A 144,179-nucleotide genomic window follows, 5' to 3' on the forward strand; every position below is an offset into this window, starting at 1 on the left:
GATAAACTAGGACCAAGCTGAAGAATGGGCCTGGAATGGGGATAGCTACTACTTGGATAACGCCCATCCAGCTGAGAGCGAATTTCTTGTTCGCTGGAATGCAAAGATGGCGGCTGAAGCTGCTGCAAAGGAGAAGGAGGCCGAGGCATGGAAGAAAAAAGAAGTTAAGGAGAAGAAAGTCGAGGCCCATAAGAAGAGATAATCTGAGAAGGCTCCTTCTCAGGCTACTTCTTCCTCTGTTGGCACTGGTGGCCCCTTGGGTTCCAGCTCAGCGCAGCCAAACCTTCCTAAAGCATAAGAACTCGGACAACCGTCCTCAGAGTCTTGCGGATCAACATGTGCTTAACCTTCCAATTGCCACAATCTGACTTCAGCCTTTTTTTGCCTTTGATGTTTTTTGCTTCAGCTTGCTCTAGTGTACAAACTCTTAACTTTGGTTTTGTTTAGTTGTACTTGATTTGGCAGCTGTAATTTTCCGCTTATGGGCGGCTGCCGATGTTTTATTATGTTCTGAAACCTTTGAACTTATTGCTTGGAGTACGAGCGTACTTTCTCGTGTTATGAATTTGTTGCTTTTCTTCCCATTACTTTGCCTTAAACTTGAAAATTTGCCTTTCTTAATTTTTGAAAATTTGCAAAAATTTGCTAAGTAAAAAGCTTCGGTTTGGAAGGCTTCAGCTGAAGATGGTTTGCACTTGTATACTTATTGCCCCCCAGAAATCTGAAGACTTAGTCTTCATGTTTTTGAGATAAATTTTTGCCCTTTTTGAATCAGACGAAACTATTAAATGCTAACAAAATTTCTATTGTTCGCATTATTACCCTTGTTTTTCTGTCCATCTGAAAGAATGGATATCCGAGACACGGGGCCAACTTAAGGCAATGTCTCGGATAATAGCCCTCTGAGATACAAGGCACAGTTAAGGCAATATCCCAGATTCGTCCATGGACTCGTTGCCTTAGAGAACGTGTCTCTCCGAAGATTCTACTTCGGCTATAAGATTAACGCTCTTATAAAAGACGAGCTTGAAAGCGATTCAAAACCTGATGCCTTTTGAGGCGAAGGTTCGGAAAATGCTGAAGAAAGCTCTTAAAGAGTAGATAATATAGGGAAAAAATAAAAGAATAAAATTTTGCGAATGTTTATAGAAATAGTGGCTCGGAGGCCTTTTCATTAATAATATAAGATGCACTTACAAAGATTGTTCTGCCCCGAAGGGTTTACACATGGTATTTCTTAAGTACATCAGCGCTCCAATGATTTTTCAGCTCTATTCCATCCAACTGCCGAAGTCGGTATGTTTCAGGCTGAAGTTCATCATAAATTTCATAAGGTCCCTCCCAAGTGGCTGAGATTTTCCCATGGATTTGGCTCTTCTGCATAGTTGCAGCATTCCGAAGGACAAGCTCACAAATTTTGAGAGGCCTTGCGTGGACTCTTCGATTGTAGAACTTGTTGATTCTTTGCTTATATGGAGCCATTCTATCTCGAGTTGAATCTCTTACCTCATCTAGGAAATCGAGGGACTCCTGCATGAGTTGTTCATTTTCAGCTGAGAAGTGGTGCACTCAAAGACTTTCAGCGCTGATTTCCAATAGAAGGACTGCTTTGGCTCCATACACCAGCTCAAACGGTGAATGGCCCGTAACCTCTTTTTCAGTTGTCCGAAGTGACCAGAGAGTTCCAGGAAGTTCCTTTAGCCATGTGGACTTTTGATCCTCAATCCCCTTTTTGAGAGCATTAAGAATCTGCTTGTTAGCAGCTTTGGCTTGCCCGTTACTTTGCGGATGCACACTGTTGAGTATGCCAACTTGATGCCGAACTGATCAATATACCACCTCATCGGCAAATTATCAAATTGCCTTCTATGATCAAAGACAAACACCTTCGGGATGCCGAAGCGAGTGATAATATTCTGCCATATGAACTTTCTAACAGTTTATTCTGTAATGTTCGAGGTTGCTTCGGCCTTGATCCATTTGCTGAAATAGTCTATGCCGACTATCAGCCATTTTTTTATATGGGGCATCCGGAAAAGGACCAGGATATCCAGCCCCCATTGGGCAAACGGAAGCGGATTCAAGATCGACTGAAGATCCTGGGTTGGCTGATGGATAACTAGTGCGAATTTTTGGCATTTTTGGCATTTTCTGACCAGTTCCTCAGCATCTGAGATCATGGTAGGCCAATAATACCCTGCTCTTAATGCTTTATGGGCCAAACTTCTTCTCCCGATGTGGTTCCCACATATGCTGAGATAAATTTCCCGAAGGATATAATCAGCATTTGTTAGTCCCACGCATTTTAGCAACGGGGCTGAGAAAGATTTTTTCAAAAGCTCTCCTCTGAAGACAATAAACCTTGAGTTGGTCTGCTTCAGCTTGTAGGCTAAAATTTTGTCTTCGAGAATTTCTCCCTGGAGTTTGTAAGCTAGGATGGGATCCATCCAGCAAGGTTCATGGTCGACGCTGCACACTTCTGGTGCTTCGTCAACACTTCTTTCTTGGCGCACTTCCACATATACAGATCGGTTCAGCTCAGTTAGAGTTGAACTAGCAAGTTTGGAGAGTGCGTCGGCTTGAGCATTCTAACCCCTTGGGATCAGTTGTACTTCGAAGGTTCTTAGCTTTGCAATAACCGTTTTGATCGTGGTGAGGTATGCTATCATTGAGGGCTCTTTGGCCTCATAGTCGCCCCTGATCTGATATTCAACCAGCCGAGAGTCTATCTTGATACAGACATGTTCGACTTCCGGAGAGATGCACAATTTTAGGCCATCGACTGCGGCCTCATATTCGGTTTCGTTGTTTGAAGCTTTGAACGAAAATTTGAGTGCATACTCAAAGGATTTGCCTTTGGGAGAAGTTATTACTACCCCAGCCCCGAACCATTTACGGTGGAGGATCCATCCGTATAAACGGTCCAGACTTTCTTTTCTTCGTCTAGCGTCTCCTGGTACGAGCATTCGGCCAGGAAGTCTGCTAGAGCCTGAGCCTTGATGGCTGCTCTCGGCTAGTAGCTGATGCTGAATTCTATGAGCTCAAAAGCCCATTTGGCCAGCCTACCAGATTTTTCAACTTTGCCGAGGACTTTTTCCAGCGCCTGATCAGTTAAGACCACTATTTAACGGCAATCAAAATAGGGCCTCAGCTTCCGAGCGGCTACCACTACTGCATCATTAACTTTTCAAGTAGGGGGTAGTGAGTCTCGGCATCCGTCAGAGTGTGACTGTAAAAGTAGATCGGCTGCTAAACTTTCTTTTCCTCCCTTAGCAGCACTACACTTATAGTGGCTAGACTGATTGCCACGTACAAGAATAGAGTTTCTCCTTCGGCTGGTCGAGCTAGAGTCAGGAGTTGAGCCAGGTGCTCTCGGAGCTGCTTGAAGGCCTCTTTTTTCTCATATCCCCAGATGAGCTCTTTTTTTGGGGAGTTTTAGGGCTTTGAAGAAGGGTAACCCCTTGTCCGAGGCTCTAGAGATGAACCTTGACAGGGCTTCCAATCTTCCGGTGAGCCGCTGAACCTCCCTCTTTGTTTTCGGCTCGGGGAGATCGAGCGCTGCTTGAACCTTAGCGGGATTGGCATCAATCCCTCTTTTGCTGACCATAAAGCTGAGGAATTTCCCAAACTTCACGCCGAAGACACACTTCTTCGAATTCAGCTTCATTTCGGGCTTCCTTAAGGTGGAGAATGTTTCGGCCAGGTCCGCAACATGGTCTTTATCTTCTTTGATTTTGACGATAGAATCGTCAACGTAGACTTCCATGTTTCGTCCTTTTTGATCGACAAAAACTTGATCCACCAGCCTTTGATATGTTGCCCCCGCATTTTTCAATCTGAAGGGCATCATTTTGTAATTATACACCCCGGCGTTCGTGATGAAGGCCTCCTTTGCTCGGTCGTCGGGGTGCATGAATATTTTATGATACCCCGAGAATGCGTCCATGAAACTAAGAAGAGGATGCCCACTTATCGAGTCGACCAGCTGTCGATCCTCAACAAGGGGTAGAAGTCCTTCGGAAAAGTCCTATTTAGGTCCGTGAAGTCAACGCACATTCTCCAGGTGTCATTTGCCTTCTGAACCATCACCACATTAGCCATCCATTCTGGATACTGGCAGGGTTTGATAAAGCCTGCATCCAGCAACTTTTTGACTTCGGCTGCGATGTCTCAGTTCTTGCTTACGAAGTAATTCCGCTTCTTTTGCTTAACTAGCCGACACGTTGGGTCGACGTTAAGCTTATGGGAGATGAGGTTCGGATCAATCCCCGGCATATCAGTTGCTGAGAAAGCGAACACATCTCTGTTGTCCCAAAGGAGTTGGATAAGCTCCACACGGACGTCCGGATCAAGATCCTGACCGATTGTGACGCACTTTTCAGGGTCTCCTTCGGTCAACTCGACCAATTTAGTCTGATGGTCTAGCTCCATAGATTTGGGGCCGGACTCTTCACAGTCTAGCCTGCTGTCAATGTCAGCCGGCCTCCCAGACTTTCTCTTCGGCTGGTCCTCTAAGTCTTTCGGCCCAGATGAAGGTCCAGCCTTCTACTCTGGCGATTTTTCCTTCGTCAAAGCACCTTGAGCTGAAGCGCTTAGGCCTTTCGGCTTCTTCGCGCTGGGCTTTTTTTTCTCTCTTTCCTCCTCATCCTCATCGTCGTTCTCTTCCGAACGACTAGTGGATGGCTTGAGATAATTGCACCTTCGGGCTTCCTTTAGGCTGCCCTCGATTCTTTTGGGGTAGCCAGCGTATGAAACGTAGATCATCATCTGATGATACATGGAGACTACCACCTGAATCTCGGTGAATCAAGGGTCTCCCCATGATCATGTTGTACACCGAAGGAGTGTCAATGACCAAAAATTCAGCCATGACGTTCCTGGCTACTTCATCGCATTCGATGGTGAAAGGAAGGAGAACCTTTCTATCAGGATAAGTTGAAGCCCCGTTGAATCCGGATACCGGGTAGGGTACCGGCATGAGGTGCTTCGGCTTTAGCTTGATCTGATTGTAGGCCTGTTGGACTTAATGATTTTGATGATGACACAACCTCACTTACTTACAAACTAATAAGTGCTTGATTGTTTAAGTGTGTACTCAGTTACAAAGACTAGGAGAATGAAGTGTCTTGTAAATATACCATGAGGAACAAGAAGGCCAGAAGCAGAGCTAACCATATAGAAGAGTTCCCTCATAGGAACTAGCGCTTCAGAAATGAAGACTGGAGAAGAGAAGGTTCCCTCAGGGAACAGAAGCTTCAGAGAAGAAGCCTCATCAGAGAAGAGAAGTTCCTCCCAAGGAACAGAAGCCTCGGAGTAGAAGCTTCATCAGAGAACATGAAGACTAAATATATTTTTATATTTTAGGATTTATGTTAGTATAAGATATTAAATGGCACTCGAAAAATCTGTGTGGAATTGGTCTAAAAAGATAAAATTGTGCATGCTAGTTTTTAGGAAAACGGTTGCTTTCTAAAACGTTTATCTTTTGAAAGGGATTTTATTTTATTCTGAATTTCGAAAATATCTTGTGCAAAAAGATTTTATTTCATTTTCTTATTTTCGAAAATATCTTCTGAAAAAATAAAATCACCATGTTTTCCAAAACTTACGGCTTACTCTCCCATGTTCTATGTCAGTCATGGTTTTGCACATTGAGGAGTTCATGGTTCCTTAATTCTAGGAACATGATCTTCTTAGTGGGTATGAGTAGTGGCGTAATGGTGTTGTTGCACAAAGAGAATTTTCCAAAGCATTTGTTGATCTATAAATAGCCATTGATTTCTGTTGGAAAAACTCACCCTTGCTCACATAAGTTTTCAAGCTTCAAATCGAGTCAAGTGTCAATTCCACACATGTTCATTAGAGTGTTCTTAATGTTCTTATACTAGAGTTTGTTTTTCCTTCGAGTTGTAATTGGGAATGGGGAAGTTCGAGTGAACGTTTGTGTATGAGAGAGAGAAGAGAGAAAGAGAAGAGAAAGAGAAGAGAAAGAGAACAGAGAATAGAGAAGTGAGAAGAGAGAAAGAGAAGAGAAGAGTAACAAGTTGAATGACTTGTTCCTCAGGGTCTCAAGGTCGTAGAGGAACTTGAGTTTGAGTCTTTAGCTTGTAATAGGATCATTTGCCCTATTATAGTGAAGATTCTTTTCCAAAAATCCCAAGTGGTCGTGGTTTTTCTCCTTGTTAGGGCCAAGGAGTTTTCCACGTAAAATCTCTCTTGCATTCTTTAGTTCCTTTAGTTAATCTCTCAGTTCCTTTAGCTAACTTAATTTTAATTCCGCAAAAAGTTTGGCTAAATTCTCATATTACAATTCAACCCCCCCTTCTTGTAGTATTCATTAAAACAACAATTGGCACTACTAGAAAAACCTTATTTCCGACGGATTCCTTCTGACGGACCTTAATTTCCGTCAGAAAGTTTGAAATTTACGACGGAAATGTGTGCCTCGTATTATTTCGTCGGAAAATAGATCTTCCGACGGAAAATCCCTCGCAAATTTTCCGACGGAATTAAATTTCCTCGCAAAAATTAAATTGCGACGGAAATTTCCGTCGAAAATTATTTTCCGACGGAAATTTCCGTCGCAATTTAAATTTTCCGAGGAAATTAAATTCCGTCGGAAAATATTTAACACAAACCACCAAGCTCGTGCCTTAGCAGCAGAACAGAAGAGAAGGGAGAGAAAGAAAGGGGAAGAGAAAAGAGAGAAAGAGGAAGACCGCCGCGCCACCGCCGGAATTTCTCCCGTTCGTCCGTCGTCGGTGCGCACCTCAGGTAAGTGCCTTACTTGGTTTTTTTTTTTTTTTAATTTTCGAAGAACCCTAAGGTTCCTAACCCTAACTATGTCCAGCCACCGCCACCGCCCTGAGGTGCCGGAATTTCTCCCCTTCATCCACCGTCGGTGCGCCCTGAGGTAAGTGCCGCACTTTGTTTTTTTTTTTTTTTTTTTTAATTTTCGAAGAACCTAACCCTAACTATGTCCAGCCACCGCCACCGACCCCTGTGGTTTCTCTGCCACCGCCACCGCCCCTTTCCCTTCTACCACCACCGCTTGCCTGCCAACGGTAAGTGAATTGTGGTTTTTATTAATTTTTTTTTTTTTTTTAAACACTAACCCTTACCTGTTTTGGGTTGACAGGCGCCACCTTTGGGTCGAAGACCACAACCACCACCACAACCTCCGGCCACTGTGCGTAGGTGGTAAGTTTTGTGGTTGTTTTCTGTTTTTTTTTTTTTTTTGTTTTTTTTTTTTTATTTTGTAAAACACTTTAATTAATTGAATCTCACATTACACACTCTAAATTATATGTCAATTAAATTTATTTGTTATAAGTGTGGATTTTTTTGGTGTAATTGTCAATAAAAAGGGTAGATCTAGAGTTTAATGACATTATAAAACTTAAAATTGTTAGTTTAGTTGATGAATGACATGTTAGTGAAATATATAAATTTAATTGTATATAGAAATATGTTAGTTTAGTTTATTTGGTTAAAAATAGGCATTAGTTTTGTTTATTTTGAATAAAAATATTAACTTAGTTAAATCAAGTTTAATTATACATGTTAATTTATAATGTTAACATTTTTGTTAGTTTAGTTTAGTTTATTTTAATTATGTATGTTAGGTTATTTGGTTAAAAATAGGCATTAGTTTTGTTTATATTAATAGTATGGTGTTATGATATGTTTCTCTTGTTTAGTTTAATCTTGATATTTTTGTTTAATATTATGTATGTTAGTTAAGTATATATATTTTTAAATAAATCTTATAATTAATTAATTTCTCCCTTGATCTTTAAAATAAACAATGTTAGTTTGGTTTAGTTTAGTTTAACATAATGTAGTTTAGTTAATATTATGTTAATATAATGTGTTGTAGTTTAATTTATTTTAATATAAAGTATCTTAATTTAGTTTAGTTTTTTTAGAAATATGTTAGTTTAATTTAATATATAAAACGGTAGTTTGGTTTGGTTTAGTTTAATATGATATATTAGTTTACTTTGGTTTGGTTTGATTTGTTTCTATTGTTTAGTTTAATCTTGATATATTTGTTTAATAATATGTATGTTAGTTAAGTATATATATTTTTTTAAAAAATCATTTGCATAATCATATGCCTAGATACCCGTTCAAGGCATACACATTAGGAGTATGTCTTGAATAGTCCCCGGTTGGGACTGTCCTTGTACGTTTATTCTCACTTAGGTGGTGAATGTATTCCTTTGTTTTAATTCTAAGGAAGATCCTTGCTTGTCATTTCTCTACAATGTTCTCTAGGTACATATATAGGTGTTTCTAATCGCCTTTATTGTGTACTCGGGGAACTGTAGGGAGATGCTGCCGGATTTTCCATAGAATTGAAAACCTGGCATACATTCGCTAGTGAGATTGAACGTACAAGGATGGGTTAGGTTGGAGTGATAAGGACCTTTGGACATCATTTACAATATTATTTGCATATTCATAACATTTTTATGGATAATGAATATTCAATACGCATTGTGACTAATGTAATTATACATATTCGTGAGTTGTGTAGAAGTTGTAATCATGAAGCGAACAGAACGTAGCTGGATGTATGAAAGGAAGGTTGGACATTCTATTAATCCGGATTTTGTGAAAGGGGTAGATGAATTCCTTAAATACGTGGAAGATCATCCCGAGAGCAGCAACCCGAATGAAGTTAGGTGTCCATGTTTTAAATGTAAGAACAAGCGGCTATGGGATGCGGAAACGGTTAAAATTCATTTGTACCGCAAGGGTTTTGTGCCTAATTACTATGAGTGGATGTGTCATGGGGAAGGGTTTCCGGGAGTTCCTGAAGGGCCGTCAAATGAATACCGTGAAATGGTTTTCGATGCTTTTGGTCATAATGAAGATCAAGGGCATTCTGAAGAGGCAGAGGAGGAGCCTAATGCACAAGCTAAGCATTTCTTAGATTTGTTAAAAGCTTCCGAACAACCATTATACCAAGGGAGTTTGTTGTCTGTCTTAGAGATGGCTGCCCGAATTACTAGTCTTAAGTGCGAGTATAATTTGCCCCATAGATGTGTTGATGGGTTTGCTTCTTTGGTCAATGAGGCTATTCCTAACAACAACCATATGGCCGATACATTCTATGAGGTGAAGAAGATTGTAAAGGGGCTAGAGTTGCCTCATGAAAAGATTCATGCATGCCTAAAAGGATGTATGCTATTTTGGAAGGATGATGTTCAGCTATCTTCATGTCGGGTGTGTGGTAGCGACCGATACAAGAAGACTTCCAAAGGTAGCTTAGTGCCTTTGAATGTTTTAATTTACTTTCCGATCACACCGAGATTGCAAAGGCTCTATGCAACAAAGAACATTTCGGAGGAAATGACATGGCATTCGAAAAATCCTCGAGTTCAAGGCACAATGGCGCACCCTAGTGATAGTGAAGCTTGGAAACACCTTGACAATTGCTTCCCCGAATTTTCCAATGAGCCTTGTAATGTTCGACTTGGCTTGTGTACAGATGGTTTTGCTCCTCATGGTAAGTTTGGGGGACAATATTCTTGTTGGCCTGTCATATTGACCCCTTATAACTTGCCTCCCTCAATGTGTATGAAAAGACAATTCATGTTTCTTTCATTGCTTGTTCCTAGTCCTAAGAACCCTAAAGGCAATTTGGATGTGTATATGCAACCGCTGGTAGAAGAGTTGAAGCATTTATGGGAAGTTGGCGCAAATACTTATGACATTTCAAGGAAACAAAATTTTAATCTTCGAGCAGCCATCATGTGGACCATTAGTGACTTCCCAGCTTACGGTATGTTGTCTGGTTGGACCACAGCGGGTAAGAAGGCTTGTCCTTATTATATGGATAAAAGCAAAGCATTTTGGCTTGAACATGGTGGCAAAGTTTCTTGGTTTGATTGCCATCGCCAATTCCTTCCAACAGAACACCCTTTTCGAAAAAGCAAAACTGCATTTTGTAAAAACAAAGTCGAAAAAGGTTCACCGCCACACATCATGTCAGGTGAGGAATTGTGGGAATGTGTGAGACACCTTCCAAAGGCAACTGATGGACCGGAGGCATTGAAACACCTAAAAAAAGCAAAAAAAGGGGTGGTTCAAGCAAAGCTCATTGTGGGAACTTCCTTATTGGAAGCATTTGCTCATCCGTCACAACTTGGATGTCATGCACATTGAAAAGAACTTCTTTGATCAGCTAATCCACACCATAATGGATGTGAAAAAGCATACATGTGACACGCCATCGGCTCGAAATGACATTGCCAAATATTGTAAACGGCCACAACTTCATATGGATGAAGATGATAGAGGAAAAGAGTTTATGCCAAAAGCTCCATTCGCTCTTGACAAGGCTCAAAGAAAAGTGTTGTGTGAATGGGTTAAACAGTTGCGTTTTCCAGATGGATATGCCGCCAATTTGAGCAAATGCGTAGATTTACAAGCATGTAAGCTTCATGGAATGAAAAGCCACGACTATCACGTGTTCATGGAGAGGTTGTTGCCCACTGCTTTGAGGGAATTGCTCCCTACCCATATTTAGAATGCGGTTACAGAGATCAGTCAATTCTTCCATGATTTGTGTTGTTACACAATCACAGTTAGTGACATGGAGCGATTAGAGAAAAACATAGCTGAAATTCTTTGCAAGCTTGAGAAGGTTTTCCCTCCTGCATTCTTCAACTCTATGGAGCATTTACCTATTCATTTGCCATATGAGGGCAAGTTATGTGGTCCTGTTCAATATAGATGGATGTATCCCTTCGAAAGGTAAATCAAAGTCCCATTAATTTCTTTCATACAAACCCTTCATAGTCATGACCTATTTACGCAATTAATTATACTATTTTAAATGCAGGTTCCTTAATCACTTGAAACGTAAAATTGGGAACAAGGCACGAGTTGAAGGTTCAATATGCAATGCTTATCTCACCGAAGAGATAGCAAACTTTTGCTCAAATTACTTCCAGCCGTTAGTTGACACAAAAACTCGGGATCTTGGTCGAAATGTGAATGTAGACGTGGAATCCACATTGGAGAACGCTGACTTACCGGAGTTGTTCTCAGAGGATAGCGGTCGTGTCTCATCTGAGGGTAAAACCCGGTACTTAGATGAAAAGGAACTCGAGTGTTCTCATTTGTTCATTTTACGAAACTGCGGCATTCTTGGTGAATACGAAAGGTATACGTGGTCAGGATTGAAATTTTTTCATAGTTTTGAAGAATTAAATCGGTTGAATTACTAATTTTATCTCGTGTCATTGACCTAATAGGAAGTTTGAGGACTACGTTCTTAGTACCCGGCCTTTTTTGCGTAGAGAGGAAGTCATGGAGAAATGTGACGTCGAATTCTCTGATTGGTTTCACCATAAGGTGATAGAATTGTTCTATCTGTTCTTTAAATATGACTTTTAGATACTGCAATTCTGTGTAATTAATTCTTCTATTCTGACGTAAATAGGTGGTTGAAGAGAAACCAAATTCGGATGTCCTCCAAGCTTTGTGCATGCGTCCTTTCAAGCGTGTTCGAACTTGGAAGCGGATTTTTGTTGGTGGATTTAATTTCCATACACATTCCTATGGTAAACATAAGTCTACGATGAATTACGGTGTTTGTGTGTCTAGTGAGGACGGTGGAGAGTGCTTTGGCATTCTAGACGATATAATTGAACTTGTCTACACTGGTCCAATTAAAGAGTATAAGACTATACTCTTTAAGTGTAGTTGGATGGATTGTGGTAGGGATATGAACATACATGAACAGTATAAGCTTGTTGAAGTGAATCATACTAAGAAATACCCCAAGTATGATCCCTTCGTATTATCTTATCAAGTGACCTAAGTGTACTACACATCCTACCCTAGCCTAAAACGGGATCGAGTTCAATGGTGGTCTGTGTTTAAAACACAAGCAAGGTCAGTGGTTGATGCTCCAGTAGACCTTGAGTTTTTGCAGGCACCGTCCCCAGAAGTATATGCAACGCTTTGTCCACCGAATGACATTCCTGACTACGACCCAGTTGAGGATGACGACGAAGATGATGATGACGACTTAATAATCTCAAGTGAATCAGATGATGAATCCAGTGTCGACTCTAGTGACAGTGACGAGGATACTGACATCGATGTGTTTTTAGATGATAGTAGTGATAATACCAGTAGTGATAGTAGCGATGAAAGCCACGAGTAGGAAAATGTGGTTGTTATTGTAAAATAAATAGGATGCATTTGCTTGTACTTTGAATGTAATTGTCGGTTTAATTTGATTGTTATTGTAAAACCAATTATGGAGTTGGTCGTTCTATTTTATTACTTTTACATCTCATTGTACTACTAATTTTTGTAATGTTAATAATATCATAGCATGTTACTAACGTTTTTTTCAGGTTGTAATGGTGGGAGGGAAAAAAGGAGAAACGTCGAAGAGTAGAAAAGGAAAGGAGAAAAGACAGGTTTTGATATATGATGATGATGAGGAAATAGAGGATGCAGAGGAGGCGGAAGATTTGGGTGACGACGAGGATCCTCAAACACAGATGCAGATTGAGCATCATGAGCAACAGCTTCAGGCGCAACAGCTTCAGGGGCAACATGCCTCGCAGTCTTCTTAGAGGGTGGTACTAGACCCTGCCACGTGCTGGTATATATTTAGTTGTTATTTCAATCCCTTTATATCCATATTTTATATCATGACCTATGGAATACTCTAACATGAACTACTTATTTTCTTTTTGATCATGATGTACGTTAAAATAGGTTTGATGATAAAGCCGTGGTAAAGGCCATCTCCGGTACCCTAACAGGCTACTATCGAAAGCCTTGGAGGAATTACGGAGAAGTTGATGCTAAAACAAAGGAGCATTGGTGGAACTTGTTTTGTGTATGTCATTTTATACTTACAACTATGTATTACTAATTGCGAAGTTTGAGATTTGGTTGTTAACTTTAAATGTTTGTCAATTGCAGAAGCAATGCACATGGGCACCCGAGTTGGAGGACCATGTGAAGACAACCTTCGAATCCAAGTTCGCATATCGGTTGAAGGACATGTTTCACACAATCACACACAAGATGAAAGGTCAGAAGCCGGGCTGGCTTATTGATGATGTCCACCGGAAGATGATGAACATTGTTGCCAATGATGATACGTACCAGAAACGGTCCGAACAAAATAAGAAGAATAGAAGAGGCGGATCATTGGACAATGTGGTTGAACCAACCCACTACCAGGGTTCAATTTCAGCTGTACAACATGCAAAAAGGATGGTTAGTTTCTTTATAAGGCATGTAAATAGGTAACAATTGTGGTTCACATTGGAATGACAAGTTTTATTTGTTTTTGTGCATGTACATTCAAAGGCGGCGAAAAAAAAAGGGCAGTTACCTACTGCACATGAGCTTTTCATGAAGACGCACTTCAAGGAGGTCCCTGGGAAAGGAATGGTGCCTGCCAATGTCAAATCCAAAAACATAGCGGTAACAATTTTAATATAATTTTGTATGGTTTACTTATTATGTTGGATTAAACTTAGAAATATGCTTCTTTATTGTGATTTAAACCCATAATATGGTAAAAGTATGTAAATATGAGATGGTTTGACAAAGAATGAGTTAAAAAGTAAAGAAATATAGAAAATAGGCATGTAAGAAGCCATAAAGGCTTGAAATGGCTTTATTTTGAGGATAAAGACCCTTAAACTTAGAAATATGGTTCTTTTATATGATTTAAACCCATAATATGTTATAAGTATGTAAATATGAGGTGGTTTGACAAAGAATGAGTTAAAAAGTAAAGAAATATAGAAAATAGGCATGTAAGAAGCCATAAAGGCTTGAAATGGCTTCATTTTGAGGATAAAGACCCTTAAACTTAGAAATATGGTTCTTTTATGTGATTTAAACCCATAATATGTTATAAGTATGTAAATATGAGGTGGTTTGACAAAGAATGAGTTAAAAAGTAAAGAAATATAGAAAATAGGCATGTAAGAAGTCATAAAGGCTTGAAATGGCTTCATTTTGAGGATAAAGATCCTTAAACTTAGGAATATGGTTCTTTTATGTGATTTAAACCCATAATATGTTATAAGTATGTAAATATGAGATGGTTTGACAAAGAATGAGTTAAAAAGTAAAGAAATATAGAAAATAGGCATGTAAGAAGCCATAAAGGCTTGAAATGGCTTCATTTTGAGGATAAAGACCCTTAAACTTAGAAATATGGTTCTTTTATGTGATTTAAACCCATAATATGTTATAAGTATGTAAATATGAGGTGTTTTGACAAAGAATGAGTTAAAAAGTAAAGAAATATAGAAAATAGGCATGTAATAAGCCATAAAGGCTTGAAATGGCTTCATTTTGAGGATAAAGACCCTTAAACTTAGAAATATGGTTCTTTTATGTGATTTAAACCCATAATATGTTATAAGTATGTAAATATGAGGTGGTTTGACAAATAATGAGTTAAAAAGTAAAGAAATATAGAAAATAGGCATGTAAGAAGCCATACAGGCTTGAAATGGCTTTATTTTGAGGATAAAGGCCCTTAAACTTAGAAATATGGTTCTTTTATGTGATTTAAACCCATAATATGTTATAAGTATGTAAATATGAGGTGTTTTGACAAAGAATGAGTTAAAAAGTAAAGAAATATAGAAAATAGGCATGTAAGAAGTCATAAAGGCTTGAAATGGCTTCATTTTGAAGATAAAGACCCTTAAACTTAGAAATATGGTTCTTTTATGTGATTTAAACCCATAATATGTTATAATTATGTAAATATGAGGTGGTTTGACAAAGAATGAGTTAAAAAGTAAAGAAATATAGAAAATAGGCATGTAAGAAGCCATAAAGGCTTGAAATGGCTTCATTTTGAGGATAAGGACCCTTAAACTTAGAAATATGGTTCTTTTATGTGATTTAAACCCATAATATGTTATAAGTATGTAAATATGAGATGGTTTGACAAAGAATGAGTTAAAAAGTAAAGAAATATAGAAAATAGGCATGTAATAAGCCATAAAGGCTTGAAATGGCTTTATTTTGAGTATATAAACCCTTAAACTTAGAAATATGGTTCTTTTATGTGATTTAAACCCATAATATGTTATAAGTATGTAAATATGAGGTGGTTTGACAAAGAATGAGTTAAAAAGTAAAGAAATATAGAAAATAGGCATGTAAGAAGCCATAAAGGCTTGAAATGGCTTTATTTTGAGGATAAAGACCCTTAAACTTAGAAATATGGTTCTTTTATTGTTTATTGATTCCATTTTCACTTATATGTTGCTTTACTTGTAACTGATGTTGTTTCTAAATTATTAAAACCATGTATAATTGTATAATGTATTTCTTGTAGGAGTCCTACCAGAAGAAGGTTGAAGAAGCCACCACCCAAGGGATTAAAAAGAGTCCCAATGAGTTGTATTGGGAGACTGTGGGTGGTCGCAACAAGAAGGGTCGAGTGGGGGCTCTTGGCGAAAGCGCATCGTTGTACTATGGCGAACGGATGGGTCGGGTGTCTAGGTCTTCACAACAGTACACACCATCCGTTGTTTCTCAGATGCAGAATCAGATGGAGCACATGGTCGAGGCACTTCGTAGTGAGATCCGCAGTGAACTCCGGAGTGAAATACGGAGTGAACTTCGGAGTGAAATGGAAGTTGAGATGCAAGCTCAAATTCGAGCTGAAGTGGCCCAAATGGAGAGGAGAGCCGAGGAGAGGTGGAATGACTTCATAAGTCGATTCGGCAACAACACCGACGGATGTTCCACCATGCAGCCTCGGCGTCGAGACCCTAGGGATGATTCGGGTAGTGGAGGAGCAAGCCAGGGTACCCCTGCAGTTTTTTAGCTTAGCTTAGGTTTGTGTAGTATGGACAAGAACTTAATTTGATCGATTTTATGTAGCGTTTGATTATGTTCCCGCTTTTGTAGAACTTACTATATATTATGTAGCTTTTGGATATATATAGCTTTTGAGAAAATAATATTTATTAATATTTTCGCAATTTGATAATAGTTTTAATTATCACAGGTATTTAGTGCAGGAACAAACGCAATTATAATAATATTTGTTAATATTTTTGTTAGAAAGGAAAAGCAGTTTGCGACGGAATTATATTGGTCGGAAGTACTTCACCAGCGACGGAAAACTGGAGTTAAATCCGTCGGAACTCACCTCCCTTTCCGACGGATTATTCGGTCGTAAACCAGCGACGGAAATATTCGGTCGGAAAATAAGCTTTGCGACGGAATTAATTTCGTCGCAAAATACACTACCAGCGACGGAAAAATTCGGTCGGAAAATAAGCTTTGCGACGGAATATTTTCGGTCGGAAATACTGCTTCCGACGGAAATATCCGTCGTTGTACACAGCACACCGACGGAAATTTCCGTCGCAAATTAGCGACGGACTAAACTAAAAGTCAATATTTTTTGCGACGGAATAAAATCGGTCGTAAAATCCGTCGGAAAACACCTTTCCGACGGAAAATTCCTCGAAAATTCAAGAATTTCCTACCAAAGGTTTTACGACGGAAACCAACGACGGAATTCCGTCGCAAACATGATTTGCGACGGATTTAGAGCCATCAGCGAGGGAAAAATTCGGTCGGAAATAAGGTGTTTTCTAGTAGTGTGGTATCAGAGCCTAACTTCTAGGAAAATCAGGAAACCCTGAAGAAGAAAGGTCTTGGAGAAAATGAATACTCATGAGAAGCTAGAGGAAGGATACTCAATACAGAGGCCTCCTATGTTCAACGGCAAGTTCTATACCTACTGGAAGAACCGCATGGAGATCTTTATCAAGGCAGAGAACTACCAAGTCTGGAGGGTCATCGAGGTTGGTGATTTCGAAGTCACCAAAACAAATGCTCAGAACAAGGTAATCCCTAAGCCTATGTATGAATATGAAAAAGAAGACTTTGATAAAATGGAAATAAATGCTATGGCTGTGAAATTGCTCCACTGTGGACTTGGACCTCACGAACACAATCGTGTTATGGGGTGCAAGAACGCTAAGGAAATCTAGGATTTGCTGCAGATTACTCATGAAGGAACTAATGAGGTTAAACGCTCAAAAATCGATCTACTTATGTCTAAGTATGAAAGATTTGAAATGCAGCCTAAGGAAACCATTCAAGAGATGCTAACCCGTTTTACTAACATCATAAATGAGTTGGTTTCCCTTGGTAGACAGATTCCTACAGATGAGCAGGTTAGGAAGGTTCTTAGAAGTCTTCCACAAGATGAGAGGTGGAGAGCTAAGGTGACAGCCCTTCAGGAAACGAAGGACTTTACCAAGTTCAATATTGAACAGCTAGCAGGTTCTCTCATGACTCATGAGCTACACCTTGGAGTCAACAATGAACCCATGAGGAACAAGGGTTTGGCTCTTAAGGCTGATGAGGAGGAAGACTCAGAAGTAGACGAGGATGAGGCTGCCCTAATTGTGCGAAGATTTAAAAAGATGTTCAAGAAAGGCCGAACCACAAGAAACTTCGAGAAAAAGACCTCAAATCCAAAGCCTAACTACAACTGCCACAAGTGTGGATCTCCAGATCACTTGATCAAAGACTGTCCCCTTTGGGAAAATGATAAAGGGAAAGGAAAGGCTAAGGAACAGGGAAGAGAAAAATTCAGCAAAGCAAACTATCAAAAGTCAGACATGAGGAAGGCCATGATAGCAGCCTGGGGAGACTCAGAAAGTGAAGAAGAAGATGATGACCAACCAAAAGAGGAGACAGCCAATCTCTGTTTAATGGCCAAATCAGATGATGAAAAGGCTTACCTTGAGGAACTCCAGAAAGAGGTATTTCTTGATCCTAAACAGCTTAAAACTCTCTCTAAAGATGTCTTGATAGATATATGTCTAGAAGAAGAAGAATTCTTTAGAGATACATGTGTAAATTGAATAAATGTGAAAAAGCTCTTAAGGTTTGCAAAGAACATGGTGCTTGGTTGGAAACAGCCTATGCCAAGTCTCAAAGAAAACTAAGAGAACTTGATTTTAAATACAAACACATAACTGAGATAGCTGATAGAATTAAGAATGAAAGTATTCTTCTGAATGTTGAATTAACTCAGTATAAGCTCATGAATTCTGATATCAGTTCTAGCAGTTCCTCAAGCGATCAATTGCTTAAATTCAATGTTGATTTTGAAAATTTGAAAAACGAGCTTTCTACTTTAAAAACCCAAAAGGATCAACTTGAATCGGAACTAAATGCTAGAAAGGATAGAAGTATTGACCCAAAAGTCATACCTAAGTGGATAGCTGAAGCTCAAGGAAAAAGAACTGAAGGTTTTGGTTATATGACCAAGAAAGGTAAGCAAAAGAAATATGTTGAGCTTCCTAGCATGAAGGTATGCACTTTTTGTGGTAAGACTGGACATCTCTATGGACAGTGTAGGATAAGAGAAGAAGCTGATAAAAGAAATGTAAAACAAGTGTGGGTCAAGAAAACTGATATTGCATCCACGTCTAAGGAACCCAAGGAAACCTGGGTTTCTGATCCTAATGCTTAGTTTTCTTGCAGGTCCTAGTGAGGGGGAACAACTCGTGGTATCTCGACAACGGTTGTTCAAAGCATATGACAGGTGATAAATCAAAATTTCTCTCACTAGAAGACTATCTTGGAGGAACAGTAACCTTTGGGGATAATAAGAAGGGCGAGATCATTGGAAAAGGCAAAATTGGTAGATCAAAATCTCATTCCATTGATAATGTGTTCCTGGTCGAGGGCTTAATGCACAATTTGCTCAGTATATCACAATTCTGTGATAAAGGAAATTCTGTAAGTTTTACTTCTGAATCTTGCAACATCATCAACAACAAGTCAGGAAAGGTTGTTCTAGAAGGAACTAGAAGAGGGAACACTTATACAGTTGACCTCAACTTAATCCCAAGGAACAACCTACATGTCTGAGTGTTGTTGAAGATGATCCCCTGCTATGGCATAAACGTTTTGGACATGCTAGCTTTTCATTACTGGACAAGCTAAGGTCAAGGAACTTGGTTGTGGGACTTCCTATTATCAAGTTCCTACAGAACAAAGTTTGTGATGCATGTGTGAAAGGCAAGCATGTTCGCTCATCTTTTAAATTGAAGAAAATGGTGAGCACTACAAAGCCTTTGGAATTAATCCATATGGATTTGTGTGGTCCCATGAGAATTCAAAGCAGGAGTGGCAAGAAATATGTTTTGGTTATTGTTGATGATTATTCTAGATTCACTTGGGTTATTTTTCTTGCTAGTAAAGATGAAACTTTTAACGAGTTTGTTGCTTTTGCCAAGAAAATACAGAAAATCAGTGGTCACTCCATAGTCCATCTCAGATTAGATCACAGAACTGAATTTGAGAACTCAAGATTCGATGAGTTTTGCAGGGAAAATGGCATGAATCATAACTTCTCAGCTCCAAGGACTCCCCAACAGAATGGAGTTGTAGAAAGGAAGAATCGAACCCTTGAGGAAATGGCTAGAACGATGCTGATTGCAAGTGGATTGCCAAGGAACTTCTGGGCTGAAGCCGTGAATACAGCATGTTACATCCTTAACAGGGTAACAATCAGAAGTATCATCAACAAGACTCCCTATGAACTATTCAGGGGAAGAAATCCAAACATATCTCATCTTAGAGCCTTTGGTTGTAAGTGCTTTGTACATGACAATGGTAAGAAAAACCTAGGGAAATTTTATGAAAGAAGTGAAGAGGCCATATTTCTAGGATATGCCTCTGATAGCAAAGCTTATAGAGTTTACAATAAAAGCTCAATGTGTGTTGAGGAAAGCATTCATATAATCTTTGATGAAGTTAACCAGTTTGTGAGTGTACAGGAACAAGAAGATGATAATGATTTTGAAATTGGATTGATAAGAGACAGGGATGAAGAAGAGACCCAAAAGCAAACCAAAGAAAAGCAGCCTGCTCCAGAAGAGGATCATCAATAAAATGGAGAGGTTCCTCAACCAGATGAACAGGTGAATGAGGAACAAGCAGAAGGAACAGAAACAGAAGCTCCTCAAATTGGAGTTCCAGCAAGGGAATTCCAACCCAGGCCTTTCAGGTATCGAGGTTCCCATCCAACTGATCTAATTATCAGTGATATAGGAAAAGGAACTCAAACAAGATCACAGATGAGGAACTACTGCGCATTCCATGCATTTCTGTCCATTTTAGAACCAAGAAATCATCAAGAAGCCTTGGGAGATGCTGATTGGATAGTGGCCATGCAAGAGGAACTCAATGAGTTCGAAAGGAACAAGGTTTGGCACCTTGAGCCAAAGCCTAAGGGAAAGAAGGTAATTGGGCTCAAATGGGTGTTCAGGAACAAGCTTGATGAACATGGCACCATAGTAAGGAACAAGGCTAGACTGGTTGTGAAGGGCTACAACCAACAGGAAGGTATTGATTTCGATGAAACCTTTGCTCTTGTAGCTAGATTAGAAGCTATTAGAATCCTAGTGGCTTTTGCTTCTTTTATGGGTTTCAAACTCTATCAAATGGATGTGAAATGTGCTTTTCTAAATGGTTTCTTAAATGAGGAGGTGTTTGTTGAACAACCTCCAGGTTTTGAAAATCCTAAATTTCCAAATCATGTTTTTAAGCTTGATAAAGCTCTCTACGGGATTAAACAAGCTCCAAGAGCCTGGTATGAAAAGAGCCTGGTATGAAAGGCTTTCAAAGTTCCTACTGAAAAATGATTTCAAAAGAGGAAAAGTAGACAAAACTCTTTTTCTTAAATCTCGAGGAACTGATTTGTTAGTTGTGCAGACCTATGTAGATGATATTATATTTGGTGCTACTAACAATGGTTTGTGCAAGTACTTTGCTGAGCTAATGGGTGGTGAATTTGAGATGAGCATGATGGGTGAATTAAATTTCTTCCTTGGACTTCAAATAAAGCAAACAGCTGAAGGAATAATGATTCACCAACAGAAGTATGTCAAGGAACTTCTGAAGAAGTACAACATGGAGAATGCCAAGACAAATCATACACCTATGGGAACAGCAACAAGACTTGATGAGGATCCACAAGGAACAAGTGTGGATCAAACCACTTACAGAGGTATGATTGGTTCATTGCTGTATCTAACAGCCAGTAGGCCTGACATTTCTTTTAGTGTTGGATTGTGTGCTAGATTTCAGTCTAATCCTAAAGAATCACATCTAACGGCTGTTAAGAGAATTTTGAGATACCTCAAAGGAACAGATGACCTGTGTCTGTTCTATCCTAGAAGTGATGACTTTATGCTTAAAGGATTCACAGATGCTGACTATGCAGGTGACCTAGTTAATAGGAAAAGCACCTCAGGTATGGTTCAGTTCCTTGGCTCTTGTCTAGTTTCTTGGGGTTCCAAGAAACAAAATACTGTTGCACTGTCTACTGCAGAGGCTGAGTATGTAGCAGCAGCTGCTTGCTGCTCTCAAGTCCTCTGGATTAAACAACAGTTGCGTGACTTTGGTATTAAATTTAATTGCATTACTATCTACTGTGATAACACTAGTGCAATTTACATATCTAAAGATCCAGTCCATCATTCAAGAGTTAAGCATATTCATATAAGGCATCATTTCCTTAAGGATAATGTTGAAAAGGGTTTGATTAAATTAGGTTTCTGCCAAACTGACAATCAAATTGCAGATATATTAACAAAACCCTTGAATAGAGAAAGGCATGAGAATATGAGAATGGAACTTGGGATGATTAAGTTATACTGAGAAAAATGCATCAAGTTCCCTCAAGTATGAAGCTCAAACTGACATGCTTAATCTGTTGTATACTGTGCACAAGTGTTATATGTTTAATTACATAGTTAAGACAGGTTGTAAGCAGGAGTAATATTTACTAAGGGCATGTAAATTTGAAAGACATAGAATATGAAAAGTCCAAAATTGGTTGTATGAGCCTTGTTGATTTGTTCCGTGTATCAAGTTGTATTTGCAAGTGTTCTTTACTGATAATATTCAAAAGATAAAATTGTTGTGTTTATCCATCTTTCAAAATTCCAAATTCTTTTTATCTAAACACAAATAAATCAGATGAATGCATCAAATTTCATCATTATCTTTTGTTCAAAAAGTAGCCCACTTACACTAATATCTTGAAACACGGTTTACGTTTCCCTAAGCAATAAATATGAGTGTCAAATCAACTAAATTCACCTCACCTCCCAAGCGACACCTCACTTCACCAATTTACCTCCACCATAAAAGATGTCAGTCTCACACAAATTTACACCACACAAAAATTACCTTCTCTCTCATCGCTCCGATCAAAACTACTCTCCAATGTCTACCTCTCCAAAAACCCAAATTGAAGCCGACCTTAACACAAACCCAATTCCAGAAATTACCATGGAAATCCCACCAGAAATTAACCCCATTGATTACCAAGAGCCTCCAAAAGTGGATTCAACTACCGAATCCCAGTCTTCTCGAAAAAGGAAGTCCGGTGACATGCAAGAAGAAGAAGAAAGCGCTCCGGAACTAGGGGTCAATTACCGTGACAAGCCAGCAGCCATGAAACGACAAGAGAAGATCAGTGATCACTTTGTGACAGGTTTGGCTATTAATCTTCCTTGGTGTAAGTCTGTTAAATTGTATGAACTGCTTGATTTGATTGAAGCTCAAAATTGGGTGAATTTGTTGAGTGAATGCTTTAATCGGAGTATGTATGTTGATGCTATGAGGGATTTTTGCAAAAGTTTCAAATACTCTAAAGGTGTTATTCGCTGCTGTGTGTATGAAAAAGAAATTGAGTTTGATGCGATGTATTTGGCTGAGTTGTTTGATGTTCCTAATACTGGATATGACTTGTATTTTAAGAGTAATGTGATAAGGAACCCTCTTCCTGATGCAAATATTGATGAGATAGTGGAGTTTCTAGGTGGAGACCCGGAGGAAACCTACATAAATCACAATGACCTAACCCCTCTTGACAAAATTCTGCTAAAATTTGTTTTCAATGATATTATCCCTCGCACCCAAAAGAGAGACAGTGCCAACAAGCTTGACTCTGTTCTCATCTATTGCCTAGCCAAAAAGATCCAAATAAACTTTCCCTTCATCATGATTCAACACCTTTCCCACTGTGTTCCAAAAGTATGGAAGGTGGGATATGGTAACCTTCTCACCTATGTCTTTGAAAGCTTTGGATTTCCTTTGTTGATAAAGAACCCCTGCCCCTCAAAAACACCGAGTACATGCAGCCCATTTTCCTTGAAAACCATAAAATGAAGGTTGTAGATGGATGTTTTGAGGTTGTACTGGAAGAAAAAGATAAGAGGCCAAAGGAAGTAGGTGCTGTAGCTGAGGGGGAAGAAGAGAGAGCTACTGGGATCATAGAGGGAGTGGTACAGGACATTCAGGAGGAGGAAGAGGAAAAGGTGGTTGAGGAAGTGACTGAGACAGGGGGAAGGAAGAAAAAGAAGAGCTTGAGGTTGATGAAGAAAAAGGAGACCTCTGCCCCCATTTGCATTGATATCTCAGGGGTGCAAGAGGATTTGCAAAAAGTCACAAGCTCTCCTATTTCAGGCAAGTATGCATCTGCATGTACAGGCTTTGCAGCTTTCAGTTCCCCATCAAAGGTTCCCACCGAGGATGTCAAGGAGATGAAGGATATTCTCCTGAAGGTGCTGAAGGAACAAGAGGATTCAAAGCAGAACATGGAGGAACTGAAGAAGAGTGTGCTCACTCTAGATGCTGCCGTGAAGGAACTGGTCAAAAGCTCAGAACAGGGGAGACAGTCCACTGTCAAGGACATAGTGTCTCAAATCAGCAAGAAGCTGGAGGATCTTGCTGTTGATGATGACCAGAGCACTGCTTCCTAAACTATCCTACCTTGCAGCCTCTTTATGTTGATGAAAGTTATGTTTATTTGCTTTTGGAAACAATTTTTTTTGGGTCTGTAATATTTTGGGCACTTTTTAATTTCTTTTGGCAAACTTGCAAATTTGGTACATTTGGCCAATGTTTTTAATCGGTTTTGGATGATGACTGTCTATGTTTCTTTTACCTATATGCTTTGTGAATGTTTTCTCTCTATGCATGCTTCTTGTCTTAACACTAAACCACTAGTTGGTGATGTGTTATGGTATACTATACGTGTGTGTGTTAGTTTTTGATAATGCCAAAAGGGGGAAAAGGATGCAAACTATCAAGGAAACTTAATCATTCTATGGTCTCTGTTCGAAATCTTCACAAGCTGCCTAATCTCTAAAAGCAGGTATAATGTATATACAAGTTTTTTCAAGTTTTTCAGTTTTTCCTTAAGTTATTCATTTATGCATTGTTTATTTCCTTAAACATTAGTTTCCATTCTGCATTGTATTTTGTTTTTGCATTTCCTTTCTTTAGGAATAAAATGGATTATCTCTGTTTCGTTGTAAGTAAGTTTGGTTTGTTTGTCATCATCAAAAAGGGGGAATATTGTTGGAATTAATGATTTTGATGATGACACAACCTCACTTACTTACAAACTAATAAGTGCTTGATTGTTTAAGTGTGTACTCAGTTACAAAGGCTAGGAGAATGAAGTGTCTTGTAAATATACCATGAGGAACAAGAAGGCCAGAAGCAGAGCTAACCATATAGAAGAGTTCCCTCACAAGAACTGGCGCTTCAGAAATGAAGACTGGAGAAGAGAAGGTTCCCTCAGGGAACAGAAGCTTCAGAGAAGAAGCCTCATCAGTGAAGAGAAGTTCCTCCCAAGGAACAGAAGCCTCGGAGTAGAAGCTTCATCAGAGAACATGAAGACTAAATATATTTTTATATTTTAGGATTTATGTAAGTATAAGATATTAAATGGCACTCGAAAAATCTGTGTGGAATTGGTCTAAAAAGATAAAATTGTGCATGCTAGTTTTTAGGAAAACGGTTGCTTTCTAAAACGTTTATCTTTTAAAAGGGATTTTATTTTATTCTGAATTTCGAAAATATCTTGTGCAAAAAGATTTTATTTTATTTTCTTATTTTCGAAAATATCTTCTGAAAAAATAAAATCACCATGTTTTCCAAAACTTACGGCTTACTCTCCCATGTTCTATGTCAATCATGGTTTTGCACATTGAGGAGTTCATGGTTCCTTAATTCTAGGAACATGATCTTCTTAGTGGGTATGAGTAGTGGCGTAATGGTGTTGCTGCACAAAGAGAATTTTCCAAAGCATTTTTTGATCTATAAATAGCCATTGATTTCTGTTGGAAAAACTCACCCTTGCTCACATAAGTTTTCAAGCTTCAAATCGAGTCAAGTGTCAATTCCACACAAGTTCATTAGAGTGTTCTTAATGTTCTTATACTAGAGTTTGTTTTTCCTTCGAGTTGTAATTGGGAATGGGGAAGTTCGAGTGAACGTTTGTGTATGATAAAGAGAAGAGAGAGAGAGAAGAGAAAGAGAAGAGAAAGAGAAGAGAAAGAGAACAGAGAACAGAGAAGTGAGAAGAGAGAAAGAGAAGAGAAGAGTAACAAGTTGGGTGACTTGTTCCTCAGGGTCTCAAGGTCGTAGAGGAACTTGAGTTTGAGTCTTTAGCTTGTAATAGGATCATTTGCCCTATTATAGTGAAGATTCTTTTCCCAAAATCCCAAGTGGTCGTGGTTTTTCTCCTTGTTAGGGCCAAGGAGTTTTCCACGTAAAATCTCTCTTGCATTATTTAGTTCCTTTAGTTAATCTCTCAGTTCCTTTAGCTAACTTAATTTTAATTCCGCAAAAAGTTTGGCTAAATTCTCATACTACAATTCAACCCCCCCCCTTTTTGTAGTATTCATTAAAACAACAAGGCCCTTCGGAACAAAATGTTTGCTTCGCTACCACCATCGACGAGGGTTCGTGAGACGTTGTGGTTGGCCACTGTGGCGACGATCACCAGCGGATCCTTGTGAGGGAACGTCACCCCCGGTAGTCGGCGGCAGTGAACGTCATGTTCGGCACCGACGACTGAGGAGGATGAATGTTAGAATTGTTCACCTGGTGGACCAGAGCCCTAAGGTGACGCTTGTACTCCCTCCGAGAACACGTCCCTCCGGAAATGACGTGGATCGGAGGAAATTTTTCCTCCGAAGCTTTATTGTTCTTCCGGGGGAAGTCAATTTCTTGCCGAGAGTCTTTCTCAGACTTCTCAGCTTCTTTTTTCTCGCGGTGATCCGCGATATATTTTTTCAAGTACCCCTTCCGGACCATATCTTCGATCTGGCCCTTCAGCTGAATACACTCTTCGGTGTTGTGTCCCGGTGACTCGTAGAACTCACACCATTGATTTTTATATTTTTGCTGATACCATTATGGGAGTGGTCTCGGCTTTTGGTAACTCTGCTCCTCCTTCGTCACGATATAGATCTTAGCACGTGGGAGGGCAAGCGGAGTGTAGGATTCGTATCTGCCCAAGTAGGGTGCAGATTTGTCCTTCTTCGGCTCGTTGGCCAAAGCTTGTTCCGAGGTTTTCGCCTTGCCCTTCGCCTTCTGGCCTTGGCCTTTAGACGGGGTCTGTTGTTTTTATTTCCCACCCCCAGTTTGAGGATGGGTTTTCGTTTTGTTCTACTCTTCGGCTCGGATGAACTTATCCGAAGCGTTCAGAGCGTCCTCCAAGGTGTGCGACGTATGCATAACCATGAATTCAAGGAACGGTCCAGTTTGAAGGCCGTGCTGCAAAGCAAAAACGGCTAGCCCCTGGTCAAGGCTTGTAACGACAGATGACTCGTTACTGAAACGAGTCAGATAGTCTCGGAGACTCTCGGTCTCCCCTTGTTGCAGGCCCATGAGCTCTGCAGTTGTCTTCTCTCAGCGGTTTGCCGTAGAAAACTTGCTTTTGAACTTCGTGAACAGATCTTCCCACCCCGTTATCGAACCCTCCTTGACTCCCTTAGAGATCCATGCTTGTGCGACCCCCTTGAGATTAGTAGGAAAGTATTTGCACCAGGTCCCTTCGGACCTAGGGTTCAGATGCATGTGCCCCTCATAGGAGGCAATGTGGTCCTTCGGATCTGAAGTTCTGTCATAAGTAATGTGTGACAGATTTTAACCGTCGGCACATGTTCTTCAAGTATCCATCGCTCAAATGGAGAACTGGTGGGAAGCATCACGGCTTTTCCTTTATTTCTGGTCGAAGGGACCGCGCTCCGCCCTCTCAGAGAGGTAGAAGTAGTTTTCATCCCCGGCCGGGAAAATTCAAGATGAGCCTCGGCTTGGTCGGGAAAAGAGTGACGACTGTGCACACTCGATTCCCTTATGCTGAGGCAGAGTTGTTGCTTTTGTTGCTTTAGTAGGCTTGGGTGTTGGACTCCCTGAAATAGTGCGAGTTTCTTTTTCTTTCTCGCTCGGTCCTCCAGGTGTCCTCCTCCCATTCCCCAGCCAGCTCCTTGAAGGAGGAGAGTTTCTCCCCCCCTGAGATTTTCCTCCGCTGACGTCTTGTTTGCGGAGGCGTTTGGTCGCGTGGAGGTGGCATGACTTGGGTTCTTACGGCATCCATGAGGACCGCAAGGGCTCTCGCTACTTCCTCCAAATTGGACCCCGTCAAAGGGGTCCTCAGCGTTGAGGACGAGAGTGAGAATGAATGCTCAAAGGTTGACTTCGAGCAATGGATTGAGTTCTAGCATGGGACTGAGGTGGGCTCGTCCTATGCTGAGAGCGGATGGGGGGAGATTAAGATCTCTCTCGAGATGCCCCTCCCAAACTGGCCTCCTAAGAGGAATGTTAGCTCGGTGAAGGCGGTGGCGACGGGGAAATGGCCTTTTCCCCGGCGTCATTTGGCCATTCTTGGCTGAAGAAGGGCCACTGTCCGATTTCTTGTTCTTACGGTTCTTAGCCATTGCTTTAAGATTAAGGTAGAACTATTGAGATTGGCTTAAAGATTTTTTTGAAAGTCTTCTCCACAGACGGCGCCAAATTGTTTCGGGTGAAAACAATGGGACCTTGCCGAAGGTCCTTTGCAGTTGGCTGAAGACTGGGCTCGGTCCAAGTGATGCTGGGCCGAGGATTTCCTACACAGCAAACACACGTAAACTGGCCTTGGGGGTTGTGCCGAGGAAGGCCCCTCTGATGCCGAAGTCAGTACAATGTGTAGAGAGAAAGCAATGCAGGAGAATTAATTGCTTGAGGCTATATGTGAATGAATGTAAAATGGTGTAATTGATTGCTTTTATACCTTTACTTAATAGGAGAATTGAGCCTAAAGCCAAATGGGCTTGCCATGTTGACTTGACTTTGACTTGACATGGATTGGAAAGTTAAACCTTTGACCTTGGCTTACAATTGAATCATTTATGGACCAGGCCCAATTTAGACTAAATTAGACCCAAACAATATATAAGGTGCATTGCATCAGTAGTTGAGGTAATGAGAAATGATCATATTGTCCTCTGCTATACTCTCTCTTCACTCTTCTGATTTCCCCTTACATCATCATTTTATTTAACTTTTCAGGTAAGGAGTGACTAAGTCAGTATTTCTGCTAACTGAGAAGATGATTTATTAATGTTTTGGCTTTACCTTCAAATCGCATAGCTGAAAACCAAAGTAATTACAATTCATTACGGTGTACAGATAAATTTTGTGTAGATATAAGTTAAGCATTAAGCCCTGATTCACAGGGAATTAAACGGCTGTCACTTTAAATTCTATTGCTACTTGCTTTAGTCATAATATGGATGAAATATACAGAGCAGAGATTCACAAAGATTTTATATCTATACAAGATAGCAAAGTATCAAAGAGAAGATAAAAACTTATATTATTTCATGAAACTTCATTTTATAGTCATTATCTTACCTAAGATTCATTTTAATGACACATCTACTAGATATATGCTTCTTAGAATAACCCTTAAAGCGTGTCATATATTGACCACTTCCAATCTTCAATCATTTGTTGAGTTATGCTCTTCGCGCTGTTATCATTTTTGCAGCACCCAACTTGCACAAGATCGTATAGCAAGCAATAGGCCTGTAATCTCTAATATTGAAAGCATTAGTGACCTTAGAAAAAAGAGTGATACTAGTACGGAGTACATTTTACTTGAGCATAAAGGATGCCTAAGAGAACTGCTGTCCACTTTTAGCCACTTACTCGGATTACGCAAGCAACTTTACTCAGAAATCTGCAGAGTACTGTCATGAACACTATCTTGCATAAAAGATTTGGGTAATTTTTGTTGACAACTTTTCTTTGTGTTACACTGGAAAACTAGCTTTGACAGCCTGAAGTCTTACAGCAAGTAGTAAGCGAGTATGAGGTTGGACAGGGAATTCAGGAACTCGACAAGCCCATCTAGTTTTGGTGCAAACATCATCATTGAGGTGTGTCTTATGATAGAGTATAAAACATATTCCTGGGCTTCAACCATCAACTTAATGCTCATCTTAGACCGCATTCTTCAATGTTCTCTTTATTCTTTGCTAATCACAAGGAGCCTTCACATTATTGTTGGCAAGATCAATAATTGTTTGCATTTGATAGAAATCAAGGACAAATCCTTAACTACGTCGATCTTCGTCTTTGTCTTCATTATTTAAGACTTTCACAAGCAACTAGTCCTCTTCTTCCTCGCTTAATCCTATGAGCTTAAACAGATTCTAGTAATGCCAGAGAAGTACAGCATTGGCTTCAGTCTTTAATTTGGTACCAGCATAGAAGTTAACTGCATAGTGCTTTAGTGCTCATCCATCTTTAGTCTTTTCCCTTAATGAAAATTGTCCTGTCAACTGTCAACTGTCAGCAGGCAGAACTGTCATATTTCCAATTTGTGAGTGGTAGCTTCTTTTTCCAAATTCCAAGTGATCTTATTCGACGAATTTATCAACTTTGCAGTAGCAATTGCTATTGTCTTGCTGACAATAGATAACAAACTTCCTCCGTCCCATAATACCTTACACCTTGACTTTTTATGCTATTCTTGTGCTTACTTTGATCATATTTTTAATACAATATATAAACACCAATGTTATTATTAAAATCTAATATATATATATATATATATATATATATATAAAGGGGAGTTTTTTCTCGAGTTTTTAGAGAGTCATGTAGGACTTAATTTTTTCAGTGCCACGTAAGATAATAAATTTTAGTGGTAACCAATTAAATACGAGATTATTAATTTATTTTAGAATTAAATAATTTAAATGACACATAAGCAAAATTGGCGAATGATATTTTCCAGTTTAAACTAATTAAATATAAAATGTAGGACTTAATTTTTTCAATGCGCCACGTAAGATAATAAATTTTAATAGTAACCAATTAAATACGAGGTTATTAATTTATTTTAGAATTAAATAATTTAAATGACACATAAGCAAAATTGGCGAATGAGATTTTCCAGTTTAAATTAATTAAATATAAAATATTATCTTTTGATATCAGAAATTTTATCTAAATATATAACAAATTTTAGCACATAAATATATATATATAAAAAATTACGAGTATTTAAAAATTTAACAAACCGTGCATCGCACGGGCTTCATCTAGTGTAACCAATTTTTTAATTCTTGCTAAAATATTTACATATATTAATGATCTGCATGTTGACAAATGTGTCTAGTCAAAAACTCAAAACGGATACGTTTTTGTGTAGATATGTGACACCTTAATTTTTTTTTTTTTTTTTTTGGAATATAAACACCTAAATGAATATAGATAATCTTAATTAGTACATCAAGGATTTGATTCACAAAAGTGTAAACGTTGACTGTTGAATTTCTAGATGAACTGTTTATAAACATAAGAATAGTGATTTCTCTATATACCTAAGTTTCCTCTTTATTATATTGAATTGGTATCTAACAGTTTGATTCTTCCTTAACTTATCTAATCAATATGTGGAAATATCAAGATCGTGTGATTTTTAACTTAGAAAAATCATATAACAGAATTTATTAGTACATGAATTAGGTATTCTGTTTCCTGTTAGGTGCAAAACAGATTGAGGAATCGACGGAACTCATAAATATAGCTCCATTATTACATGTATTATTCTTCAAGCAAAGTCAATTTAGAATGGCGCATGATTTAAACTGGTCCAACCTTCTGAAAACAATTTTGAGCCTTAATTTTCATTGGACTTGAAAAATGACATACATCTACATACTTTTATAAAGTTTAGCTTTCATAAATGGGTTGTCCATACCCACTATATATGATATGTACCATGAACAGTTTGCTTACATTAAAAAAGCAGAGCTAAAATAAACAAAGCTTACTGCATTTTTTTTCCTGCTGTAATAACTACAGTAGAACCATGGTGTTATCAGTAAAATTACCTTGTTATATCTGTTTTCCTTTTCTAATGTGCTTCGCTATCTCGGCTCAAAGTTACAACAGCGTAACCTTGGGCTCGTCTCTCATTGCTGGGGATATCTCTTTGCCTTGGGTATCTCCCTCCAAAGACTTTGCTTTCGGGTTTCAGAAGATAGAGTCTGGAAGTTTTCTGTTGGCCATATGGTTCAATAGAATACCCGAAAGAACAATAACTTGGTCTGCCAACAGAGATATTCCAGTACCCAGGGGTTCGAAAGTTGAACTTACTGCAAGAAGCTTGATACTTACTGACCCAAGTGGGCGTGAGGTATGGAGAGCTAGGCTGTTGGCTGGCAGCAGCAGCAGCAGAGGAGTGACACTTGCCTCTGCAGCTATGCTGGACACTGGAAACTTTGTGCTGATGGATCGAGCTTCTGCTGTACTTTGGCAAAGCTTTGATGAGCCAACTGACACTCTTTTGCCTACACAGACGCTGAATCAAGGCAATCGACTCATTGCAAGTTTTTCTAGAAAGAATTACTCGAGTGGCAGGTTCTCATTCAACTTGGGATATAACGGAAATCTTGCATTATATACCACAGATTTCCCCCTTTTCAACACAGTGAACACCAACTATGAGACATTCGCTGATCAGGGATTCGGAAGCCTGGTGGTGTTCGACCAGTCTGGTTCACTGTACCTTGCTGACAGCAATGGTGGAGTTCTTGTTGATATCTTTCCGAATGAGATATCACATGAAAAATCTCTCTATCAGAGGGTGGTTCTTGAATACGACGGTGTATTAAGACATTACGTATACTCAAAGAGTGCATCTCGTTATGGTGGCTGGTCAATCAAGTCCTTTACTCCAGACAACATCTGTACTGCTGTCATACAGCAAACAGGTAGTGGCGTATGTGGTTTCAACAGCTACTGCAAGTTAGGAGATGACAGTAGACCACACTGCATATGCCCTCCAGGTTACGTGCCCTTGGATCCAAACAATGAGATGAGCGGATGCTACCAGAACTTTCCTCCACAGAGTTGTAAAGAAGGATCACAAGACAAAAATCAGTACGATTTCAAGGTGCTGCAGGACGTAGACTGGCCGCTTTCGGACTACGAGCATTATCAGAATGTTCCTGTAGAATGGTGCAGGGAAGTTTGTCTAACAGATTGCTTCTGTGCAGTTGCCATTTACAGAAATGGAGGGGACTGTTGGAAAAAGAAGGTTCCACTCTCAAATGGGAAAAACGACACCTCTGTTGACAGGATTGCTTTCATTAAGATAAGGATTTAGATCTCCAAGTCTTGTGATTTACTAAGTGTAATCCAACTGCATTGTAGTATGTTGCTAATGCAGCTTAAATAAAATTCTAGTAGTATTTTGGAATGTTACATTCTCAAGTTGTTATGGTTACATGGTTATTGAAATTGTAAAACGAATAAACTCCTGGCTATTGGGGTTGATTAATGATTAATTATAATAATAACAAAGCTATAATATATTTTCACTAATTGTCAATGTACCACCGACAGTTAGACACCATACTAATTGCAAATGGAGATATCTCTTGATGATTTTTATCTTTATTTTATAAATTAAGTGGGAGATTGTGGTGTCTCCTTGAAAAGACTTTAATATCCCTCTTGATTTATAATTAAAAAGAAATTAAAAAATAATTCTACATTTAATTTTTTAATCATTCAATCATTAATCATCAATTAATTATTTTAACCAGGGCCGACTATAAGGGGGAGCAACTTGAGCAAAGGCTCAAGGCCCCCCTTTTAATTAATTATTGATCATCAATTAATTATTAAGGGGGAGCAGCTTGAGCGAAGGCTCAGATCCCCTCTTTTGATGGGCCCCGCGTTGATAAATGAGGATGAAGACTAGATATCCATTAAAGCTATATTCTCCAAGCTTCATCTTAGAAGGAAAATACTCACGAAGAGAGAACGAAAGGAAAAAGGAAAGTGCTAAAAAAGAGATGGGGGAATTTAATGTGGGCCTATAAAAAGAAGTGAGAAATTTTTACGCTATTATATCATCATCGGATCATATTCATCACTCATCACTTGACACTTCATCAGTAATTATGTTATTTGTACTGTGCTCCGTATTATATACTTTGTAGCTATATATTTATACAATTATACTTTGTATAAGCAGGGGCGGAGCCAGGGGGCTGGGGGGCCTTGGCCTCCCCCTTGGCTCAAGTTATTAATTAAATTTGGTCTTTTTTGTCATTAATTTTGGTGTGGAGAAGTTGGTTTTTTCCATGTGATAGTATGCAAGTCGTCAAGGGATCAAATCTTGTAGCTAACAAAATAGGCTTGTTTGAGGAAACAAGAAAAAGGTGTTTCCCTGGTCAAAAAAAAGAAAAAGTTGTTTCCACTTTTCTGTTGCCAGTTTTCAAAATTATCATGATTTTAATAAGTCTAAATAATTTTTGATTCATTATGTGTCATATATAATATACTTTTAAATAATTTCATCAAATGCCCCTGAGTTATTTTTTTATTCATCAAATACCAATCAAAACTTTCAAATTCATCAAATACTCCTGAGTTTAAGAAAAATGTCATCAAATGTTCTTATTGACTAACGACGGTTAACAGCGTTAGTCATTAATGACTAATATGCCACGTGGCAGCCTTTAATTGGTTGTTGTAATATTAGTTAATTAATCATTAAAAAAAACTTTAAAAAATTAAAAAAAAAAAAAAAAAAAAAAAACCCAACCACCCAAGACCCACCCACCCCCAATGGCCGGCCACCAGCCACTACCCCCAAATCCCACCCTCCCCTTGTACGCCGTGGTCCCCTTTCGCCGGCGAGGGTAGCCCCCCCCCCCCCCCCACCCTCCGACACCCCCTCCCACCCTCCGACACCCCCTCCCCTACCCCCAGCCCCTTCTCCCTCCGTTTTCCCTCCCTTAAACCCCTGCCCAACATCGAAAACACCTCCCTTCCTTCGCGGACGGTGCCCAAACCTCCTCCTCGGCGAACCACTTTCGCCTCACCCCCCTCCATCCCCACCCCCTTTCCCCCCTAAACCACCACCCTAAAAACCGAAAACCCCCCAAATCGAAAAAACCCCAAATTAAAATCTAGGGTTTCGATTTTTTTGGGTGGTGGTTTAAGGGGGAAAGGGGGTGGGGCGAAAGTGGTTCGCCGACGCTGGGGAGGGGGTTTGGACGCCGGCCGTGAAGGAGGGGGTTTTTCGAGGTGGGGGAGGAGTTTAAGGGGAGGGGAAACGGAGGGAGAAGGGGCTGGGGGTAAGGGGAGGGGGTGTCGGAGGGTGGGGGCCTAGCCTCGCCGGCGATTATGGACCACCGGTGCAGGGGGAGGGTGGGATTTGGCGTGGTGGCGGTGGCGGCTGGTGGTGGGCCGTTGGGGTGGGGTGGGTCTTGGGTGGTGGGGTTTTTTTTTAAAAATTATTTTTTTATTTTTTTTTATTTCTTTTATTTTTTTTACTTTTTAAAGTTTTTTTTTTATAATTAATTAACTAATATTACAACAACCAATTAGAGGCTGTCACGTGGCATATTAGTCATTAATGAAACACCGTTAGTCATTAAGGGCATTTGGTGACATTTTTCTTAAACTCAGGAGTATTTGGTGAATTTGAAAATTTTGATGGGTATTTGGTGAATAAAAAAATAACTCAGGGACATCTGGTGAAATTTCCGATAACAAAATGCATGCATTGCCAAAAAAAACAAAATATATATATATATATATATATGGGCTTGCCCCAGTTTATCTCCTAGATAAACATTTGATGTTTATCAAGGGGTATATCTGTAATTTTCTATATAAAATGAAGGACATTTTTGTAAATTTCACTATAATTCATCTTCTTCCTCAATGTTACTTCACGCACATCCATGGATCTCTTCTTCCTCCTTCCTTCACCCACCTCCATTACAAGCATCTGTTTCTTCCTTCGACACCTTCATCTTCTTCGTCAAGCTATGTCAATGACTTCTCCGACACCGACATCACCATTTTCGGCGGCTTCGCCGCTGAATTAAACGAAAACCCTAATTAAAAAGGGAGGAATATAGGGTATGGTTAACCCTTATAGGGTAGGTGAGCTTTCCTCCTCCATTGAAGCTAAGCTTTTTTTTTCTGGGATTGCTTTTGAGCTTTTGTTCGTCATTGATGATGAAGCAAGAATATGAGAATTCACGTGAAATGTAGCAGTGAACTAATTATTTTTATTTTTGCACAGCCATCAAAGCAATTTAATTAATTACCCAATTGCCACTAGATAAACATTGTTTGTTTATCTAGGAGATAAACTTGAATTTTCTTATATGAGAACACCTCTCTTATATGAGAACACTTTATATGTGAGAATAATTTATTACCATTGGATCAAACAAGATCCAACGCTCCACATCTACCCTGGTCAAAATAATGGCAATATTGTAAATTTTAGATTGTATACAAGAAAAATTAAAAAAAATTGTCCAGCTTTTTCTCTCTCAAGAAATTGAACCAGCTCTTCCCTTTCTCTCTCTTCTTTCCCCAAAAATTTCTGAACGAACACTGGTTTGATCGATCTTAATGCTAAGATATCTTTGAATTTCGACTTGAATCTACAAATATTGTTAGGTATTTGCTGTTTTAACTATTTTTCCTTTGATATTTGGCTTCAATGTTCAAATTTTTGTATTGAATAAGGTTTTTGTGATTTTGTTGAAACCCTAGAAATCGCAAATTCTTCATCAAATGGATTCAATCTAAGCTATTACTACTTATGAACGAAGGATGTAAGTATCAATTTATTGATTTTGGCCATTTTACTTTGTTTTTATGTGAATTTTGGTAATATCAATTTAAATTGAAGGATAATAATATTGGTGCTCTAAAGCTATGCTCTTGAATCTGTTAGTTTATAGGAAATTGATTGTTTATTTTGGGATGTTTACTTATTGGATTTAATGGATCAATAATATGATTATGATGTATTTCTCTTTCTTCTTTATTATCATCATTGTTTATAATCTGCAATAGTATTCTTGATGTTTGATTTTTTGCAAATTTAGAAATCACTTTTAGATGCTCATAACCTATTCGATAAAATGTCAAGCTGAAATTTAACTGCATGTTGCGTGTATGATTATGTAAATCAATATTGTTGTTTTGACTATCTTAGCTTAGATTAGCAAGTGTAACCTTGTTTTTAATCTCTGTTTTAAGCTTCTAACATACTTTTTTTTTTCAAATAGAGATGGTGATGAAGCACTTGTCAAAAAGAAAAAAAGTGATGGTGATGATGAAGCTGTAAAAATTGATGATCAGTGGTCTAGAAGTCCAATTGTGGAGTCATCTTTACTAGAAGCTATAAACAATGATCAAATTCAAAGGTTGGTTATCATCCATGGATATTGTTCAATTTTTTATAAATGTTAGATGTGTTCTAAAATTTTACTCATATGTTTTTTTTTTTTTTTTTTTGAGATTAAATTTTACTCATATGTTCTAAAACTTTACTTGTATGTTTAAAATTTAATTCAATTCTAATTTTAATTCTTATTTTACTCACATTTTATGTTTTCTACTAGAATTTTGTTGAGTATGTAGTATATATACATTCTAGTTCAATTGTTAATTTTTGCTACAACTTTATATATGTCTAAATTTTTTACCCATATGTTCTAAATTTTTGTACATATGTTCTAAATTTTTATACATATGTTCTAAATTTAAACTCATAAGTTCCAAATTGTATAATGTAAGTAGCGGATTTAATTGAATCATGTAAGTTGTGTAAATCTATTTTTTTTTTTTTATAATGATGTAAATTAAAAAATGGGATAGCGGATACCAAAGTCTAATGATTTTATCTTATTATATTGCAGATCGATCAAATGAAGAAATTGAGGGTGGATTTTTGTGCTAAAATATTATCACACAAGGAAAATGAGCTACATCATGAGATTACTTCAAGATCACGGAAATGGCGAAAGAAAATAATTTGTAATAAAATTTTAGAAATAGCATGTAGAATTTTATATAGTATAATTATACTAAAACTATTTTTCTAAAAGGTTGTGTTCGAATATATAAGCTTGTCTTGTCTTTTTTGTGATCTACTTCATTGTTATGCATGCAAGAATATAAAAATACAATTTATTATATATTAATACTCATATGTTCCAAATTTTTATCCATATGCTTTAAATATTAATGTGAAAATATATAATGTTATATAAATTTTTATGTTCTAAATTGCTATTTAGAAATCCCCTTAGAACAAAAATATAGCATGTTATTGTAAAATATTAGTCATATGTTCTAATTTTTTACCCATAAGCCCATAAGTTCTAAATTTTTATAAATTTGTTCTAAATTATTACTCATATGTTCTAAAATTTTAGCCTTATGTTCTAAATTATATCTTTATATATGTTTTAAATTATAACTCAAATTTTTAATTTTAAAACTCATATATTCCATTTTTTTACTCATATCCTCCCACCCAAATACATCTGAATGAAATTTAAAGTCATGCAGCACACCCTCCCACCAATTTAAATCATTATGGTCTAAATTTTTAATTTTGAAATCCCATCGAAAACATACAAAACACATATCATGAATTAAAAAATAGTACTTATGTATTCAAGAACTAAGAATTTAAGTGATAAATTTTAATCATATGGTCTAAATTAAAATTTTGAAATCGCATCGGAAACATACAACACACATGATTACTTATTATAACTCATATGTTCTAAATTTTTAGTCATATGTTCTAAATTTTTAGTCATATGTTTTAAACTTCAATACATACGAAGTATATGTATTAAATTCAAACTATAATCATTTTTATACTACAAAAAAAAGTGTTATTCAATACACAGATTCAAAAAAATGTTCTAAAATCATTAAGTATTATCTAACTTTTTTTGGATAATTTTGAATATCATGGTGACTCAATTCCCCACAACATATGCTAGTAGCATTATTTTCAACATTACTTCTTGCATTCCTCTTAGCTTCCAAATTCAGCCTCAATCATTGAAGATTAATCACAAGGTCTTTGATATCTTCATCATCGCCCTCTGCCAAACTAACACAATCATGTTTTGAACAACCACTCTAATGATTCAATATCTTCCTTTGCTATGAAACCAGCCGCAAAAGTGATGCAACTCTTGTGATGATCAACCCTTGTAAATGGAGTAAATGCCATGTTGCACTTGTTTAGAACAAGAAGATCAAATTTCATTACACACGAAATATAGCAGTACCTATTTAGAACACGTGATTAAATATTTAGAACATATGAGTAAAAATTTAGAACACGTGATTAAATATTTAGAACATATGATTTAATATTTAGAACACATGATTAACTCAGAACAGAAGACATTATTTAGAGAATAGATTTAAGGCTGAAGTTTACTTAATTATTTAGAGCATAAAGGTAATGAGTTTATAAAACATAATTTGGACCATTAGACTAAAACTTTATAACATTAAAAATAAATTTTACAACATAAAAGCTTTGCACCCAACACGAGTGACTAATCTTTTTCTTGTTATTGAAATCTTGCCTTCCTTGCTTTGTCCTTCTTTATCATTTAGAATACTCTCAACAATAGGCTTTTTCTTCTCCTTGAAACCCTGTTTGTTGCATAAGACATATTGGAATGCCAATTTTTTCTCTGTATGCCTTTTACTGGTAGACTTCCTAGTGTTAAAACCAGCAGCAAGTGCATATGATTTATAAAATTCAACACCCTCATCAACACTATTAAATTTCATTCCTATTGCAGGTTTTAACTCATTGCGGCACATAGGAAACCATTCTTTTGTTCCTCCGGGAGTTAATATAGGTACTACTGTAGGAGTAGTTGGCACACTTGCATTGGCATTAGAAACATTATCAAGTTGTTCGTTGTTGTTAATTATTTCTGCACAAAAGTAATTTTAACAAGTTAAAAAAAATTTAGAACAAATGAATAAAATTTTAGAACATATGATTTAATATTTAGAACACATGATTAAATCAGAACAGAAGACATTATTTAGAGCATAGATTTAAGACTAAAGTTTAATTAATTATTTACAGCATAATTTGGAACATTAGACTAAAACTTTAGAACACATGATCAAATATTTAGAACACATGATTTTAGACATCCCATTAGAAAAATCAAAACATGTTCCAAAATTTTACTCATTTGTTCTAAAATCAAATGATCCAAATTATTTATCAAATTTCACTCATCAACATTCTCATTTATTACTTTCCGTTGTTTTCCTACCAACATGTTCTAATTTTATACACACATGTTCCAATTTTATACCCACATGTTCTAAAATTTTCAACCATGTTCTACGATTTTGGAACATGTTGTACATAAAAACATCCAAGTTTATAAAAAAAAAATAAAAAAAAAAAAAAAAAAAAAAAAAACTGCTTCATTATTTGCTTGTTCATCCATAATTGTCAACTTAATATAATGAACCTGCAAAAATAAATTCAATCCAAGCAATTAAGTTTAATAAATTCCACATCAAAGAAAAAAACACTCCACATAATCAAACATAAAGCAAACAAATGCTTGATGAAAATGGAACATAATCAAACATAAAGCAAACATAATCGAAAATCGAACAAAATCGCAGCAAACAAAATCATAAGAATTAAAATTGCAGCAAACATAATCAAACAAAATCATATAGTAAATCGAACAAAATCGCAGCAAACATAATCAAACAAAATCGCAGCAAAAAATTGAAGCAAAAAATCGAAAAATCGCATAAGAACACTAAAATTTTCCAGAACACTAAAATCGAAAATTAGAACATCAAATCTGTAAATTTTAACGAAAATACTAAATTAAGATCACTCATTACTAAAATGATAACAAAAATCCAACATTCAAACCATGAAATTCGAAAATTACTGACAAAAATTAAGGAAAAATCTAACAGAACTTTTGTTGATTATTTACCCGAATAATCTATGAAGCTTGTTGATTCTTGCTATTGCTGAAATCTGACAAAAATCGAACGGAATGGTGTTCGAAATCCTTGAATCTCATTGAAATTGAAGCTCGTAGTTTCTTCACTTTGTTTTTCTGATTAACAAGTATATTGATGAAAAGTTTGGTTTTATTAGAGCCGTTGAGATCGTTTGATCCTAAGGCTTAGATTTGTTCTCATATATTAGAAATGTTCTCACATAAGAACCTATTCTCACCGGATCCCTCCCCTATATATATATATATATATATATATATAGGAAAAAGAAGACCCGCTGGTTTCTTGGTTTGAAAGATAGCCTTCATCTTTATATGCTAGTTTCCTCCCTTACTTCCTGCATCACTACCACTGGATCTTCCCTCTCTTTGCATTCCTGCTATCACATTTTCCGGAATTCAACGCCGTCGCTATTTCATCATTCAGGTCTCCTCTTCTCTCTCTTTTTTTCCTCTTCTGATTTGTGACTGCCACTGTTTCCGGCGGTCGCCATTCCGTCGGAGGTGGCGGTGATGATGATAGCTCAACTCTTCTTTTAATTTTGCAAATTACTACATATAATGCAATTTCAATAAATTAACATACTAATTTGTAGTTATATGATATTATTTTTAAGATTACATTATGATTTTCAGATCTAATTTGATGTTTGATTGTACTTCCCATTTGTAATCTGCTTGATCTAGTTCATCTACTGTGTAATTTTGATAATCTTGTTAAATTTCGGACTTGATAATTTAAGTTAATTAGTTACTTCGTTATCATTGATTACCAGTTTTTGAACTCTGATCTTCAATTTTCAATTTTGAATTGGAAATTGTGTGTGAGATTGAGATAATAATACGATTATGACTTGCAAACTTATGACAGGTGAAATTTATTGCTCAAAAATGGCTGCTAAGCCCTCCATAATCGCGCTGTTCGATGTCGATGGCACACTTACAGCTCCTAGAAAGGTGGTGTTTCTTTTCCCTCAATTCTTATAATTGGAAACTATACATTTATTGTTTTTTATTATTGTAATGTATATTTCTATTTGCTGAATTATGGATGTTAGTATGATTTAATTTCATCGGTTTTAGATGGTTTTGCGTGCAGATCTGCATCTCAAACAATATAATTATGTTGTTATAGAAAAGGAACTTTGAAGTGTGATTTGCAATACTCAATATTTTTTGAAAACTTTCCCTGATTTCGCTTTTTCATTGGCAGGAGGTAACGCCTGAAATGCTGGAATTCATGAAAGAATTGCGAAAGGTACATTCTTGAAGTTTGAATGCTCCAAAGTTGCACAGCTCCACTGCCTTATCAAATTTAATTTTAGAAGTGTTTGATGTTAAAGAAAGTCAAAATTTGCACTGTGTTTTGAAATTAAATGTTCTATTTGTTTCTCATCTCATTCAAATCCAATATGCACAATATATGCCAATTAGATTGTATGTCGAGCAGCTAGTATTGATGCAGCTATTCTAATGAAAAATTAAGAAAAGTTAAAGGGATAATAACTTCTCCCTCTGTTCTAGACTTCATCTATCTCAGATTAATTTGAACACCTCTTACTTAGGAAAATAATGGGAAGAAAAGAAGGCCCTGTAGCCCTGTAGTCGATGATAAAATGTGTATTCATAATTAATATTTAGCAGTAGAAAAAGTTGGGGAAATTCTTCATCTATTATAACCCATGGCTTACTACAGGTTGTTCCTGTTGGTGTTGTTGGAGGATCGGACTTAATTAAGATATCTGAGCAACTTGGAAAGACAGGTCAGCTTATCAACACATTATTTTCTGCACTCTTTCTGTCATCTTTAATCGTTTTTCTGCAGACAGAATAGTAAATTCTGAATTCTATTTGTCACCAAACGTTGTATTGGGTTTTATATATATTGAATTGGTATCCTATCACTTACAAATTTCAATCCTTATCTTGAAATATAGTTAGGTTTGGATGATCAAATAGAATAGGAAATTTTTGCTTTGACCTTACTTCTTATACAACTTCATTATCTTTGTTTTGTTTGTACAGTAATTAATGACTATGATTATGTTTTCGCGGAGAATGGACTTGTGGCTTATAAAGATGGAGCAGAGATTGGCATCATGGTAATCATCTAAACCTCGTGTATGATAATATATATACTGAATCTGCTATAACATTGGATCATATCAGTTCACTAAGCATCTTTATCTGGAACAAAAAAGTTTTCATGTTGGAATCTGAAGTTTTTTTAAAGCTTGGTTAGTTTGTTCCTGGTCTTTTAGTTGTTTGCCTCATTTAGCATGTGTTCCAATCAAATGTTGGAGACAATGGATCAGTCTAACTTTCATGTAATTTCTTTTGTTTTTTGATTAACTACTACAGTTTGGTTGCCTGAGCTGTAGAAGAAGTCAGTTTGTATGAACTTATTATGTTGAGAAAAATATATTTGTTCTTTAATTTCAAATAACAAACTTCGCATTTATGATTATTAGACAAATAATGGAAAATAATTAATAAAACAGGTGATTGCATATTGTTGATATATACAATTACTTTCCTATTTACCAGACAATCATAAGCTTCCTATTATATGCATATGTTATAAATTGTTTATATATGTTTTCTATAAAGGAAGCTTGGTAATTGGTGTGCAAGAGAAATGCCAAGTGTTTTAGTGCTCTGCTTTTTATTTATGTGTTAGTATCATGTCTGTGTGTAGATGAAATAGTCATATTGATAAGGTTTCTTTTTAGTCATACTGATAAGGTTTCTTTTTAGAGTAGAATAGTGTTGAAGATTTCAAGTTTACATACTTCCCATGTCTAATGAGCGTGTGATGGTGTTGCAGAGCTTGAAGAAACTTCTTGGAGAAGAAAATATCAAGGTAAGAGTAGATGAATTGAAGAGTTGATGAACTTCATATAAATAGGAATAGAGGATGTTATACTTGAGGTCTTGAGTGAGGTCATATCAGGATTCTAGTTGAACACAATCAAGTCATGAATGCTTGCTGATGGGGATTGTCTAAGAGGAACACCATGGTTAATATCATTAATTTGGATAATAATTGTATCAGGGTTGCTTGATGGATAATGGGCAACTTTAGGTATGGTTTAGTGTTAGAAAGTCCTGAGAGTTAAAGTGTTGGACATGTCTGAACCGGTCAGCCCTGCTGTGGATTATTGGTATGTGTATTAATTTACTGTATAGTGTTGTTGAGTTTACAGTATGTTGTTTCAGGAGTTCATCAATTTTACGCTGAAGTACATTGCAGACTTGGATATTCCTATAAAAAGGTATCTGTGGATGTGTATGAATCTTCAAATATATTTCTTTATACCATTGCAAGACCATTACTTATTATTTTTGCCAATCAATATTTTCAGGGGAACATTTGTAGAGTTTCGAAATGGGATGATTAATGTTTCACCTATTGGGAGAAATTGTAGTCAAGAAGAAAGAGATGAATTCGAAAAGTATGACAAGGTAGTACCTTGGTTTTCCTGTGCATATACTCTCTTAGATAGATAAGATTTGTTAGCTTTTCAATGATCATCTTTAAGGATTATATAACATCTTGTACAGGTCCAAAAAATACGTTCAACTATGGTTTCTATATTGCGTGAGAAATTTGGTCACTTAAATCTGACATTTTCAATAGGAGGGCAGATAAGCTTTGATGTAAGTGATTCTTAATCTTTTTAAAAGCTGTTAAAATTACCAATGAATAGAAATTCTCATCTAGGTCTTACATGTTATAGGTTTTTCCTCGAGGTTGGGATAAGACCTATAGTCTGCGGTACCTTGAGGATTTCAGTGAGATTCACTTTTTTGGTGACAAAACTTTTGAGGTGAGGTGTATACTTAATTTTTATTAGTTTTACTGATCTCCAATGCCTACATTCTCTGTCCATTGTGCTGTATATTAGTCTACTATTGTCTCACTTTTGTTCCTTCACTTGCTTCATAGCAATAGTGTTGAGTTTTTTCTTTCAGCATGTCATATGGGTACATTGTGTGTTGTAGACTGGTAATTTAGACAAATTCAGAAAAATTGCTGTCAGGCAATTTCAGGTTATAAATAAAAAGGGCTTAATAAAGTTTAATTAAGCTCAATAAAGTTTATAAAAGCAAAAATCAGGTGAATAGAAGAGTATTGGGATTTGGGACTTAAGAGTAAGTGTTGGATTGTTGGTTAGATAATCAAGAGATTTAAACACAAGTGTGTTGAATACTTTGATATGGATTTTTCTCTCTGTGTACAAAGATGGTACTTCGTTATTATGAGGATTTAGCCTCCTTTCCAATAAGTGAGGAGAATACACGTAGCAGCCTACTTTGTTATACACAATTTGTCCTCGTATGTTAAGTATACATATCTTGACGTTAGGTAAACCCTATATTATAAATTCATAATTAACTATCAAACCCTAATGTTCTAGATAAATCCTTAGATGTAACTACACTAACATCATGCATTGTCGCTCTTTTCTAGGCAAATCCTTTAATTATCCCTGACAATTCATTCTAGATTATTCTTCTGAATGCTTTTCCTGAAACTCTTAATAACTCATTTTCTGTATGCAGAAACCTGAAATGAAACTGTTCCACCAGTGCCACCAAACAATTCTTTCCATAACCCCATAATTAAATTATCCATGCTTAGCAATCATGTGTGGTATCCTCAAAAGTGAATTCCTATGGGGGACATGCTTCTCTAGAGGCAAGAATAGTGCCCCATTGTTAAGGAGCTAAGTCAGTTGGCCTATGATTTAGGAATAATGTCGAGACTCATGACTAACATGAGTATATTTTATGGGTTTATAAGATAAACTTTTTGGACTGGTGTGTCTTGCTAAAATCATTGAAGACATAGGCTTCGTAACTTTAAGAAAATAACAAGTTGATAATACCTTTTCTGAAGTATAGTACCTGTTCAAATACTCCAACATATGTTTAGTTAAACACCCAAATGGATAATTATGTTGGTTATTGTGCTTGCTTTATGTTTTTGGTTCAAGTACTTTGATTATCGGTTCCTTTTTTTATTATTATATGACCTGATCATGTTGCAATTTAAAGTAAGTGTACATCTTGGCAGCATCTAACTTCCAGCATTCGAAAGATTACGAGACGTATGAAAGGATAACATTGTTCTGTTTCATTTTAAGAGTAGTTGCATCAGTAGTCCACTGTTGACACCACAATAATGTGTATCGCAATCTTTGTTTTTCTATAACTAGGTTCTGGCTTCCTTTTGCAGGGTGGAAATGATCATGAAATCTTTGTATCTGAGAGGACCATTGGTCATACAGGTGAGCTAATTCTATTGATTTTATATATAAATGATTGTCAAGGTCTGAGGTCCATCTCTTTATGCAACACTATTGGTCTTATATTACTCTTTTTATGTTAAAGTGGTTACTCGGTATCATCCTTGAAACACATTGTTTTTGCTGATTACTCCGTCCATCCCTTAGAGTTTGCCTCATTTTACTTTTTAGGCCGTCCCTAAAACATTGCCACATGCTTTAAATGTTCATGAGTAACCACAACTTTACTCACGCACACTTTATTGTTAATCCCACCACTTTGTTCCCTCATCATGTCCACCCTACCAGATCTTAACGAAGTATTATAGAAAAATTGGCTTTGGTACAAGCAATTGGGGACAGAGGGAGTACTAACGTGTTCAAGGTTAACACAATGTGCTTTATGACATTTTGCATAGGTTTATTATTGTGTTTGAGTTGTACTAAAATCAGTTGTTTTACAATTCTCAGTTACCAGTCCTGAGGATACAAGGAAGCAGTGTACAGAGATCTTCCTGACCAAGAGAGAATGAGACATCTGCAAGACTGCAGACTACATCATATGCTGACACTAAGTTTTTCTAGAAAATGGACTACAAACCTATACTGAACATTATATTAAACAAGCAAAAAATTCATATAAGCAAAATGCTGAAATTCATCATATACCTGTATTATTTGTATAACGTTGTAGGAAGAGAACTTTTATTTTTCCTGGTAAATGGCGTCAAGGAATTTATGCAAGCCTTGCCACTTTACTACATTGTATTTTTTGTTTTTGTTTTTTTGTGACATTGGTGTACTTCATTGTACGGAGCACTTTAAAGACAAATGCTTGGTGTAATAGGGAATAAACATACGTTTTTGCTCTTACTGAGGAACACAAGATAGAAAATGTACTTTTTGAAGTGCGAGATGAGAGCATGAGAGTGCTTGAAAGGGTAAATGACTAAGGGTCTATTCTCATACGTTTATTTTCAGCTCAATTCAGTTCAGCTCCTAATTTTTTTCTCTTATAAAATATTCATTTCAGTTCAGCTCAGCTCAATTCAGTTCAGCTGAGTTTAGTCTATGAGAACATGCCCTAAGTATGTAAGTTAATGCTGCTAAGGAGCAGATCAGATTGTAACCATTTCTAAAATTGTTCAGATTTGTAGATCAGATTGTAACCATTTCTAAAATTGTTCAGATTTGTAGCGAAAAGCATGTTTAGTATAGTATTTTTGAGTGGTGGAAATGAAATCAATCAATCATTTCCATTACCTAATACTTGGTATGAGAGGCATGATAAATTGATAATACACTCCATTTTCTAGGGGTGACTATCACCGGGTAATTCTTATCCTTGCACCGTTCAAGCTTCAAGGATTCCAAATCAATCTTTGCACAACATATATTGTACTTCGTAATTTGGTAATATCAATTTGATAAAGTATACTCTATTACGGAGTACTATTAAACATGGTAATTTGGTAAGCAAAGTGTTGCCTTGTGAATGACTTTATGCTGTTATGTATGCAAACATTAAGTACTATCTCAAACATTAATTTGGTAATTGATGTAAAATTGATATACGAGTAATATCTCAAACTTTGTGACTTTAGATAGCTAGTAGCACGATAGTTACCACCAAGGCCGACATTATAAGCAATTCCAATGGTTGTATCTAGGGACTTAATTGCAATTTCAATAATTTTCTAGCTACTAGTTTGACCATTGAAGCTAGAAAACTCAATTAGCTTGGCTTTGCTTGGGAGTTAAACTTACCAAAGTAAAATGCTCATTGCATCAATTAAGTTTTTTCCATGTATTTTCTATCCAACGACTACTACTAAGCTAATAGCTAACCATTAGAGCAAAAATAGCTAAAGTGATAATTAGCTTAAAATCTTATGTGGCATGGCAAGCTAATTGTCAAATTAGTTTGTCATTGGCAGTGGCGGATCTAAGAGAGAATAATGTGCAATGTTTTTACTTGTTAGTTCTTTATTTCATCTACATACATCCTCCGTTCCTTTTGTATTAATACGAATCTTTAAGAAAAATGACTATATTTTCCTTTACTTATAAATCATAATTTGTGGTTACAAAAGGCGATAAATGGTGTCAAAAGTTTAAACTATTAGAATAAATATTACAGTTTATACCTTACCCATGAATTTCATTAAATATTTGCAAAAAGGGGATCCCCTTGGGAGCCAAATACATCCGTCAATGGCCATTGAAGTTGCTCTAAGCGTAAGCAGGAATTGCCTAGGACCCAGGTTAGGGAAGGAACCCAAAAAAAATGAAAATTTATATAAATTAAAGTGAAGGGCTCTTGTTTACATTTTTTTTTTAGGACCCATAAAAATCATCATCAAGGCCCATCACTAAAGATTAAAAAAATAAATATACAAAATCATATCTTTTCCCACCACTATTACATACTACCTTTGTTTCTTTTTAGTTGACACGTATTCTTTTATAGAAAGTTTTTTTTTAGTTGATGTTTCTTTTTGGGGTAAATTTTTTACCTTGCATTTACAAACTACCCCACTTGCTTTTTCATTCTCTTTCACTCTCTCTCCTCTCCTTAATATATGTGCCTAAATCAAACGCGTCAACTGAATAAAAACGGAGGAAGTATTAGGCTTATTATAGTAACCATAAGTCTATGTTTCTCTGTTATTCTCCTATTAACACGTCACATTTTCCATTGCTTTTTATAGATTTAATAAAGTATTATGCAACTTGCTTGCTAGAGTTGAACACTAGATGATTTTGAAACTTTTCTATAAGAGCATTGATTAATATAAGAGCCACACCCAATTTATCTCCTTGATAAACATTTAAACGGGTCATTTAAACATTTAAACTCTTCTTCTAATCGATGGCTCTTCCTTCTTCGTCGTTGCTCCATCTTCCGAAGGGTTTAGGAGGTTTGGGAATTCGCAGTATTGCCCCTTTTAACTCCTCCCTGTTGGCCAAGCAGAGTTGGCGGCTTATTCAGTGCCCTCAATTGTTGGTTTCCCGACTTCTGTATGCGAAATATCCGACTCTTCATTCCATTGATGCGATCTCGGTTTCTCGTCCCTCTTGGGGTTGTAGGGATCTTATGTCGAGATTTATTCCGTGTTGTCGAAGGGTCTATTTTGGAAGGTTGGTTCAAGTTCAGGTTCTCGTGTTCGTATTTTGGAAAATTCCTGGGTGCTGGGGGGACCGGTTCATTTTAAGGATCTTCCGACTGAGTCAATTCGACCGACTCTTGTGTCTTCTTTACTTGATCCGCGTTCTTGTGTGTGGATGCTTCTATTATTCATGGCCTGTTTGAATCTAGCTCTGCTGCTAGAATTCTTTCGTTGGATCGGCCAGTGCGGTTGATGGATGATTTTGTTTACTGGAAGTTCACTAGGGATGGCGTTTATTCAACAAAATCTGGTTATGCACTTCTTTGTGATCCTAGGGTCTTGTCTAGTAGTCAATCTCAAATTTCTCTGGCATGGTGGAGGAAGTTTTGGGCTTTACCAATTCTTCCTAGGTGGAAAATCTTTGGTTGGATATTGCTGCATGACGCTCTTCCTTTAGTGACTATTCTCCATGCTCAAGGTCTCCCTATTGATCCAGTTTGTGCTTTTTGTCATGCGGATGTGGAATATGTGTCTCATACATTCAGAGATTGTCCTGTTATCTGCAGTCTTTGGCTATTTGGAGCGTTGGGCATTCAATGGGATCTTATGCAATTATTTCCTTCGTTTGGTGTTTGGTTCTCGTGTACAATTTCTCATATTTGGTCATTGAAGGACCGGAAGGGTATTGCTTCATTATTTGCTCTTCTCTGGGCAATTTGGATTTCTCGTAATCATCTGAGGTTTAGGAAATCTGGTTGGTCGCCTGGGACTATTATTGGTTTGGCGTCAGGGTGGTTTCTTTGTGCTATGCAGGCTCAAACTTGGAAGAGGTCTTCGAAGTCTTCTTGTTTGGTTCGTTTGGAGGATAAGAAGGATGTCCGATGGCATTGTCTGCGAGGGTTACCTAATATCTCTCCAACGGCTTGTTTGATCATATATGGGGCCTGGGATTGTTCTACTTATAGGGCTGGAGTAGGCTAGATAGTCCGTGAGCTTCATTCTTCTAAGGTACTAGGAGGTGGATGTCGGGCTTTTATGGCAAGTTCAGCGTTGCAGTCTGAGCTTCAAGCTTGTGTTTGGGGTTTGGAGTTTGCTATCCGTAGAGGCTACTTGAAAATCCGGGTTTATACAGATTGTGCTGCCCTACATGCTCTTTTTCCTCCTTTTGGGTCAATGGAAATTTCGGCTTGGTGGCTCATTCAGGAGATGCGGGCTTTGGTTCAATCCCTTTTGGTTTGTCAGGTTCAACAGGTTCCTCACTGGTTAGCTGGTTGTGTCCGGCGTCGTTAATTGTTGTATTTTTTGTTTTAGCTTTTTGGTTGACATATGTTGTATTTGTTTGTTTTCAATTTATTTGATAGCTCTTTTTTTTTTTTTTAAAAATGGTCATTTTATCAACCAAATGAAGGCTAATTTTGTCATTCTTTCCATCTTCTTCCTTCCGTCATTTTTCCATCCACCTACTGTCATCGACTTCTTCCTCTTTCAACTACCTTCACCTTCTTCTTCCTCATCCTCCCGCTCACCGTCATCCTCTTCCATTTCCAACACCACTATTTCGAACATTGGTACACAAACACCTTCATCTTCATTCTTTGTCTCCACCGATACCAACTCCACTTTTTGTGGCAGATTTGCTGCCATTTACATGAAAACCTTAAGTAGAAGGTCAAGGAGATTCCCTTCTACTAATTGTGAGCTTTCTCCACTAATGATGAAGTAAGAAATTTGGCATCCATTTTTTTCGTAACTTGTAGCCAAACAGTAAGAAACAATAGGCGAATGTCACTTCATGCAAGTGCCTAAAAGTAAAAGTACATTTGGCAAATTAATTGTTAAAATAATGAACATTACTCATTTTATTTACCAATTTGCCACCAGATTAACGAAATTCATTAATCTTGATGATCAACTTAGATTTTCTCTTATTATAGGTGGTTTTAATAATATATACTTACATTCAAAAAAATTATATAATTCAAAAAAAAAAAAAAAAAAAACCTCTATAATTAATAATTCATTTTAAAACTATAATACTATTAAACGTGGGCATCGTGCCGTGCCTAGGTGAGGCTCGTGCCGTGCCAAATTTTGGCACACCCCAGTCCACGGCACGACACGACCCACGTGCCTGGCGGGCCGTGCCGTGCCGGGCTGCGGGCTAGCCCATTTTTTTTATTTTATAAATATATATGTTTATAAAAAAATCGATACATATTTTTTTTAACAACTTAGTTTATATAAATAATGTTTATGTTAATGTTAATATATTATTTTTTGAACAACTTTAATTTAATTAAGTTTATAAAAATAATTTATATTTAAGTTTAAACATACATTACTTATATAAACTTAATTAAATAAATTAATTTAATATAAATAAACATAATTAAATAAGTTTATATTATTTATTACTTAAATAAGTTTATTTAATTAAATAATTTTATATAAATAAGTCTATACAAATAAACTTAATTAAATAAGTTAATTATAATTGGGCATGGGCCGTGCCACGGGTCGTGTCGGCGACCGTGCCACCCGTCGTGCCCATGTCGGATTTAATTTTTTGTTCACGGCACATCCCACGGCCCACAAGTGGCTCGTCGTGCCGGATATTTGACAATAATTTCCACAATGATCTTGTGAAATTCTTGATTTTGGTACAATACTTTAAACTTTTTTGTTAATGGTAAGAAAAAGGGACTCAACCAAATGAAACTCACGTGGTTTGACCGTTTGATGCTTAAACATTAGGAATATGAGATTGGAAGCAATGTCACTCCTCCACAAACTCAAAGATTTTGTTATGAATTTCTAAATGTTTATAATTTTTTCAAAACTTTTTTTTTTTTTTTTTTTTTTTTTTTTTTTTTTGGCATAATAGATAATTCAAACAAATTTTTTTTTTTTTTTTTAATTTAATTTAAAATCTCTCCATATTTCATCCCCTTTCTTTCTCTGTTCTCTCTCTCTCAACCCAAAACCCCCAAAAAACCCCAACGCAAAACCGAAGATGAGCTCCCCTTTCAGCAACACCAACACCACCACCCCAAACTTCGACAATCTCCTCCTTCAATCTCTAATGGGTCGTCTTCAACTCCGCCAACAACCACCTTCTCTTCAACACAACCACCCTCTTCTCTCTCAATCCTTCGAAGACCTTCTCCTCGACGCCGCCACCAACGGCGGCCGTCTCTCCGACTTCTCTTTCTCCGACGACGATGATGGTGACTTCTCCGATGGTTGCGACGCCAAAACCCATCTTTCCAAGGAAGAATCCAAGCTTGAAAAGGAGCTTATTAAGGTTATTCTTGGTGGGAATACGGAGACCTTGAAACCCAATTCAGGGCAAGCTGTTGCGATTGGAGAGCACCATGTTTGTGTTGGGTTTCATGAGGAAAACGGGTCGGATTATCGGGTTTGGGAATGGCATGGTCATATTATGCTGTTTGATGAGGAGAATGGGTATACTCCTGAGTATATTTATGGGAATTACTTTGAGAGATTGATGGGTAAAGGTAAGAGAGAGAAGAAGGAGAAGGAGGTGGTTGTGGAGGTGGAGGAGGAGCAAGAGGAGAGTGAGCAGAAGGTGGAGAATTTGGGTTTGAGGGAGTTGATTGAAGGGGGTGATTCGCCTGGGAGTCGGATTCTTCATCAAAGCCGAAATGCCGGTTCGCCGAGGTAATTTGTCATGTTTGTTTATATATTCATGTTGATTTAAGTTATTTGTTTATTTTGTAGCTATTCTTGTATGGTTGTGTGAGTCCTGAATTAATTGGACAAATTGAGTTGAGTGATGAATGTGAAGTGAATGTGTTAGGTATTAAAAATGCAAGTATTTGAGTTGATTGATACCTGTGGAATGGATGTTTGGTTACAATATGCAAGTGTTTGTGATGACTAGGATGAGCCTCTGATTAATGTTGTTATCTTTGCTTGTTTCAAAAATAATACTATGGAGCAAAAATGTGGAGGATACTAGTAGTAGTAATCCTGATTTCGGATTGCCATTGGTTGAAGTCTTGCTATTATTTTGCGGCAATCATACTTGGTTGTTTCGAGGGTACGATGTGTAGCCCATTAAGATGTAAGCTTTAGCTAGTAGAATCTGATTAGCAAATGAAAATGTTTTCTTGAGGTTATGATTGATGCTTAATGAGAACAATTTTGATAAATTGCAAACTTGCTAGTAAACCAGCAACCTTGAGGAAAATAGGAAATGCATCTAACTAAGCTGCTAAGATGCTGATAATAGCTTAAGTAACGATTGAAGTAGTTGCTTCTGCAGTAGTTTTTCTCAATCGAAAAGTAAGATTTCCTTTTTATCTCTTTTTTCTTCTTGGGGTTTGGGTGGATGGGGGATAGGGAATAGAGGAGTTACTGAGTCATGTCGCTTAGCTAGTGACGAGACATTAAATGGAAGCAAAGTGAAGATTTTAGGACCTTTGGGTGCCACACAGAGCTCTTAGATGAAGTTCATTCAGTGAAGTCTCATGATTACATCTTAAAACAATTGTTCTTACCGACAAAAAGATGATGTTTATCTTGGTGGTTTTCGAATCATCCATTTGACCTATTGTTACAGAAAAGGAAATTGAATAAAATAGCAACCCCTCCACGACTACCCTCTCTCCTCCTCTCTACCATAACCATTGCTTCCCCAGTACCACCCCCTACCCTAACTTTCACACCTGCTACTACTTCATTTCCCAATACGGTACCGCCCTAATGGTAATTCAGTACTCTGTTAGTCTGCTGCTCCATCTCTACTACTGCAGCTGCTGCCAATTTCTCCCACACTTTATTTAGAATTCCGACAAAACTACAAAAGGGTCCACTCAGCCTATCCAACAACAACACCTATCTGCAAACCATGAAGTTCATACAGCATCTCTGGTTTACACCACTAGTCCACTAGTGGTCGATACTGTTCATTCAAGTTCTGAATTTGGAACTCTTTTTTTTTTTTTTAATCAAAATTGACAGCCAAAGGTCTGTTTTAGAGGTGGTAGCAGTGCAGCTCAGATAGTTGAATAGGTGGCAGAGGAGGGAATCAGAGAAGACAAGGATTGAGACTTGAGGAAATGTCTAAAAGAGGGATATCTTTAGTTCTTGACCATTGAACATGTGGTATTAAGTGTGGCATTTTAGGTATGACTTATTCCAAACCCTTGCATTAGTTTTTCTAATGATACGAAACTTCTCAACCACTCAATGTAACTCATAAACAAAGCACTCTTAACTTTTAAAGCTTTTCTCATTTGGGTCTTTTGTTTTCCGGCATTCCCTCTTGGCCCATCCAACTAGTCAATTGGAACATTCTTGAATTGTGCCAGCACTCCACCTTGAGCCAAATTGTCAGATGGGTCATCTTCTCTCCTCTTTTGAGTCTTTCCTCATCACTTCTTCTCTTTGAAGTTCTTCCACATCAATGGAAATTGTATACAATGAATGAGTAACCTTGATTTGGATTGTATTGACGATGGCAATTTTCTTTTGCATTTAATTATCTAAATTATGCTCTAGAGTTTTCGCAGAATTTTCAGTGAGTGCTTTTTATACGAGGCACAAGGTCATAACACTGATTAGGGCTTTTTGATCAATATTCCCGCCTGTTTTTTAGAAGATGAAACACTTGGATCTTTACACTACTTACATACTCTACTTTCACTATCTTTGGAGATTTATGAGTAGTTTTTATACTTAATGGAAAATATAGCCATGTGAGATCTTGTTAGAAATTTAGAATCGTCTTAATTTATATTTCTAAAATACATAGTTTTATAATTTGTACTTATTGCTAATTAGAGAAATTAATGGTGGAATATATGCATTGGCAAGCATGAATAGAGAGGTGTTTCATCAAAAATTGGATGAAGTATTACCCTTATTTTTTTTTCGCCATATCTTGATGAAAATGCCTTTCAATTTTGTGATATTGGGTAATAGGAATCGTAGCCCCGTCTGGATGGTGTCCTATTACTCTAGTAGTATCATCGTTGCCGAGTTCACCTAATCACCTTAAACAATTTTAATAAATTCTGTATTATTTTTACTGTTAAGGTCATTGGAAGATATATACTTTTTGCTAATTTTGATTTAGTATGTCAGACGTGATGGGTAATTAGATTGTTATTTGATTTGGAAACTGACGATTGCATGAGTTAGAATATAGCTATTGTAATGCCTAACTAAATTAATATAGATGTGAGGGTTTTAGGTATAGATCATAAAATCACTACATGAAGAACCTAGACTATAATTCAACTTCTTGGTTGCTTATACTTTCCCTGTTGCTCAAATGGGAGGTTATTATTTATGCGTAACCTAGTAATATACTGAAGGGTATATAGGTTAATAAGGTAATCCCAAGGTTTTAAAACTTTCATTATACTTCCTCCGTTAACTATTATCTATAAATGGATGCTAGCTATTATGTGCATCAATTTTTTTTCCATATATAGTAACTTTTTTCCACCAAAACTTTATTTTACTTTTTTTTATAACCTCAATTACATACTTAAAACATAATTAATTAAAAATTAATCTAATCTAATTTATTTAAACTTATCTAATCTTTAAAAAATCATAAAATTTCTCCACATCCATCTTCTTCATCTTCCTCGTTATCTTTCTCTCTCCTCCTTCATCATCTTGGGGTTGGTGAGTTATGGGCAGTGATGGATCTATGTTGTAACAACTAACAAGGGGTTGCAGAAATTTGATATAAATTTTCTAAAACTGCAAACTAATACTAAATGCCTACAATTGCTACAGTGGTAAGAGCAAGTTTATATCATCATCTTGAGTCTTAAGGCTTATGTTTAAGACTTTCCCCATTTTTCTTTTTAAATCTCAAGCAAATTTTTCTTTTTAAATCTCAAGCAAATCTCAAGTTGAGTCTTAGAAATTTTTCAAGACTCAACTTAAGACTTGATATTGGGACCTACCTCAATTTTATTTTTATTAACTTTTTTTTTTTTTTTTACACTTTTCTACATATAATGTCATATATTTGAGTCTTAGGGCTAAAGTGATAAACTTGGGCAAATCTTAGTGAGTCATAACAAGAATTTGATGACATTTTTTTTAATGGAGACCACCAAAAATGATGTCACATCTAATTCTTAAGGCTAAACTTGCTCTAAAAGGAGAATTAGCTAAAGTTTTGATTGTGCCCCAGGTTAGGGGTTCAAACCCCACTTCTTTATTTTACATTGTTTTTTTTTCCCTTTGTAAACACTTTAACTATCCTGATCGATTTCCCCCTGAACTTTATTTCTTTTACTACGTACAGGAATAAAAAAAGCATTCATAGGATTTAAAAGTAATTTAAATTTCTCCATTACTTATATCAATAAAGATGATTATATTTTTTTTTGCATTTTTCACAAATTATTTACGAATTATTGAGTATTTATTAATTGTAATGCTAAATTTAGATACGAATTGTCTTTTAAAAAAAAATACAAATTGAAGTACAAAATTACTACTTCCTACGTTTTTCTTTTATTGCACCATAAGGACTTTTACACTATTCACTTAATCTTCTTTGACCATCTTTTGAGATTTATCCATTAGGAAAAACATAGTCATGTGGGATCTAGTTATATTCGTCTCGAAATCTACTTTCAAATATCAATTTTTTATAATTTTTATAAAAGTATAATTAAAGATATTAATAGCCAAGTAATGCATTGGCAAGCGTGAAACCACTTATGGTGCAATAAAAAAAAAGAACAGAGGATGTAGTATCAACACCATTTGTGCATTTTTTTTATACAATATTGTAATTGTTTTTTATAAGTATAATATATCTTTTTTTAATAAGTTTTTAGTCAAATGTATCCATGTCCAATATCACATTGTCAATAATTAAGGAGCACAACAATGTACTAACACATCAAATTGCATCCAAAAAAATCACTCGGTTTATTTTTTTGCTTATTGTTTTTGGGGAATTTTTCAATACAAATCACTAAAATAAAGTCCGGTATTAATTTATGTTTTAAATTTCTTAAACTACTCGTACGTGCTACCCTTGATTGGAAGTAAATCCTGTATCTGCCACTGGTTATGGGTGGTGGGTTTTGTGGGTGGCATAGGCGATGTGGGTGGTTGGGTGCGAGTCGTGGTGGTAAAGGCGGGTGTTTAATTGTGGATAGCTATCTTGGATTAATTATCCTCTCTCTCTCTCTCTCTCTCTCTCTCTCTCTCTCTCTCTTCCACCTTAATTACATACCCTTACTTTTAATTAAACCTCCTTAAAAGTTTTGCCTTGGAGTTCGTGAAACTCCCCTTTGTTGCAAATTATAGTTAATGGAAGCTCATTTATACTCCATATGTCTTAAATATGTTAGTTAATTTGAGGGTTGCATCAGGATAATGATAACAACGTAAATTTTGCAAATCCGTACTACCACCTATTTATTTATTAAGTGATTTAACTTTTCTACCCTTATTTTAATGATTTTATTTTATAATTGGGATACCTTTAGAAAAATTGCATATATATATTTATATACATCGTATATTGATATTTACTTTATTGTTGATTTGTTTAATGTTCAAGTTAAAATCCCAGGGACTTTGTTAGGTTTTTGAATTGATTTCAAAAGACATGATTTGGATAGGTGATGAATGGGAGGGGGTCTTCTTTTGATTAATTTATTGATAAAGGTATTTTCTTCTTTTGTGCCCATGCAAACAAGTGTTTTTTAATGATGAATGCTTAATGATGCTGTTTGGTTTGACTTTTTGGAATTGAGTCAAAGTCCATTTTATATATTTAATGTTTAAAAGGCTTTTCAATTATGGAATTTCTTACTAAAGGGTTCTATCTCTACCCCAATACTATAGAATCTCATATCGACCTCGCCCTCGAAGATTTACAATCCATTTCATTAATGAGATGTATAACTCATTCCAATAGTTACCCAAACAATTTCAGACTAGTATGAGATTTTGAATTCATACTTCCTTAGTATGGGATTCCATACCATACCATTTCATTTCGAAACAAAAGACCCCTAAATGAGAAGTATAATGTTAGATCTGCTAAGAATTGTTGAATTATTAGTTACATTATTTGAACTATAAACCCAAGTTTATTGTGAAATTTCCTTATTGAGAAAAATAGTGGAATGTAAGTATCTTGGCTCTTTGGGGCCTTATAGACCTCCAAAAAGAAGTTTACTTGGACTTGGGTTTCTAACAAAATTGTCTTTTTCTTTTTCTTGGCTCCTTGGAAAGTGGCAAACATAGATATTTATTTAGTTCCTTGAGACATGGTTGGAGTTAAAAAGTTAAAGTACAAGTTAAGGGAGTAATATGTGACGGATGAATAGTGCTCATGTTTTTGTATTAGGAGTGGATTTGTTTCCCCTGCCACTCTGTGTCTGGCACTTAACCTCTAACTGTAATAGACTGGGTTTGATTAACGAAATTCACTCAAATCGGAAGGACTGGTTGTTCATAGAATCAATCGAAAGATTACAAGCGATAGTGGTAGTAGCTTGAGGCTACAAGTCTCCAAGCAACTTGAGGTTTCAACTCTCTTGTGTTTGCCTTACAACTTTTCTGGATGCCTTTCCTAAAGATAATTCTACTTACTTATACTCAAGCTAACTTAGCAAGACAATACTCCTACATGTGAACATTCACGAAAATAGCAAAACATTAATAAAGCAAAGAAGAAACTTGCTGCTGGTTTTCCTTAAGCTCCTCTTAATTAGCCTTGTCCTCATCCTCTTTGTTGTAGTTGGCCTCTCTTGCTGTCCCTGTCATTGACTCCTCTTGCTGACTTTCTCCTTGATAACAGTTGCTCTTCTTTTGTGCTTTGGACCTCCTTGTGTAGACCTTTGTGGGCTGACCCGTACCGGTACCCGTACCCTCAAGTGGATCCATGACACTAACCCCATTGCCCCATATAAAAAACCATCTTCTATGTGCCACTCTCAGTCATAGATAACCTCTATCTAGCACCTCTCCACATCCTCACCCACTCCTTGCAATCTCTCTCCTGTATGTCTCTCTCACTAAGATATGAGACGCTAAACTTATTTTCATCAGAGATTAGATGACTTTCTAGGGTTATCCAATGTGCAGAAAGACTGTTCATTTTGCAAAATGCGACTCATCTGTTGTGTGCTACAAATTCAAAAGCAGACAATCATTTGGATTGAAGATAGTAATGCTTATGGCCAGATTATTCCGAGCCACAAATTTCAATCAGACCATCTTTTGGGACAGATGGACTGATTGATTAGTGTTTACTGCTAGCTCCTATTATAGAGGGAGATGAAAGATAGTATCTTAAATATGCAATTGTTAGAAGGAGGTCAACCGTAGTTACATTTCGATTATCATGCCCAGGAAAAAGGATGGGGGGAGACAAGAGGTATCAGATGTTGTATGGATGGCAGCAATAGGGTTGTTGTGATAATAGATGATGATAATGGTGGTGGTTGCCTGGTTGGGCGATGGAGAGATTTAAGTGAATTACTTTCCATTGGAGGGGGTATTATTTGTAATTGTTTACTTTAATTTGGGAAAATGACTTGCCATTCTGTAATCTAGAACAACCCCCCCCCCCCCCCCCCCCCCCCCTCCAAGCTTGTATAAATCCCTTCTAAGGCTTCTATACCTACACCAGTTAGTTAGGGCGTGATTAACCCTACCTCTCTCTTTTTTCTTTTTTTTTTTTGAACTGTATTTTCTTCCTCAAGAAGTCAAGATCAATAAAACCTTCTTCTCACCCACATTAATCTGTGTATTTTGTTGTTCTTCAATAATATTTCTTGCATCCGTCACAGCACTCTACCACATGATTGACAACCACTCCACTTTCATCCCTGTATAATCACTAGGGGAGTCGTAGAAACTTGCTTTTAACCTTATGCAAAAATGCAAAATCAACTCTGGCATATATGATTCCATTGACACCCTGGAACACTTGAAGTTGTGGTACCTCCAGGGCCTTCCTTGACCAATAAAGATCTCCATTAGTCATCCTTTGTGATGCATTGGTCAGCTTTTGATATCTGCACTTTAGCATTTATTGCAATCTTGTTTCGTGCCTTTATTTTCTAAGAGAAAGAAACTGTATCCTTATTTAACAGAACCAATCTATGTTGTGTGACATAAATTACAATATAATTTGGCTATTTATAGTCTTAGACTGAAGTTTCCTTGTTCTTCACTGTAACGGAAAGCAGAGAGCTGATCTAAAAGAAATTGTTCTTTGTTGGTGAGAATCAAGATATGACCTCAAATTAAATTTTACAACATTGTTTGGTTTGTTGCAATTTTATGATTGTACAGGCTACTTGGAATTTTTGTTTCTTACCTTCTTAAGAGTGTCTTGTGGCCTATAAAGAAAGGTTGAATGTTTCAAGATAATCTGCCTCTCAAAGTTCAGTTAGCCTATTGCGCTGCTTTGCTTAGTTAAATGATTTAATTGGCGTTGTTGATACTGCTTATCTAAATTAGTTGGTTGGCATTGTTGATATTTTATACTTTGTTCAAATTCACTTCCCAGGATTGTGAACTTTTAACATTTACATATGTGACTTTGGTTTGCCTTAGGTGTGAACTATGAATGTCGGATCTAGCTCAGAGCAAGGGGGTTAGGAATGGTGCATGCTAGTATGCTACCCCTGACCTAAAAAAAAAAAAAGTCTTTTATGAGTAGTCAATGTTGATAAAGGGAAAGCTTCTTCTGTATGCTATAAATTTACCTTGCCCCAAATTTGACATTCAGTCTCTCTTTTGGTCTTTCCTCTTCTGACTTCTCTGTCACCTGAAATTCGAAAAACGGGGCACCATTCATGAGGACTTCAGGAGTCATATTCATTTTTCTTGTAATTATTTTATATTACTCCGTCAAATATTGCTTTAATGTGTTTTAAATGTAACTGATATTAATATTTACTGGTAGCTTTTCACCTTATTGGTTATGAAATTAAATGGGAGAAAAATACATATTTAGTAAATTTGCTGATTGACAAGGGGAAATCTTTGCTTTATCCACCTTTTTTCCAACACTATATCCCAGATCTGCTGTAGCTGACTCCATTATGATCTTCTTAGCGTTCCTTTCTATAGCAAGTGTCAGCAGTTTTCTCTCTGATATTGTAGATAGCAGATTACTAAGATCACCTGATAAGATGTTGATTAGTCAAATTTCTAAGCCTTGTGATTTGTTAAGCCATATTTGTTGTTGTGCCTCATTTTGATTATTCTTCTTGACATTCCACCACCTGATTTTGATAGAAACAGCCAGCTTTAAATTTTATGGAACAAGTTGATATTTTTGATGTTGCTTACTCTAGTTGAGGATTGATCATTGATCAGTGGTTCTTAAAGCTGTCACGATTATCATCATGCTAATTAATATGTTAAATTTGGCTGATGCAGATGTCTTCAAGATACAAGTGGAAAATGAGGTACTAGAGACTTGCACATCTTCCGAAATTTTCTTAAAGAAAACCTGGATTACCTCTTTGTCTAAGTTTTGGTTTTGATATCCCATTGATTTTGTCACTGCTCGCGAGTGCGATTTTTATTTTTGTTTTGAGTCTTTTGGATGGAGGTAAGGTCTGTATTGTCCATCGGACTGCAGCAAACTTGTGTAATTATTTCCTTTCAAGTAAAGCCTTATGCCTCCATTTCCCATCCAAAAAAGGGAGAGGTTATATCACATACTCGTATACTGCTATTCTATTTTAGTGACATTAAATGGCTGATGGTTAGCCACTATTAGATCTAGTGTGGCCGTGTTGGTGCAAGGGGTATAGATGTACCACCGGATTTAATGAAAACTCTTTTCATAAGTAATACTATTAATAAAAGAAGAAACAGGTGAAGGCGATTCTAGAGAGTTTTAAACACTCAGATACTGGTTGCTCCATCAACCCTCCCTGAATAACAGGATTCGATTTCTTACTGTTGTTCTCTCTCGCCTAATCTTGTTGCATGCATGAATCTTTACAGTTTTTCCTGTACTCAAATGGAACAATTGTGTATAGTGAGGATGTCCAAGTGATATCGAAAGTACTCCGTAGAATTTAGACAAATCTCAGGCACCAAAAAGAAAATTTTCAACGAAGTTTATAAGCTAGCTTTGAATGGCCATATATATTAGATATATTATCCGTAGTTATATTTACAGTTTGGAAAGGGAAAAAAAAAAAAAAAAAAAAAAAAAAAAAAAAAAAAAAAATCTAGTGTGCTTTATTGAAATGCAAAAGGATATGGAAAATTTGGGATTGTGATAATAAAAGTCAAAATTTTGATAGTAGTGTGTAGTAATCCAATATAGATGTGCCTTTACATTATAGACGCAATTGCTGGGAAATAAGGTGGGAGAGAAAATTGATGCGCAAATTTAGATGCTGATTGAGATGGTTTTAGTAGTACTTCTAATAGTAGTTGAGATACATAAAGAAACATGTTGGTTGAAGACTTGTAGTGTTATACGGAGTAGCTTCTACTATTGGTTTTAAAAAATAATAATAATTGTTTGGGTCCAATTATGCTAATTGGGCCTGGTCATTAAATGATTCAATCTATGCCAAGGTCAAGGCCCAAGCCTCCATCTTGCCAAGTCAATATAAAGTCAGCGGCCCAAATTGTCATGGTCAGCCCATGATTAAGTCTAGCCCATTCATTCTCCTTGCCAAGCTAAGGTATAAAAGCCTTCAATTACATCATTTATCATTCATTCACATTCAAGCCTCAAGCATTAACTCTCTTGCATAGCTTTCTCTCTCTAAACACTATTTGACTTCGGCATCGGAGGGGTTTTCCTCGGAACCACCCCCGAGGCCAGTTTACGTGTGTTTGCTGTGCAGGAAACCTTCGGCCCAACATCATTTGGACCGAATCAGTCTTCATCCACTTCATCGGACCTTCGGCAAGGTCCCATTGTTTTCATCCGAAACAATTTGGCGCCGTCTGTGAGGAAGACTTTTAAAAAATCTTCAAGCCAATCAAAATCATCTTACCAAAATCTTAGTAACAATGGCTAAGAATCGCAAGAACAAGCGAGTAAGTCAAGGAGTAGTTGAAAGGCCTACGGACCCTCCTACTCCTACACTATCCCCTTCTCCGGACCGGAACTCTTCTAAGGGTGCCAGCTCGGGAGAAGCATACGGGGAGGATTCCCTATCTCCCGTAATTCATCAATCTCATCATAGGCCGAGTCCACCTCGGTCTAACAACAAAAGTCAGTCCGATCGTAGGACTCAATCAGTGCCTCAAAGCAGACCTTTGAGCAACTACTCTCGCTCTCACACTCAGCCGAGGACCCCTTTAACGGGGCCTAGCTCGGAGGAGGTAGCGAGAGCGCTGGCGGTGCTCATGGAAGAGATGAAGGCACAGAACATGCCTCCTCCTCGTGACCGAACTCCTCTGTGTACCAGGCATCAGCGGAGAAAGCTTGGCCAAGATGGGGAGAAACCTCCCTCCTTCAGGGAGAGAACTGAGAAAGAAAGGAAAAAGAACCCCCACTTCTTCAAAGGATCCTCTACTTCTCGGCCAGAAACTCACAAAAGAAGCAGCTCTGCCTCTCGGCCAGAGACTGTTCGCCGAAGCGCCCTCGACCGGCTCGGCGGCAGGGAGCGGAGTGTGCATAGCCGCCTCTCATTCCCTGTAGCCAAGGCCCGAACTTCCCAGCCAGGGACGAAAACCACTCTTACCTCTCTAAGAGGGCAGAGCGCGGCCCCTTCGGCCAGGAATAAGGGCAAGGCCGTGATGCTTCCCACCAGCTCTCCATTCGAGCAATGGATTCTGGAAGAGCATGTGCCGACGGTTAAAATCCCGTCGCACATTACATACGATGGAACTTCGGATCCGAAGGACCACATCGCCTCTTACGAGGGGCACATGCATCTTTGCCCCAGGTCCGAAGCGACCTGGTGCAAATATTTTCCCACCACTCTCAAGGGGGTCGCACAAGCGTGGATCTCCAAGGGAGTAAAGGAAGACTTTATAACGGGGTGGGATGACCTGTCCACCAAGTTCAAGAGCAAATTCTCCACGGCAAACCGCCGAGAGAAAACCACTGCGGAGCTCATGGGCCTGCAGCAAGGGGAGACCGAGAGTCTCCGGGACTACCTGACTCGTTTCACCAACGAGTCATCCAACATTTCCCGGCTGGATCAAGGGCCAGCCGTCTTTGCAATGCAGAACGACCTTCAGCCAGGAAAGTTCCTTGACTTCATGGTCATGCATCCCCCGCAAACCTTGGAGGAAGCTTTGAACGCCTCGGATAAATTCATCCGAGCCGAAGAGTGGAACAAAACAAAATCCCAACCCCAATCTGGGAGTGGGAAGCAAAAACAACCGTCTGAAGGCCAAGGCCAGAAGACGAAGGGTAAGACAAAAGCCTCGGAACAATCTTCGGCCAACGAGCCGAAAAAGGAAAAATCTACTCCTTTCACAGGTAGATACGAATCTTATACTCCGCTGGCCCTTCCGCGCGCTAAGATTTACAGCGTGACAAAGGAAGAGCAGAGTTATAGGAAGCCGAGACCGCTCCCAGAGTGGTATCAGCGCAAAAATAAAAATTAGTGGTGTGAGTTCCATGAATCACCGGGACACAACACTGAAGAGTGTATCCAACTGAAGGACCAAATCGAGGATATGGTCCAGAAGGGATACTTGAAAAAATACATCGTGGATCACCGCGAGAAAAAAGAGGCTAAGAAGTCCGAGAGGGACTCTCGGCAAGAGCTCGATTTCCCCCGAAAGAACAGCAAAAATGTGGAGGGAAAATTTCCTCCAATCAATGTTATCTCGGGAGGAATATGTTCTAGGAGGGAGCACAAACGTCACCTTAGGGCTCTGACCCATCAGGTGAATAATGCGAGCATTCAGCCGCCCTAGTCGCCGGTGCCGAACATGACGTTCACATCCGCCGACTGTCGGGGGGTGACGTACCCTCATGAGGATCCGCTGGTGATCGTCGCCACGGTGGCCAACCACGACGTCAGCAAGGTTCTTGTTGATGGTGGCAGCGGAGCAAACATTTTGTTCCGAAAGGCCTACAACCAAATCAAATTGAAGCCCAAGCACCTCACGCCGGTACCTTACCCGGTATCCGGATTCAATGGGGCTTCAACTTATACAGATGGGAAGGTAACACTTCCTGTCACCATCGGCTGTGACGAGGCAGCCAGGAACGTCATGACTGAATTCTTGGTCATCGACGCTCCTTCTGTGTACAACGTGATCATGGGGAGACCCATCATTCACGAGATTCAAGGGGTAGTCTCGACATACCACCGAGCTATGTCTCGGATGCTGGCTACCAGTCGTACAAAAGATGATGACGAGGATGAGGAGGAGAAAGAGAGGCAGCCGAGCACAAAGAAGCCGAAAGGCCTGAGTGCTTCGGCTCAAGGAGACCTGGCCAAAGAGAAAGGGCTAGGAAAAGAAAAGGCTAGCTCATCATCTGAGCTGAAAGATTTAGAGAGCCAGCCGAAAAAGAAAAAGTCTGGAACCCCTTCTGATATAGACAGCAGGCCAGAAAACGAAGAGTCCATCCCCACAGCAATGGAGCTGGACCAGCAGACCGAAACGGTCGAGTTGACCGAGGGAGACGCTGAAAAGTGTGTTACAATCGGGCTGGATCTTGATCCGAAAGTCCGCGTTGAGCTCATCCAACTCCTTCGGGACAACCGAGATGTGTTTGCTTTCTCGGCAGCTGACATGCCCGGGATAAGTCCAGACCTCATCTCTCATAAGCTTAACGTCAACCCAACATGTCGTCCAGTTAAGCAAAAGAAGCGGAATTACTCCGCAAATAAGAACCGAGACATCGCAGCCGAGGTAAAAAAGTTGCTGGATGAAGGCTTCATCGAACCCTGTCAGTATCCAGAATGGCTGGCCAATGTGGTGATGGTTCAAAAGGCAAATGGCACCTGGAGAATGTGCGTTGACTTCACGGACCTAAATAAGGCATGTCCGAAGGATTTCTATCCCTTGCCGAGGATCGATCAGCTAGTCGATTCGACAAGCGGCCATGCTTTGCTTAGTTTCATGGACGCATTTTCTGGTTATCATCAGATCTTCATGCACCCCGACGACCGAGCAAAGACGGCATTCGTCACGAACGCCGGGGTTTACAATTACAAAATGATGCCCTTTGGATTCAAAAATGCGGGGGCAACATATCAAAGGATGGGGGACCAAGTTTTCGCCGATCAGAAAGGCCGAAACATGGAAGTCTATGTCGACGATTCTATCGTCAAAAGAAAAAAAGACGAAGACCATGTTAAGGACCTGGCGGAAACTTTCTCCACACTAAGAAAGCACCGGATGAAGCTGAATCCGAAGAAGTGTGTCTTCGGCGTGAAGTTAGGGAAATTCCTTGGGTTCATGGTCAGCAAAAGAGGGATTGATGCCAATCCCGCTAAGGTGCAGGCAGCGCTCGATCTTCACGAGCCGAAAACAAAGAGGGATGTTCAGCGGCTCACCGGAAGAATGGCAGCCCTCTCGAGGTTCATCTCCAGGGCCTCGGACAAGGGGTTACCTTTCTTCAAAGCCCTGAAACTCCCGAAAACAAATGAGCTCGTTTGGGAGGACGAGCAAAGGGAAGCCTTCAAGCAGCTTCGGGAGCATTTAGCTCAACTTCCGACACTGGCTAGCCCAGTAGAGGGAGAGTCCTTGTACTTATACGTGGCTGTCAGCCCAGCCACCATCAGTGCAGTGCTGCTGAGGGATGAAAATAAAGTTCAGCAGCCGATCTACTTCGTCACCCACACTCTGACGGATGCCGAGACCCGCTACCCCTTACTCGAAAAAGTTTCTTATGTAGTGGTGGTAGCTGCTCGGAAGTTAAGACCCTATTTCGATTGCCATCAGATAGTGGTCCTAACTGATCAGCCGCTGGAAAAAGTTCTCGGCAAAGTTGAAAAATATGGTAGGCTGACCAAATGGGATTTTGAGCTCATGGAATTCAGCATCAGCTACCAGCCGAGAGCGGCCATAAAGGCCCAAGCTCTGGCGGACTTCCTGGCCGAATGCTCGTACCAGGAGACGCTAGATGATGAAAAGAAAACCTGGACCGTTTTCACGGATGGATCCTCCACCGTAAATGGTTCGGGGGCGGGGGTGGTTATAACCTCTCCCGAAGGCAAGTCCTTTGAGTATGCACTAAAATTTTCATTCAAAGCTTCGAACAACGAAGCCGAATATGAGGCGGCGATCGCCGGCCTAGAATTGTGCATCTCGTTGGAAGCCGAACATGTTTGTCTGAGGACAGACTCTCAGCTAGTTGCATATCAGATTGGTGGCAGTTACGAGGCCAAAGAGCCCTCGATGATAGCCTATCTTGCCAAGATCAAGTCAGTTATTGCAAAGCTGAGAACTTTTGAACTTCAACTGATCCCAAGGGGCCAGAATGCACAAGCCGATGCACTCTCCAAACTTGCTAGTTCAACTCTCACTGAGCTGAACCGATCCGTTTATGTGGAGGTGCGCCGAGAAAGAAGTGTTGACGAAGCACATGAAGTGTGCTGCGTCGACCAAGAGCCAAGCTGGATGGATTCCATCCTAGCTTTCAAGCTTCGGGGAGAAATTCCCGGAGACAAAATTTTGGACTCCAAGTTGAAGCGAACCGGTTCAAGGTTCATTGTATTTAAGGGGGAACTTCTGAAGAAATCCTTCTCAGCCCCATTGCTGAAATGCGTGGGTCCGACAAATGCAGATTACATCCTTCGAGAAATCCACCTCGGCATCTGTGGGAACCAAATTGGGGGAAGGACCCTAGCCCATAAAGCACTAAGGGCAGGGTACTATTGGCCTACCATGATCTCATACGCTAAGGAGCTGGTCAGAAAATGCGAAAAGTGTCAAAAATTTGCACCAGTCATCCATCAGCAGCCCAGGAGCTTCAGCCCGTGCTGAGCCCACTTCCATTTGCCCAATGGGGATTGGACATCCTGGGCCCATTTCCGGATGCCGCACACCAGAAAAAGTGGCTGGTAGTCGGTGTTAACTATTTCAGCAAATGGGTCGAGGCCGAAGCAGCCTCGAACATTACAGAGCAAACTGTCAGGAAATTCATCTGGCAGAATATCATCACTCGTTTCGGCATCCCGAAAGTGTTTGTTTTGATCATGGAAGGCAATTTGACAATCTACCGCTGATGCGGTATACAGATCAGTTCGACATCAAACTGGCATATTCAGCGGTATGCCACCCGCAAAGTAACGGACAGGCCGAAGCTGCAAATAAACAGATTCTTAATGCCCTCAAGAAGAGAGTGGAGGATCAAAAGTCCAAGTGGCTAAAGGAACTCCCAGGAACTCTCTGATCCCTTCGGACAACCGAAAAGGAAGCCACGGGCCATTCACCCTTCGAATTGGTGTACGACGCCGAAGCCGTTCTCCCAGTGGAAATCGGTTCTGAGAGCCTGCGAGTGCACCACTTCTCGGCTGAGAATGAGCAACTTATGAAAGAATCTCTCGATTTCGTTGACGAAGTAAGAGACTCAGCCCGAGTCAGAATGGCAGCATACAAGCAGAGAATCAGCAAATTTTACAACCGAAGAGTTCAGGCGAGGCCTCTCAAAATTGGAGACCTCGTCCTTCGGAATGCTGCTGCAGTTCAGAAAAGCCGAATTCATGGGAAACTCTCAGCTGCTTAGGAGGGACCCTATGAAATCTATGATGAGCTTCAGCCGGGAACATACCGACTTCGGCAGTTGGATGGAACTGAGCTGAAAAATCATTGGAACGCGAATGTACTTAAGAAATATCATGTGTAAACCCTTCAGGGCAGAACAATCCTTGTAAGTACATTTTGAATTATTAATGAAAGGCCTCCGAGCCACTATTTTCTACAAACATTTGCAATCTTTACTCTTTCATTTTTTCTTTATTCTATCTACTCTTCAAGGGTTTCCTTCGGCCCTGTCCGAAACCTTCGCCCTCAGAGCATCAGGTTTCGGATTGCTGATAAACTCGTCTTTTTAAAGAGCATCGGTCTTTCAGCTGAGGCGAAAACCTCAGTAAGACTTGTTCTATAAGGCAATGAGTCCATGGACAAATCTGGGATATTGCCTTAACTGAGCCTTGTATCCCAGAAAGCCATTATTTGAAACACTGCCTTCAGCTGGCCCTGTGTTTGAGATATCCATTTTTTCAGATAGACAGAAAATCAAGAGCAATAGCATAACTAATAGAAAATAAACAAAGTAACGAAAAACAATCTCAGAAATCTGAAGATCAAGTCTTCAAATCTCTGGGGGGGGGGGGCAAGAAGCACCACAGGTGCAGACTGCCTCAGCTGAGAACTTCAAACCGAAGCTTTGTACTTGACAATTTCAAATCAAATCAAAGTCAAATCATCATCATAGATGAAAGCAATCCAAGTATGCAAGCATGCAAGTTCAAAATCAAGGTAATAAGAGGAAAACATCAAGTTCATAGATGAAAATTATGCTCGGATTACGAGCCACAGACATAAGTGTCAAAGTACTTGGAAAGGAAATATCGGCAGTGCCCACAAGCGGAAAATAACAGCCGCCAAAATGCGTACAAGGCAAAAAATAAATAGTTTGTACACTGAGGCGAGCTGAAGCAAAAACAAAGGCAAAAAACATTCAGAAGCGGCATCTATCATTTTAAGAGCACGTTGACCCGCAAGATTCTGAAGAGGACTGCTCGAGTCCTTAGGCTTCAGCTGAAGGGTCAGGCCTCCCAGCAATGTTGGAGTCCAGCGCGGCATCAACTCCAGCTGTAGAGGAGGCGGGCTGAACTTGAGCCTGGGCTTCATCTTCCTTCATCTCAGCCTCCTCGGCCGCAGCATCCTCAGCTTGGAGGCGGGCCAGCAGATCGACCTCAGCCTGGCTAGCTTGTTGCACATGAGGATCCTGGGGGTCTTCAGCCCAGATTTCGCATTGATACCAATCCAGGTCAGGTGCAGCATGGAGAGCCAGTCTTCGAGCCACCCCATAGCCGTTGAGGTAGGCAGTCGAATACTCCTCCTGGGAGTAAACCCTGAGGGCTAGCTCAGCCTCAGCATCGGCCAGCTTCTTTTGGACCTCCTCCAAGGCCCTTTGGGAAGACTCCTGCTGCTCCTTCAGCTTAGCCTCGGCATCAGCAAGCCGCTGCTCGGTCTGTTCAGCCTTGTCCTGGACTTGGGAAAGCTTTTCCTCCTGATTCTTCAGCTGAACCTCTAAGCTGGTGATGCTCTGCCTCTGAGACTCCAGATGGACTCCGGCCTCGACCAGCTCGTTCTCCCTGCTTTCACAGGCTTGGCGATGACGGTTGGCATCAGCCTCCAAGATCTTGATCTTCTGCCGAGCTATCTCTTCTCGAGCTAACACTTGAGATTGAACCTCAGCGTCAATTTTTTGCTGGATCTTGGCTTTGAGGCTTTTGACATCAACCGCGCCGAACGCTTTGAGCAAGGCCTCTCCCTCGTCCATCTGAGGCAGGACGTCCTTCTCCATTTCATCACAGAAAGTGTTGAAGGAGTCAACCACAACCTTGGCCTTGTGCTCAGCGCTCTCCTGCTTCAGCTGAGCGAGTTTTGCCTCTGCTTCAGCGATGTCTACCCTCTCTTGAAGCGCGTCAATCATCTCACAGGTCAGAGTATGATTGTAGACAACCTGCAGAATCGGGGTTCAATTCAAGGTAAATAAAATTACAAGTAAATGAAGCGAACTGGAACTGCTGAAGGTGCGAATTTTTTTTCACATACCTGCATCAGCAGCCTTTGGTTGTCTCTCGCGGGATCTAGGACTGAGGGACCAGCGGCAATTCCAGCGGTTGCCTGAACAGACCACTCTCGGACTTGCTCCATTTAAGATAATTCGGAGCAACCGCCGAAATAAGCCTCAGCGCTCTCTCCATGTTTCCCCCAGATTTCGGCCCTAACACCAGCTGGGATGGAGCACTTCTTGGCTGAGAACCCCATGTCCCTAGACTGGAAGGATTTGAAAGAGGGGAACGAAGTTTATGGAACTTCGTCTGCTTTTTCGGGCTCAGTCGTTGCCCCTCCTTCAGCATGGTCCCCCTCAGTCTGGACCCTTTCAGCCTCCCCAAGAGGTTGACTTGTCAAGGCGTCAACCTCTTGCTGGATCTCAGCAGTGATGCCCCTAGGGGCCTCGTCTTCAGCAGCAGCCGCCTTTTCGGCTGCTTTAACAACTTCGTTCTCAGGGAGCTCAGTAACACTCTCCTTGTTAGAAACCGCCTCAGGAACCCCCTCCTTTGGGTTAGGAGTTCGCTGATCCACCTCCATGTCGTCAGCAGGAGGAGGTGGTGGAGGGGTCCTCGGCGGTGATGAATTGGTGGTGGCGGCTGAGTCGGGGGCGGAGGACCCCCTGTACCTCTGGGAACCCTGCTGGCGGCAGGCTCCCTTATTACGACGCCAGGCATCGGCCTCAGCGTAAAATCTCCCGGACCCACTACAGGTGGGCCCGTTCTTCTTCTCTTCCTCTGTTCCAGAGGTTGATCATCCATGTCGTCAGAATCCGAAGAGTCAAGTTCTGAAAGATCGTCTGACGACTGTGGAGCCTTCCCCCCTCTCCTTCTGCCCTCTTCCTCATACTGCAGAAGTGGGGAAGCAAGAAGGGATCAGCTAAAAAAAAAAAAAAAAAAAAAAACAACAAACAAACAGCAAAGTGCTAACCCCTTACCAAAGTCTTCGGCTGAGCCTCAGCAGCACCAGAAGTCCCTTCACCCCTTTCCAGGGAGTTAATCGCTCTGGTCACGTACGCGGCAGTTCGAGCGGCTTGCACTTCTTCGGGTAGCAGGGGCCTCAAAGGATCCTGCTTCTCCCACCAAGGCTTCTGCTTCAGGTAGTCTCCAGCAGCCTCAATCTGAAGGCCCGTGGAGTGCAAATGCAGCGGACGGTCCTTCGAACTAGTGATCGCAGGAGCTTCGAACGGTCTTTCAGCGTTCACTCCTAGCCGATCGTAGTTAATTCCGGAGGTGGCCTCGCTCAGCTCTGAAAGGGAAAAGTGAAGGTTAGCCTTAGGGAATAGACAAAACAAATAAAGCGATAAGAAAGTAAATAAAGCAAGTCCTCGGCCCCAGCCGAAGGTACTTACCGCCTCTGTGCTTTCGGCTGAGGCCGACAACCGCCAACATCTTCTCTTAGAAGACGTAGTGGTTATCAGGAAGCCATCTCGTCAGGATGAACTTCATTCGGCCAGCTCCCCCGAGATTCTCCTGTTTGCCGAAAAATTCCATCTGCTCATAACTGGGATGACGAGCGGCATCAGGATCTTCAGGACCCAAGTCTTGCATGTTCGGATCAGGCCTGGAGAGATAGCGGGGGGGCCCGAAAAAGTGGGGGTGCTCTGGATCTGCTGGAGCCCTTACCCAGATCCATTGGCCTCGCCAATCCTTGTCCGAAGAATCGTTCGGCCACATGGTTAAATATTGCGGGTGGCTCTCAATTCGCCACCAGCCAGGCCCGTGATGACCTTATTGGCTCTGGGTGTTCTGCACTAGCTTGTGCATCTTTCGGAAACAGTGTAAACTCGGCTCAACAGCAAAAAACCGACACACCCAGAGATAAGTCATTACCCGCCGAATGCTGACAGGCGTCAACTGGCACAGGGAAATCCTGTACTTTATCCTTGACAAAGGGATCTAAGGGGAACCGAAGCCCGTACTGCAATTGCCGAGTATATACCCCCACATACCCAGGGGGAGGACGATGAATTCTATCCGTCGGCGCGGGCATTCAGAACTAATACCCATCTTCTTCAAAAATGTCATAATGCAACTCTATCTGTTTGGCAAACCGATAAGCTTCGGCATGCCTAACCCACCAATAGTAAGGGGCATTTTTCCTCATGGCTCTCTGGGCTTCGGCATTTTGCCACTCAACGTGCCCAGGGAGCAAGTCCCAAAGCACGGGAGGCAGATCTTCCTCTTGTTCAGCGCCGCCAGCCTCGGCGCCTTGCTGGGGGGAAGCAGCGTTCAAAGGGACAGCCAAAATACCCCTTTCTGGGTCTTCCCGCACTTGTTCCCCGTTCCATACATCGGCGCGGTCCCTTGGGTCCCTGGCCTGACCTCGTCGTCCAGTCCGGCGTCCTCTTCCTCGAGCCATTGTTGAGTTCGCAAGAAAGGAAGTCGGGAAAAATGGAATTCTTTCAAAAACTAAGAAAATCAAGGGAAATTCGAAAAAATTTACCTTTATACAAATCGAAACGCGCCGATTCAGTCAGTCGGAGCAACGGGTTCAAGCGTCAAGCTTTGATTTCGGGGGTGGAGCGAAGTTTTAAAGCGGAGAAAAGTGGTTTTTCAGGGAGTTCGAGAGTGAATTGGTGAAGAAATGAGGAGAGAAGAGCGAATTTGGCTTTATATTTCCAGAAAATTGGAATTTTGAGAGCCATAATGCTTAATTTCTCTTAAATACCTCCTTAAGTAACCGTTAAACACTCTCTCCCTTAATTAACCGCCCATTATCCAATCAACTTCCCACTCATTATCTTAATTACAGTTATTTAGTTAATGACTATTTAAAATTTAAATCTTTTGATTTAATTAAATCATTTACTTCCCTTCATTTTTATTAAAGTCAAAACCGACCCGTCATCCTTCCGAATCGGGTCTGGGGGGCAAGTTGTTTAGGTCCAATTATGCTAATTGGGCCTGGTCATTAAATGATTCAATCATGCCAAGGTCAAGGCCCAAGCCTCCATCTTGCCAAGTCAATATAAAGTCAGCGACCCAAATTGTCATGGTCAGCCCATGATTAAGTCTAGCCCATTCATTCTCCTTGCCAAGCTAAGGTATAAAAGCTTTCAATTACATCATTTATCATTCATTCACATTCAAGCCTCAAGCATTAACTCTCTTGCATAGCTTTCTCTCTCTAAACACTATTTGACTTCGGCATCGGAGGGGTCTTCCTCGGAACCACCCCCGATGCCAGTTTACGTGTGTTTGTTGTGCAGGAAACCTTCGGCCCAGCATCATTTGGACCGAATCGGTCTTCATCCACTTCATCGGACCTTCGGCAAGGTCCCATTATTTTCATCCGAAACAATAATAATAATAATACATATTAGTCAGCATTTTTAACTACGGAGTAAAATATTTAATTATGTATACATGAAATAATATTCACTAGTCCTCAAAAAAAAAAAAAAAACATATTCACTAAATTTGAGGGGGAAAAAACATGTTGGTGATATAAGACTCTAGTATTTTAAGTGTTAACAAAGGGGAAAAAAATCACATGCTAAATTATGATAATAGTTGGGGATGCTCTAAATTAAAGAACTAAACAGATGTAAAATTATGATAATAGTAATCACTCGTACCTCAATACTTCTTATATTTTCTTTTTTACAAACACTAATCCTGTATTTTATTACTTCTCTATTTTTACTACTAAAAGGTTTGGTCTATCTATATTCATTTTGATTCGACTATAAAATGCCTTAATCGGTACTATATTCACCCTTTTTTAGACTTTTAAACAAAAATTATTAATACTGTAATAAGTTATGTTTATTGGTTTACAATTTAAATAAGTTCAGGTAAGTTTATATAATTTTCCAATCAACTAACAGCTGATAATCAAATAATCATTAATCACCTAAAATTCTATTTTAAGGACAAAAGGAGTAGTATATTTTAGTTACCACGGAGTACTATCATTTTATGAAGCTTGAAAGCTATGTAACTAGAACAAAACAAAAGTAATATAGTTGTCTATTTTGGTTAAAGATGGATTTAATTTAATATACCATAATTTTAGCAAATTGAAATGTGGGACATGCAAAGTTGAAGGAGATTTTTTTGGGTTTTTTTTTTTTTTGGTGTTTAGAGAGCAACAAGGACGGGGTGAGAATCGATCCCAAGATCTCTTGGAATCGGGAGGGAAGCTCTAACCACTTGAGCTACCCTCACTCTCTCAGATTTTTTTTGGTATTTGATACAAACTAATCAATCAATCATCTCTCCCCAAATTAGATTAATATTTTTTATTACATTACATAATTATCTATTCATCATCTCTTCCCAAATAATTCTTGCAATGTACAAACTAGTACTCCTCTAAAAAAAGTCTTACCTTATATTTAATTACCATCAATGATTAGCTTTTATTCTTGGTGTGATTTGTCCAAAATCTCTTTTTAAAAATATCTCACTACATTTCAAACATAATGATGGACCAACTTATCAACTTTTTGGAGTACAATAATTTGATCAACAAAAATATAGAGCAATATTATATCAACTTTATTCTTTTTGTAAATTTATTCATTTATTATTAGTGTAACACTATAACAGCTATTAATGATCTGTTGGATGCACCAGTTTTAACCCGAATCTTCTATGTAGGCCGGCAACCCAGGCCCAACTAATACGGAGTATTTTATTAATTTTTTTTATTTTTTATTTTTTATTTTTATTTGAAAGATCCAATATGACAGATCACGTGACCGATGATGGAGGCTAAAAGACAGAGATCTTGTAACGGATATTCCGTTGATATTAATTAATTATTAGCCTTTTTTGTTGACGGGAGCTACGGCACGTTTGCACGTTGCTTAACATGAAATAATAGTAATTTTTTTTGGTTTAATCCGCATTTTTGTAGAATTTTTTTTTAGTTAACTAAGATTCCGTTTGGAGTTTGTACTTTGTAGTATGTTGAATCTCATAATCGTTGGATCTAAATCATCTAGTCATCTCATCCTTAGATAAATGTGCTTTTGGTTGACATTTTTTTAATAATTTGTACATGAGTAGAATCAACAAAAGTGATCTAATCTAGACATTTAGATTCAATTTTTACTTGAAATTAGATCAAATGATTTGACTGTAATCAAAGTTGAACCAACTTGATCCAATCTAGGCAAAATGAATATGTTGGAAATTATACTTGATTTACTAATTGACTTAGGCTAAATATTACAGCGCAACATCTGACTTGGATATGTTTTCATTTTTTAGTTACAAATAAATAAATCATAGGATTCATTTTCCATACTAGTTAGAAGAATACGCCCTATCAAAATGAGACCTCGAACAAGTCAACCCGGACTCATATTTATGAGCATGACATCTTAAGTAAAGGAAGAAAGGTAAAGAATCATCACCCTCAAATTACATCTAACAGAGATTAATATCATAATCTCATGATATAAACACCTTTTTTTTTGTATTGCATGGTAAATTTTGATTACTATCCATTACGGAAGGATACTAATCTCTTTTTTTTTTGTGTAAAAAAAATAGGAATCTCTTTTTAATTATCCCGATAACGTAAACCTCATATATAGTATCCTTCTGTAATGAATAGTAATAAAAATTTACCATGCAATATGCAAGTCATAAATCTACACAACTGCAAACACAACATTCACTCAAGTCAAAAATCCTATGTCAAATTTTCCCCAGGTAGTGATACCAGTACTCGGGCTTCCCTAAAAAGAATTTTGTGCATGGTCGAGACTGACAACATTATTCATCTAGGGGCTCCAATTGATATTCAAGGAAAAAAGAGCTCCTCTTTTCAATTTCTAGTTGACAAGGTTTCTGACAAGGTCATCTCTTGGGCCTCCTTGTGCATCTCTCAATCAGCCAAATTTATCTTAATCAACACAGTACTGGTCAGCATTTCGGCGCATGTTATGAAATGTCTGAAGCTTCCTCAAGCTGTGGTAAACAAAATGGATTCCCTCATTACCCGGTTTTGGTGGTCTAATAATGGGAATAAGGGTATGCATTGGGTAAAAAGATCGACTTTTCAGCTACCCAAGGGTATGGGAGGGCTAGGTATTAGAGGTATGTCAACTCTTAATGATGCCCTCCTTTTCAAACAGGCAACAAGAATGCACTTGAACCCACAGCTCTTGCTATCAAGGGTACATGGAGGATTCCAACCGTGTGGAATATGTAATTTATCTAAGCCCTATGAGAGAATAGGATGTCCGTCGATGGGAAGGTCAAGTCTGCAAAGAGTGACCAGTTCTTTTAAAGAAGGGTTTGCTTGGAAAGTGGGAAATGGGGAAAGTATTAAGGCAATCATGACACCTTGGGTCAATGGAAAGATTCCAGTGGCAAACTCGAGTCAAACACTAGGGGCCTTGTTATGCTGGAAGGTTAGTGATTTTATTGACAAAGAGTCGGCTACGTGGAAGGTGGGAAAGGTTAGGGAATGCTTTGATTAGGATAGTGCGAAGTCAATTCTAGCAATGGAGCTTCCCAGTTCTAAGGAAGATGATTTCCTCTATTGGAAATACCACCCGTCAGGTAGGTTCACTGTTAAGACAGGTTACTACTTCCTGACAAAGGAGAAAGAAGAAGGGCCTATTATATATTCACATGAGGAGAAGAGATTTATAAAGCTCATTTGGGGAAAGAAGATTCAACCCAGGTGGAAGATATTTTTGTGGAAGCTTTTTCACGAGGGAATTGCAGTCAGAGGAAATTTGGCTAAAAGAGGTATACAAGTTGAGGTGACTTGTGATTTTTGTGGGATGGATGAGGAGGATAGCCAACATCTTTTTAGGCTATGTGATCTAGCAAAGGAGGTCTGGGAGAATGGCTCCCTGGCAATTTGCTCTGACATTTCTGGATTCAATTCTTTGAGATTATGGATCCAGCACTATATCCTGCTGTTTTATAGCGAGGATGGTAGGTATGGCACTCGTAGCATTAAGTTTATTGCTACTTTATGGGGGCTATGGAAGACTAGGAATGCTTGATGCTTTAAGGGTGTTGATGGGGGAGCAAGCCTTGTGTTGGAATTTTTTAACCTGGTAATGCGAGACCATGATATTTTCTGCCAAAACAATGGGATTGGTAATAATATGATTGATAACCCTGGGGATGACCCATACATTCCCCCGGGATTCAACGCTGTGCAATTGGGTAAAGAGAGGAGGGGATACGACAAGTTTATTGTGGGAGTGGATGGCTCGTGGGATAAGACGACAACAAGAGCAGGGATTGGTTGGACAGTTATAGGAAGTAACCATGGTAATGAGGATAGTGAGGGGGGCAAACATGGAGTGGCAACTTCGGCGCTACAGTGTGAGGCTTGGGCCTGCTTGGAAGCTATGAAGTGGGCTAGGGCGAAAGGTAAACAAGGGATCCTCATACTCTCGGATTCCATTGGACTTATTAACAATATTCAAGGTGATTCAGGTAAGGATGTCTGTATTACTTGGATGGTGAAAGAGATTAGAGATGTAGGTACCTCGTTTCATAGGTGCACCATTCTAAAAGTCCAAAAGGACCAGGTAAAGAGGGCAGACGAGATTGCTAAGGAATGTCGTACTAGTGGTTCGTACTACGTGTAATTTTGTTGTGTTTTGCTTTTGTCAAAAAAAAAAAAAAAAAAAAAAAAAAAAAAAAAAAAAAAAAAAAATCACTCAAGTGGCAAAGTGAATTTCTCATGTTTTTAATAACTGTACTTTAATCTAACTCCATGTGTGTTGATGTGTAGAACATCAAATTAGAGATTTAAGAATTAAGATGATATTAGACGAGCACAGAACCTTTCAAGTGGGTCCCACATTGTAGACCAACTGGCAACTCATAATCAACATTTCTGGACTTACCAGTACTTCTGTGTACATCTTAATTATTTAATAATTAATTAATTAAACAAAAGAATAAACCCAAACCCAAACCCAAACCCAAACCCAAACCCAAACCCAAACAATTGCTGCCGAAATTTAGAAATTAATGAGGTTATAAACAACAAATATAGTTGCGTACTAGATGTAGCATGTAGTTGATCTTGCCACTTAGACAACAAATTATGCCAACACTCAAGAACAAAACATAGCAACAACCAAAACACGTGCTTGCCAAGCCATTGTCATCTAATTAAGTTTGTTAAATAATGATAAATATATCGGGATTGTTTTTGTTCTCCCTCCTTATACGAGAGAGGGAAAAAAATCTAACACTTTGTTTGGATAGGAAGAAATGGAAGAAAAAGAAGAGAAGAGAAATGGAGGGGGATAAAATCTCTTGTTTGGGTAAAAGATTGGGGGAAGGAAGGGGAAGGAGAGGGAAGGATCTATTTTCCCTTTCTCTATAATAACCATAATCTCTCCAAAATTAGAGAGATTTGGAGGGAAAATGGAGCTCACCTCCCCCTCCCTTTCTTTTCCCTTCCCTTCCTCCATTTTCCCTCCCCTTCTTTTCCTTCCTTCTTTGTTATCCAAACAAAGCGTAAAGGACTTGTATGATATCGTTTTTATATTCAATTTTTTAAAAAAAATCATAAATAGAAACACAAGAAGAAAAAAAATGTTTTTATGTTTCTGTTGTCGGTTTTTAATATTATCATAATTTTAAAAAAGTTGACTAATTTTTAATTTATTATATGACATAATTATATCATGCCTCCTCTATTTCACAAATATTACAACAATGATGAAATTACATATCCCAAATCACATTTTTATACGTTAAATATTTATAATTATACAAGAGTATAAATTATAAAAAGTTGATATTATGAAAGCATTTTACGAGACGAATCTAACAAGATCTCATATGACTATATTTTACTTTACGTATAAATAGTGGTGGATACAAGTATAAGTAAGTGGGGTCCACTTGAACATTAAAAAAATATTTTTTTTCCTTTAAAATTAAGTTTTGTCTAAAAAATTGAGTTTTTCTTCCATAAAAAACTACCCATTTGACCCCATTAAAAATTTATCAAACGTATTGTAACTCCGTTAAATATCTATTCTTGATCCGTCATTGCGTATGAATCATAATAATATGGTCAAACAAACATGACGAATAGTGTAAAAGTTCAATTCTTGCACTATTACTAAAACGGAGGAAGTATGATTTTGAAAAACAAACCCCAAAAAATAAAAAACACAGTGATATCAAACGAACCCAAAACTTCTTGTTTCGGGTATGGATTGAGGAACTGATGAGAAGGTTATAAAAATCTTCGATTTGAATAGGGCCTGTTCCGATTTACTGATAGAAGCTTAAATGAACTAAACTGATTAGAGCTGAACTGAACTGAATTAAATAGACCTGAAATGAATCGTTTATAAGAGATGAAAATTAGGAATTGGACTGAAATGAACTGATTGAAGTTGAACTAAACTAAACTGAAATGAAGCTGAACAGTTTAGGCCCTAACTATATAAGTACTAAGAAATGTACACTATTTTTGGAATGAGTTGAGGGAGCCTCATTGGATGATAAAAGTTAGTATATGGTCTTGATAGATTTTGATAGCTCTAATAAATATGGTTAAGACACAATCATAAATGATATCATATAGCCAATAGAGGATATCATCCAGACAATAAAAGGATATCATATATAGACACAATCATAAATGATATCATATAGCTAATAGAGGATATTATCTAGCCATGATATCATATAACCAATAGAGGATATCATCCAGCCAATAAAGGATATCATACAAGGATATGTATAATTTGTTTGATGATATGTATACAATGGCGGAACCTCCGATCCATTGAAGAGCTCGTACTAAGGTATAACATAACTTGCTCATTTCTCAACCAAAATATATACATTTGTCATCAAAATGCTCACAATTCAACATACAATCATATAGGACAAATAATTTCAACAATAATTATACATCACATAAGAAAACCCCAATTCAATTTTTTGGGCATTTTTCAAAAAATCCGAGAATTAATCTTTTTCTCTCTTCTGTCATGAATGACCTTGCTTCTCTTTTTCGCCATTGATGTTGTCATCGTCACCTACATGAAGAGAAAAGGATCCGATCCACCATTGTTGTCGTCATCGTCATTGTCATCGTCATCTCCTCTGCCTCACGAACTATTTGATCAGGCTTGACTGACCCAATAGTTTGTGAAAAATAATAGGGTGTCATCATGAGTCATGATACTACCTTTGTTAACTTTTAATTGCAACTTTGAAATATTTTATACCTCACAAATAATAACCTAAAGTTGCAACTAAAAGTTAACTGAGGTAGTAGGATAGACAAGCTTGAATATCCTAGATAAGTTACCTTAAACATAGGGGAGAGAAAGAGTCTTAACAATCCTTTCTCAATCTTCTTTCTGAAAAGAGAAAATTATTTTTATGGAGAATTATATGCTTTCAAATAATTCAAAACTCTATCCTTTGTGCCCATCTTAGCTTTATATCAATTTTTATTTTCTCAATTTTAATATTTTCAAAATTAAAAAATTGATACAAATACAAGAGTAATACATATAAATACTGTAGAGGAAAGCTTGGACTTATTACTGTCACGTTATTATATAAGGCTCACTTATATAAGGCTCACTTTACAAACCACTAATTTAACTACTGTTCTAATTTACTTGGTAGTAGAAGAAGCTCTAATTTTATTAATAATAATAAAAAAAAATCCCTAATTTAAGATTTCATATTGAATCTTCTTATTTTATGTGATAGATTTCGTATGGGACTATCATATAGAAGTGATATCATTATTACTCAAACAAACTTCTTGAACATACATGAAAAATCCCTAATTTAAGCGATCAATCCCGACTTTTCGATGCGCACATTTGTTACCAAAAATCACGACTTCTTACTGGAAATGGTGTGACTCTTTTTCTGCCCCCTTCAATTCTCTTTATTTTCATTTATTATCCAAGTGAAAGATTCTTCATCCCCCCCTCCCCGATTTCCTTTCCCTTCCCTTTGTATCTCTCTAGTTATTTCAGTCCAAACAAAAGCATAAGTGTTAATACTCTTTCATTTTTTTTAAATGCATCAGTTTGATTAGCATATTTGCCAGATCGTAACTTTGACCATTAATATCTTTAATTGTCTCTTCGTGAAAGTTGTAAAAAAGTTATACTCCCTCCGTTTTTAAATACTTGCTTCATTTCTCCATGCGCGAAGTTTTAGGAGAAATTAGAGAAAGTAATAAAATATAGAGGTAGTGGGGTTAGTGGAAGAATAAAAAATTGTAAAAAATCAAAAGTAGTGGAGAAAATTAAAAGAGAGAGAATATGGAATAAATATTGTTGGATCCACTTGTTGGGAGAAATTAATTAAATATTGTAAAAGCTTTCTAAATAAGGAAATGGAGCAAGTATTTAAAAACGACCGAAAAGGGAAAGTGGAGCAAATATTTAAAAACGGGGGGAGTATTATCAAAGTAGACATTGTGACGAATCTAATAGATATACGGAGTATTAGGGCCCGTTCTCATAGACTGAACTGAGTTGAACTGAACTGAACATTTTATAAGAGAAGGAAATTAGGAGCTGAGCTGAACTGAACTGAACTGAAAATAAACGTATGAGAATAGGCCCTTACTTTAACATTTAAAAATCAAACAAACTAATACAATTTTTTTTTTTTAATAAAAAAGGGGTAATTTTTGACACAATACATTTATTAAATGAGTTGAGTTAATGTTGAGTTATTCTAACCCATTGAATTTTAATTTTCAATTATCAACAAGCACACTTAGGGGTGTTCAAAAATCGATCCCGGATCAAAAATGACCCGGACCAGAACCGGTCCGGTCTCTAGGTCCAAAAAAAATTTTTCGGTTCGGTCCAAAACCCCATAAATACCGATCTTGGATTGAATCGATTTTTTCCTTAAATTTATGCATAAAATCTTAGATAATGATTAAGATTATTCTTAATAACCTTGGAAAACTTTAATTATATGAGCTTTTTTGTACTGAATATTAAAAAAAAAAAAAAAAGACGCTAAAGTAGAGTTTTTTCTATACTTCTTTCGAGTTTTCCATAATATTATTAAAAATTTAGCATTTTTATCAATAAAAATTCTAAAATTGGTCCAAAGCAGTCCATTCCGGGTTTGGACCGATTTTTTTTTATCCGATTCGAACTCGATCCTAGTTTAATTGGTTTGTTTTTCGATTTTCGGTCTGGTTTGGGTTGATCTGGTCTTAGATCAATGAACAACCCTCACTTACAACACATTTGCAATCTCATATAAAGTTTTTTTTACTCGTTTTAAGGAGCGTAATTATTTCTAATCTATACTTAATATTTAAAAACAAAAACCACAAATCTATACTAAGCCACGTGCCACCATAATCACTCATATGTCATATGTCACCTAACTTAATCATTTCTTTTTAAATTCCCATTTTAATATAAAAACAAAATATATAAATAATGTCTGAGTCTTTAATCTTTATGCATTCTAAAACTTACAAATTTAAGTAAGAAAATTGAGTGTTTTATATTCAATATAATAAGTTAAAGTTAAACTAATTAGTGTTCATTACATTAATAATAAAATAGTCGTTTCACCTCCTAAACTTAAATACGAGTATAACTTAAACCAATGTGTCATTTCATACCCTACAATATCTATGTATATATACCTAACTAAATTCAACAACACCACCGACACTTTTCAAGAAAAATAACATAAGTAACAACCCGTGCATCGAATAGGTCAAAAGACTAGTTTTATTCAAAGTGAAAGGTAAAAAGCTTTATTACAAAGTCCTCTTATGTTTAATATTAAACAAAAAAAAAAAAAAGCACTAAATGCCAAATCTCAAAAAAAAAATCGCTCTCCAATCAGGAAAAGTAACAGATTAAAGGTAAAAAAACGTCAAAAACCCTGCACTATTTACTTTCCTTTCCTATTCTCTCTTTCCTCTTCCTTTCAAAACGCCTTTCCTCACATTCTCTCTCTACCACCCCACCCCCAGTTTCTCTCTCTAAAACCCCACCATGGATTCCATGGCGTTGATTTGCACCGTGGGTCTCCTCTTCGGAGGCCTCTATTGGTTCATCTGCATCCACGGCCCCGCCGAGCGGAAGGGCAAGCGCGCCGTCGATCTCTCCGGCGGCTCCATCTCTTCCGACAAGGTCCAAGACAAGTACCAGCAATACTGGTCTTTCTTCCGCCGTCCCAAGGAGATCGAGACTGCCGAGAAGGTTCCAGACTTCGTCGACACATTTTACAATCTGGTCACCGATATCTACGAATGGGGTTGGGGTCAGAGCTTCCATTTCTCCCCCTCTATTCCCGGGAAATCTCACCGCGACGCTACTCGTATTCACGAGGAGATGGCTGTTGATCTAATCAAAGTTTCCCCTGGTCAGAAAATCCTCGATGTTGGTTGCGGAGTAGGCGGACCGATGCGAGCCATCGCCGCCCACTCCCGCGCCAAGGTTACGGGTATTACCATTAACGAGTACCAAGTTAAACGAGCAAAGTTGCACAACAAAAAAGCTGGACTTGATTCACTTTGTGAAGTAGTCTGCGGTAATTTCCTTGAAATGCCTTTTGCTAGCAACACCTTTGACGGTGCTTACTCAATCGAAGCCACGTGTCATGCACCCAAGCTCGATGACGTGTACTCCGAGATTTTCCGGGTGTTGAAGCCCGGATCTCTGTACGTGTCATACGAATGGGTGACCACCGATAAGTTCAACGGCGATGACAGCGAGCACCGCGATGTTATCCAAGGGATCGAGCGAGGGGATGCCTTGCCGGGACTAAGGCGGTACGATGAAATATCGGAGGCGGCGAAGAAGGTTGGATTTGAGATTGTTGACGAGAGAGACTTAGCGGCCCCACCAGCGAAGCCGTGGTGGGACCGCCTTAAGATGGGGAGGATTGCATACTGGAGAAACCACATTGTGGTTACAGTTTTAGCTGCTATTGGGGTTGCACCTAAAGGTACGGTCGATGTTCATGATATGCTCTTTAAGACCGCTGATTACCTTACACGTGGTGGCGAATCTGGCATCTTTAGTCCGATGCATATGATCCTCTGTAGGAAGCCTATTGATGCTAAATCTGATTCTTGATTTCTGATCGTTGATTTCATCCTGATTTCCTCCTGTATTCGTTCATCAACATCGACCGCTGAGAGTGGCTCATCTTTTATTAGATTGATCGATGAGGTAATTATATAAATTATAAGAAGAAAAAAAAAAGAAAGGAAAAAGGAATTAAATTTGGAAAATAGTCGTCATTTTGTGTTTCTATTGTCAGTACTCTTGTTTTCTTTTTGTTTAGCTTTAATTTTTTGTCAATTAAATTTGGTTTTGTGGTTCTTTTGGGTTATTTAATTAAATTAATTTAAATTATATGTCTTGGTTAATCCTTAATTCCCATTCAATTTTTAATCTTTGTTATTTATATTCACTCAATTTTTCATGGTCATAATTTTGTTGGGTGAAAAATAATTGTTAATACAAGTATGATAATAATATTCGTAATCAGAAATAGCAAATAGATCGGGCTGATGAATAAAAAAGTTATTATTTTTGTTATTGTCGAATCGTGATTCCTTTACAAGGAAAACCGTCAAAAATAATGAATAAATTAGTTGAACAATGCAATAATCGAATCTGATGAAATTATGGGACCTGTTTTTGGCTCTACTCCGTTGTTCTCTGCTCAACTGTGTTAAAATAATAGAAGTTCGGTTTGGTTATGGCTTCTAGTATGGTGATTTGCTGATGGTATTGGAATATTGAATTGTTAAAATAACGGTTATTTAGACATATTTGTTATTAGTTGTGAACTTGTGATTGTATATTTAGCTGGTCAAATATTTATGCTTTTCAATGCATATATTTAGGTTTTAGAATTAAGTGAAAATTCACATTTTTAGCTATAATTGAGGTGATCTTACATCAATCGAGGATATGAATTTAGAAATAGTACTCGGTTATTATTTGTAGAGATGATAAATGGGTCATTTGAATCAGTTAATGATGTCATTTTCAATTGATTATTAGGTTGATTACAGCTAGTCAAGTGATTGTGTGGAGTTTGGGTATTTGAAGTTGAATAATCAGGTATGAGTTTGTGAGGTCTAGCCGTCTAGGAGTTGCACTATAATCAATCACAAAAAAGATACGGAGTACAAAATTGAGTATTGTATGATTACTGAAATCTCAACTGACTCGGTTCAACATGACTCGAATCAAATCAAACCCAAGTACTTGAATTATAAACAATAAGGGTATAGTATAGATGATTATTGGATGAAGAATCGATGAACATTCCCAAATAGGCAAATGTTAAGCACTTAAGACATACGACTATACGAGTAACACATTAACACAATAAGGTACGTACAAAGTATGATATTTTTTAAAATTAGAAACTAATAAAACTTAGTTAAGCTATCTAAATAGGCAACAAATAAATCGCCTACTGTGACGTATGATATAGTTGGGGAGAGAATTATAAGCACAAAATAGTTGAGGTATGTAAATGTATGTTTATGCAAAGGACAAAGGAAGAAAGTGGAATAGTAGATATAAAGAGGGGAGCAGTGGGTTGGTCCCAGGGAAGTGGTCACATGTGACACGTGACTGGTGAATATAAAAAAATACTACGTATAAAAAAAATTAAAAAAAAAGGGGACATGAGGCAAGTTTAGTGGGAGCCCACGAGGCCCACATGGACAACACTCTTCTCTCTTTCTCACATGCATAAACTTGTTCGATATCATATCTCTCTTTTCTTTTATTTAATTTTCTGTTAGATTATTGGTTTTTTATTTAATTTAAGTAGAAAATGTGGGCGTGAAGTGGTGGGTCCAATCTCCTGTAGGGGACCAGTTTGTCCCTTAAAAAATGTACGTAGTTCCTCCATGTGTTTGCGCTGCCCTTGTCAATATGTCATGGACTGACTATTCTGCTTACTGTCACCTCTATTATTCATCAACCTTATTAGCCTCAGTCGTGCTGTCCTCACTTTACTTCCGCCCTCTTACTTGGCAACGCTCACCTCATTCCAAATAGTCCATCATAATTTTGATATGCATTCCTAAATTAATGTTACTTTAGAAAATATTTTAAATGCCTATTTAACATTTGGGGGCATTTGTTGGATCTTTCAAAATATCCCCTTAGAAAATAAGGGTGTAATTGTGTTTGATTAATGTAGAACAAATCAATGAAAAATATAAACGAGAAAAACAATAAAGAAAGATAAACAAACAACACAAGGATTTATGTGGTTCGGTCAAAATAGACCTACATCTACGGGTGAGGGATTCGAGAGCTTCTTCGCAATAATGGAGAAAAAAATAAGAGAATAATACAAAGAGTCTTAAATCTAATGGCTCAAAAGATATAATCTAATTGATCAACTAAAGGGTCCTTTTATAACACAAAGAAACCCTAATAAAACCCTATGATTGTTCCCCAAGTATACTCAAATAGCCGTCATAGAAAAGATATAATTTTAGGAAATATTCCGTCAATTATCCTAAAATAACCTAACTACCGAGCTATAGCTCGGCAGCTAGCTCATGCCTGTCGCAAGTCCTCATAGGACCGAGCTATAGCTCACTCGCATAGAGCTATAGCTCGCAGCCTCGTTGCAAATTTCTAGCTTCGTCAGGTTTTCGTAAAACGGTCATAACTTTCTCGTTTCTTATCGGAATTGAGCATATGACCTATCGTTGGAAATCTCTTAAACCAAGCTATCACCTCCAATTTGATTCACCTCAAAATCAGTTGTAGTTTGAGAGATATCTGCGTTCAAAGTCAGCCCTACTAGATTTCGAGTCACAATTTAACATATCCAAGAAATAAATTATCATGGTATAAATTTAGGAAAATTATGAGAATTAATACAAATGTTTCAACGTCAATAACATGGACATGTGTGAGAAGAATGGTCACAATAAATGGAAGAAGTCTTCAATTGAACATTTTCCAACAAATATCTTTTCAGAGTTTGAGATAAATGGATTCAGTTCATTCAGCCCAAGAAAAGTTGGATTTAAACCTAGATCGCAAGGTTTTAGCTAGTCTCGTGATCAGTCATAGCTGGCTAGTCTTGCGCTACAAAATGAACATTTACTTAAACACTTACTAGAAAGAAAAAAAATGAACACTTAATAATTGAACATTGCAATATCCAAAAATGAACATTTATAATATAAGAATAAAATAAAGAAACTATGATCTTTTCCAAAAAAAAAAAAAAAAAAACTATGAAATTGGAAAAAAGATTGTACATCTTATGTTATATAACTAAACATTTCGGTTGTAAATAAAAATGAACATATCATTTAATAGCTAATTCATCAACATTATTTTGCTAACCTTCAAGAGAAATACCTTGATCTGTTCAATTCTTTTAAATGAATATTTTGCAATTACTGAAGTATATGATTTGATATCAATTAAATAAAAATATGTCTTTAAAAAAAAAATTATGAACAAAATGCTTATGTCTAACATTATTAATGCTAATGTTAATTGAACATCCTTTACAATAAAAACGAACATTTTATACAAATGAACAAAAACAAAAATTTGTATTAGAAAATAAGCATTTATTTTATAAGAATGAACATCATACGACATTAAAATGAACATTTATTTTTAAGAATGAACATCATACTGCATGAAAATGATTGGTTGGTCTCGAGTACAGCTAACAACAACTGATCCTAGACAGAAGAATGGCCCTATTTAATGGTGGGCAAAACTTTTTATTTGGTTTATTTGATTTGTGATCTAGTCGTCTAATCCGAAATTTAGAATACCCATCTTTTTAAAAAAAATTTGGAAAATAAAAATTCATTAACAAAATGTCATATGACATCTACGGACGAGAACGTATTCTATACACCCGGTGTATATAACAAATTCCAGACATCTACAAGTGAAATCTAAATCAATAATTACATAAAATACAATCAAATAAAGGTTTATTTTGTTAAAACTACAATGGTTACATAGATTTTTACATTGTGATAGATCTCTCACACACATCACTGAACTACGCAATCTTTTTGGAGAAATGGTCTAACAAATTATTGTAGCCGTAAGCATGTGTTTGGGCCTAGTCCATGTCATAAGCCCAATAAATGACAAAAACACCCCTCTATGATCCAGCCCATTATTAATCATCACAAAGTACATATTTACCTCTAATCTGTCCACTAAACTATATCTTTTGTCACATGAAAGTACATCTATAAATTGAAAGGAATAGTGTCCTTCGAACAAGTGTATTATTCTGATAGTGGGTTCAGAATAACTAGAAAGCTAATATATTCAGTAAGGTCAAGTGATCGGAATGCCTGGGTGGAGGCCGCTTCCGATCAGTAATATTAATGCATAATTAATATTACAGCTTAATCTTGACTGAACCCTTCGGGTCACACCCTAGCAACTAACGAGCCGAAGCAACGAATTAATTCGGAAGTACTTAATGAGTCGATCGAGTAATTTATCTTTAGACGTCGGAAATTCGAGCTTGGAGCGTCGAAACCGAGCGTCGGAGAATCTCAAATGTCGAGCAAAAATTTAGGAATTGGCGAGACGGGAAAATGCTCAAGTAACAACCAAAAACCCTAGCCACGCAAAAACAAGGGAAGCACACCAAATAGGAGCGTGCCACGTGGCAGCACACATGTGGCAGCACACATGGCAGTGCACGTGGCAGCAGCCACGTTGGCAGCCACCAAGTGGCAGCACGCCAAGTTGGCAGCGCGCCATGGTGGCAGCGCATGTGGCACAAGGGGGCCGTGGACCCGGGTGACGGGTCATGGACACGGGCCAAAAAAAAGAGGCCCAACCGAACCCAACTTGGGGCTCAAGGTTGGGTGACACATGGTTAGCTCACAATGCACGTGAGATTGTGAGTTGCCTTGGGGACCAAGTGAGAAAGTAGTCCTCGCCTAACCATGTGACAGTTGTTACTTATTCCTTGGTTTATTTAACTAAGGGTTGAATTCATCAATCTTTCCATGTGGGATCTTTTTGTGAAAAAGTCCCACATTGAAAGATGAGTGGAATTCACAAGGAAGCTTTCCTTATAAATAGCCAAGGCATGGCTTGGGATTACTTGCTTGAGTAAGAGTTGGAAATGGGATCACTAGTAGTGAAAACCTTTGAACTCAAGAGTTGGAAAAGGTATCACATTTTGTGAAATCCTTTGAACTCAATTACTCGGGTTTATTGGTCGGGTCTTGCTAACCCCAAGACATTGGACCTAGTCGGTGATCGTTGTTGCGGGTGGATCATCGTTAGTCGGAGGCTTCGTAATTTCGAAGCTAGCTTTCAAGTAAGAGCCCAAGCGGTCGGGAGAAGCACGCTCCAAAGGTAATCTTATTATCTTAATCTTGTTGTTAATTAAATTATGTTTATGGTTTTATTTATTGCGTGTGCGGTCTTGTTTTTGGGTTTGTTTCTGCGGTGAGTCAAACTCACCAAACCCCAACATAAATAGCTTACAAATGATTTATGATGGTAGCTTTTTCTAATCTCTCTCCTTCTCTCTCTACTTTCTCTTTTTTCAAAGTACGACTTAAGCATCGGAGAGGCTTTCCTAGGTCACACCTCTGGGGCAGCTAACCTTCTCTTTCTTGGAGGTTGAGCCCTCAGACGTTCTTATAAGGCGGAGCTTAGGAACTTTCTTAAGGATTTCTGGACAATTGGACTTAGACTTTAGGACCTCTTGAAAAACCTGAAATACCCTAATACATGGAGGAGAATTATGTTTCTAGAAACAACATGATTATTATATAAACTTGAACGTATTTCAGAATTAGACAACTGTAGCGACCCCGAACAATTTTTTACTAATGAACTAATAATAGGGCAAAATATGTTTAACTTTTCTGATAAGTCCTGACACATATATAAACCTTAAAAAACAAATAACTAAAATAACAAAAACTAACGACTCTACCATAGGGAGACAGACGAACACCTACACTACTCGTATAAATCTATCGAAACCTTAAATGCAAAGTTATGGAAAAACTAGAAAAATGGTCGGAATTAGTCTAATTTCTTCAGGCTAAATAGTGAAATATTTATAAAATCCTAGAAGAGAGGAGAGGAATACATACATTTAAAAGTTTTGTGTTTCGGCTATTTGAAGTTTTATATCCAAAATTTTAGAATTATATTTGGATCCCTATTTAAAATTTTCCAATTTCCAATATGTCCAATTCGTATTTGAAATAGCTATTAAAATTAAAATAATAAACCCTTCGTATTTTGATACTCGTTCCACTTTTCTTTTGCGGTCATATTTTATTACTTGCTCCATTTCTTTTGTAAAATTTTAATAATATTTTACTGTTTTCCTCCCCATTAGTGGTCCCCCATATCATATTTTAATCTCTTTCATAATCCCTCTGTGTTTTAATAAGTGTTACACTTTGACCAACACTTAGTTTTAACTAATATAAATGACTTAAATAAAATAAGAGGTAAGTAGGGTAGTTGAAGTTTTAAAATATTGTACAAGAAAGACAATATGGTTAATAGTTTGAAAAGTAATAATGAATGTGATAAGAAACAAATAATAAAAAAAGTAGTGATGAATTTGGGCAGGGACCATAAGTGGAATGAGATATTATATTTAAATATAAAATTTTTTTAAAAAAAAAGGAAAGTGTGTAGGGAATATATCAAACATCAACTTTGAGCCCTATATAGCTACTGTGATTTTGCTTTTAGGCTTGGTGGCGTCTAAAGGGAAGGAAGTTAGAGATAAAAGAGTCGCCAACAAGTTTTAGGAACTTGTAAACTGTTCACGGGTGTAAAGGTAACACCCCATTCACGATCATAGAGATCACTAAGTTTATAGTGATTCCGAACTATGATTACATATTCGAGGATGATGGTACAAATCTAATCTAAAAGAGATTGAACCCGCCTTAAATCGGCCTCTACTTAATTCTTATATGATATTCATGTGCGCTTTCCAATAAACATACATTCAATAAGTTAATTCTAAGCTTATTTAATCTGCGTTGGTTGATTATTAATGCACAAATAAATTTATTATTGGTGATCATTTAAATTAAAACCATATTAGCCTAAACGAAATTATTAATTACCTTATTAAACGTGATTTCAAATACAAATTCCCTTTAATCCTATAAAAAAGGGCGTGATCAAATAATAACAATAATATCATGAATAATCAAGCAAAGTATAATTAACACAACTATCATCATCATTATAATCTCTTCAAAATAATATCAAAACATGATTAGCAAGATCCTAACAAACCTTGGCAAGTCACTAACCAATAAAGATCAAAGCTTTAGTCTAAACATGATACTAGAGACATTATATATTAGAAATATCAGTTAATACCCTAAACTTGATACTAGAAATCATAAAAACATCATTCTAACATGATACTAGAAATCAAAATGATATAAAAAATCCTTATTTTTGTTTGATGATGGTAATTAAGCTTCAATTATTTCTTTATTTCCTTTGTTTTTTAGTCATTAATAATCCTTCTTGCTCTCTCTTTATGAGAGTTTTCTTCCTAATTTTTGGGTTTCTTCTCTCCTTTTGAGAGTGTTTGGTGTGTGTCTTTCTTCTCTTTCCTTATGGAAGATTGGAATTTGTTTTTAGGGTTTTATCTGAAAGATTGGACTCATGGGTTGTTAGTTGTACAATTTTGCAATTGGCGTTGGAATTGAGATTGAGATCTACATGTTCAAGTAATGAATTTTCTTCCTATAACTAAGATGGACTCCCACACAGAAGGCTGCATAATTCAGCGAACAATCGGGACCGTGCTTTATCGTCATATCCAGTTTCTCATCATCATAGTTTCTGTAAAGAGGATTTTTACTTGATTAATTTAGATTGTATTTTACTTTTCTATATTGCTTATTGTAGATGCCGTATGGCTTTCAATTAATTTATCTTTCCTTTCAAAAAAAAAAAAAATATAAGTTTTTTTTCTTCATAATTTTATTAATTGATATTTAATTTATATAAATTAGATTAAATTATTGCATCGACATATGTACAAAATTTGACTATATCACTTATTATGAGATAGGGGGAATATTTTACTTTGACTCATATGCAATATTTTACATAAAAAATTATAGTTAGGTGGAATTTTCTTAGTTTCTTTCAATGTATGATTTTTAAATATTGATTTTTGTAAATATTTGTGTTTATCAGTAATTAAAAACATCAATGCACTTTCTTAAAAAAAAAAAAAAAAACAACAATGCATTTTTGTTGATTTGTAACAATAAGACTATGTTTTTTTTTTTTTTTTTTTTTTTTTTTTTTTTTTTTTTTTTGGGTGTTTAGAGAGCCACAAGGTCGGGGGTGAGAATCGATCCCAGGATCTCCTGAAATCGAGAGGGAAGTTTTAACCACTTGAGCTATCCCTCACTCTCTATTCTTATTATTACTTTGTTAGAAATTACAAATGATCAAGCTAAATCATATTTTCGTTTGCTTATTGCTACTCCCATTGTTCCACAGTCCATAAATTGCAGAAACGACACTTTTGATGGGAATTCTCCTAAAGACAAACACTCAAATTTTAAGCTAAAAAAAACCAATAATTGATAAAGTTGTTTTATGGTAACATCGTGATTAAAAAAGAGGTTAATCATTTGATTACAATCTAATGAATCAAACAAAAAATTTCTTCACGGCTAAAACAGATCAATAGACCCCCTTGTCGAAGAAGGCTGTAAATCACATTGGTATGGAAAAGGGTATGAAGAATGTATGATTTGCAATAACAATTGTAGCTTTGTTGACATGATTTTTTTATTTGATTCAATTATTATGTATTTGTTAGATCAAAATTGTCGTAAGACTACTTCTATTCATGATAATTTTATTAAAAAAAAAAAAAAAATCTAAAAACAATAGATTTGTAAAACGTCCTAATTAATAAGTTGTTGTGAGGATGTCCTTTCTTTGCTTCCTCACTTTCATTATAGTATATATATATATATATATATATATATATATTTCCCGATGTTTTAGAGAGGCACGTAGGATTTAATTTTTTCAGCGGGTCATGTAAAATACTAAAATTTTGTTGTAGCCAATTAAATACGAGATTATTAATTTTTTTAGAATTAAATAATTTAAATGACACGTGAGCAAAATTGGCGAATGAGATTTCCCATTTAAAATTAATTAAATATAAAATATTATCTTTTGATATCAGGAATTTTATGTAAATATATAACAAATTTTAACACAAAAATATATGTATAAAAAAAAATATTTTAAAAAATTCAAACAAACCGTGCATCGCATGGGCTATATACTTCTAATGAGAAAATAAATATTGCATTTGATGATCACACACAATTTAAATACAGTAATTAATAAGGCGGCAGTTAATTTATAGATCGTGTTATCATCCTTCCATGATGTTATGCAAATTGTAAGGCTGGCAAGTGACTGGGTATATGAATTCACAGTGCTATAAGTACATATAGTTTCAAGGGATTTTTATTTGCAACAAAAACCTCTAAACAATTTGTTCGATCTACTCATCTACTTGCAAATTAACTAAATTTTCTCAATAATGGCCAAGTTTACATTAGGAAAGATTTTCTTTGCCAGTATGATTTTAGCCATTATGCTACTGAATGCTGCTGCTGAAGGTAATATGTTTTATGTGCATGTAGATTATATTGTATGTGTGTGTTATTTTGCATCAATGTGTTCAATTAAGTGACGACGTAAAATATTGACCGTGTAAAAAGTTGATATTTTAAAATTAACGAATTTTTAAAATCTTGCATAAAATAAGAAATATGTGTTTACACGTCTAGTTGAGCTTCATCTTGGATAGGACATATAAAATTTGTTTTACATGTGAGTTTCGTCTCCAAATAAAAGTATCATTTCTTCCAAAATTCTTTCCCCTAGGTCTCATTTCACCTTTTTATAATAAACCTAACTTCCATTGACATTGACAATTATTCATTTATTTTGTGAAATAATAAGCTAGGTTCCATTGGCGTTTGCCCGGTGTTGGGGCCGGCATTCGAAGGAGGATGCGATGATATATCTTGTAAAGACGCATGCCTGGCTGCGCATCCGGCTCGTGGCCTAGGCGGGATTTGCAAAGATCAATCCACGTCTTCTGTCGACCAAACTGGACTTCAGAACTGCATCGACAATGTTCCAAAATGCAGCGCCGGGGTTCGGCGTTGCACTCGACAGAGGTCCATAGACTCGTGCAATGATCAGTTTACAACCACCACCACCTCTGAGAAATGCACTTGCGCTGTTCTGTGCTGATCGATGTCTCCAATATAACAAGTAATATGTATGTAGAGGCAATACAATTTGTTGTGTACTAGGTCGAGTTTGTAAGCCCTGTAATAGCTTCTATTACCTGCATTATTTTTATGTGTGGTGCTTCTTTCAATTAATCATGCATGTTTGTATACTTGTGCTTTTCATCAATTACCGGCATTATGTATTGGTTCTATTGGACTACGTAATTATAAATGAGCCAGCCCCAATTGATATCTTATATCAATGAATTTTGTTGATATAATGGCATTTCCGCAATTATTAGACTTACTTTTAGTATTTGTACTATCAAGGCTGACTAGGACACCGTTTTATCTCCTTTTTGAGCCCGTTTTAAAATAACCCTTTTGGAGAGAGAAACCACAGTATACAGAGAGAAGTTACGTTGAACAACATCAATGGCGCAATTACAGGTCGATCTGGCTCCAAATCAATTCATCTTAGCTGAATTTATGCACGTGGTTCCTTGAATTTTAGGTATGGTGTTCAAGGCTACCCAAACCCAAGAACAGTAGTACACAAACTGGAATTTTACAACTCCCGATCCGAAAAAAATGAAAAGTCGAAACCACCAATCGCCATGGCTCCATTCTTGAATGCTTGATATTACCTAGTAACTTTCTGTACCCTATCTTCTTCACCCTCTTTCACCTTTCCGTCGACAAATTCCGACGGCTTCGCCGTGGAATTAAACGAAAAACCCTAGAAAAATTAGAGAAACGTACCGGGGCATGCTTAACCCTTAAGGGCAAGGTTTGCTTCCTTCTCCATTGAAGTTGTTCGTGCTTTTCGATTTCGTCATTTTCATGTACTATGTGAGCTTGGTATTTTGCTTCTCTCTCATGACAAAGATGAAGACCATTTATGGTTAGGAAGAAGGTAAAGACCCCACATTTGAAAACGTTAAACATAAAACGAGGTTAAGGGGGTTTTCAGCTTTCTTCCACATTTGACCTTCATTTAATGAGTGAAAAGACAATGCTGCCCCTATATCAACGAATTTTGTTGATATAAGATATCAATTTGGATTTCCTCATTATAAATGTCATTTTTTATTGACTTTTTTGGGTTAAAAGCCCTACCTAAGTAATATTTCTTGTACTTAATATTTTGCTCCATTTGACTTTTTACAGTCTCCAAAACTTGTGTTAAAACAATTTATCTCCATTTTTACATGTGTAAAATTATAAAAACTAGATTTTTATAAGATATAAAATAAGACAGATATAACAACATCTCACATAGTCACATGACTATATTATCTCTTATTAATTCAGAGTTTAGTATTAAAAAATTTTCAAAGTTTAACCCACATTTTTGCAATGAGACAAAAATTAAGGGTAGCTGAATAACTAATTAAGGCTTCAATTCAGACAAATATGTTAAGTTTGGATCAGACTTGTACTATGTCTCTATATATTATACTAATATGATAGAGTTATGTGAAAAATAATGTTGAAAAACATAATTATATTGAAGATTATATAACAGTATAAGTAAGCATTAGACTATGACTAGATACATTAGAATATTTGTCTAGGTACATTAGACAATAGTTAGAAAAATCTTTGACAATTAACCTAATTGTGTAAATTAAGGAGTAAATCCAGGGAAATGATATTGTTAATATCATTATCCTTTACATGCCCCCGCAAGACTAACGTCCGAAACGAGAGATCGATCTTGGATATAATAACGCAAATCAATCTTGGTCAATAATGTACGAATTGAAGTGTAGTTGGTGAAAAGGGTTGCATTGCATTGTCATTCTCTAAGAGGGTTTGGAGACAGTATATTTTTTTTCTTTTCAAATATATAGAGAATAAGGAGTTGCATAATGGGTGTTTTCATTGTTCTTGTGACATGGGAACCATTGATAATTGCAAAATTAAAATGAAGAATTTTGTTAGCATATGCTTGCAACGCATGCGAGAAAAATAAAAATATAGGGGTTCCTTCACAATTATTGAGGAGGCGAGATAGTGAAAATGTAATGGTAGTGATGGTGGTTTAGAATAAAAAGTTATGTTTCTCCATAATGGCTTTGGAGAGTGAATTTTATGTTTGGCAACACATGGTAGGTAAACTGCAAGATGTCGAAAAGGGATTGTTTCTCTATAAAGGATTTGGAGGGAACAAAAAATGAAAAATGACCTATTTTGGTACTGGTATATGAAATACGGGGTGTCAAAAGAGTTGAGTGAATAGTGTGATTTAGTTGATGCTTTCCGAGAAGGAAGTTTGATATGGTCACCGTCATTTGTCGGTGTAAAGGTTTTGATAGTGTTCCCATGGTTTTAGTGGAAGCAATAAAAGATGGATCAAAAGCTCATGATACCGTGATAGAGTTATGTGAAAAAGAATGTTGAAAAACTTAATTATATTGAAGAGTATTTATAGTACATAAGTAAGCATTAGACTTTGACTAGATCCATTAGAATATTTGTCTAGCTAGGTACATTAGACAATAGTTAGAAAATCTTTGACAATCAACCTAATTGTGCATATCACGGAGTAAATCAAAGGACAATAACATTGCAAATATATTATACTAGTACAACACCGTTGTTTTTAAATCAAAATATTAGCTAGCCCAAAATTCTTATAATTAGGCTCGGTTCACTTCACCTAAAAAAATAATAGGGAAATTCTCATTAGTAACACTATAGTTTTTATTTTTCTCAGTGGTAAATTGTAAATATTCTTATTATCCTTAGTAAACTTTAATTAGTTATAATTTTTCAATGGTAAACTTAATGAAACGATTTACTTAATTTTAACCGTGGTTAATATTTTTTTAATTAAATAAAATTAAAGTTCCTAAAATATCTTCACTTTATACACTCAAATTCCTAAAATACCCTCAATCATTTCATATTCCCCTCTTTCTTCCTCCTCATCTTCCTCACCTTTCTCAATCGCCACCCAATTGCCACCTTCGCTCGTTGGCGGACAACATTTCTCGGAGAACTTGCATATTTTAACGCCGCCACTCTGATACATCGGACAAGGTTAGGTACGTTTTTATTTTAGTCTGGCAACCACAAGGCCAACCAATACTTGCTGCTACTTCCTACACTGGCTGGAACGTTGCAGCAGCTTCTCCATCGCCCCCACCCACGCCGGCGCCCGCGCCCTGCGCCTCCCTCATCGTGTGCCGGCCTCCCCCACCCCTGTCGCACCTCTCCCTCCCCCTGAACCACCATTGTACCCCCTCCCCAAAAAATCCCTCAAATCCTTGATCAATCTATCCTCCTCAAACGACATCCGCTGAATTTGGCTGAATCTCCCCAATTTGACCCTCCAAAATCCTGATTTCTTCTGCAATTTTGAATGATTTGTTGATTAATTTCTGCAATTTCTCCTCCAAATTATGATAATGGCGTTAAGTTCTAATCCTAATTGGAGGAGATGAAGGGAAATTAAGGGACAAAGAGAAAGGAGGGAGGGTGGGCCGCCGAGATAGAAGACGAAAATAGACGGTCGAGGTAGGAGTTTGTTGCTATGGTGGTGTTTTCCGGCCTCATCATTGGATTGTTCTTCATTATCATGAAAATGCCTGCTAGGAAAGGGGTTGTGGTTCTTCATAAGTGCGTGTTTCTTATTTTTTGCCTCAAATTATGTTTCAGCCATTCGAACTCCATTTGTTTATTCTATGTTGGAATTTCGCCATTGTTGAAGCTTTAAAGTCAAGAAGATGATGGTGATGATGAAGGCCACGGTGGTGGAAATGTGTCAGCTTTGGGTTATTAAAAGGGAGGTGTTAGTTAGGGTGGTTTGGGAAATTTTTCGAGGGTATTTATGTAACTCCATCTATTGTTAACCATGGTTAACAATTGTTAGTTTAATAATTGGGTTTAATGTCATTAATGATATAATTAATATAATAGCTATAATACAAGATTACCACTGATAATAACTTTTTATCTAATTTACCAAAGAAAAAAAGTGAAACCAAAGAGAATTTCCCAAAATAATATTAAGTAAAAATAATTTCAGTTCATTAAAATTAAGTTTAGTTTAGTAAAATTAATTTCAATTCAGTAAAAAATAATTTAAATTCAGTAAAAATAAATTCAGTTCAATAAAATTTAGTTTTCTTAAAGAATAATTATAATAGAAAATCAGTAAAAAAAATAATTTCAGTTCAGCAAAAATAATTTTAGTTCAGTAAAATTAATTTATATCCAGTAAAAATAATTTAAGTTCAGCAAATATAATTTTGTTTCAGTAAAAATAATTTTAGTTCAACAAAAATAAGGTGAAATGAACAGGGCCTTACTGGCCTTATATCAATACGAGTATTACTTTAATTCCTATTTATAAGCTTTTCCCGCACTATTCAACGCTAGTAGAAAATGGCAATTCCCCACCAGTTCAAAACCCCCCTATGCCACCTGTTTTGAACCGCTGGGAATTTGGGGGGGGGGGGTGGCAATACGAAGTTGAAAAGCCACCGGTTCAAATTAAAACCGGTGGCAAAAACATTCCCACTTTGTGGTTCTTTGTATGCGTTTTAGTAAATGATGTTTGATAGTGTGGTTCTCATTCAATGATGTTTGATATGATGATCAAATATCTTTGTATGCGTTTTAGTAAACCATGACATAAAATAAGATTGATGAATGATAATGTGATGTGATAATGTTAGTGTAAGAAGAAGGGTACATGTGACATAGTTTTAGGAATGTTTAATTAGGCGTCCGGTAGCAAGATCATTATTATATTACTAGGGATTTTGGCGTGCGCGATGCGTAGTATGGCTAATCTTTGAAAAGAATTATAAAAATTGGACCTAAAGGCTAATGTATTTGTATGGTATTTTATTATAACTCTTTGCATATAGCCGAAAAATGTGTTAGATGTTGTATAACAATGCATATTAATGAACAACATAATTAATTAACAAGAAAGGGAAAGACGAAATTACCCTCGACTCGTGCTTCGCTCACTACGAGCTCTTACTTTAAAGGTAGTCGAGCTTCGCACTTGTGAGAGCCTCCTACGGCTTACACCTTCAAGACCGACCCGTGCGGCCCCTACCCCGGAGCTTAGACGGGGTAAGACCAAAAACTTAGAGTATTATGAGCGAATGAAAGCGTTCAAGCCTTTGGTGATCATTTGAAGCTCACAACTCAAAGTGGTGATTTTCTCAATTTCCAAGGATGAGTATTTATAGAGAAAATCCCTTGAACATTCCTCTCTCCCATCAATGTGGGAGAGTTGGTAAAATCCCCTTTTCAACAATCAACAATCAACAAGTGTCACACAGGGCCGTAGCAAAAAGGGTTACTAGGGCAACTGCCCTAGGCCCCAACTTGAAAAGCCCAAGTTTATTTATGAGATAAGGCCCCAATTAAAAAAAAAAAATAGACAAGCATAATGTCATTACAAAAGAATATCAACTGCTTTTTATAGTTCCTTCTTCCCTGATTATCCGCCTAATTAATTTACTTTCCAAAGTGATGAATAATTTGTTTCTCTTTCCAAAAAATTGTATCTCTTCCCAAATTCTAGTCAAATTAATTCCATTCAAATGAAGATGAAAATTTTAATTACCGGTTATTTAACTCTTTAACTTTCAATGAGCATCAATATAATTGTATGTAATCCTCATAGCATGTCCTCCATCATTCATCAAATTCTCTTCTTTCCCTTAATTTTTCATTAATATGTATAAATGATTTCAAGAATTAAAAAATTGGGGGAAAAAATATCACATTGATTGGTTGTCTTGAACCGTTACCAAAGAGGCAATGATTAATTTGTACTCCCTCTATCCCCGAAAGAACGACCTGTTTGGCCTAATTTTAGTCCCAAAAAGAATGATCCATTAGCATTAAAATATCTACCAATTTGCAACAATATTTGTGGAAAATTAGCTTCCCCATGTAATATTTTGTTTTTCCATATACTTTTATTACTATCGCTCTTTACTTTTTTGTAAATCCCATGTAAATTTATCTTTCCAATATACGTTTACTTATTTTTATTTAAATTTATTAATACCCGCGAAATCAACCCAAAAGGGTCGTCTTTCGAGCACGGAGGGAGTAAGTTCATATTCCTATATAATTATGTAATTTTGTAATATTTGGTTGATTTCCATTTAAAAATTGTTTCTACTATCTTGTACTTCATATTTTTTTAAACTTGGTGGTTGTAGGTGGAGGTGCTGCTGCAGGAGGGGTTTTGTAGACACCCATTTGTGTCTCCCCAAAACCAAACCCGGTGATGAGTACCTTTCACGTCGAATCATAATCGAATGAAGCGAAAGTGTGGAAAGGTCTAGTGTTGCGGAAAGTTTTATTTCTCTTCTCTTCTCCCTGACTTTGAAAACTTTATTTTAAGAAAACAGTCGATCCAGTTTGGTTGGTCCATGATATGGGTCCAATAGTGGTGTAGTTGGATAGGGCTTGCAAAGACCTTTCCAACGATATATTATAGGCCCGATTCCGATGAATATTGAGGAATTTATGGCCAATTTACTAAACTGGGCCTGGTTTGAGCTTTAAGTACGGCCCTATGATCTAGGGGAGGGCCTAATATAGTTTATCATTCCTAATGTAATTAGAAATGGTTTTAGTCTTCTAGAACATTCTGGAAGGTCGTATCATTCTTAATTCAATTAGGACTCTTCAGAGTTTTAATCAAGATCAAATAGCATTTTCGATGGAAATTATATTATTTTATCTTCCAGTACGGGAAATTTATCAGATTTTCGAAAACGTGTTAAAAGTCAGTTTGGCGTCCAACCCCAGGCCTTGGCGCCTGGAACCAGGATTGGCGCCAGACGCCAGCCATTGGCGCCTGGCGCTAGCTACTGGTCCTGGCGCCAATTAGCCAGGGCTGGCGCCAAGATGGTTTTGCGGTCTTCAGACTCTGTTTTGATAAATTATCTTTTTTGGATGATTTTCTCTATAAATATCGTATCAAAAACTCCGTTTTCATTCACCAAGAATCTTCAATTTTCTTCTTCATTCATTCACAAATCATTCACAAATATTCATCTACAATCGAATTGTCCATCAATTCTTTTCATTCAATTTCTTTCATTCATCTCTTTCATTCATTCTTTTCTTAAAAACTTTGTTTTCACATACAAAATTCCGCATTCATTAGATCTAGAAACACCTAGCCATATTCAAAGTCGCCTTCGCCCTAGACGTGAAAGGTTTTAATTTCTGAGGGTTTGGTCCCAAATCTTTATTTCAATTATTTAATTTAATTGCTTTGTTTATTGTTTTCCTTGAAGTTACTAACGCGTGTATTTTGTTATTAGAAAGAGGTACGAGGCATCCAAGTAAGTACTTTAATGGTTTAATTGATATTATGATGTAGAAATCATGCTTAGATTGTTATTTTAATTCCTAGTATCATGTCTAGGGTAACTTTAATATCAAGTATGATTAAAAGTACGATGCTTCCTATATTCTTCCTAATACTTATGATTGTTAGTATCATGTTAGGGCTAAAGATTTGATTTTTATTGCTTAGTGACATGCTAGGGTTTGTTATTAATCTTGTTAGTATCATGCCTAGGATCTTGCTATTTTTATTATGCTTTAATTTTAATATGAGCATGATTTTGATTATGATTATGATTTATGATGATGATTATTATTATTATTATTTTCATGATGATTATTATAATTATTATAATTCATGTTTATTCATGATATTGATTATTTATTTATTATGTTGCTTGATTATATTTATTCTTTATTGCTTGATCACACCTTTTATTGCATGTTTAAAGGGAATTGGTACTTGTAATCACGCTTAATAAGATAATTAATAATCTTGTTAGGGTTAATTGTGATTATAATTTCAAGTGATCGCCAATAATAGTTTATCTGTTCATTAAATTCAACCAACATGGATTAAACAGGTTTAGGGTTAATCCTATTGATTGTATGTTAGTCAGAAAGCGCACATGAATACGAGCAGAATAAAGTAGAGGCCTATTATTAGGGCAGGTTCAATCTCTTTTAGGTTGGATTTGTACCATCATCCCCGAACCCTTATTTGGTTCATGACCTTATGGAGTTGACGATCTCTTGGATCGTTAAGGGGTGTAACCTTCACCTCGTGAACGGTTTACAAGTTCCTTAAAAACTTGTTGGCGACTCTTTTGCTCTACCTTCTTCCCTTTTGGACGCCACCGTACTTTAGTGTATGATCACAACGGGGTTCAAGCTAGTGGGATTTTAAAGGCTTTAAATTATTCCCTACAGTTTTTGGCGACTCCACTGGGGAGGATTTCTATTTTAATTCCTGAATTTGTTTCGGAAATGATTTAGAATGAGTGGATGAGACTCGAAAAGTTCTAAGTATTTCATGTGCGTAATTTTGATTAACATTATTGTCATATGCATAAAAAGGTTCTCATTGGAAAGACCATCCGTAATGAGTCAAAAACATAGGATTTTACACATAGGAAATTTGAGAAATGTCTTTCACAACTAGGACTGAAATAACACCGCGCGAAACTGGATGATTTTATTGAGCACAGAAAGCTGCTGAGGCATGTGGGAAGTAGCGTCAGGGGCCAGAGCTTGGCGCCACACTTTTAGCCGTAGCGCCAGACGCCAGTATTGGCGCCAGGCGCTACAGTTAAAAGTTGGCGCCAGTCTCTGTTTGCTGGCGCCAATTTCCCCCAATACCGAGCCAGAAATATGCGTTCTAATTTCGACCGGTTTTTAGTATTGTTTGCTCGATCCTACTTCCTGATTGTATTTTTTCTCATTTTTCTGAAACCCATATGTGTTCTACATATGGACATAACCCTCTGGGAATTCATGCTCTATCTACCCGATTGAACGCTCCTGGCAACAAAGGGTACATCTGAGAGGTTGAATTCACCAAACCATGGAAGTGAGTTTTTTCTAAAAACTCGCGGTGTCCTATCCACACGCGTTAACCCTTCACGGTTAGGCTTCTACGCGGTGCATCTGGACAATTAACCATGGACCCTATTTGACTAAACCATATCCCGAACTTTAGAGAACTAGAGCCATGGTTAGGTTGCGAACTCATTGCATCATATTGTGCCTACTTGACTAATTGTGCATTATTTGTTGTGCATATATATCCTATGCTCCTCTTAACCGTTTGTTGATTTGTGTTGAGATTATAATTGATGACTTAAAGAACTTTGCCTAATTAATTAATTAATTAATTAATTAATTTGAATCAACAAAATTTTTTCTTTTAATCGGAGTTGACCTAGTACGACTTTAGGCATACCCCAGTTGACTAATAATACCGAAAACAATCCCAGACCGAGGCTCCAATATTGGTGCCAAAATCTGAGCTGTAGCGCCACTGTATGGTGTGTAGCGCCAGACATTTACTAAAAAGTCTGGCGCTAACCACCATATTGTGACGCCAGTCCTGTCGCTTGGCCGGCAGTTCGGATTATTTGTCGAGTCATCACCTAATGCCTAATTAATTAGTTTCCTGTTTAATTCGGTTAATTTTGCTGACAATAATGCTTAATTGAATCAATGTTCGAGTTTAGGCACTAAGTCCCATGGTCTTACACAAGAGTCTTAACATGTCACCTACACTCACTAGTCTTAGCACACACTTTGAGTATACATCACCATGGCCATGTCTTAGGTTCATGCATGAGTCGGTCTTTTCCGTCATTTGAGTTGGGGGGTACATTCTATTCCTAATTCTTCATATCCCTCCATCTAAATCTTCTTTCACATTCTATTCCAATTTTTCTTCACTTCCTCCATCCATTGCATGTTGAATAAAGTTTGAGTCAAATAATTAACAATAAATATCCCCAATTTCCTTTTCCACAGTACTTGGTCGAGGAGAGAAGGGCGATTAATCAAGGACAACCTCTTTATTCAGGTCTAGCTTTATGATAAACCGATTCGTCAAAAGAGGAGGGCTAAGAAGATAATGGCAACTCAAGAAGAAGTCAATAATCTTAAGAATCAACTGGCTACTGTGACTGAGACACTGAAACTTCTCGCACTTAAAGTCGATGACCCCGTGAAGCAAACAAGATCCCATTGCCTCTAGCTAGCGAGAAGACTGGATGATGATGAAGCGAACAACACAAGACAAGAGGCGAGCTGGAATGACAAGATTTCATGACCTCTTTTTCTATTTCTTTTTCATTTTTTCCTTTCCCCAATAAGTCTAGCATAGGCACCTTTCTTTTCCCTTTGATTAATTTTTGTAGATTCTTTATTTATTTTCTTTTAATAAAAAAGAGCATTTATTTCCTTGTATATGATCATCACATTGCATTGCAAAAAAAAAAAAAAAAAAAAAAAAAAATCCATGTCGAGCTAAGCACAAGGTATACCAATGATTTGAGGCACCCCTTGTAGCCACATCATATCTCCTTTCGCCTTTCTAATTTACAAATCCTTTCTTCATAAACCACTTTGAGCCTCGTCTAACGATAGAACTTTCTTTTTTTCAACCTACATTTACCTAACCTTGGGATGGGATGGTGTGTAACTTATGCAATTCTAAGCTTGAGTGAATCCAAAAAAAATTAAAAATAAGCAATGATAAAAAATAAATAAAAGTGTACAAAAGGGTAAGTGTTCCAATGTCTTTGATATGAAAGTGTCTTCGATAAGAATACGTCTCAGATTGCGTCTCTTATCGAGTGCTCGGTACCGTGCCTGAGAAGCATGAATGCCAAGTGAGTGATAGACCGCATGATCGGGATTGCCCACACTTATAAAAATAAAATAAATGCTAAAGCAAAAAGAGCTAAAAAGAGTAGAAACTCAAGCATAAAAATACAAATATTCAAAAGCAAGGTTGCACACCTTGGGGGCTTATCTAGGGTATTGAGCCTTTATCCCCTTCTTCTTTAAACCTTTAGCCTAACCACGTTACAACCCTTAAAAAGACCTTTTTGAGGTATACACACTTGTGCGAGGTTTGGCTAGAGCTACGTTCGGCCTGATTCCTTACGGATACGTAGGCAACCTCACATCGAGGTGCGACCGTAATAAGCATGCATTCATATTCACATTCACACACTTACACCATGATCATATCAAGGGATCCCCTGTGCTCATCCCTTTTCATTTAGAGCTAGACTTGGGGGCTTGATCCCTACATTATTAGCTTACCTAGCCTAAGAGTCACCACCATTTGACTCTTTTCAATAATATATTTCTCCACACACTTAGCTCTTGCGGCCTAGCTTTAGTGTCACTTTCACACTGCACACATACATGACCAAATATATTTCCCTTAGGAACCCTTTGTCATGAAATCTTAACGCTGAAGCATGCTTCATCAAAATCACTCATAATTGTCATTGCATCACGAAGTATGAAGTGCTTAGCCTCCGTGCCTAAGTTACCCAAATACTTTCATCATGGAGTCAACAGTTGAGATAGCCTAGGATGGATTAATCCTTGCACCTTAAGAGACAACATCAAATGACATTTGACTAAGCTCATTCAACATGCATCTTCAACACTTCGATTCTTTTTTCGCGTCTTTCTTTTTCGGGAGAAAGTCGGTACCCCCCACAAAAATGACGGAAATTTTTGCTTTTTTGCATTTTTTCGAGTCGCACGATCACATTACAATGCACACACAAGTCATGTACACATTGAGTCATGTCGTGACCATATCACTTTGATTTGAGTCTAACACATGTGTCATTACACTTCGAGTCGAGTCAACCTCGAGTCAGTCAAACATATCGAGTCAAGTTTATACCTTGAGTCGTGTCAAGTCGATGAGTCAAGCAACATTAAGCCTTAGGTCAACCCTAAGATAATTGAAGAAATTGGCAAAGTTCTATAGTCAAAAATAAATACAGGTGCAGCAGAATAGGGAAGACCCTACTCCAGCGCCTGGCGCCAGAAATATTTCAGCAACGACAGAGCTCGAAGCCTCTCAGAAAGGTGATTTCGACTTCATACAGCAATTTCGGGTTCCTTGGTACACCAGTTAGCCCCTATAAGCAATTTGACATGATTAAGTAGTCAGTTTGATTACAATTGCAATAAGTGATCGACCTGATGAAAAATCGTCTCACTTAGCTTAAAGCGCCTAATCACGGAAACACTGACATACTGGTTTTAGCGAAAGCAAAGTTCAAGCGAGCTTTAGAGATCGACAAACGTTGGTCTTCGGAAATTTTTCTTCAGAACATTATCGTAACAAACATTCAAGCACCGAAGCTCTTTTGTTCAGAGACGCGTGAACATTTCCATCAGAAGCTCTTTTGCTCCAGAGACGCGTGGGCATATCATTCAAGCTCTTTTTTTCAGAGACGCGTGGACATTTCATTCAAGCTCTTTTGTTCAGAGACGCGTGGACATTTCATTCAAGCTCTTTTGTTCAGAGACGCGTGGACATTTCATTCAAGCTCTTTTGTTCAGAGACACGTGGACATTTCATCAAAGCTCTTTTGTTCAGAGACGCGTGGACATTTCATTCAAGCTCTTTTGTTCAGAGACGCGTGGACATTTCCTATCTTCAAGCTCTTTTGTTCGGAGGCGCGTGGACATTTCATTCAAGCTCTTTTGCTCAGAGACGCGTGGGCATCCTATTATCAAGCTCTTCGTGGACACATCATTCAGAAGATCATATAAAAAAGAAGCTCTTTGTTCAGAGACGAGTGAACATCGAAACAGCAAGGTGGCGTTCCCTAGATTGTGGAGAGTTGTCACAAACAACTGAGGATTGTTTCAAGAGAAATAATTTTCGATGGTATTCCCTTGGACGTGGAATATTATCACAGCGGGGAGGATCGTTTCAGGCGAAGCAATCTTCTAATTTGGAAGCAGTTACGGGCGTAGCGGTTTTCAAGCGGGATGGCATTCTCTAGCTTGTAGGAGGTCATCAAAACAACGGCAGTACGGCAGCAAATCGGTTACTTTTAGAGACGTGTGCTCGACGGTGCAAGATACGCGTTTCTTAACTCTTTTATCTGTTTAACTAACGCTAGTTTTGCAGGTATCGGCGTTACAAGAGTGATTTAGGATCGCAGAACGTTCTGAATCATTCTCCGTCCCTATCGATACTTAGACTTTTGTTTTCGAAACTTGCGTTTCTCCAAACTCAGTCAAAGTGGGGGCTTCTGTAGACACCCATTTGTGTCTCCCCAAAACCAAACCCGGTGATGAGTACCTTTCACGTCGAATTATAATCGAATGAAGCGAAAGTGTGGAAAGGTCTAGTGTTGCGGAAAGTTTTATTTCTCTTCTCTTCTCCCTGACTTTGAAAACTTTATTTTAAGAAAACAGTCGATCCAGTTTGGTTGGTCCATGATATGGGTCCAATAGTGGTGTAGTTGGATAGGGCTTGCAAAGACCTTTCCAACGATATATTATAGGTCCGATTCCGATGAATATTGAGGAATTTATGGCCAATTTACTAAACTAGGCCCGGTTTGAGCTTTAAGTACGGCCCTATGATCTAGGGGAGGGCCTAATATAGTTTATCATTCCTAATGTAATTAGGAATGGTTTTAGTCTTTTAGAACATTCTGGAAGGTCTTATCATTCTTAATTCAATTAGGACTCTTCAGAGTTTTAATCAAGATCAAATAGCATTTTCGATGGAAATTATATTATTTTATCTTCCAGTACGGGAAATTTATCAGATTTTCGAAAACGTGTTAAAAGTCAGTTTGGCATCCAACCCCAGGCCTTGGCGCCTGGAACCAGGATTGGCGCCAGACGCCATCCATTGGCGCCTGGCGCTAGCCACTGGTCCTGGCGCCAATTAGCCAGGGCTGGCGCCAAGATGGTTTTGCGGTCTTCAGACTCTGTTTTGATAAATTATCTTTTTTGGATGATTTTCTCTATAAATATCGTATCAAAAACTCCGTTTTCATTCACCAAGAATCTTCAATTCTCTTCTTCATTCATTCACAAATCATTCACAAATATTCATCTACAATCGAATTGTCCATCAATTCTTTTCATTCAATTTCTTTCATTCATCTCTTTCATTCATTCTTTTCTTAAAAACTTTGTTTTCACATACAAAATTCCGCATTCATTAGATCTAGAAACACCTAGCCATATTCGAAGTCGCCTTCACCCTAGACGTGAAAGGTTTTAATTTCTGAGGGTTTGGTCCCAAATCTCTATTTCAATTATTTAATTTAATTGCTTTGTTTATTGTTTTCCTTGAAGTTACTAACGCGTTTATTTTGTTATTAGAAAGAGGTACGAGGCATCCAAGTAAGTACTTTAATGGTTTAATTGATATTATGATGTAGAAATCATGCTTAGATTGTTATTTTAATTCCTAGTATCATGTCTAGGGTAACTTTAATATCAAGTATGATTAAAAGTACGATGCTTCCTATATTCTTCCTAATACTTATGATTGTTAGTATCATGTTAGGGCTAAAGATTTGATTTTTATTGCTTAGTGACATGCTAGGGTTTGTTATTAATCTTGTTAGTATCATGCCTAGGATCTTGCTATTTTTATTATGCTTTAATTTTAATATGAGCATGATTTTGATTTTGATTATGATTTATGATGATGATTATTATTATTATTATTTTCATGATGATTATTATAATTATTATAATTCATGTTTATTCATGATATTGATTATTTATTTATTATGTTGCTTGATTATATTTATTCTTTATTGCTTGATCACACCTTTTATTGCATGTTTAAAGGGAATTGGTACTTGTAATCACGCTTAATAAGATAATTAATAATCTTGTTAGGGTTAATTGTGATTATAATTCAAGTGATCGCCAATAATAGTTTATCTGTTCATTAAATTCAACCAACATGGATTAAACAGGTTTAGGGTTAATCCTATTGATTGTATGTTAGTCAGAAAGCGCACATGAATACGAGCAGAATAAAGTAGAGGCCTATTATTAGGGCAGGTTCAATCTCTTTTAGGTTGGATTTGTACCATCATCCCCGAACCCTTATTTGGTTCATGACCTTATGGAGTTGACGATCTCTTGGATCGTTAAGGGGTGTAACCTTCACCTCGTGAACGGTTTACAAGTTCCTTAAAAACTTGTTGGCGACTCTTTTGCTCTATCTTTTTCCCTTTTGGACGCCACCGTACTTTAGTGTATGATCACAGTGGGGTTCAAGATAGTGGGATTTTAAAGGCTTGAAATTATTCCCTACAGGTTTGTGAGGCGTTGATTTGGTGGTTAGGGCTTGGTGATGGTGGTGCGGTCGAGTGCGGTAAGGAGGAGTTAGAGAAGCTGATGGTGTCATAGTGGGTTTAAGGTTAAGGTGGCCTTATTGTAGGGTTAGTGGGTGTTGGTGAGTGGTGAAAGAATAGAAGATGCAATCATGCAAATATAATATGCTACTGGTGAAACATGGAAGAATTGAAATCTTAGATCAAAACACTACGTATGGATGGTATGAACTACCTAAACAAGAATTCTTGAACAGCGAACAAGTTAAGTTAACCGAGCCTAATTTTCATTGTTTTGTTCCGAAGCAAAGATATCCACGGGGTGGTTCGTCCTATTCATTCAAATGTTCACGACCAAGAATGGATTCTCTTTCGGATAGGCCCTGAAAGTAGAAGGAAGGCTGGAATGCCAACAAGTGTCTATTATTGAATTCATCCAACCCGATAGTGCTCATTTTGGGAACGTACAGTGCCAAAGTCACTAAATGGGTAAGTCGGGAACTTTCGTGGTATGTATCCGTAAATAAAATAAAATAAAATAATAAATAATAAAAAATTGTACACCTATTTTTTTTATTAGGGCCCAATGTGTATCTTTGCCGTGGGCCACCAAAACCTCAGAAACGGGGCTGGTGTCACAATGTGACTAAAGGGTAGGTGAGGACCACCAAGGGGGAGGGGACCATTTCCCTTGCTCCCCAAGACTTCCCCTCACAAACCGCCTCCCTAGCTCGGCCAATGCTCACGCGCCAGCTAGCGCTGCCAGTCTTGTGTGCCAAGGCTGCCAAGCTAGCTGCCTAACCCCTTGGCTAGGCCTACCAGTTGGTCACACGCATTGGCAGCCCGCGCCAGCAAGCCACACATCATTGCGGGCTGATGGGCGATGTTGCCTTTGTACATGCACGCGAGGCCCAGCTAGCAATTGCTGCTGGCCTCTCTACGATGATGCGGGCTGTGCGAGCTAGCACGCCTAGCTCCTACTAGCAGCTGCTAGCAAGGATTAGCGCGCATTGCTTGCGGCTTGCCTTGCTAGTGCTACAAGCTTACAAGCTCAACCAGCAAGCACCAACCAACACTTTCGAGGGATGTTGTGCTTGCGGCTATGGCTTGCTCGCACATATAGCCTAGCTCTTGATTGGTTAGGCCAACCCGAGGCTAGGGCTATATTTTGACTTGTTGATTGCTTGATTTGTACGTCGGTTCATTTCTAAAATTTGACTTGACTTGAGTGGCTCGGTTTCCACGCTCTTAGCTCGATATCTGATGTCTATGCTCATAACACTCTAACGACTCATTAATTCCTTCGGATTAATTCGTTGTCGCGGATCGGTTACTTGATTGGGTGTGACCCGAAGGGTTCAATCAAGATTAAGTTGTAAAATTAATTATATATTAATATTATTGATTGGAAGCGGCCTCCAGGTAGGCATTCCGATCACTTAACCTCACTGAATAATTAGCTTTCTAATATTTATGAACTCTTTATCGGAATAATACACTTGTTCAAAGGACACCATTGCTATCACTACCTACTAGTTGTAGTTATTAGGGAAATATATAAATAATTAAGGGAAAAAAGAGCTTCTTAAACTTATAAATGGAAGAAAATAACAAATATCCCAAACTTTTAAAAAGAATGAGAGCTTATAAATAGTTTGAGGACATTTATACCCCTTAAAATGTTTGTTTACGTATTTTTAAAATGTAAAGATAAATATAGACTATTTTATTCTACTTGCACTCCCTTTATAAAAACAATATCATTTATTTCCATAACTTTCAATGATATAAATGTAAATCTGAAAAGCACATTTAATAATTATAAATGTTCCTATATTAAAATGGACAAGTGTGAAAATAATGGTGATGTAAATTGAATTGGTTCGAAAACAATCAGGCTCATGATCAAGTTTAAATTCACTCTTTAATTTTTCTCAAGTTATATATTATCAAAGAGATTAAAGGGTCGTTTGGTTTGCATGGGGTAAACGAAATGAAATGAACAAAGGGAAAGAAAGAGAATGATTTGAAAATAATACCTCAAATTTACTATATTGGTTTAGTTTAAAAAATAAAGAGAAACAAATCACCAGTAGTACCACCTGTAGGCGTCGCTCGAAGTGCGCCTACGTTAAAAGCATGTGGTGAATATGCTTGGCACTCATAGGAAGTGGGAATTGACATAATACGATTAGGGACAAGGAAAGTAGGGAGCCGCCAACAAGTTTTAAGGAACTTGTAAACCGTTCATGGATCATAAAAGGCAACCACAAATAAAGGGACAACGAAGGCAACAACGATTGACTTGTGAAGGTTACACCCAATTCATAATCCATGAGATTACTAACTCCATATGGTTCGGAACCACGAAAGGAGGATCGGGGATGATGGTACGAAGTGAGTCATGGAGTCACATTCTCCCGTATTGGCCTCTACTCGTTTCTTATAGTGAAAAATGATTCCTGCGATCTCAAAGGCATACAAACAAAAATTCAATTTGCTCCAAACTATTATTATGCTAAATTGGTTTAATATTAATGCAACACATAATTCTAAAATATTTGTGATCACTTGAATTAAACAACAAGATTAAAAGGAACCTAAACCGGTTGTCCAAATTATCTTATTAGTCGTGATTTTCAATTACATATTCCCTTTAAACATGCAATATGATGATCATAATAAAACAATAGAATATACATTAATATTGGAAGCAATTTAACCATAATTCCAACAATATAAAATCGTTAGAAAAATAATAGAAATAAAAGGAACATAATTCTTACTTTGATTCTGTTTGTTTGCAACTACAAAATAATAAATGAGTTAGTAACTTCAGGGAAATAATAATAAAACAATAATTAAATTAAATTAAATAAAGTAGAGTTGATTTGGGGCCAAACCCTTAAACAGTTCTAACTTTCACGCCTTGGCTTAAGGACAGAACCACGAGTAAAGTATGGACTCCTTGGAGTACTTGAAGAAGGAATTTTGAAATAAGAAGGGTAGGCTAGTGTTTAGGCTAAAGCATAGAAGAGAGAAAAAACTAGAGAATTAATTGATGCCCCGTACATCAGAAATGAGGGGGTATTTATAGAGAAAATGTGCTGAGGGAACGCACGGAACCCTAAAATGATAAAAACCCTAAAAAAGTATCCCGCGACACGGCAAACTTTACCGTGACACGGGAAGCATCACCGTCAGACGGGAAACATTCCCGTGACACGATGAAGTTTTAGTGTGACTCGGGAAATTTTTAGTAAACGGGGAAGAAAACGCGTTAAGGGTTTACGCGGAAAGGACACGGAAATTCCCGTGTCACGGTGGGTGCCTGCCGTGGCGCGGGAATTTTCAGCCCGCTTTTCCGTCTAAATACATTTTTAATCCTAATTTTGTTCAGCATTTTAAGTGCCGATTGATAATTTTGGGCCTTTTTTCTGATTTATTATTATTTGGGCTAAAATAAGCAAATAAAATAAATAAAAGGTTTGGGCCAAAAATAAATAATAAAACAATAAAATAAAAAAGGTTTGGGCTGAAATTAAATAATAAATTTGGGCTGAAATTGAAACTATGCTTTTGCCAAACATCAAGACTAATCCATGGACTGTTCAAAAATACAAATTTAATCAAATACGATTTTTTAAGCACTCTCGGGATTAAATACTGAACTCGACCAATAGTGGCGGTGAAAGGTTGTTCATCATCGGGTTTGGTTATGGGGAGACATTTTTAGGTGTCTACAGAAGCCCCCACTTTGACTGAGTTTGTAGAAACGTCAGTTTTGAAAACGATAGTCAAAGTAGTCGATAGGGACGGAGAATGATTTAAGACGTTGTGCGATCCTAAATCACTCTGTATACGCCGATACCTGCAGAAAAATGTTAATTCCACAGATAAAAGAGTAAAAGGATAGAATACGTATCTGGCACCAGTGTATCGGTGACAAATGAGTTTTGGCAGCTTCCTATGCTTGAAGGAATCCATCGGATAACGTTCGTTGAAACGCTTTCCATGCCTGAGGAAAGCCGACTGAGGAGTTTGGTAGTTTTCTAAGCCTGAAGAAACCTATCGGATGATACTTTCTATGCCTGAGGAAAGTCGACATATGAATTTGGTGTCATTCTATGCTTGAAGAAATCCACCGACGATGCTTTCCATGCTTGAGGAAAGCCGACAAACGAATTTGGTGGTTTTCTATACTTGAAGAAAAATCCACCAATAACGCTTTCCATGCTTGAGGAAAGCCGACGACTACTGTAATCGCTGAAATTTGCAAGTGTATGATGGTTCGATTATCCCCGAACGTGGGCCACAGAAGATTCACACCTTCAAGTCGATTATCCGACCATATTAGGTGCCTGAAATATCGACAAAATTGATTTTGACGATTCTTAGGGGCAAAAAGGTAATTTTGATACCCTTCAACCGTCAGTTAGAATTTTTCGCGTAATTTTATCGAAAAATTAACTGACCAATTTGCGCGGAAAATCGTGCAGCTTTGGTAAAAAATACCAGGAATATTCGCTGCCAGCTTCGAAAAATGTGCAAGACAACAGCCTGAACCCCGTGCCACGTGGACACATCCCGCGACACGGTGGTGTTTTTCCATCAGACGGGAGTAATTCCCATGTCGCGGGAATTTTTTGGCACACAAAAAAAATTCCACGCGTTTCGTTCCACGCGCCTGAACACCGTTGCTTGATAACGGAAAATGTGGAACGGTAACGAGGTCGTGCAACGGTTACTTTTGGCTTTAAATATCAACCATTTCTCCTATTTTGCTCACTCACCATTTCTCTTTCTTGTCCTGTTTTCACTCATTTTTTTTTAAACTGCTCGGATTCCCGTGTCTCGGCGGCGTCTCACCGGTGCTCGGTTTTTCCTTCCGTCAGCCGGAATTATCTCCCGTGTCACGGCGGTTCTGCGCTTTTTTCTTCCTGCCTTTTTTTTTTTAATTCTTTGCTACTGCTTGCTGCTTATTCGTTGCTGCTCACTGCCGTGTTGCTGTTTATCGGAGCTCCGGCGACCCTTGGACTCACCGTGACACGGGATTTTATCCCCGTGTCACGTCATTTGTTCACTGAGTCGCGGCGTAGTGTGACCGTGTCGCGGCGGTGCTCTGATCTTCACAGTTTTTCGAGCTTTTGGAGCTCAAATCTTCATCAATTCTGCTCTAATTTTTGCTACTTTCCTCATTTTTGATTCTCTACAAGGATCTATGTAAGTTTCCCTTGATTTGGCCTCGAATTTGCTTCAAATGAGTAATTTCATGAAAAACCCTTAAAAATCAATTTGGGGATTTTTTGATTTTGTGGTTTATGTTGAAATTCTTGCTATGAATTTACTTGTATACGTATGTATGCGTGTTTATGAGCGATTTGAGACAAAAATTGCATGATTTGGTGAAGAATTGAGCAAATCACCATTTTTGGTACTACTTGTCGTAAATGGTGTTCGTTGTTGTTCATGTTGTTCTTTTGCACTTGAAATGATGACATGTTGGTTGTAGATCTTGTAAAATATGCTATGATGTGTCGATCTATTGTTTTTGTGCAATTTTGAGACATGTTTTGTATTGTGTATGTACTACATTGTCATGGAGAACATAGTATCATGCAATTAGGAGAACATAGTATTAGTTCGTCATGGAGAAACTAAATACTATAAATAATTCCATTATTTTGCCAATTTTTAGCCTTGAGGTAAAAATTTAGCGTATAATGCAATAAATAATTAAATAACTTAGGAAGTGATGCTAAGCATTTAGATTTTTTTATTAAAAAGCAACTTGATGTGAATAACTAAATGTCTTAGGAAATGATGCTAAGCATTTAGATTTTTTTATTAAAATGCAACTCGATATAAATAACTAAATGTCTTAGGAAAAGATGCTAAGCATTTAGATTTTTATTTTTTATAATAGCATGCCTAGATGACGAGATCACGATCTTTCTACCCATGGCCGGCGTCAGGCTTTTCGGGAGGATACTCCCACGATTCCCGAGGGTATGGATGACGATGCCTTAGAGTCTGAGCCTCGGGCCTCTACGGGTAGAGGCAGGTGGGTTCCACCTCCGTGGACTTCAAACCAATTGGTTTTCTGTCGTGAGAACCACTTTTCTCATCGCCCACTTGCCGGCATAGTTGACGGCACGCTTCGCCACCACGGTTCCGGAGTCGGAGATTTGATTCCTCGACTTCACCAGATTATCACGAGGGATCCTGCTACGAACGCCTTTTGGGAATCCGCTGGTTTAGTGGACTTTATTCGGCGGTTGTAGGGTTTCGCAGCCCCCGGGGTTGCGGTGCGATAGTTTTTCGCGCATTGTTGGAGTATTTTTGGGATACTACCAACACCTTTCACTTTGCTTGGGGGGAGATGACGGTGACCCCTCTGGACTTTAGCATGATTAGCGGTCTACGCTTCACTGACCGGGCTGTAGCACAGATGTCTAATCTTTCTTGGGGAGCGGCTGAGGCAGCCGATTTGTTAGGTCCGATCGTTCAGCATATCAGGACCCAGCCGGTGTCTCGAGGTGGTCCTAGGAGCGGGCGATCGGAGCTGGCTTCGGTTCTAGCTCGTGGTTTTCACATGGAGGAGACATCGGCTGAGCAGCGAGTGCGGATCTTTATTCCGATTCTTATTTCCATGACTCTTTCTTCTGATAGGAGTTCACGTGCACTCCTTTTCTACCTCCCTTCTTTAGTAAGGATCAGTGAGATAGGATCCTTTAGCTGGGCCAGCCTCGGATATGCCGACCTTTCTTGTCGTTACGTCATGGCTGTAGGCAGCTGAACGACGAGTCTCCCGTCACTGTCTGCAGTCTATGGAGAGTCGTAGAGGTGACGATCCTTTCCTCTTCTTGTTTTATTTTAATTTGTTCGACTCATGTGCTCAAAGATTACTTTTCATTGCAGCTATGGTTCTACGAGTACTTCCCAGGATTGGCTCCTCGACGACGTCGTGGAGCGGTTCATGACTTCCCTGTCGGGGCCAGCTGGCTTGACCGAGGAGAGTCACGGGTGGAGTCTGTCTCTGCGCTGCGCGAGCTGCTACGTCGAGGCACCTCTTCTGTTGGCGTAAGAATTAGTTTTGTAGCCTGTTATTTTCTCTCTGACGTTATTTTCGGTGTTTCATGCCAACTTTTTATGGTTTTCAGGTTGCCATTGATGTCCAGTATCGTCCTTAGGCTGGATGACTAATCTTCCCGAGGCCTTGCATCTTTCAGTGCACCGCACTGTTTTGGTTGGTACCGGACGCTTTGTCTGGTATTTGGGGGAGCGTGTCGTTCGTCAACACAGTGGTGATCGCTTTGTGGTGCCCTTATCTCCACCGGAGTCGATGCTGGACTCGCGCTTGCTTAGGGAGTTGATAAACAGGGGAGAGCGCTACACTTTTCCTTGGCAGGAGCTTGTGCACATGGAGGGTGATTACGCGCAGGACTTGCTTCCCTCTCTGGCTCCTCCACCCCGCCTTCCTGAGGTATGATTTCTTTTGAGGATTTTTGTCACTAGTCTCTGCTTAAATAGTCGAATAACTTGATTATTTGATCGTATTTTCAGACGAATGTTCGCCCCGTGGGGAGGATTGAGATTCCGCCTCAATATGTCCGCTACCCAGGGCCGATTGGTATTACTGAGGACCATATTGCTGACACGCCAGAGGGTTTCAGACATGCGTAGGAGTCTCTGCCCGAGGTTTTTGAGCCGGTAAGTTTTTGATGCATTATTCATCCTTTTAACACCGCTTGTTACTGATTTTTCTTTGTTTTGTTCTCAGCCTAACCGTCCGGAGATGATGGGACTCATGAAGCTGGTTGACGCTCTGAAGTACTGCATCATCAAGCTTCGGCGTGGTGCGAGTTGTCGGAGCAGTTCTGGCGATGTTCTTGTGGTATGCTCATTTTTTTCACTTCTACCATTTGTTTTATTTTGCATTATTGACGCCTTTTGATTTTGTATCTTTCAGGAGCAACGGAGGTCCCGCTCGCGCTTGAGGCATAGAGGCTCGGACGAGGGGGAGCTTAGTCGTGGTAGACGATCTCCTGAGGTTCATCGGCATTCTCAGTCTCAGCGGGAGCCTCAGATTACTCAGCCGTTTCGGGAGGCTCAGTGGCAGCAGCCTCAGTCTTCCCAGCGCTTTCAGGGTGAGGGTCAGAGGCAGCGGCAGTCGTTTTCATAGCCTTCACAGCCTGAGTTTAGGCCAGTTTTGACTCCCGTGGATCCTGGCTTATTTTCAGCTCCATCGTTTGGGATTCCTCCACCGGTGTCGGGCTTGTTTTCAGTTCCAGTGTATGGGACGATGCCTCCACCGACGAGTCCCATGTCTTTGAGTCAGTCGACACTGTTTGCCAGTTGGACGGGTCCTGCTTTGAGTTTGACTGCTGCTGGAGTCACAGGGACTAGTATGGATACTACTCCACGTACTCAGATGATGGCGGGACTCTTTAGCTCACCGTTCCCATATTCACAGGCTGGAGATGATACTGATCCTAACTCTTCTAGTTCTGCAGATTTTTGACCGAGGGTCTTTATTTGTACATATTGTGATGACACTTGACGCTGCTTATTTATTATGGCTCATTTTGTACATTATTCACAGTTTCTGTATTTATTAGTGTGTGTTAGTGTGTGCTTGAGACTCATTGTGTGTAATTGTGTATGTATTAATGACGCGACAAAAAACATAAGTGAAGTAAGTGGAGGGTACCGACCTTCCCCAAAAGAAAAAGAAATAAAAAGACAAGAATAAATAAATAAGTATATAAAGAAAAAATAAAATGAATAAAATACTAAAAAAGATAATAAATAAATAAATAAAATAAAATGATAAAAATAAAATGATAAAAAGTTTGAGAATTTTATTGGGAATGAAACTCTCAAAAAGCAGAAAAGTAAACGGTGAAGATAAAATACTAAAAAAAATCCGGATAGATACAGGAAAAGATTAAAAAAAGAAAACGCGTGGGTATCGTGACACGACACTGTACACCGTGTCACGGCAAAATCTGCCGTGTCGCGGCAAAAGTTCCCGTGACACGGTGGGACTCTCCATGTCACGGTGGGTGTATTCTACAACGGTGTAGTTTACGCGTATGGAAAGATAATTTCTGAGTAGTTCCGAGCGCTTTTGCTATAAAATAGGGCCAGTATATTCGTGATATGCATAATTACGAAACACAAAATAATTAGAATTTCATATTTCAACAATAATGTCTCAGAATTTTGATAACACATTGCGCGACTGGTCTTATTGTTTGACCAATGCTGACAAAAGAGAGTTAGAATTGTTTCATGTCAGGGGTTTACTAGCCCTGAGGCATGTAGCGATTGAACATGATTTACTTAGGGCAGCATTAGACTATTGGAGTCCAGAAACACATTGTTTTAAATTTGATTACGATGAAATCTGTCCCCTGCCGGAGGAATTCGGTGCCATCTTTGGATTTCCTACTAGAAATCTTATTGCCATGCCTACCCTACGTGAATATTATTACCAAGATTTTGAACTCCATCTGAATCTAACATATCCAGATTTAAATAGAATTGTGTGTGGTAATGAGGTAGACTTAGAAAAACTTGCAAATTAATATTTTAATCACCCTATCTCTGAGTCTTATCATGTATATCGTAGAAGGGCATATATTTTTTTCATGTTTAGCAAGCTTTTATTTGCAAACGGTAAGGTAGGACATGCTTGTCTAGCATCTGTGCTTGAACATGTTGAATCTGGGAGATCTCCTATGCCTACGTGCCTTGGAGAAACATTTCGTGGCCTTGACGAAGCAAAAGCTGACCGGAAATCCATCAGGAAGGGCTCTCTGGTACTGCTGCAGGTAAAAATACGCTTCGGGTAGCCCCCGTGACACAAAACAGGCACCGTGTCACGGTGGCTCTTTGCCGTGACACGGTGAAGTCTGCCGTGTCACGGGAAATCTGCTTTTTTTTTTTCGACTGATTTTTTTTTTCTTTTTTTTTATTCGCAGATTTGTTTGATGGAGCGTTTAGAACTATTTGAAACCCCCGATGATATTGAAAAATATGGCCCTAACGATCTAGTCCGCAGGAAGAAGAATTACTTTGTGAACATGTCGTATGAAGACTGGAAAAATTTCTTTGCAAAGAGAGAATTTTCCATTCGTTGGGTGGTGCCTTGGTGGAGGCTTACTAGGATGGTTGGTACGAATGATACTCCGTATTTCCGTGTTCCTAGTATCTCAAGACTGACTTTTTATTGTCCTTCTTGATTGATACGGCAGTATGGACTTGAACAAGTAGTTCCACGCTATAACGATAGTCCTCGTGAAGTATCGTTGCATGAAAGTAACGTTCACAAATACGAGACTTATTGGATTGGAAGACCTTTGTGGACCGTTTCTGCAAGTAACCAAGCTCCTCCTCCTTTATCTAGTGCATACAAGGCATGGTTGAATCCTAGAAGTAGGAGGGAACGAGTCGGATCACACAAATTTGATGTGAAGAGTCGTCTTGGAAATAAGAAAGCACCTCCTAAAGATCGTCTAGGTCCAAGAACACAAGGGATTGGGTTTAAGACTCCTATAATGCCGAAAAGGAAGAATTATGTGAAAGGGAAGGGTAAAGAGAAGATGGTCTATAGAGAGAAACAACCGAAGAATTTTAAGAAAGGTGAAAGGGGTGAAAGTTCGACAAGGGGTCTGACGGTTCGGGCTACAAAAGACACATTAATGGTGAAGGCCGATCTAGTTGAAAAAGAGAATGAGGTTCCTAAAGTGAAGAGGGATTAAATCAGTATTGCTTTGCTTTTATGATTTATAAATATTTTTTTTAAAATAAGGCGTATGATGCCAATAATTGTAGTCACATTTATTTCAATAATAATAGCATATTTATTTAACTCTTAAATAAAAAATTACAATGACTTTTTTTTTTAATATCCGAGTCAAGGAGTCGGACGCAATGGAAGAATGAAAATAAAAAAAACCTCGAGCAAATAATAAATTCGCAAAGACTGCGTCACTAAAAAAAAGTCGGAAAATCTAAAATTCCACCGTGTCACGGTGAAAAATTCTGTGGCACGTTGGAATTTCTCGCGTCACGGTAATTTTTTTTTTTTGCTCAGGTCCACCGTGCCACGGTGGACTGTGCCGTGACACGGTGGACATTCCCGTGTAGCGGCAAAACTCCTTTTTTTATTTTTTTTATTTATTTATTTATTTATTTTCTCAGGTCCACCGTGCCACGGTGGACTGTGCCATGACACGGTGGACATTCCCGTGTCGCGGCAAAACCTCCTTTTTTTTTGTCGTGACGCAATGCTGAACTGACGCGTATACTTGATCGACAGAGGGAGGATTTTATTTTTTTAAAGTGGCCGGGCCCCCTTGAGGGGTTGCCTACGTATCCTTAAAAAGGAATCAGGCCAAATGTAGTTCTATTGGGTCATGAACCCATGCGACTAGGCATAAAATTTCTTGAGTTGATCCAAGTTGGTTAAATTGTGGAAACCGTTACCGTCCATGTCTACCAATTGTGCCGCTCCGCCAGACAAGATGGCTTTAACAATGTACGGGCCTGACCAATTTGGTCTGAATTTTGCTCTTGGATCTAACACATTTTTACAAAGTGCCTTAAGCACCAGGTCACCCTCTTTGATGTTCCTAGTCTTGACTTTTTTATTAAAATGTCGCTCCATACGCTGTTGGTAGGTTTGGACATGATGCAAAGCTGCCAAGCGTTTTTCATCAAGTAAGACTAGTTCATCATATCTTGCTCTAATCCAGTCAACTTCATCTAGTTGACTTTCCAACGCGATTCGGCGAGAAGGGATTTCGAGTTTTATTGGTTGTACAGCTTCAACTCCATAGACCAAAGAGAAAGGGGTAGCCCCCGTTGATGTACGAATAGAGGTTCGATAACCCCAAAGGGCGAAATGCAGCTTACTTGGTCTATCCTTGTAATTTTCTGTCATCTTTTCGATGATAGTTTTCACATTTTTGTTGGCCGATTTGACCGCACCATTTGTTTGTGGCCTGTAAGGTGATGATCTGTGATGTTTGATACGATACTTCTGTAATAATTTCGCGCATTCGGCTTGGAAATGTGTTCCATTATCACTGATCATCTCATGAGGTACCCCATAGCGGCATATGATATTTTTCTCAATGAATTGAGCTATGTGTTTCGCCGTTAGCTTAGCATATGAGGCAGCTTCGACCCATTTGGTGAAATAGTCGATCGCTACGAGGATGAATTCGTGCCCCCCTTGTCCTGGTGGTGTTATTTTTCCAATGATGTCGATGCCCCAAGTGGAGAAAGGCCATGGAGAAGTATATGTGTAGAGAAGCGAAGGTGGAACATGCTGTAAATTTGCATAGACTTGACACTTCATACATTTCTTGACATATTCGTGACAATCTCTCTCCATAGTAGTCCAATAATAACCTTGTCGTTGAATCTTTTGTACTAACATCTTCGCATTCATGTGTGTTCTACATATACCGGCATGAAGATTTTCCATGGTTCTGTGTGCTTCTTTCTTGGCTATGCATAAGAGATTTCTCCCCATTGAAGTTCTCTTGTGGAGTTCTCCCCTGATGAGCACATACTGTGAGGACAGGAGCCTCAAAGCACGGCGTGCCTTTTTATTAGTATTAGGAGGGTATTCTCCTCTTGTCACATAATTAAGGATATCTGTATACCATAGCTCTTCATCTTCTTCTTGTGATTCTTGTTCATCGTCGAGTGCGTGAACGTAAGCCGATTCATATCTTCTTTCTATGGTCAATGACATTCTGATTGTATCCGTTGGAATTCGCACCATTGATGCTAATTTAGCTAGTGCGTCAGCGAACTGATTTTCTTCTCTCGGCAAATACGTATATTCCACTTCATCTAGTTGCTCCGTGAGAGTTTCTAAATGAGCTTGATACGTAGCGAGACTTTCACTTCTCACCTTCCATCTCTTGGAGATTTGGTTAATGATTAGTGAAGAATCACCGTAGATTCTGAGCTTCTTAATTCCCAAGGCAACAGCTTTTTCTAACCCCAAAATACATGCTTCATATTCTGCTGCATTGTTGGTGACATCAAAGTCGAGCTTTATGGAAATTGGGATGTGCTCTTCATTGGGTGATACAAGCAAGACTCCTACACCACATCCTTTTTGGTTTGAAGCTCCATCGAAATAGAGCGTCCAGCTATCATCTTCGGTCATGAGTAAATCTTCGTCAGGGAAATCGTACTCATCTTCTTCTTTCTCAACTTCTTCTAGCGGAAAGTCTGCTAAGAAGTCAGAAACCGCAGAACCTTTAATGGCTTTTTGTGGTACAAATTTCAAGTCAAACTGAGCAAGATTGACTATCCACCTTGATAATCTGCCATTGAGTGTTGCTTTTTCGAACAAGTATTTGAGAGGATCCATCTTGGACACGACATGCACTGTATGAGTGAGCATGTAATGTCTTAGTTTATGTGCGGCCCACACAAGTGCGAGACACAACTTTTTGAGTGGTGTGTATCATGTCTCATATCCTTGAAGCTTCTTACTCAAGTAGTAGATTGCATTCTCCTTGCTTTCAATCTCTTGTGCTAGCATTGCCCCCATCGTTTCTCTTGTGACTGTAAGGTAGAGTCGAAGAGGAAAGACAGGTATTGCTGGCGCTAGCACGGGTGGGTTTGCCAGGTACTCTTTGATTTTGTCGAAAGCTTTTTGGCAATCGTCATACCATGTGACTGGGACATTTTTCTTAAGCTTCTTGAATATAGGTTTACATATCGCTGTGAGTTTTGATATGAACCTACTTATATATTGCAACCTTCCAATGAAACCTCGAATCTCCTTCTCATTCTTGGGCGGTGGCATGGCCATGATCGCTTTTACTTTTGTGGGATCTATTTCAATCCCTCGAGAACTGATCACATATCCAAGTAATTTGCCTGACGTGACTCTGAATGCACACTTTGCTGGATTTAATCTCATGTTGTACTTGCGGAGTCTTTTAAAGAACTTGCGAAGCGCAATGATATGGCCTGGGCGATCTTTAGACTTAACGATCATATCATCGACATAGACCTCCACCTCTTTGTGCATCATATCATGTAACAATGTTGTAGCTGCTCTTTGGTAGGTGGCACCCGCGTTTTTTAACCCAAATGACATTACTGTATAGCAATATGTACCCCATTGTGTGATGAATGTGGTTTTCTCCATATCTTCTTCAGCAATCAATACTTGATTATATCCGGCGTAGCCGTCCGTGAATGATAGGAGTGCATGGTTTGCTGTGTTATCAACCAGAATGTTAATGTGAGGTAGAGGGAACCCATCTTTCGGGCTTGTTTTGTTGAGGTCCCTGTAATCAACACACATTCTGACCCTTCCATCCTTCTTTGGAATTGGAACCACATTTGCTATCCATTCTGGATACTTGGATACTTTGATGAAACCTGCGGCCAACTGCTTTCTGATTTCTTCTTTGATTTTGAGAGCCACACCCGGTTTCATACGGCGCGGCTTTTGTTTGACAAGCTTCATACCTGGAATGATTGGTATCGTATGCTGAGCTATATCCCTGTCAATTCCTGGCATATCTTGGTATGACCAAGAAAATACATCAAAAAATTAACTAAGCAAGTGAATTATCTCTTTGCGTTCATCTTGACTTAGTGTTAATCCAATTTTTACTTCTTTAACAGTCGTATCATTGGAAATGTTAACTGTTTCTGTATCTTCGATAACTGCTGTTTTGTTTTCGTGTTCTTCCATTGCTTTTATTATTTCTTTGTCATTTTTATCATTATCAAAGCAATATTGATCAGGGATAGGGGAATGACACGCATTGTAAGCAAAGGTACTCATTTTATTGAATTCATCGGCTAATACATCAAGAGGGGCAAGGTCAGCTGCGACCTCACCGGAAAGAGAAAATTCAACAAGAGACTCAGGATTGGACTCTATAGCAAAAAAAGGGTCGGCCTCAGACTCTAAGGACTCGTCTACAGACTTAGAATTAGACTCGGACTCGGACCCAGATGACTCAGACTCATCAAACATAGTACCTTCGCCAGCGGTTATTTTCAACTTCTCTCCGCTTGGTGTAGTGATCCTCAATTTCTTGCGCCACCCCTTTGAAATATTATCAGCTTGGGCAATTAACTCGGAGGGGTCAAAATCCTTGTTTGCTATAATAGCTTGAACGAGCTCGGAATTATCATTGCAGATGGGCTTAGACTCATTCTTCTCCATTCCAAAAAGCAGGTTGATGCCTAGATCATCAGAGTTTGGGCTAGCTGGTTTTTTAGTTGTGAAGAGCTCTTCGTCTTCATCAACAAAGTCACAATCGAGGAACATCTCGAATCCTGGTTCACACTACCCATCGTGGACGAATGGCTCAGGGAATTCATAGCATGGGAAGTCTTCCCCTTCTTTGATGTACTGGCCATTGAGGGTGAATGGATATGGATCCATGGCCATTTCCATCTTCGTGATTCGAGCGTTATTGCGAGCCTTCATCTTCAAGAGGGCTTGTCTCACATCTTCTTTTGTCGGCTTGAATCCTAAGCCAAAAGTATCCTTCTTGAGTGCACCAGGATGGCCCCAAAGTTCAGCCATGTTCTTTTTGAGTCCGAGGGTCATTCCAGGGAAATGCCCTTGCTTCTTCAGAATGGCATTAATATTGGTGTTTGAATAGGGATCGAAGTCGAGATGACACTTTTCCTCTTCTTCAATCACGAGAACATCATCGAGTGAAAACCCCCAAAGATCTTCGTCTTCTTCGTCATGTTCGACATGGACGATAGGAGTGTCGATAACTTGAATGCGCATAGGAGAGGCATCAATGGTAATTGGAACCCCTCCAACTATGGCTTTCACTTTCTAGTGCAGCGACGATGGAATCGCCTTTAGCTCATGAAGCCAAGGGCGTCCTAACAACAGATTAAAAGAGGCCTTAATATCTACCACCTGAAACTTGGTGCGACGTTCAATGGCCCCAGTAGTTATGTTTAGTGTGATAGTACCCACGGCTTGACGACGAGTATTATCATAAGCACGAATCCCTTGGGTCGAGGGAGTCTGTTCTTCATTCTTTATGCATGTAGACACCCATTTGTGTCTCCCCAAAACCAAACCCAGTGATGAGTACCTTTCACGTCGAATCATGATCGAATGAAACGAAAGTGTCGAAAGGTCTAGTGTTGCGGAAAGTTTTATTTCTTTCCCTTTCTCTTCACTCTGTTTTTGAAAACTTTATTTTAAGAAAACAGCCAATCCAGTTTGGTTGGTCCATGATAAGGGTCCAATAGTGGTGTAGTTGGATAGGGCTTGCAAAGATCTTTCCAACGATATATTATAAGCCCAATTCCGATGAATATTGAGGAAGTTATGACCAATTTACTAAACTGGGCCCGGTTTGAGTTTTAAGTACGGCCCAATGATCTAGGGGAGGGCCTAATATGATTTATCATTCCTAATGTAATTAGGAATGGTTTTGGTCTTCTAGAACATTCTAGAAGGTCTTATCATTCTTAATTCAATTAGGATTCTTTAGAGTTTTAATTAGATCAAATAGCATTTTCGACTGAAATTATATTATTTTATCTTCCAGTACGGTAAAATTATCATATTTTCGAAAATGTGTTAAAAGCCGGTTTGGCGTCCAACCCCAGGCCTTGCGCCTGGAACCAGGATTGGCGCCAGACGCCAGCCATTGGCGCCTGGCGCTAGCCACTGGTCCTGGCGCCAATGAGCCAGGGCTGGCGCCGAGTTGTTTCTGTGATCTTCAGACTCTGTTTTGATAAATTATCTTTTTTGGCCGATTTTCTTTATAAATATCGTATCAGAAAACTCCGGATTCATTCATTCATCTACAATCTAAAATCTACAATCATCAACATTCATCAATTCTCCTTATTTTTCTTCAATCATCTAATTCATCCAATTTTCTTTATTCATCATCTTTCTTTTATCAATTCTCAATAACATTAGTCTTTTAGCATTCTTTCTTTCTTGCTTTTTCATACAAAATTCCGCATTCACAAGATCTTGAAGCACCTAGCCATATTCGAAGTTGCCTTCGCCCTAGACGTGAAAGGTTTTAATTTCTGAGGGTTTGGTCCCAAATCTCTCTTTCAATTATTTAATTTAATTGTTTTGATTATTTATTTTCTTTGAAGTTACTAACGTGTGTATTTTGTTATTAGAAAGAGGTACGAGGCATCAAAGTAAGTGCTTTAATTGATTAATTGATATTATGATGTAGAAATCATGTTTATATTGTTATTATGATATTCCTAGTATCATGTCTAGGTTAATTTTAATATCAAATATGATTGCTATGATGCCTTTTATTCTCTTCCTAATATTTATGATTGTTAGTATCATGTTAGGGCTAAAGATTTGATTTTTATTGCTTAGTGACATGCTAGGGTTTGTTATTAATCTTGTTAGTATCATGCCTAGGATCTTGCTGTGCTTTAACATGATTATGATGATTATGATTATGATTAGTAATATTATTATTAATGATGTTGATTATTTATTATGTTGCTTGATATATATTATATATTGTTATTGCTTGATCACCTTTATTGTATGTTTAAAGGGAATTGGTATTTGTAATCACGCTTAATAAGATAATTAATAATCTTGTTAGGTTAATTGTGATTATAATTCAAGTGATCGCCAATAATAGATTTGTATGTGCATTAATATTCAACCAACATAGATTAAACAGGTTTAGGGTTAATCATATTGATTGCATGTTAATCAGAAAGCGCACATGAATACGAGCAGAATAAAGTAGAGGCCTATTATTAGGGCAGGTTCAATCTCTTTTAGGTTGGATTTGTACCATCATCCCCGAACCCTTATTTGGTTCATGACCTTATGGAGTTGACGATCTCTTGGATCGTTAAGGGGTGTAACCTTCACCTCGTGAACGGTTTACAAGTTCCTTAAAAAACTTGTTGGCGACTCTTTTGCTCTATCTTTTTCCCTTTTGGACGCCACCGTACTTTAGTGTATGATCACAGTGGGGTTCAAGCTAGTGGGATTTTAAAGGCTTGAAATTATTCCCTACAGTTTTTGGCGACTCCATTGGGGAGGATTTCTATTTTAATTCCTGAATTTGTTTCGGCAATGATTTAGAATGAGTGGATGAGACTCGAAAAGTTCTAAGTATTTCATGTGCATAATTTTGATTAACATTATTGTCATATGCATAAAAAGGTTCTCATTGGAAAGACCATACGTAATGAGTCAAAAACATAGGATTTTACACGTAGGAAATTTGAGAAATGTCTTTCACAACTAGGACTGAAATAACACCACGCAAAACTGGATGATTTTATTGAGCACAGAAAGCTGCTGAGGCATGTGGGAAGTAGCGTCAGGGGCCAGAGCTTGGCGCCATACTTTTTGCCGTAGCGCCAGACGCCAGTATTGGCGCCAGGCGCTACGGTTAAAAGTTGGCGCCAGTCTCTGTTTGCTGGCGCCAATTTCCCCCAATACCGAGCCAGAAATATGCGTTCTAATTTCGACCGGTTTTTCGTATTGTTTGCTCGATCCTACTTCCTGATTGAATTTTTTCTCATTTTTCTGAAACCCATATGTGTTCTACATATGGACATAACCCTCTGGGAATTCATGCTCTATCTACCCGATTGAACGCTCCTGGCAACAAAGGGTACATCTGAGATGTTGAATTCACCAAACCATGGAAGCGAGTTTTTTCTAAAAACTTGCGGTGTTCTATCCACACGCGTTAACCCTTCACGGTTAGGCTTCTACGCGGTGCATCTGAACAATTAACCATGGACCCTGTTTGACTAAACTATATCCCGAACTTTAGAGAACTAGAGCCATGGTTAGGTTGCGAACTCATTGCATCATATTGTGCCTACTTGACTAATTGTGCATTATTTGTTGTGCATATATTTTCTATGCTCCTCCTAACCGTTTGTTGATTTGTGTTGAGATTATAATTAATGACTTAAAGACCTTTGCCTAATTAATTAATTAATTAATTAGTTCGAGTCAATAATTTTTTTTTTCTTTTTTTCTTTTAATCGGAATCGACCTAGTACGACTTTAGGCATACCCAAGTTGACTAATAATATCGAAAACAGTCCCAGACCGAGGCTCCAATGTTGGTGCCAAAATTTGGGCTGTAGCGCCACTGTATGGTGCGTAGCGCCAGACATTTACTAAAAAGTCTGGCGCTAACCACCATATTGTGACGCCAGTCCTGTCGCTTGGCCGACAGTTCGGATTATTTGTCGAGTCATCACCTAATGTCTGATTATTCAGTTTCCTGTTTAATTCGGTTAATTCTGCTTAATTGAGTCAATATCCGAGTTTAGGCACTAAGTCCCATGGTTTTACACAAGAGTCCAAACATGTCACTTACACTCAATACACACACTATTACACATGTCTTGACCATGATTAAGGGAGTCTTATGTGCACGCGTTGTTTTTCGTCATTTTTTTAGGGGGGGTAAGTCGGATATTAATCCTCCAATAAATAATAGTACTTAAGTTCCCTAAACACATGTACATTATTGCTCCCTAAAAATATACATATTTTTTTTTTCTTCTATTTAAATAAAAGCCATAAAGTCAAACTGATTCGAGTCAAGTAATTAAAACGCAAATTGGCTTAATCTACAGCGCGTGGTCAAGAAAGGAAGACGATTAATCAAAGATAACCTCTTCGTACAAGTCCAACTTTTCGACAAACCTATAGCCCGCAAGAGGAAAGCAAGAGTTATAATGGCAACTCAGGAAGAAGTCAACGATCTCAAGAACCAATTGGCTACTGTAACTGAGACACTAAAGCTTCTCGCACTTAAGATCGAGGATCCCGCGAAGCAACAACAGATGGACCTCATGCAAGAAAGCCTAAGCAAGTTGTCCAGTGACTACAAGTTTCAAGAACTCACATCCCAAGGGGTCTCGCTGGATAAGGATCTTCTTCCGCAGAAGTTCAGTGCCAACGACATCCCAAAGTTTAGGGCAATCGACAATCCCTACTTCCATCTAAGGGAATTTGAAACAATAATGAGTATCAAGGGTATCGATAAGAAAATTTTCCCTTCTCTGTTCTCGCTATCTCTCGAGACCGTTTTCCAACAATGGTTCTTTTCTCTTGAAAAAGAAAAGACCTCTACTTGGGAATCCATAGCAAACGCTTTCGTTGATAGGTACAAGTGCAACGTTCAAGTCGAAACTGACCATAGAGAACTTGAAATTCTCAAGTAGAAGGAGAATGAAGGCTTCACATCTTTCTTTAACAAGTGGAGAGAAACCTCAGCTAAAATGATTGAGGTACCAAGTGAAAAAGAGTCCGTGAGATTGTTCATTAAAAATCTCCAAGAAAAATATTCAAAACATCTTAAATATCAAAATAACCTTCATACCTTTAAGGCTGTTTATGATATTGGGATTAATATTGAAGATGACTTAGCTAAATCAAAAGCTGCCAACAATAACTCCAACAGTGGCTGGAAAGGAAAGAAGAACGACAATCCTTCTTCTTCCAAAACCGCCCACTCAAATAATGTTAGCACCTTTAATCTAGGAGAAGTCCTTGCCATGAACAACCAAGGACAAAAGAAACTGTTTAGGAGAAACTTCACTCCTATTGGCATGAGTTATGACACCGCATTTGATCGGCTAAATGCAAAAGGTCTTATAACTCCCATTGGACCATTTGGAGATCCACCAGTCGAGAAAAGGTCGCCTAATTGGAACCCCAATGCACATTGCAAGTATCATCAAGGTAGGGGCCATTCTACCGAAAGCTGTTGGAAACTTAAGGAAGCTATCCAAGACTTGATTGACAGTAATAAACTGCCGTTGCCTCCTGCCAGTAAGAAACCGAGTATTGATAATGCACCTCTAGCTCACACATTGGCTATTTCCGATGAAGAAAGCGAAGTCGACACCTCATCTCTCATTAAGCCTGTCAGAGTGACCGAAGAAGAAGAAGAAGAGATCTTTTTCGATGTCGAGGATAATCCTCCAGAACTAGCAAATGAGGCAGAGATACGAATACTCACACTATATCTGAGGGAGACATCACAACTGTTACATGAAACTCTCAAAATTCTGAATGAACTTCGCAAGGAATATGATCAAGAACCTAAGAGAGAATCCACACCAGTAAAAACGACTTATGAGGCAAAATACTTTCCCTTACAAGTCACCGAAAGACCCAAGAAGAGCAATAAAATTTATATTCCAATTGGGATCCCGTATGCACAAATGTTTAAAATGCTCTCCGAGAGTGGCAAGGTCAAACCTCTCGAACCAAGACCATTTGAATCATTAAAAAGAACAGATAGATATTACTGTCAATACCATCAGTCAGGAGGACACACCATAGAAAACTGCTTCAAATTCAAGGATTTGGTGCAGAAAATGATTGATAGAAAGGAATTAGTCCAAGTTCAACAGGAAGAGGATATAAATGTTAATGGAGTATGGGATAGTGATGAAGAAGATGTCTATCTAAAAGACATATTAGAACCTTCACCTTCCATATCATACACCACAGACGATATTTGGGCTGAAGAAGATACATCAATAGACGTCCTCACAAGATCCGGGAGAATACAACCTCCTATTTCAACGCAACCCATGCCTACCGTACAACAAGTTCCCATACCTGTCATCGAGGACAATCACATTGTTAAACAATTCAAGAAGACAAAAGTCGAGATGAATGTATGGAAGCTCCTAGCAACATCTCGAGAACATAGGTTGGCTGTGATGAATGCCTTGGATAAAATTGGGATCGATTCTGACACCACTCCTGAGGGACTAGTTAACTTCCTCACGAGTGATCTCCCTAGTCCAATTAATCTAATCACCTTCTCTGATAAAGATTTACCCCCGGAAGGTGACAAGCACTACAAAGCGTTAAACCTCACAGTAGTCTGTAAAAGAATGAATGTTCCCATGACACTGGTAGACAATGGATCGGCTATTAACGTCTGTCCACTTAGGACTGCGAGGATGCTCGGCATAAAGAATGAGGATTTAACTCCGTCTACACAAGGAATAAGAGCTTATGATAATACTCGATGTCAAGCTCTTGGCAAAATAACCCTAAATGTGACGGCAGGAGCAATAGAACATGCTACTACTTTTCAAGTGGTAGACATCAAAGCCTCATTTAATCTGTTGTTAGGACGCCCTTGGCTCCATGATCTAAAGGCCATCCCTTCATCTCTCCACCAAGAAGTGAAAGCTATAGTTGGAGGAATCCCCATCACTATTGATGCTTCACCAATGAGGATCAAGTCAATAGAGAATCTAATCATCAACGTGGAGCACGATGAAGATGATGAAGACCTATGGGGCTTTAACGAAGAAGTCTCCTTAATCCAAGAGGATGAAAAGACATCTCTTTGCTACGACCCCCATTCCAACATGATTATCAACACTATGCTGAAAAAACAAGGACACTTCCCTGGGATGACCTTAGGAAAGAAGAAAGGGATAGAAAAATCAATAGAGTCACCTGGCCTCCCTAAGCTAGATACTTTCGGACTTGGTTTCGAACCGACTCGGAAAGATCTCAAGCGAGCCCAGGACAAATTAAAAGCACGTAGGGACGCTCGCATTCAAAAGAAAGCAATTCCCATGGATCAGTACCCTCTTACGCTTAATGGTCAGTTTATAAAGGAAGGAGAGGACTATCCATGCTATGAATTTCCCGAACCATTTGTTGTAAATGGCATACGACAACCAGGATTCGAGATTTTCTTGGATTGCTATTTCACTGATGAAATCCCAATTCCCGTCCATAAGGAGAAAGCACCTCCATGTTTTGACTTTAACGTCATGGGATTAATGTTTGGGCGAGAAAAGAATGAATCAGTTTATGAGGAAGACAACTCCTCACTCATTCAAACGGTCCTACAAAGTGAAAACTTCGATCCCTCGAAGCTAATTACTCCAGCTGAAGGATTACTGCAAGGGTGGCGCAAGACTATCAAGGTGATTACTCCGAGTGGGAGGAAGATATCAATCACGACAGGACAAGGGCCAATGTTTGAAGAATCGTCAGGGTCAGAGTCAGAGTCTGAGTCAGAGTCTTTCCCTTTAGAATCTTCTAAGTCTTTAGTTATAACGCCTTCCCTTTCTGTTTCTTCTCCTAGGATAGTTAGTGATCCAGTCCCTGAGGACATATCACTCTTTGATGTAATGATCTCAGAGTATAATAATATCGCTCATTCTCCTTACTTCTCGTGTTCTTCCCTAACTCAAGATGACGAATATTGCTTAGCTAACGATGAAAAAGATAAAGAATTTATTAAAGCAATGGAAACACTTGAAAAGAAAACACCAGTAATTGAAGAGACTGAAACAGTTGACATCTCAAATGATTCAACTCATAAAAGAGAAGTTAAAATCGGACTAACATTGAATAAACAAGAAAGAACCGATTTAATTAACTTGCTTAAAGAATTTATCGATGTATTTGCTTGGTCATATGAAGATATGCCAGGCATTAACAGAGAAATATCCCAACACACTATACCATTAATTCCAGGAATGAAACTTGTAAAACAAAAACTACGTCGAATGAAACCCGACGTAGCACTAAAAATAAAAGAAGAAGTTCAAAAACAAATAACTGCAGGTTTCATCAAGGTATCCAAATACCCCGAATGGGTCGCTAACGTCGTCCCAGTACCAAAGAAAGATGGAAGGGTAAGGATGTGTGTCGACTATCGAGATCTAAATAAGGCAAGTCCAAAGGATGACTTCCCTTTGCCACACATCGATATTCTGGTAGACAACACAGCAAATCACGCGCTCCTCTCATTCATGGATGGATACGCAGGGTACAATCAGATTCTCATGGCGGAAGAAGACATGGAGAAAACAACTTTTATCACACCATGGGGCACTTACTGTTACACGGTAATGCCATTTGGGTTGAAAAACGCAGGTGCTACTTACCAACGTGCAGCAACTGCCTTGCTCCATGACACGATGCACAAAGAAGTTGAGGTATATGTAGACGACATGATTGTAAAATCAAAAGACCGTCCAGGCCATCAAGTAGCCTTAAGGAAATTTTTCGAAAGGCTAAGAAAATATAATATGAGGTTAAATCCCTCAAAATGCGCTTTTGGAGTAACCTCGGGCAAGCTCTTGGGATACGTCATAAGCTCTAGAGGAATAGAGATAGATCCAACCAAGATTAAAGCAATCATGTCAATGCCACCGCCCAAGACCGAGAAACAGATTCGAGGATTCATTGGTCGGTTACAATACATAAGTAGGTTCATATCAAAATTAACAACGATATGTGAACCAATCTTTAAAAAGCTCAAGAAGAATGTACCAGTAATATGGGATGAAGAGTGTCAAAAAGCCTTTGACCGGATCAAAGCCTATCTCGCAAATCCTCCCGTATTAGCGCCAGCACTTCCCGGAATACCTCTTAGGTTATATTTGACGGTTACCAAAGAGACAATGGGAGCCATGCTAGCACAAGTGGTAGAAAACAAAGAGAATGCAATCTATTACTTAAGTAAGAAGATGCTCGAATACGAAACACCCTATACACCACTCGAGAAATTGTGCCTCGCTTTGGTGTGGGCCACAACTAAGTTGAGACATTACATGTTGGTGCATACCGTTTTCGTGGTATCCCGATTGGATCCACTCAAATACTTGTTCGAGAAATCAACGCTCAATGGACGTATTTCAAGATGGATAGTCAACTTAGCCCAGTTCGATGTACGGTTTATGCCACAAAAAGCTATTAAAGGATCCGTGGTGTCAGACTTTCTGGCAGACTTTCCAATAGAAGACTCGACACCAATACAGGACAGTGAATTTCCAGATGAAGATTTGATGGTCACTGAAGATGATACTTGGACCTTGTACTTTGACGGAGCCTCAAACCAAAAGGGATGTGGTGTCGGAGTGCTACTAGTATCACCTAAAGAAGAACACGTCCCAATCTCAATAAAGCTTGATTTCGACGTTACCAACAATGCTACTGAATATGAAGCATGTGTGGTAGGCCTTGAAACAGCCCTGGCATTGGGAGTAAAGAAGTTAAGGATATTTGGAGATTCCTCTCTAATGATCAATCAAATATCTAAAAGGTGGAAAGTTAGGAGCGAAAGCCTAGCTCCTTACCAAACTTATCTGGAAACTCTTACCGATCAGTTAGAGAAGGTAGAATACACATACCTACCAAGAGAAGAAAATCAATTTGCTGATGCCTTGGCAAGACTAGCCTCAATGGTTAGGATTCCCACGGATATCGAGCAAATGCCTCTAACTATCGAAAAAAGGCACAAACCAGCATATATACAGGCTATAGAAGACGACGACCCAGTCCAAGACGAAGATGAAGAACGAGAAGAAGAACCATGGTACACAGACATCCTCAACTATGTCACCAATGGAGAATACCCTCCTCATGCTGACAAAAGAGCAAAATGAGCCTTGAGACTTTTGGCTTCTCAATATGTACTCATAGACAACGAGCTACATAAAAGGGTACCTAAAGGTCGAGCTCTCCTATGCGTAGGGAAGGTGGATGCGCAAAGAATAATGAGAATGATCCACGAAGGAATCTGTGGAACTCATATAAATGGCAAAATGTTAGTCCAGAAAATTATGCGAGAGGGGTATTATTGGACTACCATGAATAGGGATTGCCATCAATATGTAAAAAGATGCCCTAAGTGTCAAATTTATGCCAATTTACAGCACGTTCCTCCATCTTTGCTTTACACCTATACATCACCATGGCCATTCTCTACATGGGGAATTGACATAATTGGAAAGATCGTTCCTCCAGGGACGGGAGGCCATGAATTTATTCTAGTAGCGATCGATTACTTTACGAAATGGGTTGAAGCACAATCATATGCTAAACTCACCGCAAAACATGTAGCACTTTTTATCGAGAGAAATATCATTTGTTGATATGGAGTCCCACATGAAATGATAAGTGACAATGGAACTCACTTTCAAGCCGAATGTGAAGAATTGCTACATAAATATGGTATCCAACATCATCATTCGTCCCCTTATAGACCTCAAGCAAAAGGAGCAGTCGAGGCAGCTAATAAAAATTTAAAGACTATCATCGAGAAAATGACAGAAAATTACAAGGATTGGCCTGACAAGCTTCACTTTGCATTATGGGGTTATCGCACGTCAATCCGTACGTCAACAGGAAATACACCATTTTCTTTGGTTTATGGAATGGATGCCGTACAACCTGTCGAACTAGAAATGCCATCTCTACGTATTGCGCTAGAAAGTAAACTCGATGAAGTCGAATGGACTAGGGCACGATATGAAGAATTGATCCTACTCGACGAAAAACGACTAGAAGCTCTACATCACACTCAGTGTTATCAAACTCGTATGGGTAGACATTTTAATAAGAAGGTCAAGACAAGAAATATCAAAATAGGAGATTTGGTATTAAAAGCACTAAGGAAAAATGTTTTAGATCCAAGGGGAAAGTTTAGACCTAATTGGTCTGGCCCCTACATTGTCAAAACAATCCTGTCAGGTGGTGCAGCAAAATTAACTGACATGGATGGCAATGAATTCTCAAACATGACCAATCTTGACCCACTTAAAAAATACTACCCATAATTACTTGAGTAGGACACTCAAGAGAGCTACGTTCGGCCTGATTCCTTAAGAAAGGATACGTAGGCAACCCATTACGGGTGCGGCCACTTTATTTTTCGACATCTCCGCATTCCAGAATCTACAAAAAATCAACAAAAGTCGGAAAAGCAACTGGCGTCGCAGAACAGAGCCTGGCGCCAGCGAAAGGCCATTAGCGCCAGACCTCAATATCCGGCGCCAAATTCGAAATTATTGACGCCAATTCAGTAATAAAATCTGGGCGAATTTCGGTGTTTTTCGGAAAATTTTCGACTTTCGTACTCGAAAAATTTATGGAAAATCAATTTTTTCGGTTTTTCATTGCTTTAATAAAACAAATTTAAAGTCACAATTTAATTGAAAGCTGAAATTTCATTAATAAAATAAAACTGCATTGTTAATGGAATTTAAATAAAGCTGAAATAAATTAACTTTAAATAAAAACTAAGAATCTAATAAATCGAAAGCTAAGCAATATTCTAATCTTTCTTCTCCTTCTTTGCTCTTTTCCAATTCTTTTCTGTCTCCTCCTCTTCATCCATTACTTTGGCTAGTAGGCATCCTTTAGAGGACCTACATTCAATCTTAGAATGGATTGTTTCCCCTTCCGCTAGCACCCCATGCTTCTTTTCCACCCAAACCTTTTTGTCTGCAGTGGTAGCTTTCCTCTTCCCCTTGTCTTTAGTAGAATTCTTCTTCTTAGGCATTATAGGTGTCTTGAACTCAATTCTTGCACCTAAGCGTTCCTTGGCCGGTGTCACCCTGTCACCTAGACGATTCTTCACATCAGTCCTACCCTGATCAATTGAAGACTTCTTCAGCAACCACTTCTTTACATCATTAGGCAAAGAAGGGGGAACCTTTTGGGTAATCACTTCCCATAAAGGTCTAGCGCTCCAGTACGTGTCAAATTTATCTACTTCTTGAGATATAGGATACTCATAGGGAGGACGAAGATCCCCGGAAGGAATATTTTGAAGCAAGCCATATTGTCTCTTTACTCTGCAGGGATAATAATATGTCATGAGAGACAAGCTTGGAAGACGGCAGAAAGGTTGCTTGTTAACACCAACCATCTTTTTATTTTCCACAATGGGATGACCCACTTGATAGCAAAGTCACGTGATTCAAAGACTTTCTTCCTCCCATGGCGCCCAATTTTAGGGATGCGTTTCTTTCTTCTTACAAAGCAAGTGGGCGTGTAACTTTCAATGTCGTCCGGAGGGCTAATTAATCCTAATCTTTCCATTAGCCACATCTGAAAAAAAAAAAAAAAAAAAATGTTAATGTTACAATACAAAAATATGTTTTTAATTTCTGTAATTAAAAATATTATTTTTCTACCTGTAATAAAATTGGAGAACCGCGAAGAGGTGCTTTTGGGTCCCTTTTCAATTCATCTAGACCAATCATAGTCTCTCCAACTATTAAAGGCATCGGATTTCTCCCTGATTCAATTTGTTCTAGCACAGTGGTTATAATTGATCGACCCTCGTTAATTTTACCACTACTAAGACAATATTGATTAAGCATGCAGAATAAGAACGCCCTTCTTCTATATATGTGAAGAGATTCAGAAAGCGGTTTATCAAGGTAATAGCGTGCGAATTCCTTTAAGTTCACCACGTTGCCATTCACTATCCTTGATAAATCCCTTTCCTTCAAATTAAAGAAGCGCTCAAAATCCTTATAGTAATATGCATCTACTCTAGGGATCACCACCAGGTCTATTGCAGGGAAGCCTAAAATAGCACCAAATTCCTCTGGCAAAGGGCTAATTTCATCATACCCTATTCTAAAACAATGTGTGTCAATATTCCAATATTCTAAAGCGGTATGAATGAAGTCTATGTCTAGATCTACCCCTTTAATGCCATATATTCCCCCCAAGTGAAATAAATCCAATTCTTTTCTTTCTCTAGCATTGAGAGATCGACACCACTCATGAGAATATTGGGTGAAGGTTTTAGTGGCTAAAGACATGATTACTATTGTTTCTAAAGAGAAGAATAATTTTTTCGCTGGAATTATGTGAATAATCGACTGAGCAGGGGGCTATTTATACACAAATTGCGAGGAATTTCAACCTGACTGGAATACGTAGTCAGCGTCAATTGGCGTCACACACCTGAAATTGGCGTCACCCATCTGCTCTTGGCGCCACACGCTAGCAACAGCGCCTGGCGCCACGCGCCACAGGCTGACGCCAGCTGGCGCCAAGTCAGCAGGACAGCCGCGTGTGCTCAGTTTGCGTTTTGATATTAAATTGGAGTCGGTTAATGACTTTATGGCCCCGTTTTAATTTCTTCTAAATACCTTTCTATCCTTTTCTTAATTAATTAAATATAGCAATTATGTTTAGTTAATTGTTTATTCTTTTTTTTTTGGATCTTTTATTAAAATTCAAAAACATCAGCCTTTCTCTCCGTTTTATTTTTCCTTTTTATTTTTTTCTTTTTGGGGGAGAGAGTCGGATAATACCCTCCATCAATAATAAAAATGACGGAATTTTTTCGCAAAATTGTTATCACATTTGCACACACTAACATACACTAACATAATAATAATACATAATAGTAGATTTACAGAACAAAGTGTCTAAATAACAAGTCAAAGGCAAAGTTCTATAAAAAGTCAAAATAAAATGCATATACAGAAATAAACTACGGCGCCGGAGGACGTAGGCCCATCATGCCATAAAACTGCGCTGTTCGAGGAGTCACCTCTCTACCAGCTCCAGCCCCAGCACCAGTTCCAGTCTCCGTAGGAGGAGGGAAACTCAAAACAGGACCGCTCCAGTCAAGGCCCCACCTGAGGCTGAGATCGCGGAAGCTGCTGCGATGACGAGCCAACCTCGTACATCCCACCACCTCTGAAAGCTGAGGTAGCCTCTCCTAACGGCGCAGCCGGAACCTCCTCAGAAGAAGACCCTGAGCCCTCAGCAACGTCGGCTCGAGCAGCCTCAGAACGGCCACCTCTACCTCCTGACGAAGTGCGACGACGTCTCGAGCTAGACCTCGCCGGCTCTCTTTGCCCCTCAGGCCTCGTACGGGTGTGAGAAGCAATTGGCTGACCCTGCAAAAAGAAATAAAACAGAAACAAGGTGAAAACTGAAGCATAAGTGCAGAAACAATAAGTAAAGAAAAGTTACCTCTCGGACGGCGTCGTCTCAACGACAGGTAGCTGCGTTCCTCATCCGGACGAGTTGGCTCCGGAAGGCATCAATGCATCGTGCCATAGCCGAAACCACCTCGCGTGAGAACTGTCAAGGAAAGTTAAGTCAGTAAAAATGCATGATAACTGAATACAAGATTCTGGATTAGAGCTAGACTTACTCTGGTCTGATGACGAGGAATCGACCGCTCCACGAAGCGCTCGCCCTCAGGAGCCGGAGGAATCATCTCCTCGATCGGCCCGTACATCCCCTGGTAATGGATGGACATACGGGGTGGCACAAACTCAGTGGGACCATCCTGATATAACAGAAAAAGAAATCAGTAAGGTATTACTTGGGGGCTACTCAATGCAAAATAAAAGCCAAGAATCTTACCCTCACATCCTCGGCCGGCACGGGGGCTGGAGCTAACAAAGGAAGTAGCTCCTCAGCATAACTCCGCCCAAGGATCAGATGGGATCGCCAAAGAGAACCAGGCTCCTCAGCCATGCTCGACAACTCTCTCTCGTCGAACATGTGGCGTGGTGGAGGAGCAGGAACGACAGAGACATCGGAAGAGTGCTGTCTAGCAACTCTCTCTCCTAAATACGCAACTGCTCCGTAGGTCCCCAGAAAATAACGGCGCTCAGCAGAGTACTGTGCGGCTAATCCAGGGACTGTCCAACCACCCCATGGCCGGTATGCTACCTCAGGTCCCTATAAAAATACCAATCGGGTAAGAACATGTGTGAAACATCGCAGAAGAGCAAGATAAGCACCAAGAATCATACCGAGATGATCCGACTCCGGACACGTGCAGTAGACAGGTCCACATGGTGGCCGCCCCAAGAGGCGCTCACCGGATACCCCCTCGGCGATGGTCTCGCCGGCGCAATGGAAGGAAAGTATTCATAGAACCTGATCTGCAAAAGGCTAAAGCATGAGTAAATGCTAATTAAACATATAGGGCTAAATGTTATAGGGAATAATGTTTACCTCTACAACTTTCCAGAAAGCGGACAAAGCGACATTCGTCCTAAGAGACCGGTGGCGACACGAGTCCCTCAGTGCGCGAACGAAGTCAGTATAGGCCAAGCTGGCCCAGTCATAAGTCCCGATCCGCCGGAGATCGCAAACACCAGGAAGATAGTAAAGCAATGCCCTACTACCCCTATCAGGGGAGAATGTCCCTGACAATAACATCAGCACGAAGATGCGCACCCGCTGCTCTCGGGTGGTCGCATCGTCATCAAGAGCCGCTGCCAGCGTCGAGCGGCAAATCCCTCTAGCACTAAACTGAGTCGTCTCGACCTCAGCTCGGGCCCGAACAGCAATCGGCCCCAGTAGTTCCTCGACCTCTGGAGCAAAGACGTCGATACTGCCGTCGAATGGCAGCGGCATAGAAGAGAACTCTAGTCCTGTGATGAGACTGAAGTCTGTAGGAGTGACCATCATCTCACCCCATGGAAAATGAAATGTGTTGGTGGTGTCCCAAAAGAACTCCACCAAAGCGCGTACTACGTGGTGACCCCCGCTGGAGGCGACCATAGCCTCGGAGGTCTCAAACAGGGCAACCAACCCGCAAGACTCCCATAGGAGTCTCGTCTCTCGATCTCTGGAGATATGCATCCTATACAAATCACCGAGACCATCGCAGCCAGAGCCGTGATGTCGTGTCCTTCCCGGCTCGGTTCCCCGTCTCACCCTCTCAGAAATGTGGTGGACAGGGGCAAAAAACAATGTCTGCTCATCCCACTCTGGGAACTGACCAAGCGAAGTGGATGGCGTAGTGTCGTCCTCCACGGGCTCATGCTCCCGTCTAGTGTTTCGGGACCGTGAACCGGATCCTCGTTGTCTAGCCATGCTACATTGTGCAGAATCATCATAAATCAAGGTTCTATAGTATCTAAAGGTTTGCCTAGCCGCATGATACTATGTTCGCAAAATCAGAGTAGTACTAAAACAGAGCACAAACTCGAATTGAGCATGACAAGCATTTTTCAAGTAATCAAACAATTTCTTGCAACGCTATAGTGATTATTGAACAAGAATTGCTAGCAAAAAAACATCAAGAACGAGCCACATTGTTCTTCACGACCTTAGGAGGTCCAACAATGGCGGATTGCTCATTTCTTCGCCAAATTGAGTCAAACAAGTCTCAAATTACTCCCAAGGCAATATACAAACATAAACAAGCAATTTCATGGCATAAAACTTGATAAATAGAGCAAATTGAGCATTATAAGTTTTGAATTTTCATGAAATTCGTGAATGAACATACCAATAATTCATAAAAATGGTGTGAGTTGGAAGGAAACTTACATAGATCGGGAATATGGATGAAAAGAGCTTTGATTTGCAACAAATTTGAGCGAATTCGGTTGAGAAATGAATGAGCAACGATCAATTGAAGTTTAGGCTTCTTTCGAGCAGCGTTCGCAACAAACCAGAGCACGAAACGAACTGAAACGGGAATTTAAACTGATTCCTGTGCTGGCGCCATTCCCTAGGCATTGGCGTCACATTATGTGCTTGGCGCCAGACGCTAATTTCAGCGCATGGCGCTAATGCGAAAAGCTGGCGCTGATCGATTTTCAGCGACGCCAAAGCAGCCAGCCACCTTCTAGGGTTGTGCTAGCCTTCTGCAATATGTTTTGGGTTCCTTGGTACGCCAGTTAGCCCCTCTGAGCAATTTGACATGATTAAGTAATCGGCTTGATTACATGAAGTGATCGACCTGATGAAAAGATCGCCTCACTAAGCTTAAAGCGCCTAAGCATTGGCTCATTAGCAAAAAGCACCGACATACAGGTTCATTAGCAAAAGGCACCGCCATACAGGTTCATTAACAAAAGGGCACCGACATATAGGTTCAAGAGCAAAGAGCGCCGACGTACAGGCATAGCAAAAGCAAAGTTCAGGCGAACTTTTAAAGATCGACGGGCGTGGGTCTTCGGTATTTTCCTTTGGGAGATTATCGCATCAAATGAGGACGACTTCAAGAGAAGATGTCTTCGGCATCATTCCCTAGCTTGCGGAAAGTTGTCAAAAACAACTGAAGGTAATTTAGGGCGGAATTGTCTTCGATCATAGTTCCTAAGGCATGGAACGTGATCATAATGCGGATGGGAATTATTTCAAGAGAAATAATTTTCGATGATATTCCCTTGGACGTGGAATATTATCAAAGCGGAGAGGATCGTTTCGGGCGAAGCAATCTTCTAATTTGGAAGCAGTTACAAGGCGTAGTAGTTTTCAAGCGGGATGGCATTCTCTAGCTTGCGGGAGGTCATCAAAACAGTAAAGCAGCAACAAATCGGTTACTTTCAGAGACATGTGCTCGACGGTGCAAGATACGCGTTTCTTAACTCTTTTATCTGTTTAACTAACATTGTTTTGCAGGTATTGGCGTTACAAGAGTGATTTAGGATCGCAGAACGTTCTGAATCATTCTCCGTCCCTATCGCTACTTTGACTTTCGTTTTCGAAACTTGCGTTTCTCCAAACTCAGTCAAAGTGGGGGCTTATGTAGACACCCATTTGTGTCTCCCCAAAACCAAACCCAGTGATGAGTACCTTTCACGTCGAATCATGATCGAATGAAACGAAAGAGTGGAAAGGTCTAGTGTTGCGGAAAGTTTTATTTCTTTTCCTTTCTCTTCTCTCTGTTTTTGAAAACTTTATTTTAAGAAAACAGCCAATTTAGTTTGGTTGGTCCATGATAAGGGTCCAATAGTGGTGTAGTTGGATAGGGCTTGCAAAGATCTTTCCAACGATATATTATAAGTCCAATTCCGATGAATATTGAGGAAGTTATGGCCAATTTACTAAACTGGGCCCGGTTTGAGTTTTAAGTACGGCCCAATGATCTAGGGGAGGGCCTAATATGATTTATCATTCCTAATGTAATTAGGAATGGTTTTGGTCTTCTAGAACATTCTAGAAGGTCTTATCATTCTTAATTCAATTAGGATTCTTTAGAGTTTTAATTAGATCAAATAGCATTTTCGACTGAAATTATATTATTTTATCTTCCAGTACGGTAAAATTATCATATTTTCGAAAACGTGTTAAAAGCCGGTTTGGCGTCCAACCCCAGGCCTTGGCGCCTGGAACCAGGATTGGCGCCAGACGCCAGCCATTGGCGCCTGGCGCTAGCCACTGGTCCTGGCGCCAATGAGCCAGGGCTGGCGCCGAGTTGTTTCTGTGATCTTCAGACTCTGTTTTGATAAATTATCTTTTTTGGCCAATTTTCTTTATAAATATCGTATCAGAAAACTCCGGATTCATTCATTCATCTACAATCTACAATCTACAATCATCAACATTCATCAATTCTCCTTATTTTTCTTCAATCATCTAATTCATCCAATTTTCTTTATTTATCATCTTTCTTTTATCAATTCTCAATAACATTAGTCTTTTAGCATTCTTTCTTTCTTGCTTTTTCATACAAAATTCCGCATTCACAAGATCTTGAAGCACCTAGCCATATTCGAAGTTGCCTTCGCCCTAGACGTGAAAGGTTTTAATTTCTGAGGGTTTGGTCC

The 144,179-nt window shown here is 38.4% G+C and overlaps 5 protein-coding genes and 1 long non-coding RNA gene across 6 annotated transcripts; all 6 read left to right on the forward strand.

Moving 5' to 3' along the window:
- Positions 1–31,237: 31,237 nt before the first annotated feature.
- On the forward strand, positions 31,238–32,536 carry LOC145639915 (G-type lectin S-receptor-like serine/threonine-protein kinase LECRK3). The gene has a single exon (XM_081691235.1). It carries the CDS (start codon positions 31,238–31,240, stop codon positions 32,534–32,536), a length of 1,299 nt encoding a protein of 432 aa, XP_081547361.1.
- Positions 32,537–35,745: 3,209 nt separating this feature from the next.
- LOC145640820 (uncharacterized) lies at positions 35,746–37,250 on the forward strand. The gene is made up of 4 exons (XR_014114977.1): positions 35,746–35,865; positions 35,962–36,023; positions 36,483–36,620; positions 37,116–37,250. It is a non-coding gene; the product is annotated as an uncharacterized LOC145640820 (long non-coding RNA).
- Positions 37,251–40,516: 3,266 nt separating this feature from the next.
- Positions 40,517–46,414, forward strand: LOC145640821 (phosphomannomutase). The gene is made up of 12 exons (XM_081692058.1): positions 40,517–40,677; positions 41,122–41,207; positions 41,464–41,508; positions 41,947–42,013; positions 42,276–42,352; positions 43,078–43,113; positions 43,470–43,525; positions 43,616–43,715; positions 43,815–43,910; positions 43,991–44,080; positions 45,493–45,544; positions 46,013–46,414. Exons 1-12 carry the CDS (start codon positions 40,566–40,568, stop codon positions 46,072–46,074), a joined length of 879 nt encoding a protein of 292 aa, XP_081548184.1. The 5' UTR covers positions 40,517–40,565; the 3' UTR covers positions 46,075–46,414.
- A 5,175-nt stretch (positions 46,415–51,589) lies between these two features.
- LOC145640822 (uncharacterized) lies at positions 51,590–61,351 on the forward strand. Its single transcript, XM_081692059.1, has 2 exons — positions 51,590–52,332; positions 61,069–61,351. The coding sequence occupies exons 1-2, from the start codon at positions 51,665–51,667 to the stop codon at positions 61,094–61,096; spliced, it is 696 nt and encodes a 231-aa protein (XP_081548185.1). The 5' UTR covers positions 51,590–51,664; the 3' UTR covers positions 61,097–61,351.
- A 15,480-nt stretch (positions 61,352–76,831) lies between these two features.
- Positions 76,832–77,344, forward strand: LOC145639916 (uncharacterized). Its single transcript, XM_081691237.1, has one exon. The coding sequence runs from the start codon at positions 76,832–76,834 to the stop codon at positions 77,342–77,344; it is 513 nt and encodes a 170-aa protein (XP_081547363.1).
- Positions 77,345–83,260: 5,916 nt separating this feature from the next.
- LOC145638842 (24-methylenesterol C-methyltransferase 3) lies at positions 83,261–84,709 on the forward strand. The gene has a single exon (XM_081689883.1). It carries the CDS (start codon positions 83,342–83,344, stop codon positions 84,425–84,427), a length of 1,086 nt encoding a protein of 361 aa, XP_081546009.1. The 5' UTR covers positions 83,261–83,341; the 3' UTR covers positions 84,428–84,709.
- Positions 84,710–144,179: the final 59,470 nt, after the last annotated feature.

This window comes from Chenopodium album, chromosome 7, assembly GCF_948465745.1.
Source record: "Chenopodium album chromosome 7, dcCheAlbu1.1, whole genome shotgun sequence".
NCBI classification, from domain to species: domain Eukaryota; kingdom Viridiplantae; phylum Streptophyta; class Magnoliopsida; order Caryophyllales; family Amaranthaceae; genus Chenopodium; species Chenopodium album.

Coding starts and splice junctions, on each gene's coding strand:
- LOC145639915 (XM_081691235.1), top strand. CDS start 31,238: ATGGTGTTATCAGTAAAATTACCTTGTTATATCTGTTTTCCTTTTCTA.
- LOC145640821 (XM_081692058.1), top strand. CDS start 40,566: ATGCTAGTTTCCTCCCTTACTTCCTGCATCACTACCACTGGATCTTCC. Junction 43,911..43,990: donor GAGGGCAGATAAGCTTTGAT/GTAAGTGATTCT, acceptor TACATGTTATAG/GTTTTTCCTCGAGGTTGGGA. Junction 45,545..46,012: donor GAGGACCATTGGTCATACAG/GTGAGCTAATTC, acceptor TACAATTCTCAG/TTACCAGTCCTGAGGATACA.
- LOC145640822 (XM_081692059.1), top strand. CDS start 51,665: ATGAGCTCCCCTTTCAGCAACACCAACACCACCACCCCAAACTTCGAC. Junction 52,333..61,068: donor CGAAATGCCGGTTCGCCGAG/GTAATTTGTCAT, acceptor TGGCTGATGCAG/ATGTCTTCAAGATACAAGTG.
- LOC145639916 (XM_081691237.1), top strand. CDS start 76,832: ATGGAGCTTCCCAGTTCTAAGGAAGATGATTTCCTCTATTGGAAATAC.
- LOC145638842 (XM_081689883.1), top strand. CDS start 83,342: ATGGATTCCATGGCGTTGATTTGCACCGTGGGTCTCCTCTTCGGAGGC.